General features: G+C 44.9%; 2 protein-coding genes and 1 long non-coding RNA gene across 4 annotated transcripts; 2 read left to right on the forward strand and 1 right to left on the reverse strand.

The window, feature by feature from the left end:
- The first annotated feature begins 6,957 nt into the window (after nucleotides 1-6,957).
- Spats1 (spermatogenesis associated serine rich 1) lies at nucleotides 6,958-37,074 on the forward strand. Of its 2 annotated transcripts, none has more exons than XM_085832541.1 (8): nucleotides 6,958-7,039; nucleotides 17,561-17,714; nucleotides 21,134-21,282; nucleotides 25,306-25,467; nucleotides 27,915-28,035; nucleotides 29,904-29,966; nucleotides 33,219-33,334; nucleotides 36,872-37,074. In XM_085832541.1, exons 1-8 carry the CDS (start codon nucleotides 7,024-7,026, stop codon nucleotides 37,072-37,074), a joined length of 984 nt encoding a protein of 327 aa, XP_085688667.1. In that variant the 5' UTR covers nucleotides 6,958-7,023. The 2 variants fall into 2 exon arrangements, with proteins under 2 accessions (XP_085688667.1, XP_085688666.1); XM_085832540.1 differs by lacking the exon at nucleotides 36,872-37,074 and adding an exon at nucleotides 33,560-34,787 and having other exon boundaries at nucleotides 6,983-7,039.
- Nucleotides 37,075-39,207: 2,133 nt separating this feature from the next.
- LOC115029757 (uncharacterized) lies at nucleotides 39,208-48,467 on the reverse strand. The gene is made up of 3 exons (XR_015045810.1): nucleotides 48,122-48,467; nucleotides 47,461-47,541; nucleotides 39,208-46,281 (listed from the first exon to the last, which is right to left on the reverse strand). It is a non-coding gene; the product is annotated as an uncharacterized LOC115029757 (long non-coding RNA).
- Nucleotides 48,468-48,586: 119 nt separating this feature from the next.
- On the forward strand, nucleotides 48,587-93,807 carry Cdc5l (cell division cycle 5 like). Its single transcript, XM_021149453.3, has 16 exons — nucleotides 48,587-48,926; nucleotides 57,268-57,371; nucleotides 58,521-58,682; nucleotides 59,235-59,362; nucleotides 60,599-60,698; nucleotides 65,381-65,599; nucleotides 68,088-68,232; nucleotides 69,273-69,461; nucleotides 71,759-71,907; nucleotides 73,033-73,195; nucleotides 74,114-74,278; nucleotides 76,717-76,797; nucleotides 77,085-77,327; nucleotides 80,630-80,827; nucleotides 92,470-92,682; nucleotides 93,376-93,807. The coding sequence occupies exons 1-16, from the start codon at nucleotides 48,882-48,884 to the stop codon at nucleotides 93,478-93,480; spliced, it is 2,409 nt and encodes an 802-aa protein (XP_021005112.2). The 5' UTR covers nucleotides 48,587-48,881; the 3' UTR covers nucleotides 93,481-93,807.
- Nucleotides 93,808-143,668: the final 49,861 nt, after the last annotated feature.

The following is a 143,668-nucleotide window of genomic DNA, read 5'->3' on the forward strand; positions in this document are numbered from 1 at the left end:
GGACAGCCAGGGCTACACAGAGAAACCCTGTCTCGAAAAACCAAAAAAAAAAAAAAAAAAAGATGGCTGGCTTTATAGCTGGGTTACGGAGCATGCATATAGGGGAACTACCGTGAGGGTGGCAATGGTGGAGACACGTTCCATTGGCTGTGAGTGATGGCAGGCTGTCCTCACTGAGCCAATGAAGGTCATCTGGGGGGTGCTCTGAGGAACCTGTTTTTGGAATGTGGACCAACATATTAGACCATATTACAACACAGTAGACCAATAGGAAGTCATAACAAGATAGCCATAACATCCATTTTGGAACAAAGGTAGGGTTGCAAAACTTGACTATAAACAACTTTTTGAAACAAAGGCATGACTGCCATTCTTGAAACAGGCAGTCCAGTACCATTAGCAGTTATAGTTACAGGTGGGGCTCGGCCCAGTTCTTGAAAAACAGGCTTAATCATAAAAGAAAGGAACGTAGCTTGTCTTTACTGTAAGCTGGCTTTTAAGCCTAAGATGGAGGCAGGCTTGTTCTTCACATGATGGGAAGCCCTGTGGAAAATTACCCAACCCCATTCTAGGAGCTGAGGTCAAGATGCCCTAGCTAACTTAGCTTAGCTTCTGTTAAACTGCCTGTGTGTGCAAACCTCCCTGCAGCTGCTGGCTTCTGTTAAACTGCCTGCTTGTGCAAACCTCCCTGCAGCTTCTGGCTTCTGTTAAACTGCCTGCTTGTGCAAACCTCCCTGCAGCTGCTGGCTTCTGTTAAACTGCCTGCTTGTGCAAACCTCCCTGCTGAGCAAGACACCAGGACGTGAATTTTGCCTTTAAAAAACATACACCCCAAAACCTTATACTCAAGACTCAATACTTGGGGCTACAGTTGGGTCCTCAATACCAGAGTACAGTCCTAGCTAGCTGAATTAAAGACTCTCATTTGGCTATAGACTGTGGTGTTCTCTGGTGGGCTTCCTGTAACAGCAGGAGGGTGGGGGAGTTAATTGCATTACTTCTGAGTCTGAGAACAGAGAGGACAGGAGGGGGCCTCGAAGCTTCAAGCCTCACCCCCCTCAGTGACCCAGTTCCTCCAGTAGGGGCTATATCTTCTGAATGTTCCACAACGTTCCCAAACAGCATTTCTACTTGGACGCCAACTGTTCTAACGCCTGTGCTTACTCAGGGCATGGCAATGGGTGTGGACATGGGGTGGAGGCAGATATGCTGACAGTTTGTATGGCTTCCTCCAGGGGCTAGCCTCCCACCTCTCAGAATGCCTGCTGAGCAGGGGTAGTGGACAACCTGGGGTTGTGAGCCCCGCCACAGGCTCGAGCGAGTGGTGTTGGCTCTGCTCATATTCTGCCTCATAATTCAGGGGCCAGGCACATGGAAGGTTTTTTTTTTTTTTTTTTTTTTTTTCTGTTTTCTTTTTTCCCCCTGGAGTCAGCATCTTGGTACCCGTGTCACCATGGTAACTTTCAAAGGGCTGGCTGGTTTGAAAGCCCCAATAACAGTTGTTTATGTTTTCTTTTATATTTATTTATTTTATATGAGTACACTGTAGCTGTCTTCAGATACACCAGAAGAGGGTATCAGATCCTGTTACTGATGGTTGTGAGCCACCATGTGGTTGCTGGGAATTGAACTCAGGACCTCTGGAAGAGCAGTCAGTGTTCTTAACCGCTGAGCCATCTCTCCAGCCCTATACTTTCTTTTTTCTTTTTTGGGAAATGGATAAAGTTTTGCAGTGTTTAATCCCAGGAAGAGTCTGCCCCCTGCTTTCCGATCTCTCTCTCTCTCTCTCTCTCTCTCTCTCTCTCTCTGATGTTTTTCGAGGCAGGGTTTCTCCATGTAGCCCTGGCTGTCCTGGAACTTACTCTGTAGACCAGGCTGGCCTTGAACTCAGAAATCTGCCTGCCTCTGTCTCCTGAGTGCTGGGACTAAAGGCGTGCGCCACCACCGCCACTGGACTGGATGTTCTCTTTAACACTGTGGGTCACTTCAGCACATCTGTCACCCCAGGACTTGGGAAGCAGAGGCAGGAGGAACTTCTGCCTAAGTCTGAGATTAGCTTGCATTACACAGTCCCAGAGTCAAAACAAACTAAAACCAAGAACAATCATAAAACACTGTGGATTATGTAATGCTTCTGCTGCAATCTGGAGGGTCAAGTACCAATTCCAGGCACAGAAAACGTCTCCTCCACTTCCTGTTAATATGTGATGTCGACTCTCGTCCTGCTTGAATCCAGCTTCGTGATCCCCCGTGATCTCTGCCCTTTCTAGCTTGCCCAGAGACAAACCTTCCTTTACATCTATTTTAAGGACATTTCCCCCAGTCACAGGTTTAGATGTTGTCTTTGTTGCCTATGGCTGGTTTCTCATATCCAGCAAGTCCCTTCTGGCCCCATCTCCTCTTACCAATGTTTCTACCCGGCTTTTATCAGATTAATCTCCCTAGAGCTCTGAGGTCTAGTCTTAGGGTTTCTATTGCTGAGACGAGACACCGTGAGCAGGCAACTCTTATAAAGGAAAACTTTTAATTGGGGCTGGCTTACAGTTCAGAGGTTTAGTCCATTATCATCAAGGAGGGAAACATGGCCGCATGCAGGCAGGCAGGGTGCTGGAGAAGGAGCTGAGAGTTCTACATCTTGATCTGCAGGCAGTAGAAGGAGACTACTGTCTACAGACAGCTAGGAGAAGGTAATGAGGTGACAAACGTAGCCCTCACTGCAGAGAGTGCTCATGTGAAGGCCTGGGACTGTGGGCTTGTAATGAGGACCGAGGCTCACTATGAAAACGGTCTGTCTTCTCAAGTCAGAAGATAAACACCCGCCTGGCTCTTGTATGTCGGTATGGGGAATTGAACTCAGGTTCTTATGCTTAGGGGACAGGCGCTTTACTTCCTGAGCCATCTCACCGTAGGCTCCCAAGTCTGTTTTTTACTTCACCTTTGAGTCTTCCCTGAGCACTATTCTTGGAACACAGAAGGTCTCTCTAATTATGGATCCTGACCTAAGCTGACAGTAGGCCCCACTGTAGATCTGGGGCTGGCTGGCAGCGTTAGCTGGATCTGGAGTAACTTATAAGTTCTTACCCCACTGCAGGTTCAGCAGACTGTGTCATTCAGCACTGATTTCTCAGAGACTCCCAGGAGGCCTCAGCCTTCAGGTTGCGATAGAGGACAGGGCGTCGTCTTCCCCATGCCTGGGTTCACACTGCCCTCTGGTGGACACCGATGGTATAGACAGGCCCAACGATGAATGGCAGTGGGTGTCCTTTTTCTGACATTGAGGAGGGAAGGCTTGCTTTCCTGGAGGGGTTTTGGTAGAGCTGCTAGGCCTCCAAGCCCCCAATTTACCTTGCAGCTCTTTGGCGTTAACAAGCACACGACCTTTTTACCAATGTATGACACTCCTCAGATAATGCCTGGCTCAACTTTCTTTTCCCAGCGAGCTTTGCTAAGACCCATGAGGGAAGAGGGAGAGTTTCTTATCCTCAGACACCTAATTCTTACTTCTGCCCCAGCTTCTCTCAAAAAGGGGGTGGGGTAGCAGGGGGTGTGGGAAAACAGAGAACACCATCAGTCTTGTGTTTCGTCTGTCTGTCTGTCCCTGTAGTCTCCCCCTCCAGCCCTGTTCTGTGACTGCCAGGGTCTCAGCTCTGCATGTGGTCCACAGCTCCTGCTTCTCTACCTCACATGGAACCAAACTCCAGGCCACTGAACTGAGGAAAGCTGGGTCCCGTAGAATAGAGGTCAGGGATGCAGGCTCAAGTCCAGTCTCTCTGTTTCTGATCAGATGGCAGGAGCTCCATAGGAATCACTGAACAACGAGGCCAAGATCTTCCAGTCCTGGCAAACTGAGCCGAGTGGCCAAGCCCAGAGGTCTAGAGTTCTAAAGCCTTTAGAAGCCAGAGACTCACGGCTCTTGAGTTGGAGGCTTAACTTTAACATCAGTGGCTCTGACTGCAGTGGTGGCAGCCCAGAGCAAGCAGCAGCAGATGGCTTGCTCCTTTTAGGGTTACAGTTCTTGTACAGGCCTCAGGTACTAGGACCCTTCTGCATGCAGCAACCAGTGCCATGGGCATTGTTTAGGATGTTGTTATCTTAGCTCTTCACGGTGGGTTCTGTTACAGTTCTCTGGAAACTTGGCCCCTATGGCTTGGCAGCTCTCAGGAACTCTTGGGTTTTCTTTCTTGGTCTGTTGCTATAATCTCCAGTGCTGTTTGCGCCGCCGTTGCAATCTTTCTGTTACTAGCTGAGTCTACTCTACTAAGGGAGTTAGGCAAGAAGGCCTGGGAAGCTGGTTCAGTCTGTAAAGAGTGTGGAAGCCTGGGTTTGATCTTCAGAACCCATCTTTAAAAGCTAGGAGAAATGTACCTTCAATCCCAGCACTAGGGCGGCAGAGATAAATGGCTTCCTGGGGTCTGCTGACTAGATAGGTAAACATTCAGTAAGAGACCCTCTATCAAAAAATAGGGCGGAGAGTGATTGAAGAAAATGTTTGCCTTTGAACACTGTCCCCACATGTATGCGCACACACACACATGCACACATACACATATGCACGCGCACACACAGAGTATGAAAAGATCATTTTCTATTGGCCCTACCAACCACTCCAATCCCAAGGCGGTGCACAGAAGCATGTCTTGTACCTACTCTATACAAAGGGAGCTTCGTGAATTCTGCTTATAGAGCCAGGGGTGCCTGCACCAATCACAGCAGACTCTCATGCAAATGAAGGACTATGTTTGCTCTAGTTGCAGGCTTTCTGCTGGGCTTCCAGGAAAGTGTTCCTCTTCCGATCAGGGGCAAGATCCTTTAGAGTTTCCTAGAGCTTTTGATGACAATGAGTGCCATGCAAGCGGCTGGAAGCAGTCATAGGTGGGGTTGCGCGTCCAAGAGCCAGAGAGCTGCGGCAGCAAGCAGCTGTGGTTGTTGGGTTGGTGTGTAACTTCCTCAGAGTGTTCCAGTGCCTGTCACCAGCATAAGGGCAGTCCCCTGGTTGTTTGGATGCCAGTCCTATCAGGGCAGTCAGGGTGCCTGGGAAAGATGTAACACCTGACAACTGGGGAGTCATGCCACTTAATCTCAGCACTCAGGACACAGAGGCAGGAACAGGCAAATCTGTGAGGTTGAGGCCAGTGTGGTCTACATAGAGAGTTTCAGGCTAGCTGCAGCTACACAAGAGAGACCCTGACTCAATAAAATAAAAGTCAAGCCACTCTGGCCCCAATGTCTTAGCTTTTTATAAAGGAAAAAAAATCACATTAAGAGGGATGCTTACAACAGGATTTATCATTATATAAAGGCACTTCAGCTGCAATTAACAGCACTTTAACAATGCTTTGCTCCTGCCCAGAGAGAGATGGGGTCTTCTAAGCTGTCAGTGCCTTTGACCTTGTTGCAGTCCCTGATAGGAATGCTACTATTTTACAATTGAAATTAATCCCGTGAAACTGACAATATTCAGCTGTTTGATCCCACCAGTGGCCATTCTGACATTACCACCTTCTCCTTTTCTTTCCTCCTGAGGCAGTTTCTGTGTATAGTTCTGGCTGTCCTAGAACTCGCTCTGTAGATCAGGCTGGCCTTAAACTCACAGAGACCCACCTGCCTTTGCCTCCGGAGTGCTGGGATTAAAAGTGTGTGCCACCACTGTCCAGCTCTGGCTTCTTTTTATAACCCCAGTGGCCATCTCCTATTGGATGACTCCTCAGTTAGGGCGTGGCCTGGAGAGGATCTCTTCCATCTAAGCAATATTTGACTAGCTCGGTTTCAAGATTTCTATACTCCTTCTGTTGTTTCTTTTGCAATCAATGCAATTACTAACAACAGAACCATTCTGTGGAGAGGGTTCAGTGGGTAACGTGCTTTCTGCACAAGCCGAGGACCTGAGTTCAAACCCCAGGACCTACTCAAAGCCATATGGCACATCTATAAGCTGGTGGGACAGAGATAGGTAGTTCCCGGGGACTCCTTGCTGTAACAGTGAACTCCGGGGTCAGCAAGAACCTTATTTCAGAAATGTAAGGCAGAGAGCAATGGAGGAAGACACCTGACATATCCAAATGCATGGGCAAGCGTGTCCCCGATACATGTGCACGCACATGCATACAGCACACAAGTAAATATGAGTAATTAAACTAATTTTTCTCTCTCTCTCTCTCTCTCTCTCTCTCTCTCTCCTTCTCCTCCTTTTTTTTCCTTCTTTTTTGTTTTTTCGAGACAGGGTTTCTCTGTGTAGCCCTGGCTGTCCTGGAACTCACTCTGTAAACCAGGCTGGCCTCAAACTCAGAAATCTGCCTGCCTCTGCCTCCCGAGTGCTGGGATTAAAGGCGTGAGCCACCACTGCCCAGCCCCAAAACCAGGTCTCAATATAAATTTAGAGACTAAGCTTGGGATGGGGGGGGGGGGGAGGGGGCGTGTCTATGTGAGATTTATTAGGGAAAGGGTTAGAAAGATAAATTTCAGTCTATACCATGGAGAGGAAGATAGCTTTGTGAGGGTGGAACTTGGGAGTGAATCCAATTTTTTGGATGACCTTGAACGAGCCTTTGTTCAAAGTCAGTTTTCTATTTTGAAAAACGCAGCTGGCTGTTGAGGCAAGACAGCATCCAGCAGGGCGCCTGGCCCAGAAAAGGGAGCGGTAAGTGATGGGTGAATCCTGTCTAATCAGGATGCCAATTCTACACCGACATCTGCAAGCTCTGTAGAGGGTGCACCGCTCACGGCCACCCGAGGTGACAGAAGTAGCAGTGACAGTTGTTGGAAAAGAGCCACAGACTAAAACAAAATCCTGAGGTTCTGCAGCTCTGAGGTCTGAGACCTCCATCCTCAACCCAGGCTGGAGCGCCGGGTGCAGGAAGATAGGAGCGTCAAGAGTAGCGCGCCAGCTCGCGGGAAGTGGCGCGTTGTCCTGGCAACCCTGGACCGAGCCTTGCAGGCGGTGGTAGGCGCCCTTGCTTTCGCTTTGCATCCTGGTATTCGGCAGTTCCGCTGCCAGTTGGTGCGTTGATCTGGGCCACATCCTCCATGGAGTCTTCCAAGGGTAGATGAAGGGCTTTCCCCAGGGAAGTAGGGTGGGACTCAGACGTGGAAAAGAGACCCAAGGACGGGGCGGGGCGAGTACTTTCCGGAGCCCTGAGTCAGGAGGAGGAGGAGTGGGCTTGACATCCAAACCCATGAACACCGCTAGGAAGTCCAGTGAGATTTAGGTTTTTCCCTTGCGCTGCCTCTTGAATTTCAATGACTTATGGGGTCTCTTGGTTTTGAATGATAGCCTTTCTAACAAGCACCTTCTGTGTCCGGTTGCTTTTCACCGTGTGCACTGGTGAGCCCATGAATACTGGATATGGCAATCCCGTCCACAACTTCCCTCTGTCTCAAGAGCGGCCTGTATTAGAGAGTGGCAGAAGGTTTCAGAGAAAAGCGACTTGGGCATGACTAAGGTGGAAAAGAAATACAATTAATTGAGTTCTGAGAAATCAAAAGGTTGGATGGGCGTATAAGCTTATGGAGAGAAAAGGTTATTGGACTCATAGCTTTATAGTTTTGTTTTTTTGTTTTTTGTTTTGGTTTTTGTTTTTGTTTGTTTGTTTGTTTGTTTGTTTGTTTTTTTAAGACTAAGCACTGCTACCTCGTATGTAGCCCAGAGTAGCCCGGAATTCTCCATCTTTTGCTTCACAGGCCCCAGTCATTCCAGGTGTGGCTCATGGTCAGGGTCCTGTTGCTTTGGCCCTCTGGTGGCATATCATAGTGGCAGTCATGTGTCAGATCAAAGTATCTCCCTCTTAGTCAAGAAATATTGACGAGTAAAAGGGAGGGTTGTGGTCCCACTCTTTCACTCAGAGGCACCCCAATGACCCAAGATTTCTTATTTTTTTAAATTGTCTTTATTTATGTATGTTTTGCCTGCCTGTTTGTATGTATGTGTACTGAGTTTGCGCCTGGTGCCTGCAGAAGTTAGAAGAGGGCGTTGGCTTCCCTGGAACTGGAGTTAAGGATGGCTGTGAACCACCACGTGGTGCTGGGGATAGAAGTCCCGCCCCCCTGCAAGAGCATCAAGGGTTCTAACTCTCTCCACCTTCATGCCCTCTGACTTTTAAAACAGTCCCATCATCCCAACAGTATGACAGACTGGGAGCTAAATCTTTAAAACATGGGTTTTTGGAGAGCATTGCAGATCCAAGCTAAGGCAGATAGGGGCTTCGCACAATGAGCTCATGTCTACATTCGAGATCTGATCAGTCAGAGACTTCTATCAGAAAGAGGAGCTAAGCTGGCGCTTGCACACCTGCAGTACTTGTGCAGGAGAGGCAGGCATGAGGATTGCAGTGTTCAAGGTCATTCTCATGGTATACAGCAACTTTGAGGCCAGTCTTGCCTGCGTGAGACCCAACAACAAGGCAAGGCAGAGATCTGACTGTGTTGTTGCTTGGAGCTTCTAACAGCAGGGAAGTATATTGTTCGCCTGCGTGAGACCCTGTCCCAACAATAAGGCAAGGCAGAGATCTGACTGTGTTGTTGCCTGGAGCTTCTAACAGCAGGGAAGTATATTGTAAACGAGTAAAGGGGGCCAGGGGTTTGAGCTGCCTGGTGCTTTGTTCAATAAGCACAGAGTCTGGGCTTTGTCCTAGAGTCTGTCCATATTCATGTTTTTTGCTTGCTCAGATATTAGTAGAAATGTGGCATTACTTATGAGATTGGGGCACTTCAGGTGGAACTGAGCACTCCAAGGCAGGTTTGTGCAGGCCTGTGCTCTTACTCCATAACTGGCTCTTAAGGAAGAGGAGAAAGAATGGAAGCATGTTTCTCTTGAGGGCACAGAGTCCAGACGATGGTACAGCTCCCCCAAGCCCTTCGGGGTGAATCCAGGCTCAGGCTGTCATGACTGCAGGTCAATAAGTAGCCAGTGTACTGCAAAAGGGGCTGCAGAAATCTCAGCCTTGTCCCCAGTCTCCTAGGTCCCAGGTCTTCTTATGTGATTCTCCTTAATAACAGATGTAGGAGGCGTTCCATCCTCGGCTATAAACTGGGCTGGAAGGAGCTGGAGGGCCTCAGCCCATTGACTGCCCATCCTGGCCAAGATAGCAAGGAGAAAGCGTGGGGATTCCAGCTGTCCTCAGCCGCCATTCCTTCCCCATCTCATGTGGTTCATTTTAACCTAAACCTGCCAAGTAGCTAAGGATGACCTTGTATTCTGGTCCTTCTGCCCCCACCTCCCAGGTGTGCGCCATCATGTCTGGACCCATGCATGGTGCATGCTCGGGCTTGAACCCCAGAGCCTCATGTATGTTAGGCAAGTGCTCCACCAACTGAGCTGCATTTCCAGTCCTGGGAACCTAGCTTTAAGCTTCAGAACATCCTGTTTCTCCAATCTGGTTTGGAGTAAGGAGGAAGCCACTCTAAGCTGGAGGGGTGGAGTGGGGAAATCCATGTTTTGTAATAGGGGATTCCTTTCAGGAGACATATTGAATGTTCAGTTTAACAGGGCGTCCAGGTCTTGGGGAACTGAGGGGCCTCACAAGCTAGCTCCTTGTCCAATGTGTGGGTATCTGCCTTTTTTCAGCAGGGAGAGCCCATTACTTTCCTTACTGCTGTTGGGTTGATTTATCTTTTAAAAATTCTTCTTTCCTTCTCCTTCTCCTTCTCCTTCTCCTTCTCCTTCTCCTTCTCCTTCTCCTTCTCCTTCTCCTTCTCCTTCTCCTTCTCCTCCTCCTCCTCCTCCTCCTCCTTCCTCTTCCTCTTCCTCTTCCTCTTCTTCTTCTTCTTCTTCTTCTTCTTCTTCTTCTTCTTCTTCTTCTTCTTCTTCTTTCACTTTACACCCCACTCATTAGCCCCCTCTCAATCATCCCTCCCACACTGCTTCTCCCATCCCCTCTCCCTTTCTCCTCTGAGCAGGTGGGGCCCCCCTGGTACCCCCTCACCCTGGAACAGCAAGTCTCTTTGAGGCTAGACACATTCTCTCCTACTGAGGCCAGACAAGGCAGCCCAGCTAGTGGAACATATCCCACAGACAGGCAAGAGCTTTTGGGATAGCCCCTACTCCACACGAAGACCAAGCTGCACATCTGCTACATATGTATGGGGAGGCCTAGGTTCAGCCCGTGTATGTTCTTTGGTTGTTGTTTCCGACTCTGAGAGCCCTGAGGGTCCAGGTAAGTTGACTCTGTTGGTCTTCCTGTGGAGTTCCTGTCCCCTTCTGGGGGCTGCGATCCTTCCTCCTGTTCTTTCATAAGAGTCCCCAAGCTCCATCCACTCTTTGGCTGTGGGAGTCAGCATCTGTCTGAGTCAGCTGCTGGGTGCAGCCTCTCAGAGGACAGCTATGCTAGACTTCTGACTGCAAGCATAGCAGTATCATTAATAGTGTCAGCGATTGGTGCTTGCCCATGGGATGGGTCTCAACTTGGGCTGGGGACTGACATGTTTTAATAGCCACTCACCCTTGATCTTTAGCTTGCTTGTCGAGCAGATAAAGCAGGAAGTGGGTAAATGAGAGTGATTTAAAACTAAAAAACACTCCATATTGAGTCAACATGGTTTGCTGCCTGCATTATTTTTCTCCCCACCAGAGAGAGGGTTTTGAGTTAGCCGAGGAGACAAGTATGAGAATGTACTGTTATGTAAGGCGTTGTTTCCACCCAAAGTAGTGCAAATCCTCTTGAGTATCACAGATGGCACCAAAGACACCTATTTCCTTCCAAATTCCATTTCCCTCGCGAATTCCTTTCTGATCTCTAGAACCTTCCATTGGTCTTAAAAAAGGTTTACTAAGAAATTAATATGGCGCCGGGCGTGGTGGCGCACACCTTTAATCTCAGCACTTGGGAGGCAGAGGCAGGCGGATTTCTGAGTTCGAGGCCAGCCTGGTCTACAGAGTGAGTTCCAGGACAGCCAGGACTATACAGAGAAACCCTGTCTCGAAAAACCAAAAAAAAAAAAGAAAGAAAGAAAGAAATTAATATGGCAAGGCAGTAGTGGTGCATGCCTTTAATGCCAGCACTTGGGTGGCAGAAGCAGGTGACTCTCTGACTTCAAGACCAGCATGGTCTAGAGAGCAAATTCCAGGAGAGCCAAGGCTACACAGTGAGACCCTGTCTTGAAAAACAAACAAAAAATTGAATGTTATGTGTATCCATACATGAGTGCAATCAGCCACGGAGGCCAGAAGAGGGCGCTGGATCCCTTGGAGCTGGAGTTACAGGTGGTTCTGAGCCTGCAGAAGAGGGTACTGGAAAATGAACTCAGGTCCTCTGCAAGAGCAGCAAGGGCTCTTTACAGCTGGGCTATTTCTCCAGCCCCCACTTGGCTTTTTACGTTATCGACATATTTTTTCATCCTACAGTGTTGTTGAGAGTCATAACTTACTTGGCATTTGTACAGTTTTCTGGAAAATTGTGTCCTTCTGGAGGCACATAGTCCTCCTCATCAGCCTTTGAGCTCAGCAGCAAAAGATGGCTGGAGCTGGGAGCTGGGAGCTGGGAGCTGGGAGCTGGGAGCTGGGAGCTTGGGAGGTGATTGGCTTCCCTAGAGCAAGGCCAACGCCAGTGTCAGAAGGCATTCTTCCTTTGCCTGGGCAGTGGGAGGCATCTTGAAGCCATGTTTAATGCCTCCAGCCCTCGTTTGAGGCAGGGGTATTCCTAGGGAGATCATGTACTCAGCTTGAGATGGGGACTGTGACATTTAGCTTAGAGATGGCTCTGGCCACCCTTGCATTGGATAAGCTTTCCCATCCCAGAAGCCTTGGGCCACTATTTTATTAGAGTCTTGCTACTGTAAAACTTACTAAGAAAGCTAGTAAATATGCTAAAATCTTAGATATAACTCAGTGTTCACGGGTCAGGGTGATGTAGTACTTTAAAAATCTCCCAGAATCCCAACACAGACAAAATACTTATGAAGGGGCAAGACCTTCTGATACTATCCATAGGGGTCAACTACTGTGTGTGTGTGTGTGTGTGTGTGAGATGTCCGCTGCACACATCTGGAGGTCAGAGAACAACTTTCAGAAGTTGATCCTTCTTCCAGGGTCTCTCTTGTTTCTTTGTACTCCAGATTAACCTGGCCTGTGAGCTCACAGACAATTCCCTTGTTTCCCCTGTCTCTATCTTCCATCTTACTGAATGGGTTCTACAATTACAAATGTACATGCCACTACATCTGGCTTTGAAATATATAACTGTAGAATTGTTGTGTGTTTGTGTATGCAGGCGCATGTTTCTCCATGTATATGTGGGTGGTGGATGACAAGTCTGTGGTCTCAGTTCTTTCCTTCCAAGCTTATACGAGCTCTGGGGACTGAGCTCAGGTCACTTAGGCTTAAGGGATAAGTGCTTATCCCCTCCTGAACCACCTTGCAGTTGCGTTTTTGAAGTTAGAGCTGGTATCACCAGCTCTCCAGGTATGGAGAGGAGTGCCATAGTCATGTCTTTGCTGTGTGAGCACTGAAGCATGCCAACTGCCTCCATGGCTTGGAGGAACATTCCGGAGACAGAGGAGAACATTATGTGTTTTTAGTGCACGGAGCTCTCTATTGGTAGAAAAAGCGGAGATCAGTGACTGGGCTGGAAAATGACTTAGTAGCCAGATTTTTGAACATAAATAAGGTGTAAGAATACCTTAACCGGGCTGGCGAGATGGCTCAGCGGTTAAGAGCATTGACTGTTCTTCCAAAGGTCTTGAGTTCGAATCCCAGCAACCACATGGTAGCTCACAACCACCCGTAATGAGATCTGATGCCCTCTTCTGGTTTGTCTGAAGACAGCTACAGTGTACTTAGATATAATAATAAATAAATCTTAAAAAAAAAAAAAGAATACCTTAGCCAATTGTTCGTCCCTCCCTCCCTTTCTCCCCCTCCCTTTTCCGTGTAGCCCTAGCTGTCCTGGAACTTGCTCTGTAGGGCAGGCTGGCCTCAAATTCACAAATATCCACTTGCCTCTGCTTCCAAGTATGGGATTAAAGGTGTGTGCCATCATCAAACTTTTAGTTTATTATTATTAAATTATTATTATTATTATTATTATTATTATTTTGAGACAGAGTTTCTCTGTGTAACCCTGGCCATCCTGGAATTCACTCTTGAGACCAGGCTGGCCTCAAACTCATAGAGATCCACCTGCCTCTGCTTCTGGAATGCTGGGATTAAAGGCCTGTGTCACCACCTCCCAGCCCCAATTATTGTCTGTATGTGCATGTGTCAGTATGATTAAAACCTACACCCAGGTCTAAAAGAATGCCTCAATGGGGATTAAAGTAAAAGTTCTGGGTCAAGCCGGGCGTGGTGGCGCACGCCTTTAATCCCAGCACTCGGGAGGCAGAGGCAGGCGGATTTCTGAGTTCGAGGCCAGCCTGGTCTACAAAGTGAGTTCCAGGACAGCCAGGGCTATACAGAGAAACCCTGTCTCGAAAAACCAAAAAAAAAAAAAAAAAAAAAAAAAGAAAAAAAGTTCTGCGTCATCTGGACTGGAGAGATGGCTCGGTGGTCAAGAGTGTTTGCTGCTCTTGAAGAGGACCTGAATTAGATTCCTACACTGGGTGACTCACAACCACTTCTGTCTAGTTCCGGGGGATCTGATGCCTTCTCTGGCCTTCTCAAGAACTGCACTCACATGGTGCACATGAAATAAAACAAAATAAAGAATCCCAGGTCAGGAAGCATCGTGTCGTCAACTGACAACCTTTGTTCTTTGTGGTGTATAAAACAATGTTGTTAAAATTGATAGTATCTTCTACTCGGTGAAATACAATATTTGCACTTAAGAATACAAGTTTCTAATTACTGTTTGGTCGAATCCCATAGGTTTGAGTGTTAATGTGATTTCCATCAATATTTCTTTTTGGTGAATTATTCAGCAGTGTGGTTTGAGCTCCTAAGTTTATGGTGAGATTTTGGCTTGGGACTGTCTTTTTTATTGATTTCTAATTGCATCGTGTTGGGTAGAGTCTGTATGCTTTTCTTTGGCTCTTTTGTGGCCGAGTAAAGATGGTTCATTCTCTGGATGCTGGAAACTGCCCTTCCCTCCTCACACCTCTGTCCTTTTCTCGTCCCTTTTGCTGGTTTTATCTCTGGTAACCACTTGGTTTCACTGTACCTATGGCTGCCCTGGGATCTGGCTCCCAAGGTTTTGGGAATCTGCCATGGTTACAGGTCTCCAGGTCTTGTGCCATACTCCAGAAAATCTGAAGGTGGAGTTGGGGATTTTGAAGACAGGATGCAGCTCAGCTGACCTTTGAAGTTTGTAACCACAAGCATACTCCTGTGAAGAGTGTGATGTGTGTGTCCCTCCCCTCCCCTCCCCTCCCTCTCCTCCTCTCCATTTCCCTTTCCTCTTCTTCTCTTTTTCTTCTCATCCCCTTTTTTTCCTTCCTCCCCGTTCCCTCCCCCATTCTTACTCCTCTCCTCCTCCTTCCTTAGTATCACTCTGCTGCCCAGGCTAATCTTGAAAACTCGGGGCTCTTTCTGCCTCAGCTTCCATCCAAGCAGAACTGTGGGCGTGTGATACCACATCTAGCAGACATGAAGAGTTAGGTGATGGGTAAACACTTGACCAGAGTGGAGAGATGGAATGAATGTAAGAGGTGTTAAAGACACTGTCTGCTCTGTAGTCCTGTTGACAGATAGTGGAGATTCATGGAGGAACAGTGTACAGTGAGGTCCTGTGCAGAGGAACCAGGGCAGAGCCTAAAGATAGACTCCACACTCTGAGAGGACTCTTGATGTGTGTAATTTTCTTACCACAATTACTTTGTGTCTAGTGAGCTTTTGTGCTCTGTGAAGTTATTCACAAAGAAATACAGTAAAGAAAAAAAAAAGTAATTGGAGGGGTGGAGAGGAGGCTCGGCCAGTTAGAGCACTTGCGGCTCCTGCAGAGACTGGAGTTTGGTTCCCAGCACTCACATAAGGTGGCTCAACCATCTGTAACTCTAGTTCCAGGGGATCTGTCGCCCTCTTCTGGCCTACATGAGCACTGCACACATGTAGTGCACACACAGGCATGCACACATACACATAATTTTAAAAAGCTTTTTAAAAAAGTAACTGAACAGACTAGAGAGATGGCTCCATGGTTAAGAGCACTGACTGCTCTTCCAGAGGTCCTGAGTTCAATTCCCAGCACCCACATGGTGGCTCACCACCATCTGTAATGGGATCCGATGCCCTCTTCTGGTGTGTCTGAATTCAGCTACGGTATACTCATATACATAAAATAAATACATCTTTTTTTTAAAAAAAGTAACTGAACAGGGCATACACTGTTATAAAATGATAAAGAACAGATCGACTTTTACAAAAATATAAATCATACTGAAAGACCCACAACGTGAGGACTCCCCACGTTCTGACTCAGGAGAGGCGACACCCCAAGTCACACACAAGAAACGATCTTGCTGCAAATTGCAAGAGGATTTTTAATCAAGAGCGCTCTCGGGCCCATGGTCATACACCACGCAGGGGTAGAGGACCATGGCGCCCCGAGTAGCTGAGTAAGGGGGTATTTAAAGGAAGAAACCACAACTCAAGGAGGTGGGGAGGGCGTTATTGGAAAATACCAAAAATACCAGTTAAGAGTCACAAGGAAGTATAAAGTCACAAGTGTCAGGTTATCTCTCAAGACAGTTTCTAAGAGCCCCTAACAATCTAAGAGCCCCTAAAGATAGCACATTTGCATTGCAGGTTCCAGCAATGGTCAGGGTGGGTCAGGGTGACTTTCTTTGAATGAACACTCTTTGAACCCAGGAAGCGGGTGGGTGGAGGAAGGAATGTCGCTATCAGTTTTATGACCAGCACCTGGAGGACTAAGCCACAAAAGCCACACTCCCAAGCCTGGGCCCAAAAGCCTCGAATTTTGTTTTTACTTTGCTATACTTTTTTAATACTTCTTCAATACAGCAAAATAAAAAAAAAAAAAAAAAACCAAACAACAGTTCATCTTTCCATGTGACAGTCTCAGACTTAAAGGACTCCTTTGTCATTAAGGGTGGCTGGGGGGCGGGGTCCTTTTTTTTTTCCCTTTTCTTCCTCCTTCTTTTGACACAATGGCTGACCTTGAACACTTTATGTAGCTGAGGATGACCTTGAACTTCTGATTTTCCTGTCCCTACCTCCCAGGTGCTGGTATCACTGGCAAGGGCCACCATGCCTTCTTTATGTAGTGCTGGGAATGGAACTCAGGGCTTCTTGCACACCAGGCGAGCGAGTTTCCAACTGACCTCCATCCCCAGCCCACAGACCTCCATCCCCAGCCCACAGACCTCCATCCCCAGCCCACAGACCTCCATCCCCAGCCCACAGACCTCCACCCCCAGCCCACAGACCTCCATCCCCAGCCCACAGACCTCCACCCCCAGCCCACAGACCTCCATCCCCAGCCTGCTGACCTCCATCCCCAGCCCGCTGACCTCCACCCCCAGCCCACAGACCTCCACCCCCAGCCCGCTGACCTCCATGCCCAGCCCACTGACCTAGATCCCCAGCCCGCTGACCTCCACCCCCGGCCCGCTGACCTCCACCCCCGGCCCACTGACCTCCACCCCCGGCCCGCTGACCTCCACCCCCGGCCCACTGACCTCCACGCCCAGCCCGCTGACCTCCATCCCCAGCCCGCTGACCTCCACCCCCCGCCCGCTGACCTCCATTCCCAGCCCACTGACCTCCACCCCCAGCCTGCTGACTTCCACCCCGGCCAGCTGACCTCTTTACATTTGTTCAAATACTGCTCAAGATTGGAGTCACGCCAGGCACTACTAGAGGTGCCACTGGAGGCAGAGTTATGTTTGCAAATGAGTAGCTTGGTTACGTTTGTGAATAATGGCTTGATAATGGGAGGTGGCCTGTGGACACTTCTGAAGGCACTTCTTCAGATCATGGCCACTGGCTGTGCTCATTTCATTCATTCTGACACGAGCAAACATGCTGGAGAGTTGTACCAAGGTGTCCACACAGTGTACGGTGACACCTAGGTGCTCTCCTCCACTCAGTTCAGAGCAGGTGAGCGGTGTGGAGGCTCAAGCAGCCTGGCCTAGTGGCTGGGAGTCCAGACTCTGGCCTCGCAAGGCTTGTTGTTAAACTTGGAGTTAGATGTTTCCTTTCTCTCTGAGCCCAGGCAAGTGTATATATAACCTGAATCTGTTTCCGCACTGCACTCAGTCTCTCTCTCTCTCTCTCTCTCTCTTTCTCTCTCTCACACACACACACACACACACAACTTATGAGAGCTGGATGGGATATTGGCTATTGTGTGTGAGAGGCTACTATGATCCCCAGGACACAGTAAATACTAAATGCTAGCAGTTGTATGAACGTACTTATTGAGTGTGTGAGTACAGGCATGCTTGCGCCATGGTGCCATGTAGAGATTAGAGGACAAACTCAGGGGTCAGCTCTTGCCACCTTGTGAGATATGGGGATCGAACTCAGACTGTCAGGCTTGGCTGCAAGCCCTTTACCCACTAAGCCATCTCACCAGATCCCTGTCTTCCCCGACTTTTGATTATGATATAGGAAATAAAACAGACTGTCAAGTGATAGCCCAGCAATATACTTAAGTGGTTGACATCTGTGTTGCAGATACCCAGCACGGTGATGCTCTAGAATCTAAAAGTTGCCTGGCTAACAGGACGTCCTCTCGTCAGAACAAAAGGATCAGCCTCTCGTCTTCTGATGGACCGGGTCCGAGAGTCACTGAGTCCCTAGGCCTTCCCAGGGTGTTGACTCCCTCTGAGTAAGTGTGTGTGTCATGGTTGGGGGGAGGAGACGACACTATTGGGTTGAACTGTGAGCCAGAAGCTGGTAGTGTGAGATCAGTGTGACCGGCGAGGCAAGAACATTAGAGCTAGGCTACACAGGTTCAAATCCCAAGTCTTTCACTAACAAACTGAGTGAATTCAGCAAATTGCATCACTTCTCTTAGACTCTGGTGTTTTGCTTTTAAATATTTATTTATTTATTTATTACCCCTCCCACCCCCTATGTGCTCATGCATATTGTTATGAATACATGGAGGTCAAAGGAGAACTTGAGAGAAACACACACACACAAAAGAAAAAGAAAGGAAAGTAAAGAGAGACTATTGTAAGAAATACAGTCACGGGTATGATTATCTTTCTGGGTACGGGCTCACAGACGGTACCTGGGCATCGAGGGAGAGAAGGGGAAGAAAGATCTGGCATTGTTTTGTCTGTTGACCCGGAAATTGACTTAATTAAAAACCTCCATGACTTTGCAACATTGGTTTATTTATTACTTGTTTCAGGAGTGTGCCTGGCAGAGCAGCATGCGAAGGTCAGAAGATAACTTTGGGGAGTCATTTTTCTCCTTCCTCAATCCCAGGAATTGAACTCAGGTCCTCAGGCTTGGCAGCAAGCGCCTTTACCTGATCTTGCCGTCCTGACACTGACATTGAATTTATAAATTACTTAGAAAACTGTGTTTATATTTTAGGTACTTTTCTCCATTTGTATTTCTGATAGCAGTAAAAACTTTTTCTAATTTTTTTGATATAATGAAAGTTTATTATAGAAAATTTAAAAAGTATAAAACCACTTTTACAGCAAACAAAAGTCACAATTTCATACTGCAGAGAATAAATGTTAATATTTTGATGTTAAGTTTTGTTTTTCTTTCTTTTTGCTATGAGGGGGGATCAAGCCCACAACATCATACCCAGGAGCCTCCACCTGGCGCTGATGTCTGTAATACATCCAGCCCGATAAAAGCCCTTTCTTATGCATAAACATACATTTTTATTTTATGGTTTTTTTTTTTTTTTTTTTTTTTTTTTTTTTTTTTTTTTTTTTTTTTTTGGTTTTTCGAGACAGGGTTTCTCTGTGTAGCCCTGGCTGTCCTGGCACTCACTCTGTAGACCAGGCTGACCTCGAACTCAGAAATCCTCCTGCCTCTGCCTCCCAAGTGCTGGGATTAAAGGCGTGCACCACCACGCCCAGCAAGACCTAATTTTAAATACTTCTTAAGTAGCTCAGGGTAGGACACTTGTCAGAATGCCAAGGGGCTGGGTCTTACTCAGTCCTGCATTATTAAAATGATGTAAGAAAAAAGATCAGGGGCTGGTGAGATGGCTCAGTGGGTAAGAGCACCGGACTGCTCTTCCGAAGGTCCAGAGTTCAAATCCCAGCAACCACATGGTGGCTCAGAACCATCCGTAACGAGATCTGGCGCCCTCTTCTGGAGTGTCTGAAGACAGCTACACTGTACTTACATATAATAAATAAATAAATCTTTAAAAAAAAAAAAAAAAAAAAAAGAAAAAAGATCAGAATTATAAAGAGGCATTCACATCCTCTTATGAAGACCAGGGGCCTTCCAGTTTCACCTCCCTCCCCTTCTTCAGGCTCAGGCAACACAGGAAGATGGGAGAAAGTAAGAGAAGTAAGCCAGCCTGGGAGGGAAACTGGCCCCTCACCTGCATGGACACTGGTTCAAGTCTCACACCAGCTGAGAGGCAAGAATTCCAGCACAATAAAGCTGGAGAGATGGCTCAGTGGCTAAAAAATAAAGCGCGAGCTGCCCTTCTAGAGGACCCGGGTTTTGTTCCCAGCACTCAAATGGAAGCCCACAGCTCACCAGGAGCCACCACAGCTCCAGTTCCAGGGGATTTTATGCCCTCTTCTGGCCTCCATGGGCACTGCATGGTACCCTTACAATGCAGGCAAACACACACACACACACACTCACACACACACACTCACACACTCAGATACACATATACACACACTCAGACACACTCACACACATGAAATAAATCTTTAGAACACATATAATATGACAAAGGCATGTTATCCCTTTGTAAGTGCACAGTAAAATGGCATTAAGTACATTCATGGTGGCCTTAAGACCACCGGGGCTGCCTGTTTTCAAACCAATTCATCATGCCAGATGCAAACTCCGTATCCGTTGAGCAGAGCAGTATTTTCCCTCTCCAGCTCTGGGAAACCTCTCATCTACTCTCTGCTCTCATAGTGATGGAGTCATATTGATTTGTCCTTTTATGGTTGGTTAATTTTTATTTCAAAGAATTCTTTCAGCCGGGCGTGGTGGCGCACGCCTTTAATCCCAGCACTCGGGAGGCAGAGGCAGGCGGATTTCTGAGTTCGAGGCCAGCCTGGTCTACAAAGTGAGTTCCAGGACAGCCAGAGCTATACAGAGAAACCCTGTCTCGAAAAAAAAAAAAAACCAAAAAAAAAAAAAAAAAAAAGAATTCTTTCAAGGCTCACCTGAATTATAGCATGTTGCAAACTGCGCCCCCTTTTTAGGCCAAGTTATACTCCTTTGTGTAAATATACGCTGAACGTCACTTGATCACCTCCTGTTGGTGGATCCGCAGAGCTATTACGTTTCTGTATTGTCCATTCATACACAAGTGTCTGCCTGAGCTGCTGTTTACTGTGCTTTGGGACACACACCTAAGGGTAGGAGAGAACTGCTGGATCGTGTAGCAATTCTGTTATTTACTTCCTGAGGAGCTAGTGCCTTGTTTGTTTTTCTTATTCAATTTGTTTAAATATGGATGTATTTAAGTACCACATGCATGTCTGGTGCCCGTGGATGCCAGAAGAGGGCATCAGATTCCTTAGAGCCGGAGTTATAGGTGGTTGTGAGCTACCATGTAGGTGCAGGGAATTGAACCAGGGTTCTCTGTAAGAATCGCAAGTGCTCCTAATTGATTAGCTATCTTTTCAGTTTGTTTTTAAAAAGATTTCTTTCTTTTTTAAATTATATGTATGAGTGCTCTATCTGCAGATACACCTGCATGCCAGAAGAGGGCATCAGATCCCATTACCCACCCACCCACCCAGCCATCCATCGTGTGACACAGTGTATGCCTGGAGGCTACAGGATAATAACAGGAGTTTGTTCTCTCCTTCTGCCACACATGTTACCAGGGATCAAACTCCGGTTCTCTGGCTGTGCAGTAAATACCTTTACCTGACTGTTTTAAAGTGTACATCTTTTGAATAGGAACCTCCAAGCTGTAAGTCAGTAAACCACACTCAGGGACTTTATAGAGAAGCTAGGCCAGTCCTGTTGATGAGGACACATGTACAAGTATAAGATCAGAGTCTGGCTGGCACAGACTTTGGTTTGAGCACAGTGATGACTCTAACCCTTCCACTTGCCTTCCAGCACGGCTGCGGAGCTGGGTCAGAAGACCTCCTCCTCTTCGTCTTCCTCCTCTTCCTCTGCACAGTCTAATCGTTCCTCAAAAGTTTCACTGCCTGAAATCCAAAAGGAAAAATATCCCGAGGAATTCAGCCTGCTCAATTCACAGACAGGTGAGTGGCCCCGGGCCTTCTTTCACAGGTCTCTACTCCTGAGACCTTTCAAGAAATCTGCCCTGATGTGGGACGAGTCACAGAAGACCTCCTCTGCCCAGTGCTAGGCATTTAGCGTGTTTCTTCTCCGGTTCTCATGACAGCTAGGTGGGAGGTGTGGTCATATGGTTTTCAAACCTGAAGTGCCTTCATGTGAGAGCCATAAAAGGTTCTAAAGAAATATAAAAGTGTATAGAATGCAAACCCTCTTATTCAGTATTCCCCAACAATATTCTGCTCTATAGCTGTGAAGAACTGAATTTTGAAATGTATATATGACCTGTGTGTGTATACACACACACACACACACACACACACACACACACACACACACACAAGCAGTCATATGCTGCATAATGCAACTTTGGCCACCAGTGACCTGCATATATAGCAGTGGTTCCACCAAAATATGATGATGCAACTGGAAACTTCTGTACTGGCTGGTTTTCTGTGTCAACTTGACACAGCTGGAGTTATCACAGAGAAAGGAGCTTCAGTTGAGGAAATGCCTCCATGAGATCCAACTGTAAGGCATTTTCTCAATTAGTGATCAAGGGGGAAAGGCCCCTTGTGGGTGGGACCATCCCTGGGCTGGTAGTCTTGGGTTCTATAAGAGAGCAGGCTGAGCAAGCCAGGGGAGGCAAGCCAGTAAAGAACATCCCTCCATGGCCTCTGTATCAGCTCCTGCTCCCTGACCTGTCTGAGTTCCAGTCCTGACTTCCTTGGTGATGAACAGCAGTATGGAAGTGTAAGCCCAATAAACCCTTTCCTCCCCAACTTGCTTCTTGGTCATGATGTTTGTGCAGGAATAGAAACCCTGACTAAAACAACTTCCTATTGCCTAGTGATGTCATAGCTTTCCTAATGTCGTAACGCATACATGACTTATGTCTATGGTGCTACTGTTGGCCAGTTATATAAAAGCATAGCACACACATCATATCTGATAATGATAAATAACTACACTATTGGTTCAGATATTTAGTACACTACACAATTCCATCATTATAAAGTATACTCTTTCTACTTAGCACAAGAAGTTAAGGGGCTGGGCAAGGCAGCTCAGTGGGCTAAGGTCCTCGTGGCTAAGTCTGACCACCCGGAGTCTTGATCCCCAGATCACCCATGGTGGAAAGAGAGAACTGACTCCTGGAAGCTGTGCTCAGGCCCCCACCATGACGTTGCAACACAAGAGCATGCACACACGTGTACACAGAACATAAAGCTAACCGTAGGACACTGTGCTTGGCTATCTTGCTCCCTCATACAGTGTGCATAGGACTAATTACTACTTACTTTTCACACCTGTGAAGAAACAACTTAAAAAGTAAGGGTTTGTTTTGACTCAAAAGACCACACAGCAGACGGGAAGACATGGAGACGACTCACACTGTGTGTCCACATTCAGGAAATGGAGAGGGAGAGAGAGACAAAGAGACAGAGAGAGATAGACAGACAGACAGACACACACACAGCCAGAAGGACAGAGAAACACACAGAGAGACAGAGACAGAGATAGGCAGAGAGAGATAGGGAGAAACAGAGACACACACAGAGGCAGATAGAGGGACAGACGGAGAGACAGACAGATAGATACGTTGGAGTCACAGAGACAGATTGACAGACATACATAGAGGAAACAGAAAGAAAGCTACAGATAGTTAAGTAGATAGGCAGGTAGATATATAGATAGATGGATGGATCGATTGATAGATAGGATGGCTGATGTTCAGCTTGCTTCTCTTTATTCAACCCAGGATTCTGTCTACATACCAGCCTTTCTACCTCAGTAAACCTAATCTAGAAGCCCTCACTGGTATGCTCAGAGATGTGTCCTAGGTGAATTGAGATCCCCTCAGTTGAGCCCAGTGCTACCGCATTGACCTCTCTGTGTAGGTCTGTGTCAGCATACAGTAGCATTCAGAGAAGAGTGAAGCAACCCAGTGACGCATTTCTCAAGTCATCCAGTGACACGCTAGAACAGCAGAGTTGCGGTATGCAGAGCATGTCCCCTCTAGTCACATGGGTCCCAGACCTTCCCCTGTAACAGTGCTTCAGGCCTGTGTGGCTGCTCGCATTCGCTGTTTTTCTCGTCCTAAAGGACTGATGGTTTTTATTTCATGTATGAGTGTTTGTTTGCATCAGGTTGCCCAGAACTGGAGTTACAGATGAAAATGAAGTTACGGAGAGACTCAGTCCTCCACACAAGCACTCACAGTCAGGAAGCAGAGTGCAGGGAGCACCCCAAGCCCCCGGGCCTCCCAACAGAACACACCCCAAGCCCCCAGGCCTCCCATCTGACCTCTGCTCTTCGCTGGCTACCCAGGGGCTTCTCCTGCAGCTCTAGAATGACTGGATTCTTTTGTTGTTTAGTCACTTTAATTAGTTTCATAAGGACAGTTTCAAATGAACTAGGCACCGAAAGGGCCAGCGTCTAGCCTGAGGCAGCACAGTGTTTTCCCTTCTTTGGTGGCTGTGTGTCCACAGATCACTGTGGTGCACCACACACATAGGGCCAGGACCATGCTGCCCCCAGATAGGCTGCCAGAACTGATCTATAGTGAGCATCCCCCCTCTCCCCACAGCCACTGGAGGGAAGGCTGATCACAGGGAGGATGTTAGGACCCTTCCCAGCCTCTGTAGCACGTGTGAGCATGTGACTTTGGTGAGTTCTGAAAGGGAAGGGAAAACACAAACAATTGAGCAGCTTCTTGAATAACTTTCCTCCTCTTCCTCCCATGCCTAGTTTCCCCGAGTTTGATGCTGCCTCTGATGCAGAACCAAGGGCTCTTATGCACGGAGAAAGTCTCCAGTTTAGCTGGGTGTGGTGGTGCATACCTGCAGTTTCGATAGTTAGGAGGCTGAAGATCAAGAGATGGAGGCTGGGGGCTGGGAAGATGGCTCAGTAGGTAAAGCTTACCTCACAAGCATGAGCATCTGAGTATAGACTCTAGCACCATGTAAGAAACGGTAGGCACGAGAGTATGTGCCCATAATCCCAGTGACGTCAGGGGTAAGAAGATCCCAGCAATCAAGTCAAATGAGTGAGCTCTTGGTCCAGTGTGAGATCCTGTCTCAAAAAGTAAGATGGACAGGGATGCAGAGGTGGTATGGCTGTTAAGAGCACTGACTGCTCTTCCAGAGGACACAGGTTCGATTCCCAGTACCCACATGGTGGCTAACAGCTTAACTCCAGTTCCAGGGGAGTCAGTGCCCTTCTCTGACTTCCATGGGCACCAGGCAGACACATGGTACACAGACATACAAGCAGGCAAAGCACCCAAACATACGGAAGCAAAAAATAATTGTTTTAAAATAGGTGAAAAAGCAATTGAAGAAGACATTGATGCTGAGTTTTGCTACATAAACCTACACCCACACATATGTACCTACCTGAACATACATGTATATATACACAGACATGCACACACCTCACAAAAGAGTGCAGTCTAGCCTGGACTACATAGCGAAACTGCATACGTGGTCAGGAGCACTGGCTGTTTTCCCTGAGGACCTGGGTTTCGTTCCTGGCACTGACATGGTGGTTCATAACCACCTGTAACTCCATGTCCAGGAAGACCCAAGGCCCTCTTCCGGCCTCTGTGGGTACTGCATGCTTGTGTGGCGGCCATGTGTACTTGCAGACAAAGGCTCATACACATTTTTTAAAAAGTTTATGTGGGTTGGAGAGATGACTCAGCGGTTAAGAGAGCTGACTGCTCTTCCAGAGGTCTTGAGTTTAATCCCCAGCACCCACATGGTGGCTCACAACCATCTGTAATGGGATCTGATGCTCTCTTCTGCTGTGTCTGAAGAGAGGGACACTGTACTCATATACATAAAATAAATCTAAAGAAAAAATGTGTATATGTGAGAGGGCTGTAAGCCGAGTAGAGCCTGAGGAGGGTGGGTTTAACAGCTTGTCATCTAATTGTCCTGAGGGCCTGGAGCAGTGCTAACGGAAGGGCTTCTGATGTCTTGCAGAAGATGGGCAACGTCCTGAGTGGACATTTTATCCAAGGTTCAGCAGCAACATCCACACCTACCACATTGGAAAGCAGTGCTTCTTCAATGGGGTCTTCCGGGGCAACAGGAGGTCTGTGGCAGAGAGGACAGTGGACAGCAGCCTCGGGAAGAAGAGATACGGTAGTGTGTTTCCTCCATCAAAGGTGAAAAAAAAAAAGAAAGAAAGAAAGCGAGTCCCAGCTGTGGAGCCTGCTTTCTCTGGCTGGGAACAGCTCTGCAGGGCCATCCTGTTTTCTCACAGTGCAGCCAGGAAGACAGGAAGGCAGCGAGCCTCGTTCCAGGTGACAGGTTTTGATAAAGGGCTCAGAATGCATGCTGGTCCACACTTTTGTTTTTCTCCATCTCCGACTCTCATGAAATGCTAATGTGGCATTTAAGTCGCCAGATGAGTCCCTTCAGATTGTTATTAATAGCAGCCTCACTGAAGTCCGAAGGAAATAATGCATGTTTCAGTTGGAGGCCACCTGTCACATACATCTAAAGTAAGCCTTAGCATGAAGTATAAAGTGTTATTTTTGAATTTACTACAATGAAAATATCTATACATACGCCGTATCTAAATCCATGCAGCACCTTAGTTCGTAACTTGGTGAGTTCTCCGTCTCACTCTGAACTGGCTTCTCAAAAGATCTTCAGAGGGTGCTTCTCATAGAAATACCCATGGAGGAGGAGGCAGCCAACGCCTCAGTGATGAATAAGGTCTTTGTAGAAGCTGTGCAAAAAGGAGCAACTTCTCTTGTAAAAACTCACGTGAAGGACAAAGATTTTCAAACCCAGGCTTTGATTTGTCTGGATAAATAACGCACACACACACATACACACACACACACACACACACCAACAACTTAAGACCCAGAGTGTACACGACTTGCTGTTTTTGTCACTCCAATGTTTTACTCCTTGTGTTATTTGGAGTTGAAGCCAGAATGCTATACACACACAGACTTGATGAATTTAACTAGCGAATCCAGTATCTTATGATAATCACGCCTCTGTTTTTAGTTTTAAAAATATCAATCATAGAGTAAAATGGCACTCAGTTGGTAGTGTGCTTGGCTAGCATGCATGATGCCCTGGCACTCTCCCTTCCTTTTTTTTTTTTTTTTTTTTTTAGGTTTTTCGAGACAGGGTTTCTCTGTGTAGTCTTGGCTGTCCTGGAACTCACTCTGTAGACCAGGCTGTCCTCGAACTCAGAAATCTGCCTGCCTCTGCCTCCCGAGTGCTGGGATTAAAGGTGTGCGCCACCACCACCCAGTTTCTCCCTTCCTTCTTGACTCAGAGTCTTTCACTGAACTCCTGTGGCTGTAGAGGCTGGCCAGCAAGCTCTAAGGATCTGCCCATCTCAGCCTGATGAGTTTTGGGGTTACAGAGGATACACTGCACCTGGCTTTTGCATGAGAACTGCAGATCTGACCTCAGGTCTTCATGCTTGTGCCTTACCATTCTTCCCACCCTGCATTCTTCCTCTTCATTTTTTAAAAAAATTTTTTATGTGTCTAAGTGTTTTACCTACAGGTATGCCTACATGTGTACTACATGTGTGCCTAGTGGAGGCCAGGAGCAGGTATCAGATCCCCTGGGGCTAGAATTATGCAGAGTTGTGAGTTTTCTTTGTGTAGCCCTGGCTGTCCTGGAACTCACTCTTTAGGCCAGGCTGGCCTTGAACAGAGATCTGCCTGCCTCTGCCTTCAGAATGCTGAGATTAAAGGCATATACCATCACCACTTGGTCACATTTTTATTTCTTTTAACTTAAATTTCTATTATTTGAAAATTTTATACATGTGCCCAGTGTACCTTGATTGTACCTGCATGTTGCTCCTCACCGCTGATCCTCTTGGAACCTTCACCCCTATCTCCTTCCCAACCATAATCTTTCTTTTTAAAAAAAAAATTAGTGAATTTTTAACCTTCTACTGGGGCTGTCCATATGTGTATTGGTGTGAGGTGGTGTGGGGACCCTACCAGTGGCCATACTCTTAAATAAAAGTGACTGTCCCTCTCCTCGAAGGTATCAACTGCCAACAGATCCCCAGGGCCTCAGAAGCTACCCCCAACCTATGCTGAAAAATGTAATTGGCAAATCTTGCACAGCCACTGTGAGCATAAGTGTGCAACAGCCATGCCTCATCCAGGGGATGGCTCTCCACAGCTGCTCTTCTGCAGCCCTCCATGTTTTTAAGAAATCATACCTGAATGCCGGGCGTGGTGGCGCACGCCTTTAGTCCCAGCACTCGGGAGGCAGAGGCAGGCGGATTTCTGAGTTCGAGGCCAGCCTGGTCTACAAAGTGAGTGCCAGGACAGCCAGGGCTACACAGAGAAACCCTGTCTCGAAAAACCAAAAAAAAAAAAAAAAAAAAAAAAAAAAAAAAAAAAAAAGAAATCATACCTGAGAACACAGCATGGGGGCAAAAAAGTCCCGTGAACTTTAACTTCCTAAGGCGGGATAACGAATTTATCTTGCGATAAACATGAAGGGACCGGATTGTTCACTGTCAGGCTGCTGCTCACAGCAGACAGGGCATTGGCTTCAGCCTGATGTGTGATGTTTTCTGACATTTCCCACAGATATTGATCCCAGAAATGGAATCCCCAAATTGACACCAGGGGATAATCCGTACATGTTCCCAGAACAGAGTAAAGAGTTCTTCAAAGCGGGAGCAACTTTGCCTCCGGTGAACTTCTCACTGTGAGTCACGCTCATTCCTCAGTTTTATTAACCGCTTCTGCTGAGTGTAAATTAACAGTACTTAGTTATTTTGTTACGTATCTTGGTGTGTCTGTGTGTGTTAGAAGCACCTATTTATGCAGGAGTGTATACTCACACACATGTATGTGGAGGCTACAGGAGGATACAGATTGTTTTTCTCTATTGCTTTCTGCACTTACGTTTTTAGACTGGATTTCTCTGAACCCAGAGCTTGACATTTTGACCAGGTCAGTTGGCCTGTGAGTATCTAGGATCTGCCTGCCTCTGCCCCTATCGCTGGGGTCACAAGCATACCCGGTTGTTGTGCCTGGCTTTTATGTGGGTGCTGGGAATTTGAAATCCAGATCCTGTTGGCTTCACAGCATCTCATACCACTGAACCTTTTCCATAGTCTCTGTATAGGAACTCTTTTTTTTTTTTTTTTTTTTTTTTTGATTTTTCAAGACAGGGTTTCTCTGTGTAGCCCTGGCTGTCCTGGAACTCACTTTGTAGACCAGGCTGGCCTCAAACTCAGAAATCCGCCTGCCTCTACCTCCCAAGTGCTGGGATTAAAGGCGTGCGCCACCACGCCCGGCTAGGAACTATTTTTAAAGGGGTGGGTAGCAGTGAGATAGGATGCAAAAATCCCTTAAAGAGTTCATATTTACTTACTTTGTGCCTATAAGATACAAGGAAGGCTGAGGATATAATTCATTGGTGGTGAACTTGCTTTGATGTACAAGGCTTTAGTATTAACTCCCAGTACCACAAAAAAGGCACCATACTTTAAACACACACACACACCACACACACACACACACACATATATATACACACATATACACATCACACACTCATATACACACACACACATGCATCACACACACACATCACATACATACATATATACACATACACACACATATACACATCACACACTCATATACACACATCACACACTCATATACACACACACACATGCATCACACACACACATCACATACATACATATATACACATACACACACATATACACATCACACACTCATATACACACATCACACACACATATATACACACACACACATATTCACACACACATACACACAAATATACAGACACACATAATGTCACTGGGAGGGAGACTCTTTGGGGAAGAACTGCAATAGTGAGGAGGGCAGTGGGGGATGCATATGAGTTAACTCCATTAATATACACGTATGGGAATGTCACAAAACCCATTACATTATCCTTTTAAAACCTGGTAAAGCCACAAATAGTAGTTACTCATTTTGCTTGATGTCTGTTACCACACACTCGTGGACTTCGGAGCTTTCGCACCAAGTCTGATTGCTAGTGATTAGTTTGTGGGTTGACTTTAAAGGTAGGGGCAAACTTAGAACAATATGATTAGAGAGAAGAGTCATTCAACTGAAAGAACAAACAGTGGTTGTATTATATTGAAAATATCTAGAAAACCCGTCTGGTGGGAGTCGATGATTTTTTTTTTTTTTTTAAGATTTATTTATTTATTATATGTAAGTACACTCACTGTAGCTGTCTTCAGACACTCCAGAAGAGGGCACCAGATCTCGTTGTAGATGGTTGTGAGCCACCATGTGGTTGCTGGGATTTGAACTCTGGACCTTTGGAAGAGCAGTCGGGTGCTCTTACCCACTGAGCCATCTCACCAGCCCCGGGAGTCGATGATTTTGATGAAACATTGTTCTCTGTAGTCTTGAAGCTCACGTTTGAGAACTGATACCAGAAAATAGGACACGTTCTGGACGTGATCATGTGTTGCTCTCCGTGCTTTTAGAAGCCATAGCAATTTTATGATTGTTTTTACTGTTTTGTTTTCCCCCCAGGGGACCTTACGAGAAAAAATTCGACACATTTATCCCGCTTGAGCCACTTCCGAAAATTCCCAAGTGAGTTTTTCACCAGGTTGTTTATGATCCCTCTGTGGAAATGAAACACTTTTCTCCCATGGGGGGGCCTGCAGTCAGTGAAACCATGGGGACCTTTTGTGTCCCGCAACAGGGTCAGTGCAGAATATATATGGTGGACAGTTGGAGAGACCCATGGAGGTCAAAGGGTCTGTGGCATCTGGCCACGGGAGGGGGACAAGTTCTACATATGACACTGGCCAACTGCCAGATGCCATGGTGTGCTTGGGTATGCATGAGAAAGGAGTTTACATGGAGCAAAATCAATGATACCCTGTTTCCAGAATATTAGAGTGTTCTTGAAAAGAAACACATTTAATGATTCCAACTGGGGGAACTTGGTTAGTGTTTCAAAACCAAACAGAAGGCCAATAGAACATCCCTGTACTTGAGGGAAATACTAGTCCTTTGTTTTTATACTAAAATTAAGAAAAAAGGGTGTGCATGTATAGAGGCACATGTGCCTCGCCTTAGGGAGTTGGTTCTCTTTTCACTATGTGGGTCTCAAGGCTTGAACTCACGCTGTCATACTTGGCAGCAAGCCCTATTATCCACAGAGCCATCTCACTGGCCCTAATTCCATGATTATAGGATTTTATTTTTTTTAAATTAAAAATTATGTGTAGAGGTGTTTTGTTTGTACCATGTGCGTGCCAGTGCCCAGATATCCAGATACTTTTAGATTCCCTGAAACTGAAGCTACAAATGGTTTCAAGCCATAGTGTAGGTGCTGGCAAGGCATTAAACCAGGGTCTTCTGGGAGAGCAGCCAATGCGCCTAACTACGACTGAGCTATATTCCCAGCCCCCTAATTCCAAACTTCTGCTTTGCCCATGAATTTATGTACTTATTTACCTCTTCTCTCTCTCTCACTTTTTGAACACAAATAGTCTCATGTAATATGGTGAGGTAGGCATGTATGCTCCCGAGTCTCACACACCAGGATTCAGAGCAGGGTGGGAATAAAAGCCTTTTATTTTAAACTTGGCACCTCTAATGCCTTCATTATGCCTCATTATTCCTTACAACACATAATTAAGCTTCTCGTGTCTGCACTTTCTTTTTAAATAAACATTATTCTAGAATATTCAAAATATTAGCCACTGCCTAATTTTACCATCCTACCCATTTTAGTTTTTGTAAACTGCCTCTTATAAATATATGAAAATAGTATGTATAAATCATAAAATACCAAGCAGGATGGTTTTTCTATTGTGTTATGCTATACTGTATTATATATGTATGTGTATGTATGTATATATACACATACATACATATATACACATACATACACATATATGAGTTTCTCTGTGTAGCCCTGGCTGTTTTGGAACTTGATTTGTAGACCAGGCTGGCCTTGAACTCAGTAATTTACTTACCTCTGCCTCCTGATTGCTAGGATTGAAAGTGTGTGTTACCACTGCCCAGCTTGATCTTTAGTTGTTAAAGGTGTGCTGCTTGAGTATATTTTGACTGTTGTTAGGACTTCTCTAAGGATAGTTTTATAGAGTACCTAACTACCCCCTTTGGAGTCTTTACCAAATGCTTGTAGTAATCAATGACGTTTTCCACTTCTTTGGTGGGATTTAGAAGGATTTTTCAGTTTTCTGCGAGAGCCGGGAACAATGCAATACCTTGCGGCTTATTTGGTGTACACTTCCATATCACACACAGTTCATCAAGTCAGGACCAGATGCAGACCGGTGCCATAGAGTGGTGTTGCTTACTGGCTTGCTTCTCACAGCTTGCTCAGCCTGCTTTCTTATAGAACCTAGGCCCACCAGTTCAAGGATGGTGCTACCCAGAATGGGCTAGGCTCTCTCACATCAGCTACCAACTAAGAAAATGTCTTACAGACCTGCCCACAACCTCCATCTTATGGAGGCATTTTCTTTTCTCTCTCTCTCTTTTTTCTTTGGTTTTTCGGGATAGGGTTTTTTCTGTGTAGCCCTGGCTGTTCTGAAACTCACTCTGTAGACCAGGCTGGCCTCAAACTCAGGCTGCCTCTGCCTCCCAAGTGCTGGGATTAAAGGCACCACTGCCCAGCATGGAGGCATTTTCTTGAGGTTCCCTGCTCAGATGGTGTTAGCTTGTGTCAAAATGACATAAAACTATCCAGCGCAGCTCATGATAGACTACATTATTGTCCTGTGGCACCCCACCCTATAATAAACGTCTTAACGTTCAGCAACACTCAAGGGAACTGGTATACAAATTTCAGAAGTTCATTTTCTGTGTAGCTCCCCGCCCCCAACTTTGCCCCGCTGTTTCTGTGCATCTAAGGTTTCCTAATGACATATCTCTGGCTCTTCAGACTTGTTGAGAACACTGTGCTCTGTCACTTGGACTGCCCACTTCCTCAATCATGAAGCCAAATTTGCAGGTGGCCTTTTATTTCCCATGTTATTGGATGGGTAGGCTTTATACAATTGCATTACTCTCATCCATATCTATAAATCTTAAGATTACAACTCTCTGGGGCTCAAGAGAAGGCTCAGTGGTTAAGAGCACTGGGAGTTCTTCCAGAGGACCTGGGTTCAAGTCTCAGCACCCACAGGGCTGCTCATGATCGTCAGCAATTCTAGTTCTGGTGGTTCTACCATCTTTAGGCCTCTGGGCACTACATGGGAAATGGTGCAGATGCATATAAAACACCCATACATATAGTTATAAAACTTAAAAAGATTACAACTCTTGTTCTATTCCATTTGCATTTAGCTAATATATCATAGGTCATTCTATTGCTTTGGAATCACTCTGTGTTTAGGTCTGTCTTTCTAAATCTACTTTTTTTTTTTTTTCCGAGACAGGGTTTCTCTGTGTAGCCCTGGCTGTCCTGGAACTCTCTTTGTAGATCAGGCTGGCCTTGAACTCAGAAATCCGCCTACCTCTGCCTCCCAAGAAATGGGATTATAGGAGTGCGCCACCACATTTTTGTCTCTGTTTACTCAGTGTGTTGGAATGTATGTGTGTCAAGGTCAGAGGAAAACCTTAGGTGCTATTTTTAGGTGCTGACCACACCCTGCCTTGTTGTGTGGGTGCTGGGCTTTGAACTCAGGTCCTTGAGGTTAACCATAATCATTTTACTCACTGAACAATCTCCCCAGCTCCTTAATGTGGAGGCCTCGTTTCACTTTATGGTCACGTGGTCATGCAGTGCCTTTCCCATAGATGGTGTTTGTAAATTTAACACGGCAAACGTTCAAAATCAGTGGGATTGTGTTCTTCCTGCAGTCTGCCTTTCTGGGAGAAGGAAAAAGCCAACAATTTGAAGAACGAGATAAAAGAAGTCGAGGAGCTTGACAACTGGCAGGTGCCGATGCCCTTCCTACATGGCTTCTTCTCCACTGGTAGGTTCACAAAATCTCAAAAACCACCTACAGAAACTGGAGGAGTTCAGAAGAGCAGTCCTTTGGGAGGCTTCATGTGGAGCTCAGAGGTGGCAGGGCGTCTCCTGGAGTGGGTGTGCCTTCTGCCTCCAGAAGGTCCTCTGGGCAGAGGTCCTCACCGTGCTCTGAGGGTTGAATGTGCCGCTTGAGAGCTGTTGGGCTTTAATGCTGTACCTCTATCCACAGGTGCTTCCAACTTTTCAAGACAACAATGAGCAGAGACATTGAGCCCCCAAGCATTCGCTGACTGCCCTCCCAGCCAGCCTCTGCCATTGCTGGGTGTTTTTATTCTTTGTTTTTGACACTGTATCTGTCCTAAACCATTTGTTTGACTCGAATGAGGAATCACTATGTTTGGCCTTGTTTAACACTCAACTGTGAAAACTTTCAAGATGTGTAGAAAAGTTGCACTGATCATAAAGCAGACACCTGGGCGCCCTCATCTAGCCTCTCCCATGGTAGCATGTATGCCCGTGCTTTTGTTCCTCTCCCTCTATTTGCTGACCCACTTGCCAGCCAGTGACACACATCAGACTCCTTTACACCTTCAGACCTACTACCTTAAACATGTGTCTCTTGAAGTGGGGGATATTTTCTAACCACCACGGGTAAACTTCCAACGCAAGCTTGGTATTTAGCACTGACACTAATATACAGCTCATGTTTGGTTTTACTCAGACACTGCAGGTTAATGGTAGCAGGCAGGCATTATGGCAGTGTTTCTGTTTCCTCAGACTGCTACTACGGAATATTAGAGACCAGGTAGCTTATAAACAAAAAGAATTTCCTTCTTATAGTTCTAGAGCCTGGAAATTCCAAGCCCAAGATGCTGGCAGATTTGGTATCTGGTGAGAGACACTGCCTTCCTGCTGTGCACTCATATAGGGGAAGGGGCAAAGTTGGATCTCTGAGGTTTTTTTCCTTTTGATACAGGGATTATGTTTGTGTGGTGTATGTGTGTGTGTGTGTGTGTGTTGCTGTGAAAAATACTCTAACAAAAGCAACTTAAAGAAGGAAAGGTTTAATTTGCTTCCCATTACCAGAGGGATGCAGTCGACCGCGGTGGAGAAGACATGGCAGCAGGCATGGAAGGCATTGTGGTAGTAGGAGGAGGTTGGCTGCTCACATTGTATCTACAGTCCAAATATGAACAGGGAGAAGTACCAGGCTATAGAGCCACAAGGCCTGCTCCCAGTAACCCACTTTCTACCCCAAAAGATCTAATTCACTCCCGAAAGACTCCTTGAAACCAGCATTACCTCTCATAGGGACAGTAAACACCAGATCACCTCTCATCAGGCTCTTCCTAATCAAAAGCCTATCAATTTTCATTTTCTCCCACTCTTCCTACAGGGTTTCTCCATGTAGTCCTATCCGTCCTAGAATTCACTCTGTAGACCAGGCTGGCCTTGAACTCAAGAGATCTGCCTGGCTCTGCCTTTCAAGTGCTGGGATTAGAGGCGTGTGCCATCAGCCAGTCAGTCCTATCAGTTTTCAATGTCACTACTGTATTGGGGACAGTATTATTTTCACTTCTCATTGCTGTATCAGATGAGAAGCAATTTCAGGGCTATTTTGGCTTTCCGTTTTAGGGTACACGGTCTATCACAGTCAGGGAAGGTACAACAGTAGCAATATGAAGCCTTTGGTCCCACTGGTGCTCAGCTGCATTTCTCATTTTTATTTCATTTGTGACCCATGGGAAGAGTCTGTGCATATTCAGGGTGGGTCTTTCCTCCTCCATTACATGTCTCTGAGGAAAACACCCTCAGATACACAGAGGGTCAAATCTAGTCAAGGTAACAGTAAAGGCCAATCACCAGAGGGACCAAGCCATATCCAAACTATAGCAATAGGAAACTTAACAACTCCCTATGAGATGTATAAGCATTCTGTAGCATCCCACAGTTTTACTTTAAGAGAGTTACTTTGGTTGGACTGTTTCCTTTTGATCTTGAGCAATGGCTCCCAAAACTTAGCTCAGTGGTGGCACTGACTGACAAGGCAAAGTACTATCCAGTTTTACTCTCAAGGTCACGCAGCAGGTCTGTGAGGCTTTTCTTGCTTGGTCTGACAATCAAGACAGTGTATCTGGCCGGGCGTGGTAGTGCACGCCTTTAATCCCAGCACTTAGGAGGCAGAGACAGGATGATTTCTGAGTTCAAGCCCAGCCTGATCTACAAAGTGAGTTCCAGGACAGCCAGGGCTACACAGAGAAACCCTGTCTCAAAAAAAAAAAAAAAAAAAAGTGTATCTGAACATATAAACACTTCCATTTTGACTGGGGAATGTGCCAGACAGGGGTGGTGTACTTTTTAGTGACCCTATGGGCCAAGTTCCCAGTGGATTTGGAATGGGACAGGGAACTCAGAGAGAGATGGCTGGTGTCCTTCCAATGCAGGATGATCCCACAGTAAGCATCCAGGAGGCCACCACTGCCTTGAGAACCTCAACACTGAGGTTCCTTGACTTGAACTCTGTAAGAATCTGTATGTGAAAGGCAATCATTTCTGCGCATGTACAAAGGAACCCAGCCTATGCATCTCTTAAACTATCAGCCAAATAGCCCAATGCCTTATTTTCTGAGTAAAAGTGCCTATCTCTAACAAACTGTGTTCAGGGGGCAACAGATAGTTCTATCCCAATAGTAAAGGCAGTAGTGTGGCATGGTTATTTGGCTACAAATATGAATGATAGTTAATTCTGCTATGGATAGTCAAAGCAAGCTACACTAAAATGAGTTGTTCTTCAATGGGATTTCAAATAAACTCAGAATTCTGCATTTGAGCCAGACTCAGAAACTTACAGTGACCATAAGGGAGAGAACATAAGGAGATGCAGGGACTAAGTGAGCCTTCAGGATGATGTAGCTGTGCGTGAAGGAAATACAAGTGGTTCCAGAGAGATGGTGGTGCTGGCTATAGGGCTCCTTGAAGCCCACATGGCATTATCATATAATTAGAAAACAAAACAAACCTCCCTCTAATGGAATCAGCTGAGGGATGTACAAATGAGCTGTTTGTCAGGCAGATTTCAACCCCTCTTTACCTATGTTCAGTAAACTTCCTATACATCCATACAGATCAACCTGTACTATTTCCTGGAAAAAGAAATTCACATGAAACTACAGGTTTTACAGATGCTGATGAAAAGGCCTATGATGTAGTTGGCATAAAAGTCTGGGGCATAAATATATGCATGTGACAAAAGAAAACCTCTCTGAGACATGAACATGAGACCTGTGCATTCAGGGTCTGGGGGATACTGGTCCCAAACAGAGCAATGAACTTCTATGACTCTTGATCCCTGGGGCCTGAGGAAAAGCAGGTCCTCTTTGGGAACAGTGTCCCACCTCAGGGCGCAGGAGACTCTCGAGAAAGGAGACCCACAAAGAGGAATTCCTGAGGAAAAAAGATTCAAAACCACAATTGGACCCACCACAAAGAAGAGCTGGTAGTTGAACTCCAGCCACATTAGGTGACTAAGACTGTTTTGCAGGGACTGGGGAGATGGCTCCACGGTTAAAGGTGCTCGCTGCTCTTCCAGAAGGAACAAGTTCAGTTCTCAGCACCCAAGGGAGGCTCACAACCCCCTGTAGTTCCAGCATCAGAGGGTCTCAAACCCTCTTCCTGCCTCACCGGACATCCTCTCATGTGTTGCGTACATATACACGAACGTTACATATAAATAAAAAGCCTTAAAGAATGTTTTTGTAATATGGTATTGATTACTGTGGTAGGGTGCATGCAATTCATTTTGTAGTAAAGATGCTAGGTCATCAGTTTTCTCAGTGCTGGCTAGTGTGTAAATGAGAGGGGTGTTGGGGGTGGAGCTAGAGGGCTTGTCTTTAATTGAGTACATTTATTTGGGGAACATTATAAGGAATGACTAACACTCTTCCCACCCATGTCCTGATGTTGCTGTTGACTTTCATCCCTAATCTTGGGATTAAGGTTTTTCTGTGGAGTCTCTTGGTGTTAAAAGATAGGTGTGGGCTGGCAACACCAGGTAAAAGCACTTAGTGAGTGAGCAAGCCCAGTGATGTGGGTTTGATCTCTATAGCCCTCTGTGGAAGGGGAGAACTGACTCCTGAAAGCTGTCTTCTGACCTCCATGTGTATACTGTGGTTTTCAGCGCTCCCTCTCCAGGAATAAATAAAATGAAAAGGTACAAAAACAAAACCAGTGAGCTAGAAGTTGATATTTAAGTATTTTCCTCAGGTAAGTAAATGTCAGCTCAGCCAGATCCAGTTCCAGAAGGTGATTATGGTGGTAAAATGGAGAATGGCACAGCTTAAAGTTCCCTTTGTAAGCTAGATAGACCACTGCTGTCCTTCTGGAGCCAGATTCCCCGAGACTGTGCTTCTTGGATGTCAATAGCTATTATGTGAAAAAGGGTGTCTGTGTCAGATCAACTTGGAATTTTTAAAAAAGATATTTTATATATTTTAGGGCTTTATTTGCATGGATGTCTGCACACCAGAAGAGGGCATCAGATCCCTTAATAGATAGATGGTTGTGAGCTGCCATGTGGGTGCTGGGAATTGAACTCAGAACCTCTGGAAGGACAGGCAGTGTTCATTACCACTGAGTCATCTCTCCAGACCCCAATTTAGAAATTCTTTAAAACAAACAAACAAGGACGGGTGGGGGAGATGGTTCAGTACTTAAGAGTATGTACCACTCCTGTAGAGGGTGGGCTTGGCTCCCATCTGGTGGCTCCCAACCATCTGTAATTCCAGTTCAAAGGCATCCAACATACATGTAGGCAAGACACTCATATGCATAAAAAGAAAAGAAAAGTGTATTAACTTCTAGAGCTACCATGGTGTAGGAAATAGAAATGGGTTCTGGGCTGGAGAGGCGGCATAGTCAGTATAATCACTGGTGGAGCTAGAGGATACAGGTTCGCTTCCCAGAACCTGCAGAGTAGCTCCTAACTGCATGTTACTTCAGTTCAAGGGGTCCATGTCACCTGGCCTCCTCAGGCACCACACAAATGTGCACAGACATACACGCAGGCAAAACACCCATACATAGTAAAGAAAAAAAAAGTAAACATCTTTGATAAGAGAAGTGGGTTCTCTTCTGACAGAAGCAGAGGTAGGAGGACAAGTTGCTCCCAGGGTCCGGTCCCTGGAGGTTCAGGGGAAAGAGTGCACCTCATGTCTTTCTTTACTCTAGCACAGCAGTTCTAAGCCTGTGAGTTGCAACTCCTTTGGGGTTATTGAACGACCCTTTCACAGGGGTGACTCACCTGTGACCATCGGAAAACACAGATATTTATAGTATGCTTTCATTAACAGTAGCAAAATTATAGTCATGAAGTAGCAATGAAATAATTGTATGATTGGGGGGGGGGTCACCATAACCTGAGGAACTGTATTAAAGGGTTGAAGGATGAGAACCACAGCTCTAGATTTGTCTGCGAACCATCACCCCCACCATGCCTCATTCTGTGCACACACTGTTCATACTGTGTATCCAGAGAAAGTCCAAGAATGTAGTAGTTGCTTAGTCCCACTAAGGTGCAAGTCTCAGCTGGTCTTCAGTATATGCTGCAATGCAGAAGTAGGCTTTAATGCCAGTGAAGGAATGGATGTGCTAGCAAGGCAAGAGCAAGTAGACAAAGAGCAAAAGCTTCCTTCTTCTATGTCCTTATATAGATGTCCAGCTGAAGTTATGGCCCAGATTAAAGGGATTGAGTCTTACTACCTCAAGATTTGGATTAAATGCCTGTGTCTTCCTACTTTAAAATTCAGATCAAAGATGTATGCCTTCTACCTTAGAGGTCTAGACTGGAAGTAGATTCACCCACTTCAAATGAAGCAGAAAAACAATCACAAATGTGGTCTCCATTCCTGGACTGTAGTTTATTCCAGATATAGTCAAGTTGACAACCAAGAATAGCCATCACAAGTCCACCTCTTTTCAACTTGATACACAATCATAGCTTCTTAATTCATAATTTTCAAATGAAAACAATTATCAGGTCATGATAATGCTTGAACATAATATAACCATTCCATGTAAAATCACAGATGCATTATATATTTAACCAGGTCATAATTACACCTAACATGACATAACTCGTACAACCCTGGTCCAACTACAAACAAATTATAAATTTAGACTAGGTGGCAATGTCCTTTAGGGGACATCCTTTTAGTATCTTAAACTTAAATAATGATAATTATTGTTATTCTCTCTCTCTCTTTTTTCTTTCCAGACAGTGTTTCTCTGTGTGTCATCCTGGCTGTCCTGGAACTCACTCTGTAGACCAGGCTGGCCTTGAACTCAGAAATCCGTCTGCCTAAACCTCCCAAGTGCTAGGATTATACCCAAGTGCTAGGATTATAGGCGTGCACCACCAATGTCTGGTTTATTGTTATTCTCTTAGTTGATGTTATAACATATGATAAAGAAATTGAAGGAAAACACAAATATTTGGGCAAATGCATTCTTAGGAAAACACAACAGAAACACTCATGCCAACTATTATCCTCAATTTTTTTTTTTTTTTTTTTTGTTTGTTTGTTTTTCAAGACAGGGTTTCTCTGCATAGCCCTGGCTGTCCTGGAACTCACTCTGTAGACTAGGCTGGCCTTGAACTCAGAAATCCACCTGCTGCTTCTTTCTTTCTTTCTTTCTTTTTTGCAACTGGTCACATCACCTTAGCTGGTATTTATAACTACCATCCTCTACTACCTATTAAGTATTTTGTCCATCCTCAGCAAGTACCTCAGCAGGTCTTGGCTCTTTCCTTGGAGAAGTGACCCATACCTTCATTCCTGAAGGGTCTGTGCCCTTTGTCATCTTGCCTGGATTAGGTTGTTGTACTTTCCCATTGACTTTAATTACATGTTATGATAGTACTTTGAGACATTCTAAGGAATCTCTAAGGAATTCCAGACATAATCTTTTGTACCTCTGTGGGAGAAGCAATCCAATTTCCCCATGGTAATCTGGATCAATAACTCCTCCTAATACTGCTATTCCTTTATTAACCTGTAGGTTTAAGGGCACTAGAAGCCCAAAGTTGCCAGGGGTTAAGTCTGAGCTTCTAGTTCAATGGATTTTTTTTTTTTTTTTGTTGCAGCTCCTGGCAGGAGACTTCTCCCTCTGGAACCAAAGAACTTAGGGTTGCAGGAACAGAAAGCATTTTTTCCCTAGGGTTCATTAGGGGTGATGGCGTGTGAAAATATTCCCTTTTCCAGCCCTTGATTCCTGGACCCATGGATCCTAGCTATGGGAGAAATTGTACCTTACACTGGATGCTGACTAAAAGTATATACTGTCTTCTGAAGAACCCTATCTCAGCCCTCTAGGCTGCTGCTACCTAACTGGCACTGTAACTGTGTCTTTAAAAGGCCATTCCATATTTCTATCTGGCCAGCTGCTTCAGGATGGTGGGGAACATGGTAAGACCAGTAGATTCCATGATCATGGGTCCACTGTCACACTTCTCTCTGTCTGTGAAGTGAGTACCTTGGTCAGAAGCAATACTTTGTGGAATACTATGATGATGGATAAGGCAATCTGTAAGTTCATAAATTGTGTTTTTGGCAGAAGCATTATGTGCAGGAAATGCAAATCTGTAACCAGACTATCTACTCCGGTAAAGATAAAGCACTGTCCTTTCCGTGGAGGAAATGGTCCAATGTGGTCAGCCTCCCACCAGGTTGCTGGATGATCACCCCAGGTAATGGTGTCATATCTGGGTTTCAATGTTGGTCTCTGATGTTGGCAGATTTGGCACTCAGAACAGCTGTAGCCAGGTCAGTCTTGATGAGTGAAAGTCTGTATCATTGAGCCCATGCATAACCCCTACCTATGCCACCATGGCCATTTTGTTCATGTGGACATTGGGCAATGACAGGAATGGCTAGAGAAAGAGGCTGACTGTCCCCAGAATAGGTCATCCTATCTACTTGATTAATGAACTCCTTAGCTGAAGTCACCTTTTGAAGAGCATTTACATGGGACACAAATATCTTCACATCCTCTGCACATCTACATACGTCTTCCTCAGATGTTTTTCTCACCAATTTTCCAATCATGATCTTTCCATGTCAGTGACTATTCAGCCAATCCTTTTTACAGCACGTGAATCAGTGAACAATCATTCATTTGGCCAAGTTCTGCCCACTGTGAAGAATTCCCTTTGTCAGCATCTTTTAGAGTTGTCCCAAAAAGGGTTTTTAATGCTCCAGCTGTCTACTTCTGGGTGGTGACTGTATAAAGTGCACAACCATCAGTAAACCAGGCCCTAGCTGTCTCCTCCTCAGTACGCTGATTGTAGGGAATACCCCATGAAGCTATAGGTGTATGCTTGGCAGTAAGACTGCAATGTAACAAGAGCAGAAATCATAGGCATTTGGGCAATTTCTTCATGTGACTCGCTTGTGCCATCAGGACCTGGTCAGGACCAATCATGCATATACCACTTCCATTTTAAAAAAGATTTATTTGTTTTATGTATACGAGTATACTGTAGCTGTCTTCAGACACATCAGAAATGGGCATCAGATCCCATTGCAGATGGTTGTGAGCCACCATGTAGTTGCTGGGAATAGAACTTAGGACCTCTGGAAGAGCAGCCAGTGCTCTTAACTGCTGAGCTTTCTCTCCAGCTCTATACCACTTCCATTTGATAATGGATTGCTGCTGTGCATGTCCTACTTTATGATTTGGTGGTCCAATAATACTTAGCTTATGATGGGCAGCTCTGGTCACATGGTAACTTGCTGGCTCATTGTCAAATGTTCAGTTTCCACTGAGGCCCAATAGCAGGCCAAGAGCTGTCTTTTAAAGGGAGAATAGTTGTCTGCAGATGACGGTAGAGCCTTGTTCCAAAATCTCAAAGGTCTTTTCTGTGATTCACCTACTGGTATGCCAAAGCTCCAAACAGCATTCCCATCTGTCACTGACACCTCAAGTACCATTGGGTCTGCTGGATCATGTCATCCAAGTGGTAAAACAGCCTGCACAGTAGCCTGGATCTGTTGAGCCTTCTCCTGTCCCAGGCCCCACACAAAACTAACAGCTTTCCAAGTCACTTAGTATATGGCCTGGAGTAACAAACCCATGTGAGAGTTGTAATGCTTCCAGAAGCCAAATAGGCCCACTAAACATTATGCTTCTTTCTTGGTGGGGGGTGGGGTCAACTGCAATTATTTATTCTTCACCTTACAAGGAATATCTCTGCATTCCCCACACCATTGAACTCCTAAGGATTTCACTGACGTAGACAGTTCTTGAATTTTTCCTATCTTCTGATTCATATCTGTTGTTACCAATGAGTTGCTACCTCCTGTTTACTTGGTCCAGTCAGCATATCGTCAATATAGTGCACCAGTGTCTTAGTTAGGGTTTTACTGCTGTGAACAGACACCATGACCAAGGTAAGTCTTATAAAAAACAACATTTAATTGGGGCTGGCTTACAGGTTCAGAGGTTCAGTCCATTATCATCAAGGTGGGAGCATGGCAGTATCCAGGCAGGCATGGTGCAGGAGGAGCCGAGAGTTCTGTCTTCATCCAAAGGCTGCTAGTGGAAGACTGACTTCCAGGCAATTAGGGTGAGGATCTTATACCCACACCCACAGTGACACACCCATTCCAACCAGGTCACACCTATTCCAACAAGGCCACACCTTCAGATGATGCCACTCCCTGGTCCAAGGATATACAAACCATCACAACCAGTGTGATATTTTGTGGAAGAGTCAGACAATCAAGTTCCCTTCTAACTAAGTTATGACACAGAGCAGGAGAGTCTATATATCCTTGAGGTAAAACTGTAAAGGTATACTGCTGGCCTTGCCATCTGAAAGGGAACTGCATCTGGTAGTCCTTACGAACAGGTTCTGAGAAAAAGGCATTTGCATGATCAGTAGCTGAAGACTATGTACCAGATGTGTTAATTTGCTCAAGTAAGGACACTACATCTGGTACAGAAGCTGCAATTGGAGTTAATACTTGATTGAGGTTTTGATGGTCAACTGTCACTTAACTGGACAGATAGCATAGTTAAATGGAGATGTAGTAGAAACTACCACCCTTGCATCTTTCAAGAACTTGATGGTGGCACTAATTTCTGCAGTTCCTCTAGGGATATGATACTGTTTTTGATTCACTATTTTCTTTGGCAGAGGCAACTCTAAAGACTTCCATTTAGCCTTTCAAGCCATAATAGCTCCACTCCACAGGTCAGGGAATCAATGTGAGAATTCTGCCTTCTAAATATATGTATCTCAATTATAAACTCTGGGACTGGGGGAATAACCACAGGATGAGTTTAGGGACCTACTTTGAGTACAGGACTTCAGCCAAAACTCCAATAATTACCTGGCCTCCAGAAGTCCCACCTCTAACTGGAGGGTTACAATGTTACTTGGGATCTCCAAGATTCAGTGTCAATTTGGAACCAGTATCCAATAGACCCTGGAAAGTCTGATTGTTTCCTTTCCCCCAGTGTACAACTACCCTTGTAAAAAGCCCTATCTCCCTCTGGGGAAAGACTGGAGAATGATTAACAGTAAAACTTTAAGGTGTTTTATTAAGGTCCTTCCTCAGGGAAACTTCGTTACTCCTTTATTCAAGGGGGTTCTGGGTCTGCAAACTGGCTCACATCTGAAAATTGATTCAGTGACTGAGATTGCCTTGTGCCATGATTCAATGTAGCCTTTCTTTCACTTGTTTGAGAATTTTTCCACTTATATAAATCAAATATTCAGTAGGCTTCTTATCCACTTCATGCCTGGAAACACCATGACTGATGAGCCAGTACCAAAGGTCCATACAAGTCATGCCATTATGAACATTGTGTTGTCTATGCTGCTCATACAATAGTTATGATCACCTTGCTTTTGTCGATTCAGTGCTGCCACTGGGCTCCTGCTACCCCGGGGCCCAATTAAGCCCATTGCATTTAATTCATCCAATTGAGTAGCAGCATCTCCAACCCTAAGGTTTGGCACAAGCAAAAGGGAGAGAACAAAACTCTTCAAATGTGCTGGTGCCCCTCTCACCATTTTGCGTCTTATTGGATTAGTGAAGGGCATGTCTTCTGGGCCTTCCCATTGTTGAGCACTAGGTTTTACACAATATATCCACTCTAGCATTGCAATTTCCCTGAGCCTTAGAATCCCTTCATCAACACTAAGCCAAGGGATATCAGGCATCTCCAATTCCTTCTCAGTAGGCCATCTTTTGACAAACACTTCAGCCAACCATTCAAACAAACTTTTGACACCTTTTTGAACTGTGCGAGCTTCCATATTAAACCTAGAATCTCCACTCAGAGGGCCCATGTCAATAAACTTAGCCGGATCCAGTTTTATGTTCCTTCCACCATTATCCCACACCCTTAAAATCCATTCCCACACATATTCCCCAGACTTCTGCTTGAATGAATTAGTAAACTCATTAAGCTCCTTAGTAGTATAGCACACTTCCTCATGGACCACACTTTCTATGTCCCCTCTAGGAGCCTGCTTTGCCTTAAGTCTGGGTGTAGGTCTAAAGGCAACTATTTTGAGGCTCTGAGGGACATCAGTATTGTCTTGCTTGGCATTTCCTTTAGAGATAGCCACTGCTGGTTTAATAGATAACAAAGGATTAATTTCCTCAGTGAAAGGTGAAAAAGGCAGTATTTCAAGGGGTGGGGCTGAGGGTACTACTTCCTCAGGTGAGATAAACACTTGAGAATCTGAGGATTCAAAGTTCTCAGATTCAATAGGGTCCTCCCACACATCCCCATCCCAAGTTACAGGATCCCATTCTTTACCAACTAATGCTCTTACTTTACCTGCTGACACTTTCCGAGGCTGGGACTTGAATTTCCCCTGTAACTCGGCTAACCGAATAATGAGAGCTTCAGTTTGGTTTTCCATAAACCGAGCTTTGTGGCTGCTGGAGAGAAGATTCTTTTCCAGGGCACACTTAGAAACCTTTAGATTGTTTATGAGCATCTGAAGATGGTCAATTTTATCATTAAGTTCTTTGTTGTCCTTCACCATATTCTGCAGTTGGTTAATTTTATCCCGGAGCTCATTCCTATCCTTTATCAGTTTATCCAGAGATGCTAAAAGCAACCAACCAGCAGCATCATTTTCCTTATTTTCCCCCAAACTGTCAAAAGTTTCATATATAGGGTCACCTAATCCATTGTTGCTCACAATTGGTGAGCCAGGATAATCAAATTCATTTATCTCTTTAAGTTTGTAATACAGTTCATACCATGGGCCTTCAGTACTCTCCAAGCTCCCAGGAGAGGGGGTGACTGGAGAGACTTCAGTAGCTGAAGGTGCCGGTGAATTGAAATGCCTATTCCAGATACTTAAAAGATTCATCCTTATACTTCTGCTTCTCTAGAACCACTTCTGGTACAAAAATCTGTATTAGTCAGGGTTCTCTAGAGTCACAGAACTTATGGAATGAATCTCTCTCTCCTTCCTCTGTAGTCCAGCTAATCCAACAATAGAAAGTCTAAAAATCTAGTGGTTGCTCGGTCCCACAAGGCTGCAATGTCTCAGGTGGTCTTCAGTATATGCTGCAATGCAGAAGTAGGCTTTAATGCCAGTGAGGGAATGGATGTGCTAGCAAGGCAAGGGCAAGTAGACAAAGAGTAAAAGCTTCCTTCTTCTATGTCCTTATACAGACATCCTGGTGAAGGTATGGCTCATATGTTCACAAAAGACGTATCTCAAGATTTGGGACGTCTTCCCACCTCAAGATTGAGATTAAAGATGTGTGTCTTCCTACCTCAAAGGTCTGGACTAGAAGTGGATTCATCCACTTTAAGCAGACAATCTCTTACAGGTGTGCTCTTCTCCATTTCTGGGTTGTAGCTGATTCCAGATATAGTCAAGTTGACAACGAAGAATAGTCATCACAGTCCTGAAAACTATAGAAGGGAGTTATCAAACATCATTTTCAAGTGTTTATTTTGAATAGGGTAACTGTGTGACAGCTATGACAGCTCCAAAAATCATTCCAATGAATCCTTTTGTATATGTGTATCCTGGAGCATAACTAACTTGTTTTAAAGCAGGTCCCCTATGCCACGGATCAGTCAGATATACAGGAATCCAGGCATGATCAGTGCAGTAAAAGGAACTGTAGTGAATGGCTCAGAATTAAAAGTACAAGCCACTTTCTTTAGATCGCTGGCTGGAGAGTTCACACTAGTATGGTCTCATCTTAACCCAATCACATCTGTGAAGACTCCACAATATTTCCAAATGAGTTCACATGTATAGATACCAAGAGTTAGGATGTGAATGAATCTACTTGGAGATGTATTTCAACTCACAACAGGGAAAAAAGAGACTTCCTCATCTTACAAGTTCTTATTGGCTTTCATAAAGTGGAGGATGGGAAATGTGGGGTCTTTTTTTGTTTGCTTGAAGTAATCATGAAACATGTATTTATAGAGTTTCCCATGCAACTGACTTTCTGAGGGACATTTAGGAAAATGTATGTTGGCTGAGTGAGGAAGATGTGGAACCTATCTCTTTGTTTCTGGATATGGGGTGCTAATCTCAGATACTGCATCCTAAGGACACACCACCTATGTTCAAAGGTGTTCAAGGACAGTTGCCAGGGCTGCTGTGCAGAGAGGGGCCTGCATGACACTTGGAGGACTAATTCACATAATAAAAGGGGCAATATTGGAGCATCTGACTTGAATCCACACCACAGACATGGATAGATCTCAATAGGTTGCTGAAGTATGTTCTGTTGTCAAAATACCAATCCTTTGTAACAATTTTCTAGCAGGTGGCATTAACATGTTTTAAAGAAGAGATACCTTTTTTAAAGTTAGCATAAAGATGACAGAATGTTGAGTGGAAGAAGTCACTGTCATGATCCTTTAGAATAGCCTATGTGAAAGAGGACTGGTTCAACTGTGGATTTATTAGGCCTCTCCATTACAAATAATGGAAAGCTAACTTCAATGACTAAATCCAAAAGGGGGATATGGAAGTAGTTACGACTTGGGAATGTTCTAGATTCAGGGACCATGTAGTTCAAAATACAATTGTTAGGTGTTACACAATTGGTAGCTAGCAGAAACACTGACCTCTTTCGGATCCTAGCGTTAAGATCCCCAGAGAGGAGTCTTCAGATTTGCTTTGATCTGGTCAACCAAATGGTCTGTGACCTGGGTGTGTGGGATAAAAACCATACAACTAAGTGATGTTGGCAGGAGGTAATGGTTACACATCTTTACAAGAGAGCATTGCAAAGAGTACCAGAGGCAGAAAATTGTTTGTTAACCTGTCATCCTGTCAGTTAACAGGAGTGAAATGAGATTGTAGGTCACTAAACCGAAGTGTTCTTCATAACACTACACTACCTCCCTCTCAACTGAAAGCAGTGATATTTTGATACAATTTCCTACTTCAAGGAAAAAAATCGCAACAAAAATCAAATCGGAAAATTCGTCATGTCTTCGAGAAGGGGCAAACGGAAGCATGAACAGCGACAACAAACCAGAGCCGCTATGCACGGAATAAAATCTTTCCCTAGGGACCTGGGGTGACACCAAGTAATTAATTGCTCTGGAATAGTGAAGAAATCTGCGTGAGAAAAAGAGAGAGGAGATGGCAGAGAGTCTGACAATTTCCACCGCACCGAGACTTTGTGGACTCGCAGCCGCCCTCTGATTTGATGAACAAGTTGTTTGTTCCACTCTTCAGAGGACGACCCCGGATTCCAGGGGCGAGACTCCCGCAACTCACCGAGTTTGTTCCACAGACACCCAACAGCGAGGGATGAGGGAAAGCGGCTGGCGTGACGCTTCCCGAGGGTCCCTAGGGCGTCGCCTCGAATTCCTCGTGGCCCTTCCGGGAAGGAGAGCGAACACTTTGGGGCGAGCAGTCGTTCAGTCCCTCAGGTTTAGAGTTAGGATCTTGAGTCCGTCCGGCATCCTCGGCGCTTGGCGCTGCGGGTTGGAGCTCCCAGAAAGAGAACGGACTCGCTTGCATCTCCCGAGGACTCAGCGAAGTCCTCGTCGGTCGCCGGGATGCCCAGCGCGGCGCTAAGTTAAACAAACAGCGCTCCCTGGGGATCAAGCGTGCTGCGGAACGCCACACCCCTCACATTTATTCCCCACCCCCAGCACTGCCCACCGCATGACGTCAGGACCAATCCTTTCACTGCGTTCCCGGTCAAGTTCCACCTCTGGCATCTCGCGAGAGTTTTGTTTTCCTTCACCCTAGTCTCGGACCTGCGCGCGACACGTCGGGCGCTTTGGCCTCTGCGGTTTGATGAGTCTCCGTCAGTCTTAAGGTTGCAGCCTAACCGCCCGCGTCTTTTGCCCTCGGCCGCTAAGATCTCGCGAGATTTCCCGGGGCTGCCCACGCCGCGCCTGCGCAGAGCTCTTCAAAGCAGAAGGTCGCTCTAGGGAGGAAGTGGCTTCTTGCGTCCCGTGACCGGAGCGCCGTTACTACTTTCTCGAAGCTCCCCTCGGCCCCCTTGCCGGGACACTCCGCCGCCAAAATGCCCCGGATTATGATCAAAGGAGGAGTGTGGAGGAACACGGAGGTGAGGCAGCTTTTCCCGCCGTCCGCAGCCCTCCGCCGGCTCTGGTAGCGTGTGCGCACGCGCGGGGAAGCTCCGGGAGCCGTGGCTGTCCCGCGGGGGTCTGCTGTGCGGGGCGACGACTGCGCGGACCCCGGGGACCCTCGCAGTGCATGGGTGCGGGCTCGGGTCACCTGGCTCACCCCGGGGGCGAGGTCGCGACTTGTCGCTCGGCGCTCCTCGCTTGGCATTTGCTAGGCCCTTGATCACTTATTTGATCAGTTAGGGACGCGCCCCCTCGGTGTCCTCTGCAGCCCGGTGGCCGCCGACCTGACCTCCCCGGGAGCCTGGTGTTTCTCCAGCTCCTTCAGATCTCAGCTCGTGCACAACGCTTTGCTCTGTTAGAAGCCGCCGTGGCTGCAACTTTGTTTTTACCCTGACTTCTTTACAGCCGGGCAGGCTGCCCGTTTACGTCTGCACATCTCTGCTTATCTTAGGACCTGGGTCCTTTCTCTTACCTTTCCAGTCACGCCACCCTTGCCGGGATAGAAGCCAGTTAGGACAAACTTACCTACGGTGGTGGTTGCGTCCAGAAATGTTGTAGATTATGTCACGGTGAGCGGAACAGCAGAAGGAAGGAAGTAAAATAGAAGTTAAGTTAACGTGCATTTAATCGAATGCGCCGAATGTATGAGCACCTTTCCGTCTGTCTTGTGCATTCTTGAGATAGCTCCTTATTGCTTTGGCATCCTTCTGACCATTCTCCAAACTTAGCTGAGAACACTTCTTAGAATCCTCCTTGCCCATTCGTTGGTCGTCCCGCTGAGAGTTAGTTGTTCAGTGGTTTTGTGGCACCTATTTTTCATTTGCTACAGCTTTGTTTTCAAACAGCACTTCTGTGTGGCTCCGGCTGAGTTACTTCTGAGAGCCTCAGATTACTCTTTTTTTTTTTTTTTTTTGGTTTTTTCGAGACAGGGTTTCTCTGTATAGCCCTGGCTGTCCTGGAACTCACTTTGTAGACCAGGCTGGCCTTGAACTCAGAAATCCGCCTGCCTCTGCCTCCGGAGTGCTGGGATTAAAGGCGTGCGCCACCACGCCCAGCTCAGATTACTCATTTTTATAAGACAAATAAATAATTGTATTTAAGCTCTTGAAATGAGTTGCCAGTTTGGAACATTGCGAACGCAGCTACATTAGTAGGCTTTCAGTAAAAAATGAGTTGCTGTTGTCCTCATCAGACAGCAGTATAGTAGGACCAGGCTTTGGCATTCTAGTATGAGGCAGAGTTCTTGGTGATGTTTGGGAATGAATCTTGTAGGATAGGTACCTGTTGTATGTATTTGGTTGAAGATGTGTTGAAGTTTTGAAAAACTTTACCAAAGTTACAAATGGAGGCACTGAAAAGGGACTTGCATGCACTAAGACAATTTAAACTAGAAGAGTTGGCTTCTGAGGAAGAAGCAGAATCACAAAATCAAGTAACATCAGGATTCCTCTATAGTGGTCAAAACCCTGTAGAGTGTGTGTGTGTGTCGATGTCTGTCTGTCTGTCTGTCTGAGATAGGGTCTTATGTAGCTTAGATTGGCTTTGAACTTGCTATGTAGATGAGAGTGACCCTTAATTTCTGATTCTCCTGCTTCTACCTCCCGTTCTGGCATAAGAGGTATGTACTGTCATGCAAAGTCTTATGGGAATCGAATCCAGGACTTAAAGTATGCTAGGTGGATACTCTACCAATTAGTAGTGGGAGAGAAGATGGAGTGGAGGGGCTTAGGTAGAAGACAGGCAATTCAAGTTCATTGTAGAAAAAGCCTAAAAGTAAAGTGCTCAAGTGCATTCATCTATGACTCTTAGGTTTGTGAGCTCGAGTGGCAGGATGTCTGGGGATTGGGTTATACCTTGGGTACTCTGGTGAAATAGTTTGGAGATTGGAGTAGGTAGACAGAGTGCTGACTGGTGAGGTAGAGGAGGTGTGGATCCTGGGCGGCTGTGAGTAGGATGCCTGCCAGAGAGGAAATGTGTTGAACCAGAGTCTCAAGTTGCTTCTTTGATTCTCTCTCCAGAAGTATATAAGACCTGGTTCAAGGTAGATATTCAGGAAATTTTTTGTTGTTCTTGTTTTGAGAAAATATATAAATGTATGTGAACTTTGTGAGGAGAATGGCAGGTACATACCGGTGAATAATTTTGTCTGTCAGAAAGTAGTGTTTTCAACATTGACTTTTCCCACCTCCAGTTTGTTGAGGGCCAGGTAAGATGTCCTTTTTTCTGTTTTTTTTTTTTTTTTTTTTTTTTTTTTAAGATATGTGGCTGGTGAGATGGCTCAGCGGTTAAGACCACTGACTGCTCTTCTGAAGGTCCTGAGTTAATATCTCAGCCAACCACATGATGGCTCAAAACCATCTGTAATGAGATCTGATGTCCTCTTATGGTGTGTCTGAAGACAGCTACAGTATACTTATGTTTAATAATAAATAAATCCTTGGGCAGTAGCGAGCAGGGGCCTGAGTGAGCAGAGGTCCTGAGTTCAATTCCCAGCAACCATATGATGGCTCACAACCATCTACAGCTACAGTGTACTCATATACATAAAATAAATAAATAAATAAACAAATAATTGTTTTTTATTACATATTTTCTTTATCTACATTTCAAATGCTATCCCAAAAGTTCCCTATACCCTCCCTCCCACCCTGCTCCCCTACCCACACACTCCCATTTCTTGGCCCTGGCATTCCCCTGTACTGGGGCATATAAAGTTTGCAAAACCAAACTGGGTCTCTCTTCCCAATGATGGCCAACTAGACTATTGCTGCAGCCCCTCTGGGCCCCTTTGTCTGCATGGAACGGGTCTCTAGTCTCGGGTGGGCAAAGCGTCAGATGGAATGACAGACAGATGCACACAGGAGAGGTTGTGTAGAATCTGAATGTAATTTGTCAAACTTTTATTTATGACCTAGCTTTTATTCAAAGTGATAGTGTAATACCAGAGGTAATTCTGAATAGGCAACATTCTTACTGAATTCCAAGCCCATGGTCAGCTCAAGGACTTTCTAGGACGTTGGAACACTGGTGGAAGGCTCAGCTATGTCAGAATTCAATCTTAAAAGGCACTTATAATAGGATAATACTAAAAGAGAGCACGTGGATCCATACACCAGACTAACTCGGGAATGGAATATGAATGTATGGGTTAGAGAGAACGCCAGACTCCAGGAGGTGAGTTTCTGTGAAACTGTCTGCCTTGTGAGTGGCTTCCAGGCCTCGGCCTGTCAAGCTGACTCAACCAGAGTGCGTGGCAGGCCATCTTCTGCTACATATGCAGCAAGAGACATGAGCTCAGGGGGTACTGGTTAGTTCATATTGTTGTTCCACCTATAGGGTTGCAGACCCCTTCAGCTCCTTGAGTACTTTCTCTAGCTCCTCCATTGGGGGCCCTGTGTTCCATCCTATAGATGACTGTGAACATCCACTTCTGTATTTGCCAGGCACTGGCATAGCCTCACTCAAGACAGCTATATCAGGGTCTTTTCAGCAAAATCTTGCTGGTATATTGCAATAGTGTCTGGGTTTGGTGGCTGATTATGGGATGAATCCCTGGGTTGGATAGTCTCTGGATAGTCCATCCTTTCGTCTTAGCTCCAAACTTTGTCTCTGTTACTCCTTCCATGGGTGTTTTGTTCCCTATTCTAAGGAGGGATGAAGTATCCACACTCTGGTCTTCGTTCTTTTTGATTTTCTTCTGTTTTGCACCTTGTATCTTGGGGTATTCTAAGTTTCTGGGCTAATATCCACTTACCAGTGAGTGCATATCATGTGAGTTCTTTTGTGATTGGGTTACCTCACTAAGGATCCATCCATTTGCCCAAGAATTTCATAAATTCATTGTTTTTAATAGCTGAGTAGTACTCCATTGTGTAAATGTACCACATTTTCTGTATCCATTCCTCTGTTGAGGGACATCTGGGTTCTTTCTAGCTTCTGGCTATTATAAATAAGGCTGCTATGAACATAGTGGAGCATGTGTCCTTCTTACCGGTTGGAATATCTTCTGGGTATATGCTCAGGAGAGGAAATGCTGATCTTCTGGTAGTACTATGTCCAATTTTCTAAGGAACCGCCAGACTGATTTCCAGAGTGGTTGTACAAGCTTGCAATCCCACCAGCAATGGAGGAGTGTTCCTCTTTCTCCACATACTCGCCAGCATCTGCTGTCACCTGAATTTTTGATCTTAGCCATTCTGACTGGAGTGAGGTGGAATCTCAAGGTTGTTTTGATTTGCATTTCCCTGATGATTAAGGATGTTGAACATTTTTTCAGGTGCTTCTCAGCCCTTCGGTATTCCTCACTTGAGAATTCTTTGTTTAGCTCTGTACCCTATTTCTTAATGGGGTTATTTGAATTTCTGGAGTCCAGCTTCTTGAGCTCTTTGTATATATTGGATATTAGTCCCCTATCAGATTTAGGATTGGTAAAAATCCTTTCCCAATCTGTTGGTGGCCTTTTTGTGTTTGACAGTGTCTTTTGCCTTATAGAAGTTTTGCAATTTCATGAGGTCCCATTTGTCAATTCTTGATCTTACAGCACAAGCCATTGCTGTTCTGTTTAGGAATTTTTTCCCCAGTGCCCATATCTTCAAGACTTTTCCCCACTTTCTCCTCTATAAATTTCAGTGTCTCTGGTTTTATGTGGAGTTCTTCGATCCACTTAGACTTGAGCTTTGTACAAAGAGATAAGAATCAATTCTCCTAGCCAAATGGATGGACCTGGAGGGCATCATCTTGAGTGAAATAACACAATCACAAAAGAACTCACACAATATGTATTCACTGATAAGTGGATATTAGCCCAAAACTTAGGATACCCAAGATATAAGATACAATTTGATAAACGCATGAAACTCAAGAATGAAGACCAAAGTGTGGACACTGTGCACCTTCTTAGAATTGGGAACAAAACACCCAGGGAAGGAGTTACAGAGACAAAGTTCGTAGCTGTGATGAAAGGATGGACCATTTAGAGACTGCCGTATCCAGGGATCCATCCCATAATCAGCTTCTAAACGCTGACACCATTGCATACACTAGCAAGATTTTGCTGAAAGGACCCAAATATAGCTGTCTCTTGTGAGACGATGCCGGGGCCTAGCAAACACAGGAGTGGATGTTCACAGTCAGCTATTGGATGTATCACAGGGCTCCCAATGGAGAAGCTAGAGAAAGTACCCAAGGAGCTAAAGGGATCTGCAACCCTATTGTTGGAACAACATGATGTACTAACCAGAACCCCGGAGCTCTTGTCTCTAGCTGCATATGTATCGAAAGATGGCCTAGTCGGCCATCAATGGAAAGAGAGGCCCATTGGACTTGCAAACTTTATATGCCCCAATATAGGGGAATGCCAGGGCCAAAAGAATGGGAATGGGTGGGTAGGGAAGTGGGAGGCGCTATGGGGGACTTTTGGGATAGCATTGGAAATGTAATTGAGGAAAATATGTAATAAAAATATTAAAAATCAAAAAAAAAAAAAAGAAAATTCCCAGTGTTTTTCAACACAGGCAACACTAGAATTCTGAAAAGTCAATTCTTTACTGTGACATAAGAATGTACTATATTAATTTCCAAGTCTTTTTTAAAAATATCAGTCAATGCCCATCTCCTAGTACAGTGAGCACACTGGAATATGTCCTCATTAAGATAAAGAAGAAGAAGCTTCTATACATGCATGTGTAGAATGTTTCTGCAAGTCTGAGAGGTGGACATATAATCTTCTGCATTGCGATTAAGATTTAGGACGACTATTATAGTCACATTTTTGTCTGGTTCTCTTGAAAGAAAAATATTTTCTGTTTTTTTTTTTTTTTTTTTGGTTTTTCGAGACAGGGTTTCTCTGTATAGCCCTGGCTGTCCTGGAGCTCACTTTGTAGACCAGGCTGGCCTCGAACTCAGAAATCCGCCTGCCTCTGCCTCCCAAGTGCTGGGATTAAAGGCGTGCGCCACCACGCCCGGCTAAAGAAAAATATTTTCTGATGCATCAAGGTCAAAGGGCTTCATAGGGGTGGGAAAATTGTTTAAGAGAATCATACTAAGCCTTGAATTGGAAAGGCCTCATCAAGTATTACATATTTTAAAGTGGTGATAATTTCCATAGTGTGCATTGTTTTAGGTCTTCTGTTGCCCTGTGGGAAATGTTTCAAATGGATATAATGACACAAAAATAGAATGCTTATGAAAAGAGCAATGAAAAAAGTTTAAACATTAGAAACATTCCTATCTGCTAGTAGTTAGGCTCCTGAACAATAGTTGCTTATACAAGGAATATTTGGCCCTCGTTTTAAGTGAGAAAAGAGCCATTTAAACCATGTGTTTTATGAAAATATGCAAGATCTCACAATATGTGTGTTTGTCATTCACACACAAAATAAAGTTATTCTGCTTTCCTTTCTATATTAAATGATGCTTATATTTGAAATATTGATAATTAATTGATAAAATATGGAAAATGTGTGCAGTAACCTAAGAAGAATATTTGTTAACAAATCAGCAAGTGATAAGTTTAGACCTATCCTAAGTTAGTCTCTCTGAGTTAATTAAATTTTAGTGAGATAGGGTCTCACTGTTTTTCCCATGTGAAATCTCTAGACTCAAATAATCTTCTTGCCTCAACCTCTTGAGTAGCTGAGACTACAGACATATTCTACTGCCCTTGGCTAAATTGTCTGGCCTCATTTCTACCTTTCTCTATGCTGAGGTCCGGGTGGGGTGGACCCACTATCTCAGGCCTATTAAGCACCTGTTCTACCTACTACTGGATTGCATGCAAACTCTTTTTAACTGATTCTAACATTAACTGAAATGACGTAAGAATTCCAGCTTTGGATCTGGAACTGTCCTTAAAGCTGTTGTTCCCTTAACTAGGCTGCTTTGTCTGGCCTCTGTGGGAGAGGATGCACCTAGTCCTGCAGTGACTTGATGTGCCAGGGTGGGTTAGTACCCAGGGGTCCTCTCCCTTCTCAGTGGAGAAGGGGAAGAGGGTGAGGGGAGAGTCCAGGAGGGGGGCTGCAATTGGTAGGTAACATGAATAAATAAATTAATTAATGAAAAAAAAAAAAAAAGAATGGATCAATTCAGCTGGATGTGGTGGCACACGCCTTTAATCCCAGCACTCAGGAGGCAGAGGCAGGCAGATTTCTGAGTTTGAGGCCAGCCTGGTCCACAGAGTGAGTTCCAGGACAGCCAAGACTACACAGAGAAACCCTGTGTGTAGTTTCAACAAAAACAAAAAGCAAGCAAACAAAAAAGGAATGGATCAATTCGAATTTTCCTACATGATAACCGCCATTGTGGCAACACCATTTGTTGAAAATGCTGTCTTTTTTCCACTGGGTGGTTTTAGCTCCCTTGTCAAAGATCGAGTGACCATAGGTGTGTGGATTCATTTCTGGGTCTTCAATTCTGTTCCATTGATCTACTTGTCTGTCTCTGTACCAGTACCATGCAGTTTTTATCACAATTGCTCTGTAGTACAGCTTGCGGTCAGGGATGGTGCTTCCACCAGAGATTCTTTTATTGTTGAGAAGAGTTTTTGCTATCCTAGGTTATTATTCCAGATGAATTTGCAAATTGCCCTTTCTACTCAGTGAAGAATTGAGTTGGAATTTTGATGGGGATTGCATTGAATCTGTAGATTGCTTTCGGCAGGACTATATTAATCCTGCAAATCCATGAGCATGGGAGATCTTTCTATCTTCTGAGATCTTCAATTTCTTTCTTCAGAGACTTTAAGTTCTTATCATACAGATCTTTCACTTCCTTAGTTAGAGTCACACTAAGGTATTTTATATTATTTGTGACTATTGTGACAGGTGTTGTTTTCCTAATTTCTTTCTCAGCCCGTTTATCCTTTGTGTAGAGAAAGGCCATTGATTTGTTTGAGTTAATTTTATATCCAGCTACTGCACTGAAGCTGTTTATCAGGAAATAAATCTTTTTTAAAAATATATTTTTACTTTTAAAATTATGTATCTGTACATGAGTACGGGTGCCTTCCGTGGCTAGAGGCTTTGGACCCCCCTAGGGCTGGAGTTATAGGTTAGCTGCCTGATGAGGGTACTGGGAATTGAACTCAGGTTGTCTGCAAAGAGCAGTACATGCTCTTTAACCACTGAGCTGCCTCCCAGTCATCTCCTTCTGCTTCTTCTATGCTAGTTATCATTAACTGTTAATAAAGTTTCCATCTCTCTCTCTCTCTTTTAAATGATCGTGTGTGTCTCTTACAGGAACTCTGCAGGTACTAACTTAAGTTTTGCTTTTCCTCATTTGGAGGTGTGTGACTGAATGTATTCTCTTTGGTAACTCTTCTAGGATGAAATTCTGAAAGCAGCGGTAATGAAATATGGGAAAAACCAGTGGTCTAGGATTGCCTCATTGCTGCATAGGAAATCGGCAAAGCAGTGCAAAGCCAGATGGTATGTACCAGCCAGTAAGTGGAAACCAACATGATCCTGATTCCCACTGTGATGAGTGAGATGGCTCATTTCATCTCCCCCACCCCCAAGAGCATGAACTGTGATTTGGAGGGAAGTATGGAGAGAGCTGCCTTTAAATGTACTTACCACTTGCTTCCTGTGTCTTGAGCAAACCATTTTTCCTCCTCTTTACCCTGCCTGTTTTCTCACAGCTTAGCACTAATTGATCAGTTGTGAATCCTTGTCCAAGCGAGTTAATATTTTTATTTGAGAGTACCTTGTGAGACATAATGCAGAATCTTAGGTAGATGGTGGAAAGGGTCAGATACAGCGCAGAAGGAAGGTGGCTTTTAGGCTGCAATAGTTTGATTCCCTTCCTCTTAGCGGCCTTAAGCCATTAAGCTTCAGCCTAGCTTGAGCACCAGTGGCAGTGAGGACAGATTCTCACTCAGCTAAATACCTGATAGACAAGGCAGATTGGGCAGACCTTAGAAGATGGCGGATGCCCTAGGAGTTCTACTTTAAATTTAAAGCACAGCAGATGGAAGCACACAGCTCTGGAACATTTAGTGGGTTTAAGCGGATGCTTAGAGAAGTAATTGAAGATGCTGCGGGACTCAAGCATAAGGAAGTGCAGTGAAATTGTAATATAAATAATATAAGGTGCTATTTTTTCCTAGATACTTTTAGAACTTCAGAAAAAATAAGAACAAGTGCTGGGTGTGGTGATGTACGCCTTTGATCCCAGCATGGAAGACAGAGGCAGGCAGATCTCCGAGTACCAGGCCAGCCTGGTCTAAGGTGGAGTTCCAGGACATCCAGGGCTACACAGAGAAACCCTGTCTCAACCAAAAAAAAAAAAAAAAAAAAAAACCGAAAGAAAACACCACAGTTACCAACAAAAACCAAACCAAATGACAACAAATACTAGTTAAAGAAATGACATGATTGCATTTTGCACTTCAGTCTATTAGGTTTTTAAGTACATAGTTAGAATACATTGTAATGTGAAGAGGGGAAGGAGAGTAAGTTTAACTTGACAATGAGTTCTCTTGTCAGAGATGGTGTTAGTGATTGAGGGATGAGAGCATGTGATCTTAGAGTCAGAACATGGCACTTGACTAATGTTTGCGATGTTGTCTTTAATAGGTACGAATGGCTGGATCCAAGTATTAAAAAAACTGAATGGTCCAGAGAAGAGGAAGAAAAACTCTTGCACCTGGCCAAGCTGATGCCAACGCAGTGGAGGACCATTGCTCCAATCATAGGAAGAACAGCAGCCCAGTGCCTGGAACACTATGAATTCCTCCTGTGAGTGAAAACTGTGCATTTGTTAATGTGCTGAACAAACTTAGAGCATTTCCAGCTTGTGACTAAAGCCATAGAAACTAAAGTCCCTGAATTCTGTATTCCAGAATGGTTGAGCAAAATTATGTCTTCCGCCTCTCCTTTAGAAATGTGCAAGTCACACTCATCTTAGTGGGGAGAGAGAGAGAGAGAGAGAGAGAGAGAGAGAGAGAGAGAGAGAGAGAGTGTGTTTGTGCACGAGGCCCCATCGCCTGGGCTGCTGAGAGTTTATTAGGACCTTCTTGTTCTGTTCCAGCAGTGTTTGTCTGGATGTTCTGCATTTGTGAGGAAGGGCTGCTTGTCATTGGGTTTCACCATGCGTGGAAATACCGAAATTAAAGAATTTTAATGCCGTTTTATTCATGGGAAGCAATTGTAAAGATGCTGTTTTCCATAGCGATCATCTGTTGTTTATTTGGGGAAGGAGAGAGTGCCAGAGCTAGAACTTCGGTAATTCTCATACTAAATGGTGTGATACGGGACTAACTCATCTGGGTTTTTTTTTTTCCCTTCAAGGGACAAAACTGCTCAAAGGGACAATGAAGAGGAAACAACAGATGACCCCCGAAAGCTTAAGCCTGGAGAGATAGATCCAAACCCAGAGACCAAGCCAGCCCGGCCTGACCCGATTGACATGGATGAGGGTGAGTGGATGATGGGGAGTGCTCTGCTCACAGTACAGGACTCAGGCCTTAGTTCTCCTGATCCTGACTGTTAGAGTCCCAGTTCTGTCAGTGGTTATTCGAGGTATCTCCCCAAGTGTGTCTGGTCCTGTTTTTATTAGATTGCTTTTTTGAGGATGCCCCTTATTTTCTGCTTCTTCATTTCATTTAATGAATTGAGCAGTGAAGTAGGCAGATGTTCTAGAGGCAAGTGGTGAGCCTCGCAGGATCCTGTCTCTCATTCCCTTTGTAGAAGGAGAGGCAACAAGCTAGCATGTTGGACCTTGCTGTTTCTTTGACTTTAGGGTGATTTACTTTCCAGGAAAGAGCTGTGCTACAAGAGCTGTGCTGGAGACTCCCAGTGAGTCTGTGACACATGGAGTCAAGAGTTGGGGATTGGGCTTTGGCTCCATCTCTGCTATTTATTAGCTATTTGACCTTAGCTAAGTCATATATGCTCTCTGACCTTGAGTTTTCCCTGCTGAGGGTGGAGAGTAATATCTACTTTACCTTTTTGTGGGTACTTGGTAGTTTTTTTCAGATTTAAAGTCTGAATGCAGCGGTTCCCAAGAGTGACTAGTCAGTGAAGAGACTGTCTACCTCCTTTCCACTTGGGAAACGTTTAAAGTTACAGGCACCAGGTCCTCCCCTGGAGATACTAAGTTGGTAATTCTTACTGAGGGAAGAGAGAGGACTGTGACCTGAGTGAAATCTAAGTCTTGTCCATCATTATGACACTTATGTTGTTATTCTATTCAGGAGAGCTGTAGAAATGTCTTAGAGAAGACACAGTTTTGAGGGAAAGAATGTCTTTGAAGGTTGTTCCTTCCCCGGGATTATTGTTGCTTTATTTCTCTGCTGCTGATGTGCCAGTTTGTTGGTGATACGGAATGTTCCTGTAGTAGAGCTTTCTGTGAGTGAATACTTGCTACTTGCTTGAGATACGTCATTTTTCTTAGCTCTTCTTAGCATCTCTGAAGTAGACATTCTTACTCTGATTTTAATGGGAAACATTCACAGAGGTAAATGTGGGACCAGGCTTACATAACTAGTAAGTTAGTGATGGGATGACTTGTAACCTGACTTTCTCTGACTCCAGGTTTTCTGTGCCCTGTACAGTAGTGAGTACATGGATGTTTTTGCCATTGTAAGCACGAGGATTTGCCTGACTGCTGATGTCGGAGAGGAGCTTACTTTTTCTTGTCTTTATTTTTGCAGATGAACTTGAGATGCTCTCTGAGGCTCGAGCCCGTCTGGCCAATACTCAAGGAAAGAAGGCTAAAAGGAAAGCAAGAGAAAAGCAGTTGGAAGAAGCCAGGCACGTTTTTTCATTCTGTGTGCAATAATTAGTTGTTCATCCTTAGGCTCAGGAAATTGTATAGCTATGTGCTCCAGTTGGTGACTAGTCTGAGCTGATCAATTCTCATTTTGCTATTACTCCTTAGTGTCTTTATTGCTCTGGAACAAAAACAACTTCTGTATTTTCTCCCTATTTCAGAATAGTTATAGGAAAAGTACACTTAAAAAGTTTACAAAGTATGGCAGAAATTATGGGCACATATTTGACCCAGCGTGTTCTGTTTGATCTCTTGTAGCATTTTGGCATCAGGTGGCTTTCACGTGACTGTCAGTTCTTCATCCTCCTTGATTAGTGTTGGGCAGGTACTGGCTGTGAGGCTGATCATAGAGGCAATTAATGAGCCTTGAGCCAAATTCTAGGCTGTCAGACAAGTCTTCATTTAAAAAGTGAGCTACCTTTATTAGGCATGGTTCTTTGCTCAGGCTTTCCCCCACCTTCTCCTTGCTTCCTTTTGGTTGAATTTATATCGTTCTGATGCCCAGAAGCCAATATAAAGTTGGTAAAGATACCATCTGAACTGTGTGGCAGCCTGTGGGATTCAGGTATTGGACAAACTCCCCATTCCACAGTCTACTTAGAGCCTTTTTTGACTCCTGCGCTGTCTAGAACTTGCTCTTGACCTAGTGGGTAGCTAGCACTGTGTTGGTATTCCCAGTGCTGGATCCTGGGATAAAGGATGCTTTTTGGCATAGCTGGCCGTTCATCAATGTAAGAATAGTCAGAATTGATGGGCGTGCGATACACAAGGGATAGAGAACTATCCCAACTAAGAGAAGGTGCTATGGTTTCTTCTCATCTAGCTACTTTTCTGTTCGGTAATGTAAAATTGGAAAAATATTTCTACCTCTTTTGTCTAGGGCTATTTGGGAACCCAGCTTCCTGACAGCCATTTAATCATATGATCCGACAAGGAATACAGTAGTCAATCTGTGAAAGGCTTTAGGTTTGGTTAGGATTGATTGATTAAAGTACATCTGTGCAGATTTTAATTTACCCTACCATTTCTTGTAGCATCTCTGTGTTTATGTAAGGCGTATGCTGCATACGTCTTGCAACAGGTAGGACTGACCTGTGTGAAGTACAAGACTACTCCAGATGTTAAATTACTTATCTTTTTCTTATAACTTAAAATCACTTTTATTGATTATAAATGAGTATGCTTTCCCCTCCACTTCTGTTAATATTGTTTTAGGACGTGGTTGATACACTAGCATATGCTTTAGTTAGATTCACTTAGCATGATGATGGGATGTTCTCTAATGTGTCAGTCTTTGTTCCTGTTCTTTAAAGAATGAAATTTACTTTTGGAATACATCTTTCAAGACTTCTCTTTCATTGTAGATGTTTATGTCTGTAAGCTTATTAACGTAGAGACTTATTGGGTCATTCCATGTATACTTAGATCTCATACACAGTCATCGTTAATCTTACTAGGGTTCCCTGGTAACTGACTGATTTCTTCACAAGTCTTATTTTTTTTTTTCTTGAAAACTGCATTTTTGTCTATGGTAACATTGTAATAGTTGTGGGTACTGTACCCCTGTCCCATTCAGTTTATTTTTAATTGTTTGTTTTGAGACCAACTTTATTACTTTAGTGAAGTCTGTTGTGTTGCTGTCCTCCTAAAGATGAGCAGCCTGTGGAGCTGCTGCTCTGGGAGGGGAGTCTTGGATACCGCAGTCACTGTGAGATGGTGTAGTTGGCAGGGTTCTTGTTGATACCTTTTCCTGATTGTACCCAGTTGTTTATTATAGTGATTTCAGCAGTGTTCTGAGGTTAGAAATTGCTGTGTAGACACACCTGATCCAGTTTGAGTACCTTTGAAGAGATAGTTCTGAAATCAGCTTTTAAGATTTATTCTGATTCCAGGAAACTCCATCTTTCAGTCTCTATCAAGCTAGTTGGCTCACAGATTGCCCGCAGTCTCCACTGAACCTGTCCTCTCTTCCCACTTGCCATTGACCACAGCTTTTACTGCTTTTGAAAGTGCCCTTTGGCTGGATGGAGTTCATGTTGTAGATGAGCGTCAAGGCTTTTAGGTCTTCTTCTCCAGGGCACGGACTGCATTTCTGATTTACACTCCGGTTAAAGAGCTCAGTGTTCTGGGGAGCAGGTATGGTGGGCAGTCTTCAAATCTCTCCCAGGATAGAGACTTCAGTCTAAAGGCAGAGCAGAGAGAGCTTTCAGGGTTGTATTCCCAGGGGTATGTGCCCGGGGAGACCCGGTGTTTGGGTGGGAGAAGGGAGCCTGTGTAGCTGGGTAAGAAGTGCTGATGCCTGGCTCTCCTGGACTGAAAGCCTGAGACTGCTAGCTGGCAGGGAGAGGGAGCTCGTGTTCTTGGCTGTACCTGTGGAGTTTCCTCCTCTAGGAGCAGGTGGGTAGAAGGGAGAGGGTCTCTGCAGCTGTTAACTGCTTTCCTACCAAGCTTAGCTAGATTTTCTCAAATGTTTGTGTATTTGCCATGCCCTTCCATTTTCATGTTTTCTGGGGAGTGTGTTTCTTGTTTCTTGGACTTTCATACTGGCTGTCACTCTGTGTATACTGGTGTTTGACTTGTTTTCGGTCTTCAATACTGTGAATAACTTTACTCATTAACTCACTAAAAGTACAGCATCATTAAGAAATATAAAGGAAAAATGGAATTAAATGGAATTTTACCCTCTGCTGATTGTTACTGTTAAACATTGCTGCCCTTGACTCTGGCTGATAGATATGCATGTAACATTTGCATGCTTTTTCTATTTGTGAGTGGCACTCAACTCTACCTTAGACCTTTTCCTATGTAAGAGTAGATTTATAGCTTTTCTCAGGATTATATAGAAGTTACATATTTCAGAAGTTACATAAAGTCTGCCTAATACCTTGTTTTATATCTTTTGTTTATTTATTTTATGTATGTTAGTACACTGTAGCTGTCTTCAGACACACCAGAAGAGGGCATCAGATCCCATTACAGATGGTTGTGAGCCACCATGTGGTTGCTGGGAATTGAACTCAGGATCTTTGGAAGAGCAGTCAGTGCTCCCAACTGCAGAGCTTTCTCTCCAGCCCTATTTTTTTTTGTAAATTCATTCAGTAAATTCTTAGTGGTAAGTTAGATTGTGGCCATTGATTAGCAAAACAGTCTTTGATTAAATTCTTGTTTGTTGGTTTATTTATTTATTTTGGTTGAAGCCAGAGAAATGAATTGGTGGCTTTAAGGATATGAAAAATGTGGGCTTTTAATGTGTGTTTCTAAATTTGTTTTGAGAAAGTCATCCAGTTGATTTTTCTATTCCCTTTGCTGGAGATGGTCAGCTTTTATACCTCTTTTTGAGATGGACTCACTAGGAAGTTTTGGCTGGCCTAGAGCTTGGCATATAAACTAGGCTGACCTCAAACTCTGAGATCCAGCTGCCTCCTGCTGTGTCCCAGGTGCTAGAATTAAAGGTCCACACCTGCCCAGCCTTACTTTTCACACTTTTGCCATTAAGATAAAGTTCAGAAAGATAGTAACTAGAGATGTGGAAATAGTACATGCTAATTTGTAAAACTTAGTTGCTAGTTAAGTAAAACTTTCACTATTTCTGTTTACTCTTTTTTTTCCACATTAGAGTTTTAAAAAAATTCTACTTAGAAGGCTGGAGATACGGCTTAGTAGTTAGATGCTCTTGAAGAGACCACAGTTGTATTCTAGCTCACAACTAGATTTCAGTTCCAAGAGTTCTAATGCCCTTTGCTGGTCTCCTCAGGTACTGTATGCATATCACTCACTCAACATAGATATACATACACATAAATAAAAATAATACATCTTTAAAAGCTTACATAAACTTTAAAAATAGTATTTTATTATTTCTTTGAGACTTTATGTATTATTTCATACATATTTTGCTCATACTCACCTCCTACTCCTCCCAGGTCCACTTTGTACATAAAATGTATTTAACCTTTTCTGATTAGTAGCAAGTATATTTTTATTTTGTTTTATGATTTGTTTTTGCTGCAATTTGTGTTGCAAAATATTTAAATCTCAACATTATTCATCTTTTTTGCTACTTTATTTAGTAACTATATTTTGTTTGTCTTTTTGTTGTCAAGATGGGGTTTCTTTGTGTAGTCCTGGCTGTCCTGGAACTCACTTTGTAGACCAGGCTGGCCTCAAACTGTGCTGTGATTAAAGTCTACTCATTACTGCCCAGCTAGTGACCAGTTATTATTTTTTAAATTTTTTTATTGATGCTTTGTAAGTTTTATGTCATGCACGCAATCCTACTCATCTCCCAGTCCCTTTATATCCACCTTCCACCCTTGCAACCTCCCCCTTAAAACAAAAACAAAAAAGCCCCCCCAAACCAAAACCACCACCGCCACCCAACAAGAGAAACCCATCTTGTTGTGGGAGCTCTACCGTCTCACTGTGCGTCCCACAGGTCTGTTCTTATTCAGAGAGGGGAAGCACACATTTCCTTACAGTTTCTCTACTTTCCCTTTTGCCTTACTGTGTTTTAAATCAGAATTGGAATTTGGCAATGGTCTGAGGTAAGGGCTTGAGGAAATACTTTTCCAGATAACCAGATAGTTTTCTTAGTGATGGTGGATTAACCTGTCTCTGCCTGGCAGTGTTCATTTTCAAGGTGACTTTGTATTTTTTTCTCCAGGCGCCTTGCTGCCCTTCAGAAAAGACGAGAGCTTCGAGCAGCTGGCATAGAGATTCAGAAGAAAAGGAAAAAGAAGAGAGGCGTTGATTATAATGCTGAAATCCCATTTGAAAAAAAGCCTGCTCTTGGTTTTTATGATACTTCTGAGGAGAATTACCAGGCCCTTGATGCAGATTTCAGGAAATTGCGACAGCAGGATCTTGATGGGGAGCTAAGATCGTGAGTCCCTTTGAGTTTGGAAAGCCTTTGCTGTCTGCCAGGTTCTTTGCGTTTAGGGTGATGGAGCGAGCCTCCTTAGGCTTTTATGTGTTTAATGGGTTTATCTTTGTGTGAAGATCAATGAACCTGGCTGTATTGTTGTTAGTATACAGGTACATCTTACCTACTTACTGTGTAAGTGTGTAAGTATTTTGTATATATTTGTGTCGCATGTATATTACGTCACCCATGTGGATGTCAGACGAAGGCTGTTTATTTCCTACCACGTGGGTCATGGGGTTGTCAGGTTTGGGAGTCACTGACCTGATGTGTGCTTCTTAATTAGTGCTTGTGTTTCAGTAGGCTGTTTACTCCTGATGACATCTTTCTTTTTTTGAGCCTGTACCAGCGTTTTGCCTGTGTGTACCTCACGTGTGCCTGGTGCTCATGGAGGGAAGAAAGAGGACATTGAATTCCCTGGAACTAGAGTTACAGATGGTTGGGAGCTACTATATGGGTACTGGAAATCAAACTAGGGTCCTCTGGAAGAGTAGCCACACAGTGCCTAATCACTTAGCCATCTCTCCAGCCCAGTTACTATTACTAATGACATATTTTTTGTTTGTTTGGAGACAGTATCTCATTATGTAGCTCTAGCTGTCCTGGAATTCACTCTGTCGACCAGGCTGTTCTCAAACTTACAGAGATCTACCTGCCTCTGCTTTCCTAGTGTTGGATTAAACACTACTATGCCTAACATCTATTTATTTATTTATTTATTTATTTATTTATTTATTTATTGTTTTTTGTTTTTTCGAGACAGGGTTTCTGTGTGTAGCCCTGGCTGTCCTGGAACTCACTCTGTAGACCAGGCTAGAACTCAGAAATCCTCTGAGGCCTCTGCCTCCCAAGTGCTGGGATCAAAGGCGTGTGCCACCACTGCCCAGCTTATTTATTTTTTTAGCCAATGGCATCTTTATATTTTTGTTCATTTGTAACAAGTTGGATCTTATGCTAATGTCTTGAAATTTTATCAAAATCTAGTCTGGGTTATTTTATTCTCATTAGCTTGTATGTGTTCTCTCTGGGTGTGTGTGTGTGTGTGTCTCTGTGTCTGTGTCTGTGAGTGTGTGTGCGCGAGTGAGTGTGTATTTGGGAGGAGAGATCAACTCTGCGTGCTGTTCCTTAGGATCTGTTCACCGTGTGTCCTCCCTTGCTCCCACCCCATACTAGACAAGCGCTCTGTCATGAGCTGAATTCCCAGCCTCACTTTGTTGAGATGAAGTTTATCATTGGCATGGAGCGCACCCATTTTAGTGTATGAGCTCCAGGAATTTGTCTGATTCCATTTCTCTGGCTCTTTTCCCCCTTGAGTGTGTGTGGTGGTCACAGATACCCTTATGAAGTTGGTTCTCTCATGCCACCAGTTTCAGAGTTCTGGCAGTCAGTCAGTTCATGTCATTGAGTTTATGTGACAAATGCCTTTGTGTGCTGAGCCATCTCATTGGTCTAACCTGCTCTAGTTTTAAAGTGAAAAAATTTGCCTTTTTTTTCTTACAAAGAAAAGAAAGAAGTGTTTGCTGTGTTCTATAATCTTTATACTTGCTGCAGATAGGTAGAAGCATTTATGTTTCTATCTCTCTCTGCTCATTTGAGAGACATCTAGAAGATTCTGTGAGTCTATTGGTAGGACTTTTTACTTAGTTATTAAGCACTGTACAACAGAATTTTCGTTTAGGGCCTTCATTAAGGTAGGCTCTTCAAATAGATTAAAGAAGAAAGCTAGGCATTTGGAAGGGGTAGACCTGTCTGTGGTAGGGAAGAAAACAGATCTTTAACATACTGCCTGGGGCTGGTTTAAGTGCCTAACAACCTTTGGGTGTCATTATGAACATACCCTTTTTCTTTATGGGCAGCAAGATGGCCCAGCAGGTAAAGGAACCCACTGTCAAACCTTGTGATCTGAGTTTGATATCTGAAACCCTGGTGGTGGAGAGAGCAGGCTCCTGCCAGTTATCTCTGGATGTCACATGTACACCATTGCACATGTTGCACTCCCAACTCCTAAAAGAAGATAAATGTGAAAATTTTCTTGTATGAATTTAAGAATCATAACAATAATGGGGAGGTTTAAACATTTAATGTAAGTTTGCCTCCATTTATCTTTTTCTGCATACACGTCATTTTCTTATGCTCACATGTTTCTATGTGAATATTAATATAGTAAACTTCTTGGATGTTTTGACATACATGTTTTACTATTTTTATAGTTTTAGGCTTTAAATTTTAGTACTTAAATTAGTGTCTCCCTTTTAAAAATAATTCTGTAACTATTTCAAGTTTATTTTTCTCAAATGTACTAGATTAGTCATGTAGGAATAGCTTAACATACTACTTTTGTATTTTAAAAAATTCCTTAGAAATGAAGTTGTTTAAAGTCTTAATAGTTATATAGCTTGATATTATTGCCTGTGTGTAATCTTTTTTTTTCTGTCCTGATCTATTACAGTGAAAAAGAAGGAAGAGATAGAAAAAAAGACAAACAGCATTTAAAAAGGAAAAAGGAGTCTGATTTACCATCAGCTATCCTCCAAACCAGTGGTGTCTCTGAGTTCACTAAAAAGAGAAGCAAACTTGTGTTGCCTGCACCTCAGGTACTCGGAGCATCTGTCATCCTGTGAATTTACATGCTTATATCATATCCAGCAAATATTGTGGGCTGCTGTCTCAGGCATGTGCTTATTAATGCTCAAGAAACCACAGTCTAAAGAGGGCACTAACACAGTTTTGATACGTGCTTCTCCTTCAAATGGTGGCAGTTCTTAGTAATTAATTGAATTTTTCCTTAATATTTCTAAAGCTATTTCTTTTGGTAAAATTATAGAAGTAACACTTTCAGATTTTCCTAGAGATCTTGTGGTTTAGTGGAGTGATATTTAGTTGATTTTCAATAGTATTTTCTTCTCATTAATAGCTTTGTACAAGTACTTGTGTTCTTGGTGCAACAGTCTATTAATATATTGATTTAAAGCATTTTTAACTATGCCTAGCACGTATACACCATTGGAGCAGTACAAAGATTAGCATAGTTCCTGTGTAAGGGTAGCATGCACATGTATGATCCATTCTATATTTAAAAAGAAAAGGGGCTGGAGAGATGGCTCAGAGGTTAAGAGCACTGACTGTTCTTCCAGAGGTCCTGAGTTCAAATCTCAGCAACCACATGGTGGCTCACAACCATCTGTGATGAGATCTGATGCCCTTTTCTGTTGTGTGTCTGAAGATAGCTACAGTGTACTTAAATAAATCTTGAAAGAAAGAAAGGAGAAAAAAAAAAAAGAAACAAACATGAAGCTGAGTGGGTAGGGAGGGTGGAATAGATTGGAAGGAACCCGGGGTGTTAAATATGATCAGTAAACATTGTATGGAATTCTGTAAGAATTAATAAAAATACCAAAACACTTGTAAGTACAGAAATACAGCCGTTACAGCCAGTTGTAATTTATAATGTGAATTTTTTCCCCCATAGAAAAAGGAAAACTTAAAATTTTATATTGGAAATTTTAAAGCCTGGCAAGTTAAGTGGTACAGAGAGGTCTTTCTGCCCTTGACCCAGCTTCAGCAAGTCATTCTCTGAAATGGGGGATTGCACTGTTACTGTTAAATGGTTTACAGGGCTGGTCTTGTCCTTTAGATTTCAGATGCTGAACTCCAGGAAGTTGTCAAGGTAGGCCAGGCCAGTGAAGTTGCACGGCAGACGGCGGAGGAGTCAGGAATAACAAACTCTGCTTCTAGCACTCTCCTGTCTGAGTACAATGTCACAAACAACAGCATCGCTCTGAGAACACCACGGACACCAGCCTCTCAAGACAGGATTCTACAGGTACGCTCGCACTGCTGATCATCTTTGTGTCACCATGGAGGACACCACGTGGTTTGGTTGTATGTAGGTAGGGCCAACAATTTGAACTTGATGGCCATGATCCCAGAGCATTTCTTACAGCACAGAAGCTGAATTAGCAGGCTAAGTGGTCTGAACGAGCAGGCTCAGTGGTGACCGGCTGTTCATTCACAGCTTTTTGGAGTGGACCTGCCCCTCTGCTTTCATTTTGTACTTGTCAGGCAGGTGCAGGTCTTACAGTTTCATGCTTATAAGTTTTGTATGTGTGGATGGTTTCTCTCATGTATTTATGTGCACCATTTGTGTGCAGTATCTGCATGGTCAAAAGAGGGTGTTGGAGCCATTGGAACTTGATTTATAGACAGTTGTGAGCTGCCTTTCGGTGCTGGGAGTTGTGCCTGGATCTTCTTCAAGAGCAGCCAGTGCTTTTATCTTCTGAGCCATCTATCCAGCCCCCCTTCCAGTTGTTGGTGCTTAGTACCTACTGTGCCTGAAAGGTTGTGGAGCTGCTGGTGGTGGTCCCAGGGCTGCCTCAGAACACTGGGCATGGAGCAGAGCAGTGCAAGGACACTGCATGTGCCAGCACCTCCCACAAATAGCAGCTGCCTCCTCCTGGTGGCATCCTTAGCTTCATTTTGCTTTTGAAGAACTATAGGGGAGGGAGAGTATGGGAGCATTTCAGGAGGAGACAGCTCTCAGAAGAACCAGTATTCTACTGGGTCATTTGGTTATATGTTTTGGGGTGTTTTTAAGGTTAGTATATTTTCTACTTTTGTGTGTTTATTATCACAGTACATAAGGTGAGTCATGTTACCTGTGCTCCTCTGGATTTGGTCCTTCCTTCTCCTCTTATGCAGACGTTGGAAGCCCGTCTCTTTCCAAGAGACACTTTGTATTCGGAAGAGCAAAGCATGCTCTTTTGATAGTATGAAATTATAGATTCCTCATGAGAAAAGATACTCAAAGTCATGGAGCAAGACTTGCTCTAGCTGTCTGCATTTTGCCTCTTAGTAGTTTAGCCCACTTACTATTCTCATGATTGCTGTGGGTTAGGAATTTAAACAGGGAACATAAAAAGTGACTTTCCCCTGCCTTAAGATGTCTAGTACCTCAACTGGGCGCACTCAGCATTTGAGGGTAATTGACAGGTAGTGGCCAGAACACATGGGGGGTCATCCTCCATGGGTGGTAGTGATGCTGGGTATAGGTTGGCGGCTTAGCATGGTGCATGACATGAATCTACGTCTGCATCTGCATGTGTTTATGCAGTCTTCAGCATGGCAGTTGAATTTCTCTCCTGGTGATGTAAGAGGTGTGAGTGTGGAGAGAAGCCATATCATGGTCCTAAGCTAACCTTGGAGTCAAGCCATGCTACTCTACTCTTGCTGTATTCTCTGTCAAGAGGAAGCACAAGCCCAGCTTCATTTAAGGGGAGTGGGAGGAGAGGAACATTGAAGACACACAGATGAGTATGAGAGAGATGCCTGACTTTGAAAGGTAAAGTCTGCCTTCGACATTGAGTTGGGAACTAAGATTAAGGCAAAGATAGTTACAGGAGGGTGAGAATTAAAAAGAGCCCGATCATATAAGTCTTAGACAAAAGGTTGGGAAGGCTGAGACATGATCAAGCCTTCAAAGAGTCTCGGTGAGACTTCTTAAAGAAACCTGATCCTATGAGTCTCGTGGCATGCATTGGCAGCTTAGGCATGTCTTAACTTCCCAACAGAGAAGCAGAGACTCAGAGTTGCTTATGCACATTAGATAAAGGATTAGTGATGAAGTCAGACTAAAACCTGGGTGCTGTTGTGACATTTGGCCTCAGCTCATATCAGAAACTTCGATTTCATAGTACCTTATGGTACAGAGATCTGGCATGGATAATGGGAGTAGCTCTTGGGTATGGCAGTTTTATAAGGAACCCACAGCACTGTTTTCCCCTTAACACAGTCTCAGGTGGCTTCAAACTCACTGTGTAACTGAAGGTAGCCTTGAACTGCTGATTGCCCTGCCTCTCCATCCTAGGTGCCAGGCATGGCATCCACACCCAGTGACAGCAGCACATATAACACATGAGCTTATTCAGAACTCCTGATGTGATGTGTTAGGCGGACAAAGGACTGAAAGTGCCGAGATCTGTTCCGGGGCAGTATGCAACTCTCTTGTTTTTTTTTTCTGAAAGATTGTGTACAAATCCTGTCTGTATAAAGATTTCTGTAATAGGGCCGGAGGGAGGATTTCACTAGCCTTTCTGACTGCTCTGCACTCTCTTGTATCTCCAGGAAGCTCAGAACCTCATGGCCTTGACCAATGTGGACACTCCATTGAAAGGTGGGCTTAATACCCCACTGCATGAGAGTGACTTCTCTGGTGTGACCCCACAGCGGCAAGTTGTGCAGACTCCAAATACAGTTCTGTCTACCCCTTTCAGGTATTGTAAAAATCAGCATGTTCTATATTTTAGAAAAACTTGACTTAAGAACCTGGGCAGCATGATTTTTTGAGTAATGTTGACAGAGATTAGAATAACTATTAACTTGGGTTTGCCTTTTTGTTGTCTTCTAATTGGGTTGCCTGGTGTCTTTGGAGGTTAGATGAGGGTATTGACTCCCAAAGAACTGGAGTTAAGGTTGTGAGCCGCCATGTGGGTGTTAGAAATTGAACCTGGGTCTTCTGCGAGAGCACTCTGCACTCTTAACTTGAGCCATCTTTCTAGCTCTGGTATTTATTTTTAGTTGTTAGCTCTGCCCTCTCTGGGTTACTTAGGCTAGAATCCCCACAGTCCATTATACTTGTGGATGACAGCAGAATCAAGAATCATTGGAAGCTAGTCTTTGTATAGTAGTTATTGCTTCCTGTGAGGCTAAAGAGAGCCTAATTTCTATTTTCCTGTGTATATCTTGTCTCTTAAATAGATTGTAAGCTCCTTGGGGGCAGGGACCATGTCTTAAATGATAACACCGCACCTGTTGGGAACAGATGTCTGGCAGTACCATCAGTCTGGAACACAGCCAAGATACAGGAAGTAAGCAACCAAAACCAGAAAGGCTTTGACTAATTAAAGTATAAGTTGCTGCTGGACTTTATTGTTGAGAGCCTAAACTCAGAACCTGTTCATCATTAGATGTGAATCTGAAAATGTGGTGTTTGCTTTCCAAACAAAATATAAAAGCATAAACCATGTAAAGTGTCCCTTTGATGGGAATGAGTGACATGAAAGTAAAGACTTAAGAAGGGAGACATAAATGATGAGCACACTGAGCTCAGCGTGTCACCTGGGCCCCCGAGTGAGTGTGGTGGCCAGCCTCTCTGCTAGCTGCTTGCTCTTAGTCACCCTACTGCGTCAGAGGTTCAAAAAATGTTTGGTGAACCTAGCATGGGAAGGCAAAACATCAGATGTTAGGGCTGGAAGCCAGTACAGTACATATAGATACTATGCTCACCAAACCGAACTTCAGTCTTAATCAACATAACACAGTGAAAGCAAGAGAAAGGTTTTGGTGTCTTTATTCCTTACTTTATGCATTTACCATGACTTAGATTTCTATTTGTATAGGACTCCTTCTAATGGAGCTGAAGGACTGACTCCCCGAAGTGGAACAACTCCTAAACCAGTCACTAATGCCACCCCAGGTAGAACACCACTTAGAGACAAGTTAAACATTAATCCAGAGGATGGAATGGCAGACTACAGTGACCCCTCTTACGTGAAGCAGATGGTAAGTATCAGGTCTTTTTTATGTTTATATATTCAGTGCATTGAACCCAGGGACCTTCAACCTGCTAAGCAGGTGCTCTATACTGAGAGATACCTCCAGCTCTAAATTTTTAAATTAAATTCAAGTTTTTCTTGTGTTTTGCCTGCATGTGTGTCTGTGTGAGGGTGTTGGATCCCCTGGAGCTGAAGTTAGAGACAATCGTGAGCTGCCTTGTGGGTGTTGGGAATTGAATCTAGTTCCTCTGGAAGAGCTGCTAGTGCTCTTAATAACAGAGCCATCTCTCCTCGCTTGAGCGCGCGCTCTCTCTCTCTCTCTCTCCTTCTCTATCTCTCTACCAAAATCAAGTACAGATCCTAATGAGCTCTTTTCTCTGTCCTTGAAGACATAGTTTTGAGATTTTTAACACCACAATACACTGGTTTATTACAAGTCAAGGTTTTGTTTGATATTAATGAAGGAAGGTAAGAGAATAAAAAAGTTGAGGATCACTTTAGAAGAGTCACTACTAAGTTAATTGTTTGATTTTTACATATATCTAAACATTTAAATTATACTTTACTTCTTATTTAGTGTATATTCCTGTGGCATATGTGGGTGCGCATTTACTGTGGTGTGTGTGTTTGGGTCAGAGCACACCTTAAAGGACTTGGTTCTCTCTTTCTGCCTTGTGAATCAGACTTAGGTGGTCAGTTTTGGAGGCGAGCACTTGTACTGGCCCCAAGCCAGTTGTTTCAGAAACTTTTTGTTTGTTTTGTTTTAGACCAAAGCTGGTTTTAAGTTTGTGGTAATCCTGCATCAGCCAGCTAAGTTTTGTTATTACAGGCATGTGTCACTATGCCCTGCTGTTTGAGAAGTTTTAGAGACTTTATTAGTTAGTACTGGCAGTGTGAATTGACAAGGACCAATTCTTCTCTACAGGAAAGAGAATCTCGTGAACATCTCCGTTTAGGATTGTTAGGCCTCCCTGCACCTAAGAATGATTTTGAAATTGTTCTGCCTGAAAATGCCGAGAAGGAACTGGAAGAACGTGAAATAGATGATACCTACATTGAAGATGCTGCTGATGTGGATGCTCGAAAGCAGGTGAGAATCATTAAAAAGCATCATCAGTATGGTCATGCGTCTGTTGAGCAGTGGTTCTCAACCCACGGGTTGCAACCCCTTTGGGGGTTACATATCAGACATCCTGTAGAGCAAATACCTACCTGCATTGCAGTTTCTAACAGTAGCAAAGCTACAGGTATGAAATAGCTGTGAAATAAGGCTATGGTTGGGGTCACCACAGCATGAAGAACTGTATTAAAGGGTCGCAGCATTAGGAAGGCTGAGAGCCTTTAGAGGGAGGCATGGCTGTCAGTGTTTCTAGGTTGCTTATTTGACTTTTTCTAGTATTTTAACAAAATTCCTCAAATTATATTATTAACAATAATGTACTCACATAAATGAATGATCTTGTGCTCAGAATATCTTAATTGGTATTTTTTAGATGTTTGTATGCATATATGTGTGTTTGTTTAAACACTGAAATTTACCATGCTTTTCTAAACACAAGAATATGTTTTATTTAGAAGTGAAGAAAGGATTGCTTTAATCTAGTGAAGAAAGGATGTTAAAAGCAAAAATTGGATTAGTTTTTGAATAATCTTAGATCTGTACAGACTGACAAAAACTAGATTTGGAAGATGGGAAATATTAGCAACCTCTTATACTGATGCAGTAATTGTCCAGTGATATATAGGTTTTTAGCTCCATTTGGAAGGAGAAAATTGGGTCACATTAGTTTTTCTCAGATACTGCATAGCCCCCTTTCTGCCATATTGTCTCAGGATGGTTGTGAGAACAAAATCACACTACAGATCATTGCTATATTTGTTTTCTCTGTAACGTGCTGCAGTTTTTCTTGCAACTGGACAGATGTGAGGGTACAGAGTTTGAGGTCTAAACTGTTAACTGATAAAGTTTTAATAAGTTACTGACATGATGAATGAATTGACACTGTTGTTAGTGTTTCTGTGCAGTAAAGGTTAGGCTTCCATCCTAGTCAGTATGGAACTTGTGAAATGCATGAGCTCCCACAGCCGCTTCTGTGCAGCTGAGAGACACTGAGACATTGCCATCAGTTGATAACATGGTTAGCCACACTTAATTGGCATTCCTTGAGGGTTACATTCATTACAAAACAAAGTGCTTTTAACACAGTGTTTTATCTGGGCTGCTATGTCAGAAATAGGATAGTCAAGGTAGGTGGCGCCCGAGTGCTCTGGCATTTCACAGAACTGTAGCCAAGGGTTCCTCTGAAGAATACTGAAAATTCAGACTCTGGCCGGTGGCTAATACTTCCAGGATATTAAGTTAGTTCGCCTTTTGTATTATTCTAAGCCATTTACATGGACAGTCACATTAATTGTAGGGTGTACTTTGAGCAAAACATATTATTAATCTTGTAAGTTTAATGACAGCCATTGCCAGGCTGCTTGGAGAAATGAAATTTCCTTAAGGTCCACATGGCACTTGACATTTTCCTTCAAGTAGAATTGCTCCGTTGTTGCCTGGTTTGCACCCAAGTGTTGATTATCAGGGCTGTTTACTCAGCCTGCAAACTTCCTGTAAATGTCATCTTTAGAGGTAGCCTGATCCTACTTTCTGGTGCTGTACTTTCAGAAGCCTAGAATATAAATTACTTCTCTCTTATTAGACTCTTTGGTGTTCACATGGCGTTATACAGAGTAGGCTGGTGGTTGGGGTGAAACTTTCGAAAAAGAGAGGTAGTGGCCCTCTACAGAATCACAGGTAGCATCCATCAAGGTTTGCATTGCCGCTTCTATGAGTTTTTGCTTTTTATTTCATCTCTCTTTTTTTTTTTTTTTTTTGGTTTTTTTCGAGACAGGGTTTCTCTGTATATCATCTCTTAAAAGGAAGAGAACAACTTTTTTTGATTTCTTGTGTTGATTTCTTTCTTTCTTTGAACTTTGATGATGTCATCACTGATGCCTCAGTGCCTGTGGGCTGTAGCGGAGGAGGCTGCTGTGGAGATGAACTTACCCTGGAGATAAATCATCTTGCAGGGGAAGAAGTGAATGTGGGGGGCAGAGGTGGATACTTTGTGTTTTCTGTTGTTTTGATCTTGCAGATACTTCCGGTTACACTCACTTGACTTTCAGAAGTGGGTGGAGTTTTTATGTGTTGCCACAGAGGGTCAAGGAATATTGGCTGACTTTAGCTTTGAGTGAAAGCAAAGAGTTCTGTTGTGGGAGTCTCTTCTATGTTTATGATTGCCATTTAGACAAGAAGGGTGGTTATTTGGTGAGCAGAGCCATTTAAGTGTGGAGATCTCGCTAGTACACTTCCGTTGTCCTTAACTAACATCTTTTGTTAATGAGAATGAATAGATTGATTCCTGGAGCCTCGGCATTACCTCTACACCTACACAAAGTTCTGTAGAGTCTAAGGTTTTGAATATGGCTGATGAGAAATGTCAGTTGCTATATAGCTACAGTAATGGACATAAATTCCTTTTTTAGGCCATCCGAGATGCTGAGCGTGTAAAGGAAATGAAACGAATGCACAAAGCCGTTCAGAAGGATCTGCCCAGGCCGTCTGAAGTAAGTGCTGCAATTTCTGATTTATGAACTTTGCTTCTTTACCTGCTACTAGTGTATTTTTAAAAATACTCACTCATAAAGACTATAACTTTCCTCTGCTTTTTTGAATATAGTAAAGTAGTTCTCAAATCAAGTCTTGAAAATACTGCACTAGTACCATTATGGATTTAGAAGAAGGGGGAGAAATTGCTTTTGAAAATATGGAAGTGCTATTTAGTTTATGCTGTAAGAGTAGGCACAGGATATTGCGGATATGTCTGATCATTTTGCTTGTTTTAAAATTTTAGGTAAATGAAACAATTTTAAGACCTTTAAATGTAGAACCACCTCTAACAGATTTACAGAAGAGCGAAGAACTGATCAAAAAAGAAATGATTACGATGCTTCACTATGATCTTCTACACCATCCCTACGAACCATCTGGAAATAAAAAAGGAAAAAATGTTGGGTTTGCTACCAACAATTCAGAGCACATTACCTACCTTGAGCATAGCCCTTACGAGAAGTTCTCCAAAGAAGATCTGAAAAAGGTAGGAGGACATTTCAGCTCTTGTTAGATGCTGTGTGTCAGAGTCAGAACTTAATGTGGCTACATTGCTACTCCGAACCAAAGGAAGCAAGACTGGGAGATAAATGTTATGTGAAATGTTATGCAAAGAATATGTTCTTTTAATTTGTATGTAGTATGTAGTGTGGGTGCTTGAGCCCATGTGCATGGTGCAGAGGCCAGAGGATGATGTCAGGTGGTGTCCTTTGTTGCTTTCTACCTTATTTTTGAGACAGTATCTCTCTTACCAAGTTTGGGGCTTGCTATCTGCCATTTTTGCTAGAATGGCTGGTACAAGCTGCAGGGTCCTCTTGGACTACCCTGCCGTCTCCTGTTGAGGTTACAGGTGTATACCACTGTACCCAGTTTTTTATGTGGGTGCTGGAGTTCTAAACTTAGGACCTTGTGCTTACAGAGCTTTACCCACTGAGCTGCTTTCTTAGCCTGCCTCCAGGATACGCTTTAATACTCACTATATGTTATTAGTTACAGAGGCTTTGGTAGCAAGATAGTTTTAATTTGTGGGTGTGGTTGGCATGGTTGAGAATTTCGTTGATTGCTATTTTCCTGTGCTAAAGTCTGCATTTGAATGCCTTTAGTAGTGAAGTGTTATTTAGACTAATATAAAAGGTATGAGTTTACTTAGTATAAATAGTAAGTTAGCAGTTTCTAGTTGTAAGCTCTAATGGTTTGATTATCTCTTCTAGGACTCCTATTGAAATTCATTACCATTGTAGCAGTATTGAGATGTGGGCTCTCAAGAAGTCCTTAGTTCTTGAGGGCTCTGTCCTCATGAGTGGCCTAGTTGTTTTGTGAGTGAAGCTCTCTGTCACTTTGTGATTCAGTCAGGAGGTCCTCACTGGATGTGAGGTTTGAATTGATTGATGGGATTATTTGAAACAAATGTTACGTGGTTTATCTGTTCATATTTATCTTTGTTCTAAAAGCTGTTTAAAGCAGCTATTTGTATAGCAGAATCTTTTGTTTATTTTTTTAAGATTTACTTTTTTTTTTTTTTTTTTTTTTTTTTGGTTTTTCAAGACAGGGTTTCTCTATGTAGCCCTGGCTGTCTCACTCTGTAGACCAGGCTGGCCTTGAACTCAGAAATCCGCCTGTCTCTGCCTCCCGAGTGCTGGCATTAAAGGCGTGTGCCACCACCGCCCGGCTAAGATTTACTTTTTATGTGTATGAGTGTTTTGTGTGAATGTGTGTCTGTCTGCCACTTGTGTGTAGTGCCCGTGGAGGCTATAAGGGGGCATGGAATCCTCTGGAACTAGAGTTGAAGATGGTTATGAGCCACTCTGGGTGTGGGGAACTAAACCTAGGTCCTCTGCAAGAGCAGAGCGTGCTCCCTAACATTGAGCCATCTTTCCAGCCCCTGACAGAAAGGTCTTTGTTAAACATTTTTTTTTCCATACATTTCCTCAATTACAATTCCAATGCTATCCAAAAAGTCCCCAATACACTCCCCCCCCCCAGTCCCCCACCCACCCACCCCCACCCCTTGGCCCTGGCGTTCCCCTGTTCTGGGGCATATAAAGTTTGCGTGTCCAATGGGCCTCTCTTTCCAGTGATACAAATGCAGCTAGAGTCAAGAGTCCTGGGGTACTGGTTAGTTCATATTGTTGTTACACCTATAGGGTTGCAGTTCCCTTTAGCTCCTTGGGTACTTTCTCTAGCTCCTCCATTGGTTGTTAAACATTTTTTACTCAGTTTTTTAAAACTGCATTTTTCTTTTAAACATTGAGTGTGTGTTTGAGTGGGGTGTGCTGTTGTTCATGTGTAGAGGTCAGAGGACAACTTGGTATGAGTCATTTCCACTTTGTTGGATAAAGGTTTTTGAACTTAGGTTGTCATGTTTAGTGGTCAGTGCCTTTACCTGCTGAGCTGTCTTGTAACCCAGAGCCCATTTTACAGTTGAGAATTGGGCTCAGAGGAGGTAAGTATTGCAGGCAGCCGCTTAAACAGGGAAGCAGGGATTGAACCTAGCCTGCTCAGTCCCTTCTCTCTCATTCTGCCATCTAGAAGTGTTTCTTTAGTAGAGAACTCTGGTTTAAGCGCCACTGTCTTCTTGTGTCCTGAATCTCACTCTCGTGATACCATGAGAATGCTTGTCAGGTGCCTGGGGTCCCTTTCACCTTGTGACATCAAGAGAAGAAGGTGGGATGGAGCACCCACCCCTAAGCCAGCGGTGGTGCCTTTGGCTTAGAGTCTGCCTCAGCTGATTACTACTGGTATGGTTCTGGACAAGTTGTTTAATTTCTCTGAGTTCAGTAGTTTCACTAACTTTAAAATGAAGTCAATATTGGCTAGTTTGTAAAGTGGTTATATATATTATTTTTCTTTTTTAAGAGAAAGTCTTACAGCCGGGCGGTGGTGGTGCACGCCTGTAATCCCAGCACTTGGGAGGCAGAGGCAGGTAGATTTCTGAATTCGAGGCCAGCCTGGTCTACAGAGTGAGTTCCAGGACAGCCAGGGCTACACAGAGAAACCCTGTCTCAAAACAGAGAGAGAGAGAGAGAGAGAGAGAGAGAGAGAGAGAGAGAGAGAGAGAGTGTCTTACTGTGTCATCCTGGTTCTGGAATTTGCTCTGTAGGCTAGGCTGGCTTTGTCTCTCAAAGATCTACCTGCTTTATACCTGCCATGGTTAAAGTTTTTGGAGGTAATGAGAGTTGTCCGGTTTCTGACCTATACTGACTGGTATGTACTTGAGAGATGTTGCTGTATAATGAATAATTGCGGTGTTGGTGCTCTTGGGAAACCACGGATGCTTGATTTTTTAAAATCAGTTTATCTTGGAGCCCTTACATCTTTCTTTCTCTGTGTATCATTGTATGTGTTTGTTGTATGTGTATGTGCCCATGTGCATGCCAGAGGACATAGGTTATCTTTATTGCTCTCAGCTCTGTGTCCTGGAGACATAGGATATAGTCTGTATTGTTTTTTTCACCGAACCAAAAGCTTGCTGTTGCTGAGTTGGCTGGCTGAACTATAGGCACATGGTCATGTCTGTTGTTTTCTCCCTGCCCCCCCCTTTTAAATGGGTTCTGGGGATTCAAACTCAGGTCTGCAACTTTGCAAAGTAGCTACTCTCACCCATGGAGTCATCTCCCTGGCCCCTACTGAGAGGCTTTTTAATCTATTTAGCTCAGGTACTGTCCATCCCCTTCTAGAGAACAACCAACCAAACTGTACCATTGGCTTAAGGAAGGAGGAAATAAGCCAGTCTTGAGCTTTATGGTGGTAGAAAGTGTATGCTTCAACTTAAATTATTACTGTAAACAGGCCCAGGATGCTCTGGTACAAGAGATGGAAGTGGTCAAACAAGGAATGAGCCATGGCGAACTCTCCAGTGAAGCTTACAACCAGGTGTGGGAGGAATGCTACAGTCAAGTCCTCTATCTTCCTGCTCAGAGCCGCTACACTCGTGCTAATCTTGCTAGCAAAAAGGACAGAATTGAATCACTTGAAAAGAGACTTGAGGTTGGTATCTATTTGCTTATATGTTTAAAAATTGATTATTATTGTGTGTATGTAAGTGCTCAAGGAAAGCGTTGTGGAGGCAGTTCTTTCATTTCCTTCTAAGTGGGGTTTGCTTTGAATTCCTGCTGCTAGGCTTGTGCTGCAGTCACTTTTACCTGCTATCTTCATTGCCCTTGGTATCCTTCTAAAATTCTAATTCAGTTGAAATTGTGAACCAGTTAATACCTCTGATGACTTAAGTACTAGGGCTGGACAGCTGACTGCTTTGTAGTTCTTGAACACTTTGCTGAGTACTCATCCCTCAGTCAGACAGAACCTTTTATTTACATGAGGGAAGGAGAAGGAGTTACTAAAGTCACGCTGGTCGCTCAAATCAAGATGGGTCAGTGAGATCACAGCAGTGGGAGTTTTGATCTATCATAGCTCACAGAGCACCGACATCTACAGAAACTCAATATATTTTTGTGTATCCTGCAGTTTGAGTTAGAGTGGAGCTGCTATGCAGACAGTGGCTTCTCTGATTTCCTATGTCTGTGATGCATTGAAGCCTATTAACAGCAGTTGTTGGCATGTGGTTTCTTAATAGAATGTTCATATTCTGAATTCCAGAATCTCTGTAGTAGACATTTTGCAGTGGCATGTGAACTGTGCCTCACAGACTGCCAGGCTGCCTTGTGGGTTCTGGTTGTTGTTGTTGTTTTGACAGGGTCTTACTGTGTCACTATGCCTATCACTGGAACTTACTGTTGGTCTCAAGCTCAGACATCTGCCTACCTCTGCCTCCCAAGTGTGAATAAAGATGTGAGCCACCACACACAGCATGCTTCCTAGATTCTTACTCATGGTCTTTAGGGATGTGCCTGAGGTCAAGATGGAATAGAGAAGAGAAAGGGATTCTTCAGGACACTGGATGCAGAAAATGACCTAAGCTTCCTCTTTCATGTGATTGTTAGTTTTTCTTTATAGAAAGTAAATTTGAGAGTATTTTTGTTTAGGGTTAAATTTAGATATTAGAATTACTTGTGGTAGTTGGGGCTGTGTGGAGCTAGAGAAATGAACAGGAAAAAACAGTGTCTTCTAATATGAATACCTTAATCTTTTTGACCACTTATGGTCATACCTTTGTGCTTGTAGAGTTAGGAAATTAGTCTTTGTAATTTAATTCTTGCAGTGCCAGGGCCATGAGTGCTGTAGTTTTGTGACTTCCAGCAGGTGGCACTGTTGCTCTGTTTTAATTCATAATGAAAGCTCTCAGAAACAGAACACGAGTGGTTAAATTGTAGGTTATACTTTGTGTCGTGCAGGCTTTTCTTACAAATGACTGTTATAGATCTAAGGCCAACTTTGTAATTGATTGGTAGGTTGTTTGGAATGCTTCCTTGTAACATTTATATATAAATACTTCAATCTCTCACTTTGTTTGAAAATCTCAGTTTGAGGTGGGTAAACTCTCTCTGCTGCAGATCAAGGACATCTTAATGTTGTTTAAAATGAAGAGGATAATCCCCCTGAATCTCACTTACTCTGCTGAGGCTCTAACTTTCATGACAGTGAACAAATGTCACAGCGTGAGTGCTGCTGTGAAGTCCAGTGACTCTTCTCTGTTGGATCAGCCCTGAGAATTCTGAAGGGAATAGCACAGAGCGAGCCTCTGCTGTTCTGTTCTGTTGGAGAGGTACTTGGGTTGTTGTGAGCAGTCATTAAAAACATGTGGTTCTCTTTGTTCACTTCATACCAGGACTGAAGTCTTCTGTTGAACTGTTTTTGTTGAGGGATTGCTGATGTTGGAAGAATATTCATAAAACAGTCTAAAGTACTTTTTCTCTTTTTGACTCTTGGGTAACTTGGCTTATTGTTAACCCAGCTAGTTAATTTTAAGGAATACTTAATCAAGTCTTTCAATTAGTAAATTCTTATTCCAAAAGAACGTTTATTAAATAGTCTTCAGGAAGAAGAGAAGCAATTCAGAGATCCAAATAAACAAAGCTTCCATTTAGTGTGTATCCATCCATAATTCACAGCTAGATTTCTCAGAGCTCCTGAAGACAACAGTTTACTGGTTTGAAATATATAAATACTTTATTTCAACTGTGTGGTGATTCTTTCATCATCTCAGTTGATTGCTAAATTATAAACATCATTCAGAGTTCACTGTGAGGAGGAACTGTAGTAGATGGTGTAGCTAACTGCTAATCCTCTACTTGAGGCTCAGGAAGGTGGGCTTTCTGGGCAAGCACAGTGCACCATGGCTGCCAGTGTTTGACTTTTGCTGCCACAAACTTTGGAATAGTGAATCCAAATTGTGGCTCCATCTCAAGCCCATCAGGCAAGAAAACATGCAGAGTTGTCATGGCTGGTGTTTCCTAAGCATACTTAAAAATATCCTCTGGAGTTTATACTGTGGGTCATTTTTTTTTGAGCCACCACTCACGTTTAATATTTGTAACTTGGCACTTTAAAAAAAATGTTCTTAAGATTCTAAAACTGGGACTCAGTAGTTACAAACACCAGCTGTTCAAGTCCCAGCACCTACATGGCAGCTCACAACTGTCTGTATATAACTCCATTTTTAGGGGCTTAACATCCTCACACAGACTTACATGCAGGCAAAACACCAGTGCTCATAAAAATAACAGTAAATAAATAAATCATTAGAAAAGAGATACCTAAGACTAATAGAACCATCTCATTTGATGTAGCACATGGATGGATGTACTTCAGAGCCTGTTAAGCATTGTAGTCACAGATTAGAAGTAAGTGGGAACCAGTTCTGCATTGTAGCTGAATTCGGGGATTCTATTTTGCATTGGAGGCAGAATTAACTGGAACCTTGTCAGACGTTTGTTTGTAAAGGGGCAAGCAGAAATAAGAGCTCAGGAAAGTTGTGCAAGTACAGCTTACAGAGGCATTTTAACATGCAGCAGGAAGTCCCAGCCTTGGAGTAACTTCTGGGGCTGTTATGTGCTCCTGTGGGAGGTTAGAGCTTTTATTGTTTCTAGTATTTCCCCCAGAGTAACAGAGAGGCTCAATTTCTGTTCCGTGCCATGACTCTTAGAAAAATGAGGGATGGCTGTAATTCATTGTGGAAAAACTTGAACCAAATTGTTAAAGATAAAGTGCTTTCCCCTTATTTACTCGCACATTTAGGGAACACTGCTAGATAACTGCTGTGTTCCAGACACTGCTCTAGCCTGGACACAACAGGGAACAAGACTGACATGTGCTTCACTCTTGTGGACTTGGGTTATCTGGAAGCATTAGCGGAGGGCCTCATTTCCGGATGATGCTAGCATTGAGTCATTTCTGTGTTTGGGAAGTGCAAAGAGAATTTGAAGTGTTCTAAGTTGTTTCCACTTTGAGTGGAAATAGGAAATCATCTGAAGACATAATTAGTTTGAGTGAACCAGTTTCCATTAGGAGCACAAGTGAAATGAAAAGCCAGAATTTAGGCCCTGCCATTAAGTTTAATAATATTTGAAATTGTAACTACACTGCTGTGTTGAGGAAGCTTGGCTAGAAAGTGGGTTTTGTCATGTTAGCTATAAAAATGGAAAGGCTTTCCTCAGAGGTAGAAACCAGGCTCAGTGGGGACACTGTTCTTCATATGTTACTTGCACAGTCAATATAGTCAAATATTATGTAATGTTGACTTCTTGCAAATAAGTGGCTTAAAGAACAGAGGTAGCAATTTAAAGGCCTTCTTGGTATATTTCTTAAAGCTCTGCCAAGGACCCTGACTTTGTGAGAGTTGCATTATAGCAGAATTGGCTGTACTGCGGACCCCATTTTTCAGTGCTTTTCATTATAAAGGCAGATATTTTAACACAGGAAAAGATGCACTTGTTACTGCAGCGTGAAAACTTAGGCTAGCCGGGCGTGGTGGCGCACGCCTTTAATCCCAGCACTCGGGAGGCAGAGGCAGGCGGATTTCTGAGTTCGAGGCCAGCCTGGTCTACAAAGTGAGCTCCAGGACAGCCAGAGCTATAAAGAGAAACCCTGTCTCAAACCCCCCCCCCCCCCAAAAAAAAAAAAAAAAAAAAAAAAGAAAACTTAGGCTAAGGATTAAGTTGGTCGGCATTACTGGCTAGAGAAGTCTGTGCTGGAAATAGGTCTATAGCTGCTCATCTGTTTCCCTGAGGCTGGGATGGCTGGAATAGGTGGCACGGGGGACAGAGGAGGACTCTTTAGTCCTTGATAATTCTCTTTCCCCAGTTTTGCTGTCTGTCATCTGTCATGCCTCTTCAGGGCCCTGGCAGATTTCTTAGTTGTCTCCAGCAAGGACTCAGATAAGAGCTGACACTGGGGTCAGAGATTGAGCAGCACAGCTGAGTTGCTCAGGCCTCCTCTGCATGAGTTGAATTTGTGTTTTATCTCCTAATCTGAGGATGCAACTTGCTCTGTGGTGCTCTGTCAGGTGCCTGGCTGCCTTGCTTGTTATCTAATGCCTACTAAGTCTCATAGATGCCGACCGTGATCACTTGAACCTGCATCTCATCAGTAGAGGGAAGGGTCATTAGAAAAACTTGATGCTAATAAGGAGTGCGGCGATGGAAGGAGAGGTACTCGTGACTTGTCTGAGCATGTTGTGATTGAACTCCATCCTTGCTTTGACAGGATCATGTAGCTGAGTGATGGACTGGGCAGTGAGCTGCCGTCTGCTGTGTGTTTATTTTGGGTGTCCCTAAACCTCTTTTTATATAAGGTTATATTCCGGCCCTTAAGCAAGTTTCAGTGAGGGATGCTCTGAATGTTTCTGAGCCTCACTGGAATGGGCTTAAACTGTAGACAGTATAGGAGACCCAAGGAGAATGTGTTTATTTTGGAATTACTTAAGCTTAGTAACCTTAACAAACGCAGTGAGCTTGAAAGTAACAATTAGACTTTTATAAGTCCCATACAGCTCCCTTTGTAATGACCCGAGGAAACACTTACGGGTCCACTGATTCATCTCCTGGGGACCATCAGTTTTCCATTGGTCTCTGGCCAGTCTGTTTTAGACAGTTTCTCTTCTATGCACTTAAAAATAACATTTCTAGACGTTTTTCTAAAAATAATACCTGTGCTTTGTAGCAAATGTAAGCGAAATAGAGAAACTGCAGAGGAGACGCTTACTGTTCAGAAGCCGCCTCTGCAGACACAGTAACCCAGGACACATGAGGGCACACGTAGACTTTATCATTTTTTCACTTAATTTTATGGTGTGTGTGTGTGTGTGTGTGTGTGTGTGCTACCTGATTTTATATATAAGCGTGTCATGTATGTGTTAGTAGACATGGAGAGTATTAGATCTTCTGGAACTGGAGTTACAGATGATCATGAGCCTCAATGTGGATTCTAGGAATGGAACCCAGGTCCTCTAGGAAGCAGAGAAAGTGCTCTTAATCACTGAGCCATCCTTCCAGCCCTCTTTTCGGTTTTTCTTTGGTTTTTTTTTTTTTTTTTTTTTCTGAGACAGGGTTTCTCTGTATAGCCCTGGCTGTCCTGGAGCTCACTTTGTAGACCAGGCTGGCCTCGAACTCAGAAATCCGCCTGCCTCTGCCTCCCGAGTGCTAGGATTAAAGGTGTGCGCCACCACGCCCGGCTTTTTTCTTTGTTTTTTTAAAAACTGCTTATTTAATTTGTTGGTGAGTGCTAGTGTGAATGTGTCTGATCATCTGTGTGCCATGTGCCCGAGAAGCCCATAGGGTCAGAGGAGGGGGTTGGAGCCCCTGGAACTGGAGGGACAGATGGCTGTGAGCTGCCGTGTGGGAGCTCCAAACGCAGGTCCTCTGCAAAAGTAGTAAACATCTCTCCGTCCACACGCTGAACCTTTCAGTGCTCACTGCATAAAGAAAGGAAACTTTAAAACTGAACTGAAATGATTTTGTACCATGTTTTCCATCTAATAGCATAATAGTGTAAATAGTAGTTTTAAGAAAAAAAGAACATTTACTTCCACTTAAACTCTACAGGAAAGTGTAGCTTGTAAAATCTCTTTAAGTACCAGTTTTGTTTATGTGTGCTACTCCTTACAAGGTTGTGAAATGCCACCTTTTAATTTTGTGAACCATCTCTGGTGTGTATTTTCTATAGTTTTATAGTTTCTTTAGAATGAACAATTAGAAACCTTAAAAAAAAAAGATTTATTTATTTTATGTATATGAGTACACTGTCACTGTCTTCAGACACACCAGAAGAGGGCATCAGATCCCATCCCAGATGGTTGTGAGCCTCCATGTGGTGGCTGGGAATTGAACTCAGGACCTCTGGAACAGCAGCCAGCACTCTTAACCTCTCCCTAGCCTCACAATTAAAAACCTTTTTTTTTTTTTAATATTTATTTATTCATTATATGTAAGTACACTGTAGCTGTCTTCAGACACTCCAGAAGAGAGCATCAGATTTTGTTACAGATGGTTGTGAGCCACCATGTGGTTGCTGGGATTGGAACTCAGGACCTTTGGAAGAGCAGTCAGCACTCTTAACCGCTGAGCCATCTCACCAGCCCACAATTAAAAATCTTAATAGCTTCATTCAAGCTTTGAAATTCTGGTTATGTGGAGACATACAAGTTAATGTTTTGATTTTAAGGGAGTTGTCTGGTGGCATCAAGCCACTCACTTCCCCTGTTCCTTTCATTTCAGGGAGGACATTGTTTATTCCCATTGTGCTCCAGTCCAGGCTGCTTACGTGGTGAGGATGCCAAGGAAGCAGGCTGACTAAAGGCTAGCCTGTTGTTCAGAGTTCACCTTGTCTTGGTGGCGTGGTTCTGGGAATTGAGTAAACCTAGAGCCCTATGCATGCTAGGCAGGCGCTCTGCCTCATAGATACATCTGCAACTTGCTTTTTATTTTTTGAGACATGGTCTTACTGGGTTACCCAGGCTGACTTTAGATTCAAACCCCCTTCCTGAACAGAGACAGGCCTGCACTTGGAGACCCTGATGGATGTTTATCTTGCTAGGGAGCCTGAGTGGTGGTTTGTGTAGAGGTTGATGCTCCTGTTGGTGGGCACATTCTCACAGGTAGAAGCCTCAACTGCCTACACATGTCATCCTAATTGACTATACAAGATCCTTTTAGTTCTGCACATCTCAAGGACAAAGATCATTACTTCCTTGGGCTTTTCTTGCCTTTTTTTTTTTAAGGTTTATTTATTATTATGAATAAGTACACTGTAGCTGTTTTCAGATGCACCAGAAGAGGGCATCAGATCTCATTATGGGTGGTTGTGAACCACCATGTAGTTGCTGGGATTTGAACTCAGGTCCTTTGGAAGAGCAGTCAGTGCTCTTACCCATTGAGCCATCTCACCAGCCCCCTTTCTTGTCTTAAGTAGTTTGTACACATGCAGTTTCTGACATATACAACAGACAGGCTGGATAGCCGCCGAAAAGCTTTCCATCAAATTCAGTGTACCAAAGTTCACCTGACTCTGGTGGAGGTGGACATGAGGTTAAAAAGTGAGGAAAAGGAGGACGCTTCTCTGCTCAGCCTGTGCACGGCTGAGCGCCCCTTGCCCACATGTTTGGAACTCAAAAGGTTTTGTGTTGCAGAGTGTGGAGTCTTTACATATGCATAGTGAGAAGCCTTGGGATGGAAATTCTTTGTTTCTTATGCAAATAGCCTGAAAAATTAAATAGTTTTAATTTTTAAACTTTTACAGTACGGCATTTTAAATAATTTTGAGGCCTGTTAAATGAGGGTAAATGTAAAGTTTCCCCTTGGTGTACATGCCAGTGCTCACAACATGTTAGACTTTAGAACATTTTATATTTCATATTTTCAGATAGAAGATGTTCATCCTTTAAAAATAACTGAATAGCATTAAAAATAATTTTGTTTTTTTAAATGAGTGTGTCAGTTTGTGTGTGCGTGTATACACAAAGCCAGAAGAGAATCAACAGATAGACATGAGACTCCAAGTGGGTGCTCTGACCCAAGCTCAGGTGATCTGAAACAGCAGTGTGGTCTCTGTAGCTGGTGAGCCATCTCTCCGGCCCCTGGAGTAGTAGTTTGTGAATGTTGTAGATGGTGTAAGTGCTTTTTGTTGTTGGTTGGTTGGTTGGTTTTTTGTAAAGTGTCTTACTTAGTTGTCCTGGCTGGCCTGGAACACTCACTATGGCCTTAAACTCACTAAAGTCAGTCTGCTTCTCAGTGCCAACACTGAGTAAGTGATCTTTAACATGTGGTTTGCGAGGTGCTGTAGTGTCGTCCCCCCCGCCCCCCTTGTTTGTAGAAAGCACTTGGTAATCAGATGGAGGAGGCTGTGTCATTTCCTTAAGTCAGGATTGCACTTTTTGTTGTTGTTTTATTTGTGTTTTTTTTTTCTTCAAAATAAGTTTCAGCGGGACAGCTGCTGATGCTTAATTTAAAAAAAAAATTAAGTTAGCATCCTGAGTAGTGGGCTTCATCCTGGCAGTTACACACGTGTGTCAGTGCACTCCCCTGCTTCCCTTCCTCGTCCCCAGCTTACTTCTTTTCTAGAGGACTAGGATATGAATTTGATAACAGCCTGATTTCTATCAGTTTTAGCTTCTGAATCACCAGCTTTTAGCTCCTGACACCTCAGGTCTTAGAGTTACAGGCTTTGTTTCCCAGTTTGCTCAGCAGTCAGTAGGCTGTGTTTTAAAACTTACTGATATTTCCCTCCCATTTTAACAATTAGATAGCAGATGTCAAAAAGCTAAAAATACTAAAAGCTACTTTTTAATTTTTTATGTCTGATAACTGACTATACACACACATACACCCACACAGACACAATATATTTACTTACTGAAATTTTTTTATTGTGTTTCAATTTATTTTATCTAAAGCTGTAGTTGAGCCAGAAGATTTTTATGAAGCTTGAGGTGATTGAAATGTAATTGTTGGCAATAAGTAGAAACTAACAACTTTGAAGTTTTAAAACCTCTGGTGGTTTGGGAATAATAAACAGCTGAACTATATGAGTGAGGTAATTACCAGAGACAGGGGACTCAGTGCTAAATGTACTACGATGACTAATTAAATGGTTTCTGCACATAGGTATTAAGCTGTTAACCAGGCTGGAAATTGAATATCTGTGGAGTGTGGTCAATGTAAAGCTAATTGAGATATCTTAACCAATGAAAATGTTAATTTGTATAACTAATTTTTAAGACACAGCATATTAACTTGAAATTCTATGCTTTTAAGGGTTTTTGGATGTGTATTGAAACCCACATGTGAGTGAAGTCTAGTACTGGTTGAGTTACACACAGCACAGACCTTGATGTAGCTCTGTCAAATTTGCTACTTGACTCTGGTGGGGGGTGGGGGGGGAGACTGATGTAGTGGGTGTGGGTGAGAAGACAGTTGATAACCAGGTCTCTGCTGATCCCAAATGGACCCATTCCTCATCTTGGCTGCTCATTAGAACTTACTGGGGACTTGGGAGACAGTGTTCTGAAACCATTGAATCAGAAACTGGGGTTGGTCATTTTGAAAAGCTTCACAAATAATTATAAGTTTAGACATGGTCTAAATCACTAGTTAAAAAAGACATGCTCCAAAAATGTTTGACATGGAAGAGAGTAAATGTAAAATACTATCTTCTCTCCTTGACTGCATTGTGAGACAAAATTAAAATATTTTGTAAAATAAAACAAATATTTTTATTTATTTTTAGTTATATGTGTGTGTGGTGTGTGGGCATGTGTACTTCAGGGCCAGAGGCCTTGGGTCCCTGGAGCTGGGACTTAGAGGAGGTTGTGCGCTGCCTGGCTTGGGTGCTGAGTCCTTTGCTGAGCTATTGCTTGAGCCCCATAGGAGAGCCACTTAGTTTTCTCCATAGATCCAGAACGCTCTGCTTTTGATCCCAGGGACAAGGAAGAGAGAACTCTTGTCTTATATCCAGAAGAACTGTGGAGTGTTTCTCTCTCAGAAGTGCTTTCCTCTGTCCAGACTCTGAGATGTAGATCACATAGCTCAGACAGCTGCTTTCAGGGAGAAAGATAGCTGTTTCTCCTGTATTCACAGCGCTGTGCAGATGTTACTACACCTTTAGGACATTTTCTTCAGAAGAAACCCTATGCCTGTGGCATGCACTTCCTCTTCTCGACCTGTGTGGCTGTTGGCTGCACTAGTCCCTTTTCATGTAGACTTGCCCGTTGTCGGTGCTTCACAGAAGTGAAGTCATGTCTTGTGATGGCACTTGTGATTGGCAGCTTTTATTAAACATTGTGTTTTGCAAAGTTCACAGGTAGAATGTGCTAGTACTTCCCTGCTTTTTATGGCTGTTGCTGCTCTCTTGTGTAGGTAATTGATTATTCTGTTTACACACACACACACACACACACACACACACACACACACACATATATATACACCATGGGTGGATGATGGGGTTGTAATAGTGTTGCTGTGAGCAGAGTGTATGTTTCTGCCACTGCTTGTCTTCACTTAGGTAGAGGCTGTGATGCTGGGAAGAACCGAGTACTCAGGGATCCTTCACCTCATTTGAACTTCATGGTTAAAAAAAATCTTCTCATCAAGTCAAAGAGTATTAATATTCTTATGTTCTGATAACGTTGCGTTGTGGAACAGAGGTCCAGTGTATGTCATTTGATATGGTGGTTTACAGAAGGCACACTGCCCATCTAAAAGAAAGCACAGCTGTTCTCTGCTCTTTCCCCCAAGAGTTCCTTTGTTGAAGTTGGAATTTAAAGATTTTCAAGTCTCAGTCCTTTACTGAGAGGAGTGAAATGGTTGGCCTCTTCATATCTATAACACAATCATTGTAATCAGTTCATAACTGTTCATTGCTTATTCTATGCCAGATTCTGGGTGCTTGGGAGTGTTTGTATACATGATCTCCTTCCAGTTTCATATCTGACTGTCGGTAATGACTACCATTTTATTACTGCTGGAGAAATGGAGGCACAGAGTTGGGATAACAGCTGGGTAGTCCCATGGTTCTTACCAACTGTTTGTGCTGCCTGCCTGACCAGCAGTCGTTGGTTCTCTTGGCAGATGTATTATGCTGGGGACTCACTGATTTACTACCCATGAGAGAAAAACAAGGAGCAATAGCATTATACTTGGGTTTAAGTCAATTGCAGAAGCACAAAACCTTAACCTGTATAAATGTTGAAAGAATGATGGGTTTAAAGGAGCTTTATCTAGCTTTAGCTCCATCCCATATTCCAAGACATACACATGTAGTATTCTTCCCCACCCCTGGTAGCTTACTTGACTTTGACTTCCAGTAAAGTAAACTGGAGGTGGTTGGGTACAATACCATTTTTCAAGTGGCCTGCTGTACTTGAGTGGAATATTGTTCTGTATAAGAGGGGGAAGACATGTGTGATACTGAAGTGAATTCTATTATGTAAAAGAAGATGACTAGGTGGCAGTGTAGAATGACTGATGAATGATCACAGAAACCATTTGCACAAGGTAGAGAGCAGTTTTCCCATGCTCAGAAACTCAAGCCTGCTCTAATTTTGGGCGAAGTTATGGAATATTTGGGTATAAGGTAATTCCTTGTTGAGGCCAATTTTGTGTTACATATGGTATCAGTGAAGGTGAGAGGAACCTGGTGTATTTTGCTTTAGGTACTTATAGTTTAGCCCTTACTATAATAATCTGTTTTTCTCATGTATATTCATGTGATTCTTCACTCCTTCCCCAATTCCCCAGATAAACAGGGGTCACATGACAACAGAAGCCAAGAGAGCTGCAAAGATGGAAAAGAAGATGAAGATTTTGCTTGGTGGTTACCAGTCTCGTGCTATGGGGCTCATGAAACAGTTGAATGACTTATGGGACCAGATTGAGCAGGCTCACTTGGAGTTACGCACTTTTGAAGAACTCAAGAAACATGAAGACTCTGCTATTCCCCGTAGGCTAGAGGTAACAACAGCATGTGTTGCCTGATGGCTCAGAGGACTATGAAAAGTCACTCAGTCCTTTCTTTCTCCTCCTCCTGGCAGTTATCTCTGAAGTCAGTATTGAAGTAGGTTTCTGACTTTCTGATCTAGACCTGGCTATGCTTAGATGGCTATCAAGCCAACGATTGCTGCTCTGAAGACTCTTCTCGGTTTCTTTTGTATTAAAGGATGGACTGTGTAAGAGAATATAAGTCAATTTTGTGGCTAGTTTCCTTGAAACTTAGTGGCTTGCCATTTATGTGGCTCTGGGAACCAGCATCTTTTAGTTTTGTGATTGAAGATGCTGCACATCACAGAACACCAGCTCCTTTGCTAAATTGGGTTTAGATTTATCTTCTTAGTGTGCACTCTAGCCCCTGTCCAGCAGCTTCAGGGCAGTCAGGGCTTTTTGCAATGTGTTGCGGGTATTGATAAGATTGCAGAGGTTTGTTTATTGAGAGCAGCAGAGGTTTTACAGGATGCTGATCACAGGACCAGAGCAAAGAATGGCTGTGGTATTAGTATTATAGCAAAGACATTGGTTGGTGGTTTCTCTGTAAAATGTATTGGCGTTCCTGAGAACTGTGAGAGCCTGAGAACTTACACAGCTGTTTGTAAGCTAGACTGCCGTAAGTGGACTTAAGTTTGAAGTAACTGGATATTTTTCTCTCTTCAGTGTCTAAAAGAAGATGTGCAGCGGCAACAGGAACGAGAGAAAGAGCTTCAGCAGAGATACGCGGATTTGCTGATGGAGAAAGAGACTTTACAGGCAAAGTTCTGAAGCACAGTGGATGCTCTGCCACAGGAGAGCGAGTTGTTGGTTTCCTACTCAGCAAGGCTGAACTGAGCTGCTGCTTCATTGACAAGTTACCCAGCACCGTGGTTTCTCAGTTGTTTGTTTTGAATGATACTGATCTTTGTGTTCCGTGTTACAAACTTGGACTCCAGGATAATGAGGGTTTAAATTATCCAGATGCTCATTCTTTGCCAGTGTCATATTTACAAAATTTCGTAGTTTAGGCCTTTAATTTAAAAAGCCTGACTTTAAATACTGCCTGTGAGTAAACCCTTGAATAAAAAGAACATGTGAAAAATTGAGTGTAGCCTTTTGTTTGAAGTAATTAGATACTTAGGGTGCCCACAAGCCTGCCACCGTGCTTACTGTGTGCTACACTTAATGAACACTCTGGAATAATGTGATGCCTGACTCAGTTTAAGTCCTTAGGAGGCAGTCCTTGGCACTCATTTCTCTACACTGGCAAGATGGATAGACTTGCTAACACCTTAACATTATCCCCCCAGTATCTCCTTAGAGAAGTTTCTTCTGGCTACTGGCATGAAAACTTGTGGATTATAACTCAAAAGATTTGCTTTTTTTTTTGACTTTTAATATTTTACATGAATTTTTAAAAACAGACATTTTAAAGATTCATTTAACAAGGACATCAAACTCTGTGTAAACCTTTGTATTTAGCTTAATATACTTCCAAATGTTTGGAAATGTGAGGATGACCTATAGTAAGGTGACTTAGTAGCAGAGTGTGGTGGTCCAGGCTTGTGACCACAGCACTTGGGAAGCTGAGGCTTCAGCGACAGTAACAACAAAACTAACACAACAGTGTCGGCCAACAGTGGGTTGGACCTAGCAGAAATGTTTGCCTGACTATAGCCTACTAGGGACTAAAGGAAGGAGGAAGCATTCATTCATTCATTCATTCACCAGGTATTTGTCAAATGAGCATCCTGTGCCATAATCTTAGAGCTAGAACAATGGATAAAATAGGCTCTATTTCTGTTTTCTTGAGCATAGCTCTCTTGAGGATGACAGATACCTTTTTGCTTTTTTGTGACAAGGTGTAGCCCTGAATTCCAGGCTGGTTTAGAACTCACAGTCCTGACTCTGGCTTGGAATGTGAAGTGATCCTCCTGCCTCACCTCCTGAATGCTGGGATTACAGGTATGAGTTGCTATATGACGTACGGTGAAAATCCAAATACGTAGCAAGTGTCGGAGAGGCGTGGTAGTTACAGCAGAGCTCTTGCTATTGACATTCGTTAGGGCATACTAGACATGCACAGGGAAAGAAGTGTCATGAATTTTAGATTCTATTAAAGAGGGCAACCTCAGTGTGGCTAAAGAGGTCACTCTGAAGAGGTGTAGCACCAGGTAGTACTTGGTTGCTATTTTAGAAAGCCAGGGCCTTGTCAGATCCAGGAAAGGCCATCCCACCAGGATGGATTGCCAGCCCCATGCTGCTACTGTATGTTTGGAGGAGCAAGCAGAGGACAGTGTGGCTTCGGTGTCAGGAGTGGCGTTAACACAAGGCCTGACCATATGGACCCACATGGGAGGGAATTGGGCTTTTATTTTAAATTGTGGAAGTCATGAGAATACTCTTTTTTTTTTTTTTTTGGTTTTTCGAGACAGGGTTTCTCTGTGTAGCCCTGGCTGTCCTGGAACTCACTCTGTAGACCAGGCTGGCCTTGAACTCAGAAATCCACCTGCCTCTGCCTCCCGAGTGCTGGGATTAAAGGCGTGTGCCACCACCGCCCGGCTTGAGAATACTCTTAAGAAGAGGAGTGACAGGTCAGCCATGGGATTAGGTTCATTGCTGTGTGGCCATACTGTGGAATGTCTTGCCTGGGTGGAGGACAGGAAGCCAGTTCCTCTAGGAGCCTTGATGCAGTAATGGAAACTTGAGGGTTCTTTGGAAAGTCAGTTGGATGGTGTTTTGCTGGGGCAGACACATGAAGGAACGTTTCGTTAAAATGGGCACAGGTGTGAAAGGCTAAGGCAGACTCAGGAAGGGACGTTTCGCTGTAGCAGACACATGAGAGGATGCTTTGCTAAAGCAAGGACATGTGATGAAGGACTCTTTGCTAAGGACACTGTGTATTGGTTCGGCTTATATTGCGTGGTTGAGCTGCATGTATCAGGACTCCATAGAGAGCAACACTCCAAAAACCTTGTGGTGTGCTGCAGTTGGTTGCCGCTTCCAAGGACTTGGGCTGATTGCACTCACGTGCAAGGCACATGAAGGATGTGATGTTTGGAGGGTATAAATAGGACTCCATGGAGTAATAGAGTCAGAGCTTGGCTTGCTGGTACAGCTAGCTGTGCAATGATTGTGGGCCTCACATCTTCCCTGATGAGAAATGCACAGCCAAGAACTCCTGGTATTCCTGTTGGTCCCTCCTGCTGACTTGAGCTGAGGCTGGGGCCTGGCTGTCTCTGCTAGGTTGTGTCACTTACTGTTGCTAACCCAACTCTACTGAACTGGACTGCTGGTGTATCTGTGAAGTGTTTGTGAGTGGAACGAGCTGCCGCTGCCTGCTAACCTGTGAACTGAACTGCCGATTTCCAGACAACACAGGAGTTGGCTCCAAAGAACCTTTCTAAACAGGTCCCATTTCCCTTGTATCCTTTCTTTTCCACTACCTCTGGTGGGTGATGGGTTACAAGGAAGGTTAAAGTGTTTAAGAACCATCATTAAAAATAGGAGTGGAAAAAAAGTTACAAGCTGCCTGGGTCAGAACATGGATGCAGACCCACTGGGGCCTTAATGGTTAGTGCAGGAATGGACCATAAGCCTCTATTTTTCTGTTATCTAGTCATTTAGCGTTCCCATTTCTGGTAAGTTCTTATGGGCTTTTAAGGAAATATTTGCTATCTTTGTATAGTGATGTTTTTTTAAATTTCGTTGCAGGTTGGTTCAGATGTCTAGAACTCTTAAATGATAACAACAGACAGTCTTGTTCTATTACTGGTTTTAGTGGGGATGTCTTCTGTATTTTTAAGTTGGCTTTTTGACGTACTAGAAAGGTAGTGTCCCTCGTTTCTGAGTTTTATAGGAGGTTGAGTTAGGAGTCTGTTGGGGTCTCTCTTAAGGCTGTGCTGTTTGAAACCATTTCTCTTGGAACCAGTTACATTCATTTAAAACATTCATAGTTCATTTGTGTTTTATGTAGACTTTAAAGTATATGGGCTAAATAGTTGTTTAATAAAGACCCACTGTCATTACAATGTAGGTAGATGCACTCACAGCCTAAAAGAATCACCAAGACTGGGAGCTTCAACACCAGCATGCAGAACCACTTTGGCTGGTCAGTAGGTCTGCCCTCATCCTTCCTCAGTATCCTGGCAAGATGGAGGCTTCTGACATCCAATGCAGAAGCCCAGGAAGCATACAGCTCTGAGAGGAGAAGGCAACCTGAGACATGGGCGCTCAGGAAACCACACAGCTCTGAGAGGAAGCCTCCTCAGCAGCGGTGTTGCGGCTCCCTGAGGGGCTCAGGACCCTCCGCCCCACCACTTCTCCCCTCCTCTCCCCTCCCCTCCCCTCCCCTCTTCTCGTCATTGCTTCTTTCTTGACTTCTGAGTCACACCATACATAAAATCTTTTTTTTTAAAGATTTATTTATGTATTATATGTAAGTATACTGTAGCTGTCTTTAGACACTCCAGAAGAGAGCATCAGATTTAATTACAGATGGTTGTGAGCCACCATGTGGTTGCTGGAATTTGAACTCAGGACCTTTGGAAGAGCAGTTGGCTCTCTTAACCACTGAGCCATCTCTCCAGCCCACATAAAATCTTTTGAAAGAGATTATTTGTTGGTAAGTTCCAGGTGTGGAGGGGCAAGTCCAGGGATGGCTGCCCTCTGCTCCCAGGAGCTGACAGCAGCAGATTGGACAGAGGGGCAGTGCTTGTTGAGGATTTCTGAGGGGGCGGGGCTTCTCAGGACAGAGATTTCCTGAGTGAGGATTGGTCGGGTTTTGTGGGAAGTTCAGGGGTTGGTGGGTTTTCCACTCCCCTGCAGCAGAGCTGTGCACTCTCACAGAGGCTGCTGTGTCCTCCTACAGATGAGTTCATCTCACTCTGCTCTACTGTTTATTGTTTCTATTATTTTTAAAAATGGCTTGGTGAAGATTGCATGCTGCTCTTGCAGAGAACCCAAGCTCTGTTCCCAGTATGCATTTGGGTGGCTCACGACGGCCTGCTGTAACTTGTGCCCCAGGGGATCAGCTCCTCTGGTTTCTACTGGCACCAACCAACACGCATGTGCAAATACCCACACATGCATAATTAAAAACAATCAAGATAAATCTTTTAAATAAGTGGTAGCTAAGTAGTCTTATTTTCTCAAGTTTAACTTCTGCTACAGTAAATAACACTAGGTATGACTCCAGAAACAGAAGTGGGTAAGTTTTCATCTTTTAAACTTGCCAGCTGGAGAGAACTGTCTGCCCAAGCAATCCCTGGCTGTCGGTCCTCTTGATCAGCGGCATTTTGTGTTCCCACTCTCCTCATTCCATCCACTCAGGGCTGTCTGCTGTGCCAGGGAAGGATGGCACTGGCTGAACCTTCTGCATCCAATGAGTCCCCACTGTACCCCCAACCTCCTGTGTGTGCCAAGTGTGTAGATAGATATGTGTGTGCACATGCAGGTGGAGGCGGGAGACTGAAGGTGGGTGTCTTTTTCAATCGCCTCACCTTACTTTCTGAGACAGTCTAACTATGGGGGTTGCTAGGAACGGGGCAGCATTGAGTTTGACGTCTTGGGGTGTCTACAACATGGGAAATCCAGAAGACCGCAAAGTGGGGGTGTCTCTGCTTCGTGTACTTGGAAGTTGTGACTTGAACAGGAATGGTCTTCATAGGCTCATAGGTTTCAATTCTTGATCACCAGGGGATAGTACTATTTGAAAGGATTAGGAGGGGTGGCCTTGTTGGAGGAAGTGTGTCACTGTGGGTAGGCTTTGAGGGTTTCAGAAGCCCAAGACAGGTCCAGTGGTTTTCTCTCTTTCTGTCCTCTGTAGATCTGGATGTAGAGCTCTCAGCTTCTCTAGCCCCATGCCTGCCTGCATGCCGCCATGTTTCTGCCATGATGATAATGGACTAAATGTCTGAAACTGTAAGCGAGCTCCAATTAAATGCTTTCTTTTATAAGAGTTAGTTGGTGATGGTGTCTCTTCACAGCAATAGAACACTGACTAAGACTTTCCGGGTTCTGACCACTTCCTGGAGGTCTGCCGATCACTAGTTGGAGTGGGAGAGTTTGTTAAGCAACGTGAATACCTTGAAGGAGACGGGTTTCCAGACGTTCATTTCAGGAGGGTCAAGCTCTCTACATGCCGAGATAAATCTGAGACTCAGTCTGGAGGCTGTCACTTGCCCTGTGTGATGATTCTCACTGGCTTCTGCCTGTGGACTTAGAGCTTCCTAAGGCTTCCAGGCCCTGCTCCAACCCAGCTGAGACTAGTGATTCCAGATCCCACCCAGTGTCCACCCATATGCTTGCAGGTGTCCTTAGAGGCCAGGAGAGCATGTCAGATCCTCTGGAATGGTGGGTGATGGTGAGAAGCCAGATGTGGGTGCTGGGAACCAAACTCTGGCCCTCTGCAAGAGCAGCTGATGTTCTTAACCACAGAGCTGTCCCCCCAGCCTTGGGGCCTCCATTTTAACACGAGTCCCCATGAGTGTGCAAATTTGAGGTACATATTAAAATTGGGGAAATGCTCCTGGGCCTCACCTAGGAATTGTGGCATCTGTAAAAAGGCAGTTTGGGTTGGTTTTGGTTGCCCCACGCTCTTGAGAAGTCGTCTTTAATATTCTGTTCCCTGTGGTGGCCTTCCTGTTCCTGCTCTGCCCTCTCTCCCAGCACACCTATTAACAATTTGTCCATTCTTTAGAACCAGGGGAAAAAAAGCCATTTGCAAATCTGCCCTACAGCTCATGGGCAGATGTGGTAACTTACTCAAACCAACTTGATACTTATTTAATTTCCCTGCATCGTCCACTCCAAAGCATTTTTATAAAGCCATTTCTGAAACCTTTGGATAGGCCATTTGTTGGCCTGTAAGACCTTCTCCCCAGAGAGGCCGTTAGTTATACCTGGAACAAGAAAGCTCTGTTATTAGAAATAATATTTAGCCTTGAAAAAAACTCTAGATAAGTTGGGGGGAAGAGGACTAAGAGCAGGAGACAAGCTGTGTCCGCAGTCCCCGAGATTGTGCTTTGACAAAGGAGCAAAGAGAGCCAGCGGGAAAGACAGGCCCAAGAAGCTGCTGGCTCTTTGGAAAACGTGCTCTTCCATGTGGTAGCCACTAGCTACATGCAGCTTAAAGGACATCTGAATTTACATAAAATCAAACATTGAGTTTCCCCAGTTACCCTAGCTGCCTCTCCACCATCACAGGAAGTTGTCTTGGGTTGTGCTATTCCGGGAAGGCATTTGGTAGCCACTTTCCTATTGTGACAGTACAGTCTAAAGCTAGAACAATTTCAAGTGAGGAGTGATTTCTTTCAGCTCATAGTCTCTGAGGTTTTATAGTCTGTCGTCGTTGGCTCTGTTGCTTATCGGCCCATGGTGAGGTGGAGTATAATGGAGGAGGCCACAGAAGCGATGTGGTAGAAGGAGGAAGAGAAAGGAGACCAGGAAAAGACAAAATTCCCAAGGGCATGTCCCCAGTTGCCAGCTTCCTCTAGCTAGGCCCATTTCCCAAGGTCTCTATTACCTTCCTCCAATAGTACTCTTAATCTGGGGGCCAAGCTTTCAATATTGTATTCATACTGGGTTGGGATACAGGCTACTGGATTGTGATGGTTTAGTGGATCAGAGTTGCCTTGCCTATGCTCAGAGGGCTCCTCACAGTCTGGGAAAGCTTCCCCAGCACAAGCAGGAATCCATGCCTCTTAGTCCTGTGATGCTCCGAGGAGAGTTAATACGGAGCAGCCCCTGCCTGCAGCCTCTATTGACTGACAGGGAGCTTGTGTGTGCATGTGTGCATGCATGTACACTCACATGTGAGTGTGTGTGTCTGCTTCTGTGCATGCTTCTCTGTGTATGCATGCATGTTTTCTGTGCATGTGTCTGTGTGTGCATGCTTGTTTGTGTGTCAGGGTTAGGGTTAGGTGTGTGTGTGTTGTATGTGTGTGAGTGCATGCATGTGTGTGCACGTGTGCTGAGCTCCCAGGCAGCAGAGCTCGTCTCATTATCTCCTTGAGCTACTGGATACTCAGCACCACACTTAGCTTTCTCCAGCTTGGTGTACAGGTGTGCATAGAAGCTGTATGTGTGTGGAACTCAGAGGACAGCCTAAGTTGTCAGTCCTTAGGAACTGTCTGCCCACCTTGTTTCTTGAGACAGGGTCTCTCACTGGCCTGAGGCTCACAAAGTAGGCTAGCCCTGTTTCCATCTCCCAGTGCTGGATGACAAGCATACACCTCACATGCGAATCCTGGGCCTCTAACTCAGGTCTTCATGCTTGCAGAGCAAGCATTTTACCAACTGAGCTATCTATCTCTCCTGTCCTGACACTTGGTCTCTTTATGGTCAGACACTGCCACTGACTAGCAGGGTACGACTGGTGAACAAGTTATATGTGAGGTTTAGCAGATGAAAACCTTTAGGAATTCTCATTCACTAAAAATAATAAAACAGCAACTAAAATTAAACAACTGCAAGCCGTTCCCACCTGTCTCTGTGCTCATCTGATGATAGATGTGTTTCCATGTCTTAGAGAAGTCTGCTCAGGTGAACAGTATTAGATCATGAGGTGGTACAAGGCCCTTTGTTTTAATTGCTTTGGAGTCGGATGCAGGCTGTTTTCCATAAACTAAGCCATAGTTTGGTAGCTGTGCAAATGGTATTTGACTATTTTTTTGAAATTATTATATTTAGTATGTGTGTGTGTCCTTGCATGCTGTGGTGCACATATGAAAGTCAGGGAACAACTTGCAGGAGTCAATTTTCACCTTCTACTTTGTGGGTCTTGGGGATCAAACTCATGTCATGGCTTGTCAGCAAACATCTTTATCTTCTGAGCCACCGTGCCTCCTCACTTTAAAATGATACCTTAAATACAAGGGTGTTTGCATACTTGTCTTAGTGTTACTAGCAAGTCGGGAAGGAAAGGGATTATTTCACTTACATGTCCATATTGGTGTTCATTATCAAAGGAAGTCAGAACAGGAACTCAAACAAGCCCAGACCTGGAGGCAGGAACTGATGCAGAGGCCATGAAGAGTGTACTTTCTGGCTTGTTCATCATGGCTTTCTCAGTCTGTTTTCTTATAGGATCCAGGACCACCTGCTCAGGGGATGGCACCGCCCACAGTGGACTGGGTCCTTCTCTATTGATCAGATTAAGAAAATTATCAATCAATTAAGAAAATGTCCTACAGGATTGCCTAACCCAATGGAAGCATGTTCTTAATTGAGGTTCCCTCTTCTCAGATGGCTTTAGTTTGTATCAAGTTGACATAAAACTATGGCTATACAGCCCCTCATGTTACACGAAGAAGTTTGTACACAGAGAACATATAGTTTCCTGCCTGAAAGTCAATACTCATGTTCCTAGTAGCTTTCCTCTGTGTCAACAGGAACAGGATCTTAATCTGTTTATGCATGCGTCAGTGCTGCGGCTGCAACTGTCTATGTTCAAGTAGCAGTGTCCTGGTGCTGGCTCTGTTTTTTGCATTGGTCTTTGTAAGTGGGTTTCAATGTCAATTAGCCTCAGTGGATCTCCCGCCCCGTAGCTACTATGCCAAAGCAGGGACATACTTCTCAGGGATGGGCCGTGAGAAATGCCCATCAGAGCTACAGTTGAGGAAGAGATTAGAAGAACTGTAGTTCCAATCAGCTCTGTGTCTGACACCACAAGCTCTCAGTATTGTATCTCTTTTGCTATCACAGTCTGGGGACATGCAGTTTCCTGTTAGAGTGTCCTCTTTTGATGGCTAATCTTGGTTGATGTGGCCCCCATCTGGAATCAACTAAAACCCAAGGTGCTGGGGACTCCTGGGAGGGATTTTCTTCATCAGTTTATCAGAGTAGTTGAAACAGCAAGACCTATTCTGAATCTGCCACCTTCTAGTGGCAGCCACTTGGAAAGATAGGGAAGAAAGACACCTTTGCTGTCTACCTGCTTGCTCTTACGCTTGCTGGCAAGTTCATCTGTCCTGCTTCTGTGGTTGGTATTAAATCCAGCCTTTTCAGGATTCTAATGGAGACTGAAGACGAGCATCTCTCCAGGAACCATCTAGGACGACAGAAGCAGAGTAGAACTGCCATTCTGAGATCTGTTACAGTGAGCTCCAGCCTCACCGACTGAACAACTATCACATTCCTGACTTTCCCCCTTCCCATAGGGAGTCAGCCAGTTTTGGACCAGCGGGGACCACATCCTGCAAGGCAGTCTAATAAATTCCCTTTTAACATACATACTCACCCATCAGTTCTGGTCCTTTTGAAGATGACTAATACATCTTGTCACACCATTTTAAGCCAGCCCTGGAAATGGAACCTGCACAACCCCACCTCCACCCCCACCCCCCCAATTCTCATGGCAGGTGGGGAGGAGGGAAGAAGAGATTGTTCACTTGTCCAGAAGCCCATGGTAGGAACTTGTTGACCTTCCTTGTTCCCCAGTGCTTTTGAAACTGTTAGGGGGTAAGCACACTGATCTTGATTCCTCTACCGTTTCTTGAAACATAGCCAAGATACAAATAACCACATCACTGAATTGCAAAGGGTTCTGGGTTGTTTCTGTACAGTGCAGACAGACATAACCAGGGCAGCAGACTCTACCTAACCTGCCAACACAGGGTAGGTATATCTGAAATGCTTGGGGGACATTCTTTGAGAAACTCCATAGTCTATAGATGAACCAACAAGGGCAATCCACATGGTGCTGTTAGTGAAGGTAGGGAGGAGCCTAGATGTCCACAGTGCACCCTCAGCAGCATCTACAGATATGGAGCACTGTGGTCCTCCACCCAGGGCCTGCTTCAGCTGCTGTGCTCTGTGCTGTCTTGCCAGGTCCTCTCCACTGTTTTCCTGGTACTCATGTCCCTGGCCCACTCACAGCTACAGTGCTGTGTGAGTCAGGCACAATGATACACTTAGATGGGAGACTGAGGCAGGAGGATTACCATGAGTTTGAAGCCATTTGGAATTATAGTGGGAGAGCATCACAGCAGAGTGACAACCAGAAAGAGGAAGAAATAGCTGGGCCCAGGGGTGGTGGAGCATGCCTGGAATCCAAGCACTCAGGAGGTAGAGGCAGGAGGATCAAGAGTTCCCTGTTAGCCTGGCTACATAGTGAGACAGACATATTTTTGTAACTTTTGTGCACTTTTTTTCAAATACTTATTTTCAACTGCCTTCTAAAGTCTCCTCTTTTTGTCTGTTTATCTTCCTATATACACCCTACCCAATAACACATTCCAGTTGTTTTAAAGACTTAACATGAAAAATAAGTCCTGAAACCATTAGAAAAAAAAAAAAAACCAGCAGGCTATTTTTAAGGTCTCACGCAGAGAGGTGTACTTAAAATGGATCACCACGCCACACCCCTTGACCACAAAGGACGTGAGCCATCCGACTGACTTCGTTTTCAGGATGGTACAAGGGTAGCATCTGAAAAAGGACAGGCAAAAATGGCCTGGTAGAAAAAAAGATGAACAGGAAGTTCGCAGAGGAGCCTATCTCAGTGGCTAACATACATGAGGAAAGATGTCAGCCTTGTCACTCACTCACTGGGGAAAGAAACATTAAAACAAGTTGAGTGTGGTAATTCCAGCACTTGGGAGGCTGAAGCAGGAGGATCACTATGGTTTAGAGAGCTAACAGTGATTCCAAGACTGCCTAAGCTAAAGAATGAACTGTGTCTCAAAAACCAACCAACCAACCAACTACCCAACCAACCAACCAAGCATTCATCATCCACCCATCGATCTATCCATCCATCAGCTAACCAACCAGCCAATCAGTCAGCAAGCCAGCCAGCCAACCAACCAACCAGCCAGCCAGCCAACCAACCAGCCAGCCAACCAACCAACGAGCCAACCAGTGAACTAATGAACCAACCAACTAGCCAGCTAACCAACTAGTCAATCAGCCAACAGTATTTGTCTTTCTGTATCTGGGATACTTCACTTAAGAATAATTTCTGGGCCGGGCGTGGTGGCGCACGCCTTTAATCCCAGCACTCAGGAGGCAGAGGCCGGCGGGTTTCTGAGTTCGAGGCCAGCCTGGTCTACAAAGTGAGTTCCAGGACAGCCAGGGCTACAGAGAAATCCAGTCTTGAAAAACAAACAAACAAACAAACAAACAAAAACAAAAAGAATAATTTCTGGGGGGCTGGAGAGACAGCTTATGTCTTAAGAATGCTGGCTGCTCTTCCAGAGGTCCAAAGTTCAATTCCCATCTACATGATGTTTCACAATCATCTATAATGGGATGTGATGCCCTCCTTCTGGTGTGCAGACATATATGCAGACAGAGTACTCACACACATAAATAGATTTTAAGAATCTATTTTACAGATAAAAACCGTCAGTTCCTCCCATTTTCCTGCAGATGTCGTGACTTTGCTCTTCTTTCTGGCTGAGTAAAGTCCCATCGTGTGTTTCTTTATCTGTTCATTGGCTGGTGGGTGTCTAGGCTGCTTCTGCCTTCTGTGTATTCAGGAGCAGTATAGCAGTATGGTAAGCCCCACAGTCTAGTGTGTAATTAACAATTAAAATATAATCTCCTTGGTCCTCCAAGTTACAGTAGACGCAGTTCATCAGACAATCTCCCTGCCTTGTCTGTCGTGTCTGACTCTAGCAAGGCTGCCCTGTAAATGCTTTGGTTTGAATTTTAAAAAATTCCTCAGAGAAAATATGGGTTAGCCAAATCATTTTTTTGAAAGACTCAACTGCTGTATGACATTTCCTTCATTCATTAATTTTTGAGATGAGGACTTGATACATAGCTTGCTTCATAATCCAGGCTGACTTCAAGCCTCCTGCCTCAGCTTCTCAAGGTCTGGGTTCACTGTGCTTGGCTGTGCAGCATTTCAGGGGGAAAAAAAAACCATAGACACCAAAAAATCATCTAAGGTGTTATCTGTCATTAGCAGCCTAAACAAGTTTATTTAATTCTTACTTATGTTATATGTGTGTGTGTGTGTCTGCGTGCATTTATGCCATGAAGCCCTGGAGTGTTGGATCCCCTGGAACTATAGTTACAGTGGTTGTGAGCTGACCCCGGTGCTGGGAACTGAACACCACCCCCCGCAACCCCCCCCCCGCAACCCCCTCCCCCTCCCCCCCGTCCCTCTAGTTCCTGCTTTTCTGCTCCTCTCCATTCTAATCTGCTTTCGTCAATGCCTTGGGCATTCCTTACTCAGCTTTCTCCTAACTTCCTTTCATCCCTGACAATCTCTACTCTGGCTTCACTCAGACAGCACGGCCTTCTTTCCTTTCTCTTCTCCATCTTCCAGCTGTGGACTAAGAAGCTCAAGAGGGAACCTGAATCTCCCAAGTAAAGCATCGACTCTGGTGGGACTCCCCAGAATTTCCACTAACAAGTTTCCGGCAGGAAGCAGGGATCCTGTCTCCACAACTACTGTGTGTCAGGACTTTGCACAGATCACCTTTCCCAACCACCCAGCAGAATTCTGTTTCTCTGTACAGACCAGGAGGTGGTGGGTTGGGCTTTGGGTTCAGGCCCTGGGTCAAGTTCCCAGAGCTGGAGGGTCTGTTTGACAAGTAGGGCCTTCTCCAGGCAAGCACCCCTTCTGGCCTGGGGGGTTGGCCCTGGCCCTGGAGCCCACCCGGCAGCCAGTCCACTGGCGTTGGCTGCTGTGGGTGGTGGAGGAAGGGCTCGCTGGTCCCACTGCCTTTCTGTGGCTTGAACAGGAAAGAGACAAAGGTTCCATTTTAGGGCTGAGGAAAAGCATTTGAGGTATTTCCATGGGAAGTGGCAGCCAACAAAAGCTGTGCTGGGTGGTGTTCTAGTTAATTGCAGGAAGGCAGGCAGGCCTCTAGGATATTACCTTTCTCGACTGGAAAGTGTTTCTTTGAAAAACGTTTTGGTTTAGCCCAGGCCTCCTAAGTTTTAGCAGATCTGCTAGTTCATAACTATGAAGAGAGTCACCAAGTCGGTCCTCAGGGGCTGGGAGGGAGGGAGGTGGAGGCAGCATAGGGCTTGAACAAACCACCCAGACGACAGCTCTCTGCTAAATGATGGCTGCAAAACACTGGATTAGATTTCTCAACCCATGGAAAGTCCTAAAGGGGGCTGTTCCCTGGGGGCCTGCTTCCCCCAAACGGAAACAGATCCTGCGCCACTGAAGGAAACCTCTCCTGCTCCTGCGATCGGGAGAGGGCAGGAAATGAAGCCAGCGCTCTTCTTAAACTGTTTCCCCCACCACCTTTTTAATAATGAAAAAAAATTAAAAAAAGAAGAAGACGCATTTACAAAGTTATGAATTCCAGGGTGTTGGGTTCGACATGTTGCTTTCCCGGGTGACTGACAGAACGTCTGCTATTCGAAGCTCTGGTCCACCAGAGTGAATGAGACCAGCTCCCCAGGGAAAACCTCACCTAACTTACACCTCAGGTTTCCTTGCCTAGGAAGGGATCAGTTTGCTGTGATCACAAGCCCTGACCATGTCTTCTATGCCTACGTGAAGTGTGTGTGTGTTTGCAAGTGTGTTTACATGAATGTGGTGAAGACCAGAGGTCACATCAGGTATCTTCTATGGCTCTCCCCTTTAATGTTTCAAGGCAAGGTTTTTCACTGAACCCGGTGCTGATTCAGCTAGACCGGGGAGTGGGGCGATGGGAACAAGCCCCAGAGATCTGCCTCCCCACCTCCCCAGTGCCGGGCTCATGTGTCCACCACGTGCTCAGCTTTTTAACATAGGTTCTGGAGACTGAACTCAGGTCCTTATGTTTGCCTGACAAGTACTTTGAGCATCTCCCTTGTGCCTTTAGGTTTTTTACGCTGGGGATGGAACCTAAACCTTGTACTTGCTAGGCAAGTGCTCTGTCATTTAGCTATCCCACTGGTTCTGAGGCAGGGCTTCTTGAAGGAGGTGAGAACAAGCATTCAGACCACTGAGCACTGCATGGGGCTCTTCCCACAGGACTGCTCCCTAAACAGAACACTCTTGTTGTCGAGGGTGGATTTCCATTTGACTGTTAGACACGTGGACACAGAAGTTTATGAATAAAAACCCAGTGCATTCCCTTCTCCTGGCGTCCCATGATCCCCTACCTCCAATGTGAACACTGTCACAGTTGAGCTCCGTGGGGTCTGCCCCAAGAGTCCTCGAATCCCCACTGCCTGGGCTGCCCCAGTTCCTGCTCCTGTTTCTGGGCCCTGAGGCTGGCTCCTTCACTGCTTGGTCTGTGTTGGTGGGTAATGTCTCTGGGACATTCATTCCTCTTTCTGGCTCCTGCTGAACCAGCTGCTAACCATACCCTCTGCTGGGGTCTCTTCCTGTTAGTGACCTCCTACACAGCCCTCTTCCCTTTCTCTTTCAGGGCTAGAGATGGTCGGGGGCTCTGGGTGCTTTGTCTCCCCTGGTTGGCTTCCTTCCCTTCAGTCTTATGAAGAAACAATTTATTAAACTCTCCTCAAGCCATCCTAGAAGATTTTTCAGTTCTTGGACTAGGAAGGACATATTTTGTAAAACGAAAAATGGTGTTAGATACCTATGTAGAATCTATCTATCTATCTATCTATCTATCTATCTATCTATCATTTTTCAATCATTTCTATCTACCTATCTATTATCTATCTATCATCTATTTATCTATCATTTTATCTATCCATTTCTGTCTATCTATCCCTTTCTATCTATCTATCCATTCATTTCTATCTATCCCTATCTATCTATCTATCTATCTATCTTATCTATCTATCATCTCGCGCTCGTGTGTGTGTGTGTGCGTGTGTGCATGTGACAAGGTCAGAGGACAACTTTCAGGAGTCAGTTCTCTCTCTACTCTCATTTTCAGTGACTGAACTCGGGTCAGCAGGCTGAGTGGCCAGCACCCTCTGCCACTGAGCCATTTCTCTTGCCTCATCTGCTGTTTTTAGGATCAGTTTGGTGTTTGCTTGTGGAGAATATCTGGATTACTTGTCATCAGTGAGCCTAATGACATCTATTTAAATTTGTGTTCAGTGTCTGTTCTAACAGTATTTTTGAACCTTCTGGAAGGCCAAGAGCTGTGGACCCGCCCATGTGGGCCTCATGCTTGCTGTGAGCCCGTGTGCCCTCCACTCTCTTAATCTCACTTCCAGCCTGCCCTGCACAGCTGCACACCTGTGTAGCCGCTGGCCTTGGGAACTAACAGCCACAGGCGGCAAGGAAGCCTCACTATAGAGTGGGCTCTGCTGTGAGCCTATAGTATGAACAACTAGCTTTCAGGGAGGCAACCGGTGTACTCCAGGCGCATCCCATTATGCCTATGAGCTGCAAAAATACTGACTTATCGAGGGAGAAAAACCCTATCTGACTGAAGCAGAGAAAAAGTTTTAAGAGAGCCTTTGCATGATATTTTGTGGGATCCGTTCTTGGGGCTCTGTGTGTTCCCTCAAAAAACAAAACACGGAGAAGGCTCTCACTGGTCTGGAGCAGTGGCCACATGTCTGAGGGTAGAGAGACATGGTTGTCCAATGGTCCCCTCTCCTCCTTCAGCTCCCTCAGGGCTTCCACACTTATAGCCAGCAGGGGTCGCTGCTGCCCAAGACACGGTGCCCAGGCTGCGGGGGACCATGGTGCCCAGAAGGCAGGCCACTCCAAATATATTGGGAGATTTTTCCTTTCCAGCAGTTAGAAACCTGCCCACTCTACACTTCTGTCTAAGAGAATGAGCAAGCCCCATTTCTTCTTCTCCCCAAGACCCTATGGAGGTCCGCGGGGCTGTGTCCTCACAAAACGTGTGCAGCTGGAAGGTCTCCCAGCACCATGTCTGCCAGGTCAAGCGTTCTGGGCATCAACAACTTTCAGTCCCTGTCCTGTAAGTTAGACTGGTGGTAGCCTTGCCAGCCACGCTGGTCAGGAGAAAATGGGGGCGGGGGAGGGGCGGAGGTGTCAGAGAGCTAGCTGCTAAGCAAGTTGTCTAACACAGATGGGGAAGGAAAGAGGATCCATTTTGGATCCAGGACACTGTGTGTACTTGGACTGACACTCAGGTACCGAAGTCCAAAATGAAGACTCATCAGGCCCTACCCTCCGTAAAATCAGCCCTGGGCACTTGGTGAGATGCCTAGACTGAGTGTTGTGTCCTGTGGCTTGTTGACACACACATCCCTCCAGTTTGTTGTTCCCTGATTTAAGAACGCTGACATGTCACTTCAATCAGGACAAATGATACATTTATTAAGATGGCTAGTCAGAGTGCCAGCTCTTCTCCTGTGTCCATGTGCTCTGGGCATGGCCACTGTTGCTTTTATAGGTGAGAATTAATTCTTTACAGAAAAAAATGCCCTCTCTGGATGGGCATGGCTCTTGTGGCCCAAGTCTGCACAGGAGCCATGCTTGCCCTGATCCCCTTAGTTTGACACACGTATGCAGTGGCACAATGGCACAGGGCGCTCCTGCTGACAGTTGCCTGTTTCTATAAAGGACCTTTGGAGAGGACTGGAGATATCTCCTTGGCTGGTCCCTCTGCACAGAGCTGTCAGCACCACCTGGGAGCACCCAGACATCTTACTCAGGAGAACAAGGACAGGGAAAGTCCTGGGTGTGTGCGGGGGGGGGGGGGGGGCTGGGAGGGAGGGAATATATACACCATGCACAAGTGTATCTAGCTCTTGAGGCTGATGGAGAGTAGGAAGGTGGTGCAGACTACAGGGGACAGGGAAGTGCAGCCAAGAGAGAGGCCAGGCTTTGAGCTTCAGGCCCAGGCCAGAATGAGCCAGGACACCCAGAGGTTGGGGAGGAGAGGGAGAAGAGCGAAGTCACTAAGGAGGCCAGGTGAGGAGGTAACTCCTTCCTCTCACAGGTGTTCCTGGAGGTTTATTCCCATGCCATACCAACGATCTTTCTGGAAACTTCCATCAGCTGCTCTGAGCTGTCTTCTGCCTGTTGTTCCAGCTCCTGTTTAGAGTCGTGGGAACTAAAGAGAAAGTCACAGCTCCTCTGTGCATGCGCCGAGAGAGGACTCCTTGGAACAGAGGACCATGCACAGAAAGGCTTGGAAGGAGCAAGCCCCCTCAGGGGATGAGGGTGGCCCGGGAGGATGTGCACCTTACACGGGGTCGGGGTCTTTATAGCTCTGCTATGTGTTCACATTGGCTCTGACCGGGGCCTGGGCCAAGCTCCCCATCCCTTCTCAGCCCTCCCCCAACTTGCAGGAGGGCACAGCAGCCCCCAGCCGGGGACTTTGGGTGCAGATCACTGGTTTTCTTCCACCCGGTGGCTGTTGTCTTCTCAAAGACCAAATTCTGCCTTTTACTCATGCACCAGGGTGGGGAGCTTTCCTCTCAAGTTCCTGCTTCTTTCAGAAGGTGCTGAGAAGGCTAAGAAGGGCCAATCAGGCAGGGAGGGCAGTGTGAGGACTGTCCTGGGAAGTCACCCTGCATTGGGCTGTCCCAACAAGAGCTTGAACTGAACCGAACCATGACCCCAAATTGGAAAGCACTGATCCAATTCACCAAACTGAACCCAAATATTATTACTTTTTGACTCCACTCTGAATCTCATGACTGTTCTCTCTTTAATACCTTCCAAGCCAGTTTGAGCTAGACACAAATTTATGTGTTTTCTAAAACCGGACCGGAACTTGAAATAATATCCCATGCGAGGTGACATGAAATGTTATCGACTTGGGCTGTCCTGGTTGTAGCAGCCATAAAGCCCCTTTTATGGCCCGTGGCCTTCTTGTTCTCTTAGCACTTAAACTTCCCTTCCTAGCGTTACAAACAGAAGTAGAATTTGCATACAGTAGAGTATCCTTCAGTGCACAGCTTGGATGCATGCCAAAGGATAGTGTGTGGAGGAGCTTGGCTCCTTCTCATCAAGATGGTAGCACATTGCCGTCAGTCGGGGAAATTTTCTTTACCCTTTCCCTGACCAGCTTGCTCCCACCACACAGTCCTGTTCTGACTTCCATCTCCTTTTGCTTCTCACCTGAAGCATTCTGATCATCCCTACCCCCTGTCTTAGAAAAGCAGAGGACATGGAGATACCCATTTTATTGCTAGGACAACAGAGGTTCACTTATTTCTTTGGAGGCCACGGAGCTGGGGCGTGGCAGAGAAGGAGCTCACCGGGGTTCTGGCTGCTATTCCATGCCAACCTTCTAAGTTAGAGATTTATCCTGGGACGGATGCTTGCAGCATCTTCCTAGGGAGTGCAGCTCATGTTTGTCTCTAGGACGCCATGGGACACACTCACCCCCTCGGCGCCCGCCCCTCCCCCCAAGCTTTTTTTTTTTTTTTTTTTTTAAACCTGCTCACGTTTAGAGACTTGTCAGCAGAGAGTGGATGTTCCTGCATATTGCTATCTGGGTTGCACCGCTCAGCACATAGGGACTTTTAGGGCTCCTGCACATCCGGGGGTGATCGTGTCCTGCCCTGGGCTGGGTCGCCCGACTTCAGTCTGCCTGTGTGTGGTGTCTGTTGGGGGCTCTAGCTGCTTGTTCTGTACAGACAAACTACATGTGACCCCCTGAGAACAGCGCCTGTCTCCCTGAGCCACTGGGCAGGGAACATTGAGCAGGCTCCCAGGCCTGACTTCCTGGGGAGACATTTTCCAGGTCTATAACAATGTTGAGTTTGATTTGATTTCCCCCTTTGCAGGCGATTGTGTGGTTTGGGGTGTTTTGCTACTAGTTATAATCCTATAAAGCACAGCTGCTGAGATTTTTCCAAGAGGGCTGCTTTCAACCGCCCTCGTTGAAAAGGCTCTAATTTATTTCAGTCGCTTGCGGGAACCCGGCCTGAGCACAAGACAAAGGCGTCCCTGTGTTGATATAATTGCCCTTCAAGAGTCTCCTTGGGGAAGTTCTACCATCCAGAGCCACCTTGCTGTCTTCCATGCCTCTTAGAGGGACATGGTGTCCCTGAGCCTCCTGGGGCTTAGGAGCCAGGACAGGCTTCCCGGCTGGCTTATGTCCTGTGCTCATAGGCTTTGCCCCTCGGCCAGTCACATTAGTGTGAATTAATCTGGTTGTTCCTCCTGGTTTTATAGGAGCCAAGACCTGCCCACTGAGGGTGACACTCTGGGTGAAAAGATTGATGAAGAGGGAATCTCAGAGAAACAGAACTTCAGCAGGGGCAGACCTGTTGGCTCCATGCAGGGATTGCAGATTTAACTCTAGATGGTCAGCCTTGGGCATGCCTCTCTCTGCCAACCCCAGCACTGGGACACTGACAGGCTGCTATGCCTGCCTATTGTGCTGGGATGGGGATTGCAGTCGGGAAGCAGGTGCTTCAGGTTGCTGAGATTCCCCTCCCCCCCCCTTCCCTGCACTGAATTCAGTCAGCAGCCCAACACTGGAGAGGCCAGTGAGTTTTTGCTGCTTATCAGATCGTAGATACATCTTCAGCAGAGTTTTTCTTGAATGTAACTGCTGCCCAGTGGGAATCCAAGGAGTGCTATAAAGGCAGCTATGCTCAAGACCCTGCTTTCTCTGACACATGGAAGGTGATTTCCATAGAGCCACAGGGAATACCAATTCTTTCCAAGTAAGAGGAAGTCACACGGTGGGGAATATTTGCCTAGACGGTTCCTCTCAGCTCCATGGGGCTCCCCTCTTTTATAGCCTTCTCTTACAGCCACCTAGTGAGGCCCACAGAGTCTGGTGAGCCCCAAGTTGTGCAGTGTGGCTAGACAGTGTGAGTGTGTGTATGTGTGTGTGCTCCTACCCACCACGAAAGACAGGGGTCTTCCCAAGGTGACATCAAACCCTTTCTTGCTCTAACTAGGATGCTGTTTCAGCCTTTACCTGACTCTGTGGCATTTTAGCAGAGGTGGATGTGCCCAAGGGAATGGTGACATTCAAAGATGTCCCCTCTCCGGTTATTTCCCATAAGCAACTGCTCCCTTTCTTTTGGGATTTGAGTTGGAGAAGCTCCTAGGACCATGAGTTGTCCTGGAGATGTCCTGGTTAAGGGGCGGTGGACACATAAAGAGCAAGGCACCCCCTTTGGATGTGTTCTTCTCCTGGCTGTTCTCAGAAACACCTCAGCTACAAGGCCTGCTAATTCATTCAAGGTTAATAAGACTTAAGACCATTTGAGGGAGGAATAGTCTCTGCTCTCTGTTCATCCCTCCATGCCTCCTTTTGCCATCATTAGTAGTTAGGGAAGAGGCTTCTAACATTGCCATGTGTTTACAAACATGCATGAGCGCTTTCATTTTTACATGGCTTGGCACTGTGAATTACAGTTTTGCTGCTCTCAATCTTTTGTGTAATTCCTGGCTCCCATAGCCTTCTCCAAATTCACAGTATTTGTGTATAATTTTTCCCTGTCACAAACAACTCTTCAGAAAACAGCCTCTCTATGAACTCTGAGAGATGTTTTCTTATCTGTTCGCTCTCTCTCTCTGTCTCTCTCTCTCTGTCTCTCTGTCTCTCTCTCTCTGTCTCTCTCTCTCACGCGTGTGTGGTGTCTATGGGCATGGATGGATGCTTTTGCATGTGTATGAAGGTGCATGTGTGTGTGCATACATGTAGAAATCACAATTGCTCTTCTGCCTTATCTTTTGAGGTCAGGTCTCTCAGTCAGGCCCACCCACATCTTGCGGATATGGCTGGTCTTGCTAGCCAGCTTATACTGGCAGTCCTCTGTCTCTGCCTTTAGAGACATGAGTCCGTACGCCCACCCAGCCTTTACATAGGTTCTGGAGATCTGAACTCCATGAGAAATACTTTAATCACTGGGCCTTCTCCCCAGCCCTCTGCCCCATTTTGACATGAGGAGGTCAGGTTCAGTATATACACAGAGCTCTGCTTGGCAAGAGAGCTGACTGGCTGGGACGTGCGGCTCCTAAGGAAGGGCCGGGTCCTGGGCTGATGAATTTCTACATACCTCAGCGTAGGGGTCTTGTCTCTGGGGATCAGGCCCAACTGCAGAGTCTGAGGTGGATCTGAGAGTCTGCCCTTCTGAGGGAGCCCAGGCTGCTGGTTGGCATCATGCTTTGAGTAGTGAGGCTTTAGTTTGGTTAAAAGCAAGCATCCCAAGGCCTTTTAAGGGCAGAGAGGGGGAAAGTAAGAGGACAGTGTCTTTGTTTGTCTCTGACCTGGTGGGCATTTTGATCATAGATGTAGCAAGCACTTTGGTTAGATAAGCTCCTAGCCCTTCCTTGTCCTGGATGGAGAAAGATTCCCCACAAGATTGGTTAGTTGAGAAGTCTGGGACCCTGAGAGAGGCTGACTTGTCCATGGTCCTCATGAGCCAGGGCTGGGCCAGGCAATAGCATCCTGGATCCCATACTGGTTGCCACAGATAGACATTTCTGGGTCCTGGATCCCATCTTTGCCTAGAGACCTTCTCCTTTGACTCACAATTAAGGCAGTAAATGGAGAAGATGGTGGGCTTTGCAGAGTGACGATGCCAGGCATGGTCCTTCTGCGGGAAGAGCCTCCTCTGGGTTTTAACATTTTTGGTTGTGTCCCTTTGCCAGGGCCCACCATAGTGTGTGGGAGAGTGTGAAGAGGGGATGGTCACTGGGCTCCGTAGTCAACTCCTCCACCCTTGTCTGCTAGCATATCCCTGCAGTGTCGCAGCCCGCCCCCGCTCATTCATCCACCCCAAAACCATCTCCTGTCAGGTCAGGGGATGTGGTCCCTGTGCCACATGAGGAGTAGTGAGCTTTAAAATCATTTTTCTCCCTCCCCCGGAAATAGGTTTTTACTGATCATGTTAATAAGAAGAGGTTTAGTCAAAAAGACCGAAGCCCATATCTCCAGCAGACTCTTCAGACTCATTCTTCTCTGCTTCTGCCTTCTTCTCCTCAGCTGGGAGAGCAGCGGTGGAGGGGAGAGGATGGGCTGCTGGCTTGGCTCCAGCTCCTGGGGGGCTCCCGATGTTGACAGGGGTCAGAGCCTTTGCAAACAGGCTAGGCCAGAAAGGTTCAACATTGACACTAGCTGCTTTAATGAGGTCATTGCTCTTACCCTTCGAGATATCACACCTCATCGTCGTTCAGGATGAGGGCAGAGTAGATGCTGGGGAGCTCAGAGATGGAGGGGGACCACCAGCATGGTGTTAGTCTCCAGATGTGGCGAGGGCCTTGCCGCACTCCAGCCTTACTTTCTTGGGAGGACCGAGCACTTGGAGGCAGCTGAGAGAGGTACAGCTTTACATCCTTAGAGTCACGGCCACCCGAGGTCGTAGGCACATGGCCCTGGGGACAGCTGTGAGGGCAGCCTGACACGAAATTGTGATTGAATTTAAAAACACTGTGAGAGTTAAAAAATAAAGATTTATTTGTATTATTTTAAATTTCTGCCTGTATGTGTGCCTGTGTGAAGGTATACACATGTGAGTGCAGGTGGCAGAGGAGGTCGGAGGTGTCAGATCCCCTAAAGCTAGAGTCACAGGTGGCAGCTTGATAAGGGTGCTGGGAACAGAACTTGGGTCCTCTGGAAGAACAGGGTGTGTTCTTTTTTTTTCCAAAGATTTATTTATTATTATATGTAATACACTGTAGCTGTCTTCAGACACTCCAGAAGAGGGTGTCAGATCTCAATATGGATGGTTGTGAGCCATCATGTGTTTGCTGGGATTTGAACTCAGGACTTTTGGGAGAGTAGTCAGTACTCTTAACCACTGAGCCATCTCTCCAACCTGCAGCATGTGTTCTCTTAATCGCTGTGACATATCCCCTGCCCCTCCTTTTTTGTAATTGCATGGTTTTCAGACATGAATTTTGTAGATGACAGCATCGTGTACTGAAGCCAGAAGGTGGGGTGTGCCTGCTGGAACCTCCCTGAGAGCCCTTGCACCATGTACAGCCTTGACTACGGCTTTGAGGCTGGAAAATAAAAGCTGTGTTTGAGGTCTTCCAAGACAGAGCCGTGACCTGGTTCCACAGGTGGGTCGCACGCACGCGCACGCACGCACACATGTGCAAGTACACGTGCACACATGTCAGGAGCACGAGTCAGGAGACAGGAGGCAGAGAGAGGAGAAAACACATCGAGGAACGCTGAGAAGTGGGAAGGGGAAGGGAGGCCTCCATGGGACAGAGGGACAGCAAGACAGGAGAAGGAAGGCAGGTGGTGGGGGTGGGAAGGGTAACGGGAGGAGCAGAGGAGGTTTCTGGATATGCCTCAGCTAAGGGTGGGCGTGGGGACCTTGGCTCTTCTCCCTCAGGAGGTGTCCTTGTCCCCAGCTTTCAATGGTGTGCCTCATGTTCACATTTGAAGATAAGCCCTGTTCCTCTATCACTAGGCTCCAGCTACCAAGAAGCCAAGAGTGGAAGGCAGAAGTCCTTCCAACTCATCAGAGTGTAGGGGGCGGGGTGAGTGAGGGTGCTGGAGCTACTGACTGATTGGACCTTAGTCTTGCCACATGTTGCATTTCCTAATGAGAAAATGATTCAAAATTTTCTCTACGGATGGTTGTGATTAAACTATTTGCCTTTACTTCCTCTGTTACATCGAAAAAGCACATGGGTGTGCTTGCATGAGCACACACACACACACCCTCTCTCTTTCTTTCTCTCTCTCTCACACACATACACACTCATACACAGTCACACACACACTCTTACATGCTTACACACACACTCATACACAGTAACACATACACACATACCCTTACATGCTCACATACACTTATACATAGTCATACACACACACACACACACACACACACACACACACACACACACTTTATTAACCCCCTCCTCTCCCTATATTTACTGCAGGCATTGCAACAGCCTCTATTTGGGACAGCTCTGAGTTCTGGAGTGTTTAGCTCCAGTGTGTCTGCCTGCTTTTCTCCCTGTAGCTCAGCAGTGGCTGTCTGGAGAGGGGAGAGGGAATCCTGGAGGAGGCGGGCATAGTAAGTCTGTCAATCAGACCTTTCTCCTGAGGTGGCCTCATAGCCCACCTTTGGTAGGGAGCTGGGTTTAAATGACAGATTTAGTCTATCAGATGTCTGCCTCTTAAAGTGAAATGTGTTTCTTCACAGGCAAGAATCTGGAATTTTTTCCAGATCCTTCTATACTCTCTGCTGAGAAATTCCAATTTTATTTGGATGTCCTTTGCATGAGGTGGTCCAAGCCATTAAGATGCAGTCCCCTCCCTTTTTTTTTTTTAATTTTTTAACCAGGACAGGACTTCAAAGCATATTCCAAAACAGCATATTACTGGTTTTTAGGAACTAGGAAGTTCTTATGCAGAATTCAAACATGCAAAGGGCTCTAAGAGTGCATGGTCTTGATTATGAGGACATTAAAATACTGCCTCCCTCCCAAGTTAGCTTCTCTCTAAATCAGGTCTAGTGCAAATGGTCCCTTCCCCGGGTCTCCCTCTTGGCCACTATCTCAGTCATCATTCACCCTCGGAATTCTGCCTCCATCCCTTTCTCTCTAGTCCCTGCAAGTCCAGTTGTCAATCTTTGCTTTGTTGTGTTAAGAAACAGCTCAAGACAATCAAATGGCTGGGCCACTGCGTGCTATTTCTGGATGCCTGCCTGAGGAAGCTCTCATCTCTCATCTGGGACATACTGTTCCCAAAAGCAGAGGGGAAGAGAGTGATTGTGGACACATACCGGGCTCTCAGTCTCTGCTCAGATGTGACACACGTGACGACCCATCACTGCATCCAGATACCCAAAGCGGCTCACAGGATGAAGGCAGGGTGGGAGGAGTAAGGTTTTTACCAACAGCTCTACCACAAGCACCCCACCGGGTGCATGCTGTCCATGTGTCTTGAGTATCCAGGTTTAAAGTCTACCTTCCTCCTGAGGTGTCCTCATGACCCACCTTTGGCAGAGACCTAGGTTTAAATGACTGAGATTTTTATTCAGATTAAATTTGGGGTCACTGGGTTCTCCATTTAGAGCAGTTCTAGGTCTGCTCTTATCCTGGACCGAAATCCTTTTCTGTTACCATTAGGAGATCTTGATTACCATTCCTATGTCTTCTCCCTCCCCCCTCCCTCCCTCCCTTCCCTCTCTCCCTCCTTCCTGTCTGTCTGTCTGTCTGTCCGTCCATCTGTCTGTCTGTCTTTGTGTGACAGGATTCCTCTGGTTCATCTGCTTCTGCCTCCCCAGGGCCAGGATGAAAGGCTTGCACCCCCACAGCCCAGCCCTGCCCCCTTTCTTTGTTGACCCAGTCTCATGGATCCGAGACTGACCTCAGACTTGCCAATGAAGACGCCCTTGATCGACTCATTCCCCTGTTGACACCTCAGGGTTGGGGTTACATTGCGCCCCAGTTTATATGGTGTTAGGGATTGAACTCTGGGCTCCTGAGTTCTAGGCCAAGCATTCTACCAACTGACACACCCCCCCCCCCGCACATTTTGCCTTTATGTCCACCCCAACACATTGATTTATCAGCAGCATGCACCCTAGTTGTCCATACTCTTCTTCCGTGAGTTAGCGTTCCCAGCTGTCTTTCCAGCCCCTTGGCTTCTCTGACACCATCCCACTCTTCTGGTCCTCTTACCCCGTAAGAGACTCTCTGCATCACAGTCTGCCTTGGGTTAGGGAAATCGCTTCTGCTGAGTGTATTTCTTCTTTGTTGTTGTCATGTCTGTGCATGCACACCTGTGTGCAGTCAGTTTGTATGAGTAGCAGGCATTCACACGCCACAGAACACGTGTGAAGCCAGAGCACATCTCCCCGGAGTGGGTTCTCTCCTTCTGCCTTGGGTTCTGGCCATTGGGCTTAATGGATGACTTCAGGCAGAGACGGCAGAAGTCCCTCTAGCTGGTGGGAGATCATGAGCATTGAAAAATCTCATTTGTCTCAAGTCACAGAGTTTTGGAGTGGATTTATGATATGAAATAGATAAACAAGGTCCTCCCTGTCCCCCAAACTGGTTTATTGATCACTATTGAATTCATTGCCAACCCTTAAATCAACCCTTAAAACCCTCTCCCTCCTCTACCTCTGCTTCACATGCCAAAGAGGAGGGTGCATGGGGGACTTGAGCACTCAGTTACACCTAGCGAGATGAATATTGGAGACAGGCTTCACGGCCATGTGAGTACGCTTCACGTGACTGATGGTGCCCATATACACGGTTAGAATTCCAAGTTCTACAGCGTATATTTCTCACCTCTTAACAACCTCCAACAGTTTCTCTTTGCTCTTAGAGGAAAATCTAACTCTTCACCGTGGCTCTCTAGAACGTCCACAGTGTCCTGTGATCTCCAGTCCTCCTTGCTAGCTTGCCCATTGTTCATTCTCATCTTAGGCTCTTTACATTTCTACATGGGTATTAAAATTACTTACATATTTATTACTCTCTCTCTCTCTCTCTCTCTCTCTCTCTGTGTGCATGGCGTATATGTGGTAGCATGTGTGTGTCATGTGGTAGCAAGTGTGTGTCATGCTGTGCATATCTAAGGCACAGGGCATCTTTGAGGAGTCAGCTCTCTCCAGGCTTGCTCAGCAAGTGCCATCTCATCCGTCCTGTGACAGTATTATTATTATTATTGTTATTATTATTTTGACACCATTAAAGAGATTGACTAAAATCTCCGGAGTGTGCCCTTCCTTTAGTCCCTCCCTCAAACTGTGTTCTTTCTGAGAAGCAGCTCTGGCTCTGACAGTTCTTTTAAACTTCCAGAGTCCCCTTCCAGGGTGACATCAGTTCTGGAGACACGGGGGGGGGGCGGAGGGGCCCCACTCAGCCCTACTTCTGCTTGTTCACTTTCTCTGACTCATGGGCTTGTGTGCTCTCTAAGCCTTTCTTTGTTCCCACAATTCCAGATGTTTGTCTCCAGAGAACGTCCTCACTGTATCTTAGCAACATCTGGATTATTAAGGGCCTCTCTCTCCTCCCCCCCCCATTTCTCCAACATAATAATTTTATTATTTGGAAATTTCATGCAATGCCCCACAATCACACTTAGAATCTCCTAATCTTCCCAAGTCAACCCTCCCACCCCTCTATTCCCCGCGCCCCAAGAAAAAGAAAGAAAAGAGAAGAAACACCCATGTCTAAATTGTGTTGTACATCTATACTCACTGCAGCACGGTCAAACTTCAAATGACCAGCCCTTTAAAGCAGTGTGTGCTGTGGTGTCCGTGTCGCGGTGTCTGTGTTGGCTTGTGAGTCTTCCTGCCCCGCCAGAAGCCGTCAGCTGTGACGAGGAACACTTGAGCATGGGCATTTGCATCTTATCGGACTCCCTTCAACAGTCGCATGTCTGCAACGTGTCTCTTTCTCTTCTCTTTGTCTGTGGAAGTCTTGAGTGTCTTCCATTCACACTTATGAGTCCGCAGTCATCAGTAGCACTGCAAGAGAGGCTTCCCTGCTTCCCTACAGCAGCCCAAGGCAGCGTGGTTCCCGGACATCGACCCAGTTTCCAGTGTCAGCACGGATCTTGGACACCAACATGGTCTCTGGTGGCGGCATAGAACATGGAAGTCTTCTGAGGAGTCTTAACCCAGAAAATGGAGCATTTGTCACCTTGAATATCTTGCTGTTGCTCAGAATCAGGGTGATCGGGCCGTTCGGCTGCATGCCTGGGGTGGGACCTGCATGAGTCCCAGGCTTCTCTTCCCCTCTTGCCCTCTGCTCTGGCTGTCCTGTTGGTACCCCAGGCATGACCATCATGTCTGCACTGTGGGCAGTGTCCATATTAGCTCATTTAAAAATTTTTTCCCTTTTTATTTTATTTTATTTTATTTATTTATTTAGGTACTTTCTTCATTCACATCTCCAGTGCTATCCCAAAAGTCCCCCACATCCGGTCCCCCATCATTTAAAATTTTTAAAATTAAACAAATAAAAATAAAAAATGATTATTTACTTGTTTATTTTGAGATTATAGCTTTTGATGGCCTGGAACTCATTATTTAGAGCAGACCGGCCTCAAACTCAAAGATCTGCCTGCCTTTGCCTCTCAAGTGTGTCATGAAGGGCTCTTTTTTTTTTTTTAAATGCAATGACATTTACTAAGATATCCAAGTCTTTCTCCTTTTTGTTTGACCTAGTCTTTCTGAAATTCTAGCACATAATAACACTTAAAATGCGCACAAGGCACAGACCAGGATGTGTTGGCTAGAATAGATGAGATGGCAGGGAAGCAGAAACTATGGCTTTCTGTCACAAAGGATGTCAGCATGCAAATGTGTTTGTCACATGCAGCCTCCACAGGTGCCGGAGTCTACTTACCGTGTGCTCATTAGGTATTTGTTACTAACTTTGTTTAACCAGTGAAGAAACTGAGGCTCAGATAAAAAAGGAGACACACACACACACACACACACACGCGTGTGTGTGTGTGTGTGAGAGAGAGGGGGGGGTTGGGAATTGAGCCTTGCATATGACAGGCAAGTACCTACTTATTACTACTGAGCTATATCTTCAGCCATTTAAAAAAAATCTATCTATCTATCTATCTATCTATCTATCTATCTATCTATCTACCTATTATCTGCCTATATAACTATGTCTTCTATCAATCATCTATCTATCTATTTATCTATCTATCTATCATGTATCTGTCTATATGTCTATCTATCTATCTATCTATCTATCTATCTATCTATCTATTATCTGCCTATATAACTATGTCTTCTATCAATCATCTATCTATCTATCTATCTATCTATCTATCTATCTATCTATCTATCATGTATCTGTCTATAATCTATCTATCCAACTATTTATCTATCATGTATCTGTCTATCTGTCTATCTATCTATCTATCTATCTATCTATCTATCTATCTATCATCTATCTAGTTAAGTAATTTGAGAGTTTCATGCGGCCTAGGCTAGTCTTGAACTCTCTACATAACCAAAGGTGATCTTGAACTTCCGATCCTCTTGCTTCCACCTCATCATGCCTAGTTTTATGTGGTGCTGGGACTCTAACCCAGGTCTTGTGCTTGCTAGGCTAGCTCTCTACCAACTAAATGACGCTTCCCATTCATTCTTTGAATTTCATAAGTTTTGAGACTAAGTCTCACTAAGTGTCTCAAGCAGGCTTGTGATCTTGCTGCCTTAACCTCCTGAGTAGCTGGAATTATAATAGTTCTGTGCATCCAGGCCCCCGGTGAAAAGGTAATGCTAAAAAGATAAATGTCTGTTGAAATCTTACAGACCTATCGAGAGCTCTACCCATCATCTCATGGGGAAAGTCATATCCTCAATGCTGAGAGGCAGGGTTGGCTGACATAATCAGGTGCCGCCATGATGCTCAACAACTTACAGCTTACCACAGAACAAAGAAGGATCATTCCACTTGACGAATGGCACTATGCTGGATCATCACAAAGAAAACACCATTCATCACCATCGGAGCCCCCCCCCAGAACTAGAATTACTTCCTAGGCCGACCCTCCTCATTCTCTTTCTCAAAGAGCTCCAACATCGGTGCTTGCATGGATTGGTGATGCTGTTAGCCTGAAGTTGGGCTGGGAGGACATGGACTGTGGGGCCTTTTCTTCTGCTCTATCTTGTCACATGAGCCCAAAGGTGGACAGGGCACCTAAGGGGCCAGTGACAGGAGAGGAACTGACTGATGTCCTGAGTCCATTGCACAGTTGCACTGGCTTGGCTGGGCAGAGGCCTGCCTGTGGATGTGAGGAGCAGGTTGTGTGTACCTCAGTGGGCTTGCTGGTGGTGTGAGATGTCACTCTTTGTCTGCCTGAGTCAGGGATTGACCATTACAGCAGCGTGTGCGTGTGTGAGCTGTCCCACACAGAGCCTCCTCTGACCTCTGAAAGGTTGCTTCGCTGCGTATCTTCCTAATAAATTCCTGCTCTTTCCCAGAAAGCTGCTGTGAACACTGTTGCAAGGAGAGCTTGTTAAGTGACCCTACGTTTAAGGCCTGAGTCAAAGCCTTGTGTGTTTTCGTAACTAGAAGGCTATGTGTTTCTTAGCTACTGGTCAGACTGGATGAGCCTGCCAAAGAGCCTTCAGGGAATTTCCTCACCGTGTAACAAATTTATGAGTCATATGAAAAGCTGGGAAGCGCTTCAACCAGCTGCCTCTCATTGACTCAGAAGCCGTTTTACAACACCTTGGTGCTGGGGCCTTGGATGGAGCCAGTTGAAAGGTTTATTATATCTACAAATGGCCTGCCACAGCCAGGGAGAAAACCAGGAGCCTCCCTTCTCCTGTTCCTTCTGCAGACACTGTAAGAGTTCTCTAGAGCTGTTCAGCCAACACCAGCGCAGCATCTGCAGAGTTGTTCTGTTCCTTTAAGGGGTTGCCCTTGGGCAGATGGAGGAAGATGGTTTTTGGCGTGATTTTCCATGTCTATTTAATTAAGCAGTAGTGGTGATGCTGAGTGTGTGTGTGTGTGTGTGTGTGTGTGTGTGTGTAGATGGCTCCGAGGTTAAGAATACAGGCTGCTCTTCCAGAGGACCTGGGTTTGACTCCCAACATCCACATGATGGTTCACAAGCATCTGTAACTCCATTTCAAGGGGGTATCTAGTGCTTTCTTCTGGCCCCCTTGGTCACCAGGTACATATACATGCATACATGCAGGCAAAACACATACATGCATAAAAGAAACAGTTCATCTTCATTGCCGATTTGATTGGATTTAGGATGACCACAGAAGCACACTTTTGGGTATGTCTATGTTATGTGTTTCCAGAAGGGTTATTCGAGGAGGGAAGACTCACCCTGCATGAGGGTAGTGGGGAGGGGGGCTAGACTGAGAGGAAAGGAGAAAGCAAGTAGGGACACAAGCCTTCTTCTCTCTCTGCTTCTTGACTGCAGATGCAATGTCACCAGCTGCCTCATGCTCCCCCTCCCTGCCCTCGTGCATTCCCACCGTGATTGATTCTCAAACTGTGAACCCACATAAACCTTGCCTTAAGCTGCTTTTGTTTTTGTTACAATGGAAACATAGCAAGGGGCTTCCAACTTAACATACCTGAGTCTGTGCTCAGATCGTCCTGTCCCTAGTTCTTCCTTGCCTGCTCATCTTAGGATCTATATGTGCTAGATTATAAAGCTGTGGGAACCCACCCACAGGCTGAGTTTGAGCAGTAGATGTGGACTCTGAGGTCCTGAGAGTCTTCCTGGGCACAAGGAGGCCATGTGGTTGGGGAGGGGCTTTCCTTTCTGATGGCCTGGATGCTCTGAAAGGATGGGGTGCAAGGGTGGGGTGCAGAATCCGGCATTCGCTAGCAGTGTGAGCCTTGGCTTGGCTGCTGACCTCCCTTCAGTTCCCACGCTCTCCTAAAGCTGCCTTCTCGCTCAGCCTCTCCTGGAGGACACGTGGGGAGCTTTGCATCTTGTTACTGTAACTTTTCTCAGGCCCAAGTCCTCCAGCTTGGCCCCCTCTGCTAACCCTCATGCCCTTTCACCACCGAGCTTATACTGTCCCCAGGTCCTGAGAAAGGGTACTAGCTTCGAGTTCATCTTGGAAGGTAACTCGGACTGTCACAGGGTCTAAGGGAAATGATGATTCTTAGTCCTCTCTGTGCCTGAGAGTTCCCGAGGGCTGGCAAAGGGTGCTAGACATGAACACTTTGCAGTGGGAGTCTGAGAGAGTCATCAAGTCGGGTGGCATAGGACCTGGAAATGTGCATTTAGGCTATGCTTCTGTGCCAGTCCATGCCACCCTCCAAGAACCACTGCCCTAGAGAACTGCAGCGTGGCCTGGACCCGGTGTACAGTTTATTCTCTCTGCTGTCTTGACTGGAGTTTGGCTGCGTGTGAGGTTCTTGCTGGACTCCTGAGCTCAGAGATGTCATCTGATTTATGACACTTGGCAGACCCTCAGAGTCACAGGCGGACTGGAGTGTCTAACACACAGCACAGAGGCGTCCATGTGCAGGCAGATTTTACTGCACACCCGGGACAGCACACACGTGGAAGACCCATTCCCCTCTTCGCTATAAAGCTTGGAAGTGGAGTGAGACAGCTGTGACCTTCTATTGCGCCGATGCTCCTCAGGGAATGGACTCTCTGAAAATGCTGGTGCTGGCAGCAGTGGGCAGGAGCGTGGGTGCTCTGCAGGCTTCTTTCTGTCTGTGTGTACAGACTCTCCCTGACTCCTTACACTCTCCTCTCTCCCCATCGGCCCCTCTGGGTGGTCCACATATAGAAATGCCCTTAGGCTGTACCTGGTTGGTCTTTGTGTCCCCCTTTTCCAGCCTGGGATATCAACTCATGGGATGGTGGCACCACCACATTCAGGGTGAGCCTTCCCTTCTAGTTACACATATCTGGACATGCCCTAGCAGATGTGCCCAGAGATAGGTTTCTTAGATGATTCTAAGTCCAGTCAAGTTATTAATGAAGATTAACCCTTGCATCCTGGGTGAGCACATATCATTCTATCCCTAGTGAGAACCTGGGGGACCCTGAATCCAAGTATCTAGCTGGGGGGCATGGACTCTGTTATTCATTAGGGAGCATGGGCTCATTCTTACTAAGGTGCCCTTTCTTGTGCCCTGAGACTGGCACTGCCCTCTTCATGTTAGCCCTGAAGTGCCAGATTCGTGTCACCCAGCACACGTGGTTACCCTAAGCCGGGGTCTCACCTGTAGAACTGAACGTGAGCAGAAAAACTAGGAAGCAGAATTCAGAAGCCACCAGCTGTGTGCCTCCTGGAAATCTTCTCAGACCTCTCAGATGGTTACCCTGTCGGAGTGGCTGCCCTGGGGGTCCAGGACACACTTGGCCAGGGCTGGCATGGTCTCTTCCCTTAAACAGACACCAGGAAACTTGAGGCATCGAGGAGACCAACCCCAAGGGGCCATCTAGCTCTCTGGGGGTGGGATGGGGGAAGGCAGGGAGGGACAGATCTGTCCCCTTCACAGTTTGGCCATTTGACTGTGGCTCTCCTGTTTTCCCAACCTCATCTGTTCCTCCCGCTGGCTCTAGGATTTCTAGGCTTCCCCACAGGCTCTTCCCTGCCTTTTGCCGTTTGCACCTCATGGCCTCTCTGCTTGGATGCCCTGTCTGCTTGGGTTCTTTCCCACCCAGTTTTCAAGTGTCTGTTTGGTACCAATGGAAATTGGTAGGAATGACGGCTGTCTCCTTGGCCGGGCAGGTGTGCAGGATGCACACTGTTTGCAAAGGAGTGGGAGATGTGGGAGCCAGAGGCTAATAGACAGCCTCACCTAGGGTGCTAGGTGTCAAGTTCCTGGTGAGCAGACTGCCTGGCCAACCTGGGTCATGCCTTCTCCCATGGTCAGTCACCCACAGCCAGTTGTGGGAACATGGGATAGAGACAGGACCGTGGACCTGCCTTGAAAAGTGTGACTGGGCTGGCGAGATGGCTCAGTGGGTAAGAGCACCCGACTGCTCTTCCGAAGGTCCAGAGTTCAAATCCCAGCAACCACATGGTGGCTCACAACCATCCGTAACGAGATCTGGCGCCCCCTTCTGGAGTGTCTGAAGACAGCTACAGTGTACTTACATATAATAAATAAATCATAAAAAAAAAAAAGAAAAGTGTGACTGTGTGCACCACTGAACAAGGTGCTTCAACTATCTAAGAGGTTTCTACAGTACTCTGGGAGCATCCACCGAGCCTCAGGTCTTAATTGTGCATACTGTACAGAGAGAGCCATTACATATCTGCTGACTCTGAAAACTAGCATCCTTGACATCACAGGAACTCACTTGTTTTCAGGGATTCTAAGCCCAGAGCTTTGGCCCTTCCAGCCAAGATCCTTTCCTCTCTGGATTTAGCTTCTCATCAACACGGAGAGGAGGCTAATCCTGCTGATCTTTAAGGTCCCTTCAAGTCAACTAAATCTGCCAGCTGGGGCAGCTTAACAGCTCCCTCCCCCATCTCAGGGTTGAAGACTCCTGGCTGGGTCTCAAGCTGAGAATACACACAAATACATGCATGTGCATAGGCTCTCTGGGAGGATGTCACACACACACACACACACACACACACACACACACACACACATGCATATGGCATCTTCCTTTTTTTTTGGTAGTGTTGGGGACCCAAGCCAGGAATTTGTGCATGTTCTTTGCCACTGCACTGCTACAGTCTTGGTCTCCTCTGGCACCCTGTAAACTGCGGTGGTGGCATCTGTTGAAATAAGATGGGCTGGTCCAGACTTGTGCCTCTGCACTGAGGTGGTTCTGTGATGCGTAGAAATCATCTGCCTGGATTTTTAAATATCTTCCCAAAGGAAATTCAATGGCCGGTATGTCTGTTTTCAAGACATACTAATTGTTGCTGCATGTTAGGTAAGAACTGGTATTAGACACACTTGCAGGGTTTGACTGGAAGGAGCCATAGTAGCTAACTGGGGATGAGGTGGGGTCCTTGGATGGGGGACAGAGACGGTCTGCATGAATGAGGATGTGACCTGAGTAAATACAAAGTCTCTGAAATGGTCAGGAGGCTCATGCTCCTAGATGAATACAAGAAGGGAGGCTTGTAGGAACCATCCCCTCACTGATAGTCAGAAAACTCAGATCTGCCTTGTAATTGGCCTTAGGCTGTAGGTGGCAATGGGAAGTGGGTTAGGAATGTGCCCACAGAGGGACCCATCTAGAGCTGGAAAATACAAGTCACCAAGTTCTCAAACTTGTTCTCATCTTCAAGGTAAATGTCACTGTATTTTCAAACATGGTCCAATTTAATTCCTATCTTCAGAGTTGATTGTGACTCAAGAGAGAGAGAGGCTTGAATCTTCCCGGCCTTTACACAGGATCCCGAGTCAGATTCATGCAGTTAGAGGGCAGTAGCCAGCCAAGCCCGGGAATAATATAGTTTTATCCTGACATTTCCTTTCCCCAAAAGACACTCAAGCCACACCATTGGCAGGTGGCCAATGCGTAGGTCACTGCCTTCTCTGTGGCTAATAGGTCTTTACCCTGTTGTCTGTTGCAGAGAGAGGCGTGTCACCCTTACATAACCCAGCTCTATTTAGCACCCTGTCCTTTTTTTTCCATGGAAAGGGTCTTCACCAGAACCATGAACAAAACTTCTCTTGGTCTCATTGGTTTTTTTTTTTTTTTTTCTTTCAGAGCTGAGGACTGAACCCAGGGCCTTGTGCTTGCTAGGCAAGCGCTCTACCACTGAGCTAAATCCCCAGCCCCAAGGTCTCACTGGTTTTATTTGGTCAAGTGCCATTCTAAAACTCCATTGTTAAAGAGCATTGATGGCTACTTCAGCTCTGCCAAAGCTTGCTACATCCTTTGGGGCAGGGCCCAGGCAGGCAGCCCCACCTTGACCATTTGGTACCCATTCGGTATGCACACTATATGATGGATCTGTGTATGAAAAATGGACAAGTGAGAAGAGGCGCTGCTGCTTGCTAGTGATGTTGACTGTAACTCTTCCCATTTCATCCATTCTTGGGCTTGGGAGTAGCCTTCTTCCAAAACAGCCTGTGTGTGTGCATCTGTGTATATGTGTGTCTCTGTGTGTATGTGCTTATGTATGTGTGTATGTATAGGTATAAGTGTGTGCCTGAATATATATGCATACATGTATGCATGTACACATATATGTATACACACATGTCTACATGTATGTATGTGTGTACATATATGTGCATGTACATGTGTGCACATGTATAAATGTATATGTGTACATATGTATATACAGCTGTAGCAGGCACAGAAACAGTTGTGGTAGGCAGAGAGTCATGATCTAAGGCCTGTAACATTCCTTCCTTAATTAGACTTTCGGAAATGCACTGTTTTTGCTTTAAAAGAGGCGTAATGAAGATGGATTACAGTTCAGGGTCTGATTGGAAAGAGGCAGGAACTAAGATTAACTGTCGAGGGCCTGAGGTTATTTTCAAGGTCGACTTTACTCAGCTTCCTGAAATCCAGGTGGGATAGCTTCAGACTCTGGCTGAGGTTTCAGGCGGGAGGGGTGAGGACTTTGGATCCCCATGGGGAGAGATGCTTGCTGTCTTCTAATGCTTTCTGGGCAGGCTGGCCCTGTTGCTTACCCTGCCTGGATGTCTGGATGCCACCTAAAGCTAAGCTGAAGACCCCCACTTCCACAGACACTGGATCCATGCAGATGTCTTTTCAGACCACATTTAGCAGATGTGTGGGTGTGGGTTTTGAGGGTGGTTTTTTTTTTTTTAATCTGCAAGCTGTTTAAAGTGTCCTACAGTTCTGCAGTGCCTTTTTGTTTTTAATTAGAGATTAATATTTCTGAGGATTTTTCTAAGTAGAACGGGACCTTGAGCCCAGCCTGACCATTTCAGCCCTGTGCTTGTAGGAGGGTTTTAACAACAAATCACAAGTTGGTAGAAGTCAGAGTTGGCTCAGCTAGGAATTAATAATAATGATGATAATTTTAACTTGGGACGAGATCTTACTATACAGTCTATGCTGGCTTAATCTAGTGATCCTCCTGCCTCAGTTTCCCAGGTGCTGGGATTAATGTGATGCACAGTCACATACAGCCGAGCCTTTTCTTCCTTCCATAATATCGTTCTCTTCTCTGTTCCCAAGGATCACTGTCATCTCCCTGGTAAACCCATCCGTTTGGGATAAAAGTTAAACTACTCAGGTGGGCTCTTAGCTCTCTGTTGCTTCCCAGGCTTCAGACACATCAGCTTTGTGTGGGTCTCAGAGACAAATGTGACATTCTTCCACTTGGGTCCCTGGCATGGTGTTCCCCACGCCTGTCACGCACTCCCAAGTCTCCTTGCCTTCCTCATGCCTCTGACCTTCTAGGTCTTGGTCTAAGTGTCATTTCCTAGTGATGACCTTTCTTGACCCTCCCAAATGTTCCCCTTCTTAAAATAGCTTCAACAGTGCGATAGTTTCTCTCCATTGTCAACCTGCCTGGATTTAGAATCACCTAGGAGACCTACCTCTGGCTACATCTGGGAGGGTGTTTCTAGAGAGGTTTCAGTGAGTAGGGTTGATTTATGTGAGTTTGTGCATACCACCCCATTCCACGTAGGTTGCACTAATACATGGACTGGGATCCTGGCTGGATGAAAAGAGCCAACAGAGGGAGCCGAGGCCCAGCAGGCACACCTCTCTGCTTCTTGACTGTGAATGCCAGCTGATCAGCACCTCATGTCCCCATTGCCTACATGCCCTTCTGTCACGATTACTGTATCCTCTGCAATGTGAGCCAAACACACCTTTCTCATCTTAAGTTGCTTCTTGTCAGGTCTCAGCAACTACTAAAGTCACTGTCAACAGCAGCTTACCTGGGACCTCCAGAGCCTTCACACAAACGGCTGCTGTCGTACCTAGCTGTGTGAGGACTTCCTCTTTTTTGGCCTGTTTCCCTGATAGAAAGAGGTCAGGGTCTTCCCAGGGTGCTGTGAAGCTCCACTGGGTTCTGAGACAGAGATGACTAAACAATGGGTGAATCCCATTTGGGCAGTCTCCTGGGAATATCCACTTGGGGTTACTCCTTCTATAGGAATGAGCCCTTCCCCTGACCAGATTGGATGAACTTTTGGGTCTTTCAAAGGCTCCCAACTCTGGTGACATTTCAATAAATAGTTACTGGCTGATTAATTAAAGGGACTTTGTTTCAGAGGGGAAGAGTCTTTGGGCCTCATCTCTCTATCATGAAGGAAGGTCAGAGGTCACAGCCATTAGAGGCACTGCTCAGTTAGGATGCATTTGTTAGCAAAAACAGAAGTTCTGATTGTGGATAGTTTGAATGATAAAGAGTGTCAAGGAGGTGCCCCTCTGCCAACCCCAAGCACTGAAGACACAGGGTCCTGAGTTTAGACACACAGAGCTCACTTAAGAGGCTAGGTATGGCTTAAGCTTGTAACCCTAGCACTGGAGAGAAAGGAAAAACTCATAGGTGTATCCCTGAAGCTCATTGGTCAGTCAGTCTAGCCACATTACACGCTTCAGGTTCAGTGAGAGATCCTGTCTCAAAAAATAAAGATGGAGATTGATTGGGTAAAGACAGGACATTGACCTGGAGTCCCCATAAGCATATACACACACATGCCTTCATGCCTGCATGCATGCTTGTACATACCACGCACATATACCACATATATACACTTTAACACACATAAATTAAATAAAAAGATACTTAATGATCTCATGTAATAATAGTGAGTGCTTTTTTTTGTTTTTGTTTTTGTTTTTGTTTGTTTTTGAGACAGTCTCCTTATGTAACCCAGACTCGTCCCAGTTGTGTGATCCTCCTGCCTCAGACTTTCAAGTACTGGGTTTACAGGCCTGCACCACTACACCTGGCAGTAGTGGTTGTGTGATGCCTACTACAGCAACCCTGGCTCTTGCCTTCTGAATGCCTGTGCGCTTGGTCCTGCCATCATCTCTGTGGGGGAGGCAGCACAATCTCCGTACTGCACACTGGCGAGGAAGCGCCTTGCTCTGAGTTCAAGTGGCCAGCTCTTGATTGGCTCCCAGATGCTTTGATTCCCAAATCTTCATTCTCCTGCCACTTTGTCAGGGAAGTTCCTGAAGCAGGGTTCTGGGTTTGACTAGACCTCGGTGACACCAGGTGCACAGCCATCATGCCTGATCCCAGAGCTTCTCCTTGAGGCTCCCATTTTTCTCCATGACAGTAGCGTTTTCTAGAGCTGGAAGCTCAGGACAGAAGGTACAAGCACACCCTTATAAGAGATGAAAATCTTTTCTAGAAGCGTGGCTGGAGTTCCCTCTGTGACTAATGGACAATAGCAGGGCACCGTGTATCTTCCAGCCTCTACTTACATATTATATGTGTAATTAAAGGTCTAGTAAGGACTCATATATTGTGGGTGAAATGTTGATGACAGCTGTGACAAACATGAGAAAGACAAAGACTCAATGAGAGTTGACAGTTGCCACTCACCATGTGCACACACCTCACATCTGGTGATGGGAAACATTAGGGTGGGGAGGATGGGACTATAACCCTCATCACCCACGTGCTTGTGTGTGTGTGTGTGTGTGTGAGTGTGTAAGAGAGTGTGTGAGTGTATTGTGTGAGTATGTGTGTGAGTGACTATGTGTGTGTGTTTGAACATGTATGAATATGTTTGTGTGAGTATGTGAATATGTGACTATGTGTCTAAATGTGTGTATGTGTGCATGAGTATATGTATGTGAATGTGTATGTGTGTTTATGTGTGAGTGAATGTGTGTGCGTATGTGTGTGTGAGTGAATGTCTGTGTTAGTGTGTGTGTTTGAGAGTGTGTGTGAATGTATTTGTGTGTATATGTGTGTGTGTGTGTGAGTATGTGTGCATGAGTATATTTGTGTGAGTGTATGTATGTTTGTGTGTGAGCGAATGTGTGTGTGAGTGTGTGTGTGTGTGAATGTCTGTGTTAGTGTGTGTGTGTGTTTGAGTGTGTGTGAATGTATTTGTGTGTGTATGTGAGTGTGTGTTTGTATGTGAGTGAATGTGTGTTTGAATGTGTGTGAGTGTGTGTGTGTACGAGTGTGTGTTTAAGTGTGTGTGTATATCTAACTGTTCTCCCATCTCAGGCCAGTCTTAATGCCCCATGGTCGACACTTCAAGGGAGAGCTTGCAGTGGGAGTTCAAGAGCATCTCCATCTCGTCTTAGGCACCTGTGAGCTTGCTGCATATCCCGAAGCTTCATTCCCCAACTCCAGACACTCGGGATCCAGAGGCTTGAGTGGGGCTCAGGGATCTATTCTAAATATTGCCTCTAACCCGACGGTTCTCAGGCTTTCCCAGGATGGCTCTCTGATCTCTCTGATCTCTTCTGGCTCCAAGGAGACTGCAGAGGATGCTGCAGCTGAGGATCTTGGGAGAGGAGAGCAGAGTGGGGTCTGTCCTACTGAGCTCAGGGATGAGCCAGGTAAAGAGTCGAGAAAGGCTGGCATCAGGAAAGCTTGTAAGAACGTAGCAATTATACATGGGGACCACCACTGCTTTTTCCTGTCTTCTGGCTGTGGGGCATCTCTGAGATATTCCTCATTGTCTCGCTCTTTACATCAAAGACACAGCCAGTCCTGGCGAGAGTTTAGAAAGAATAGCCTGTTCCATTCTAAAGCAGACACAACCATAGGCTCATTTCATCTGTACATTTGTTGTGAGGAAACAGACCAGAGAGCAACAGTAGTGTGCCCAAGGCCTTGAGACAAACTTCTCATCCATAAAAAGGCCAAGTTTTTGAGAGCATTTCAGGCTTCTGGCTATGTGGACTTAAAAAAAAAAACACTAAATCAATATGCTTAATGTGATTTTTGTTCATCTCTTTGAAAGATGCAACGTGGTAGTTAAGTCCACTGTCAATATTTTTATGAACTCTGTGGAAAATATGATGTTAAAGGTTTTTGGTAACCACTTCATTAAGCCTGGCTTTTTCTAGGCCACCACAAAAGGTAAATAAACCCTAATGAGTAGTGCACTCTGATTGAGATTCTGTCCGTGATCCAAAGAGCTAGGACTTCAGAACACACTCATTCCCCTCACCCAAAGCCCCAGGGGAGTCTGGGAAAGGTGATCTGAGCCTCACGCTGTGCATCAAGACCTTCAGACAAAGACTCATTAACCCACAACGCAGTTACTGGCTAAAGCCAGAGTTTCCATGCACCAGAAGAAGGGCACAGCCCCAGTAAGACGGCACCGTTAACACTGCCAGTTGGCCCCTCATCAAAGCGCCATGCCCCGGTAACTAGAACTCACTGACCAAAGAGACTGTGGGGCCTAACAATGACCCCAGGTCTTACTCTTTCATTTCTTCTGTGAATTTTATGCTAGGTGTTGAAACTTCAATCGTGATTACAGAGAAGTTCCAGCCCTCAAGGAGTCATGGTCTTTGGTGGGGGGTAGGGGTGGGGTGGGGAGAATTACAATACAAGAAAGCAGACCTGTAATTGGTGGCACTGTGTGTGGTGGGAACTTGTTTGCTGTGACTATCCTATGTGGATAAAAGTTGGAAGCAAGTAACCCATTGTTATTGTTATTGCTTTTCAGACAGTCTCAGGTAGCCCAGGCTGACCTTGAACTATCTACGTAGCTAAAGATGACCTTGAACTTCTGATTCTTCTTCCCCCACCTCCCAAGAACTAGGATTGTAGGAAGGAGTGCCATACTTAGCTCACGAGGTGCTAAGGATTGAATGCAGGGGTTTGTGTACGCTAGGCAAGCACTCTAGGAGCTACACCTCCAGCCCTAGATCCCATCTTAAACATCGGATGGATTGTGCATGTGTTTACATAATGGGCTAGAACTGCGGTTCTCACCTTTCCTGATGCTGTGGCCCTTTATGTTGTGGTGACCCTCAACTATTAAATTATTTTGTTGCTAACACAGGATATATGATATGCAAGCCTCACAAAGGGATCGTGATACACAGATGGAGAACCTCTGAGACAGGCCAACTAGCAAGAGAAACATCTAGGTCAGTTATTGCTCAAAGGTCCCTAATTTGCTTTGGGCCTGGTGTTGTATCCCAGCAATAGAAAATGAAGTAGGACATGGTATAAACTAGGGAGTGGAGACAAAATGCTCACGAAGAAAGAAAGGGATATGTGAGGTAGCCACCGGACAGGAGGTCTTACCCAATAAGGTGAAATCTGGATGCTTTGAGACAGGCTATCTTTGGTATAGAATGGGCCCTTATAGGTTTTGTTCCTGGCAACTGTGAGTTAGGTTATGTGTCTGCTGGAAATAACCAAGGGCCCTACATAAAATCAAAAGAACTTCTTAATTACTCAACAGTAATTTGAAGCAATTACCAGACAGATGGTGCAGAGAAGGGCAGCCATCTACATCAGTGAACATAAGGTCTGCTTTGGCCCTGAGAGGACCTGACTTCTGAACAATTCTGAACTTTTGTTTTGTCTACCAAAATCACAAAGACCCATGTAGACTGTAGGGTCTAATTGGAGGCCCTCTCTATGAGCTGGGCTTCCTAAGGCTAATTTATCAAAGCTGGAGTGAACCGAATTAAATCAGTTCTTTCTTGAGCTCAGACTTACACAATTTGGGTGGTCCATAGACATTCAGGCTCTGGTCTTGGATTAGTGTGGCTTCTAAATTAATGTTTCCAGACACGTTTCTTGTATAAATAATTTTCCTTGAGTATAATGCCTGACACACAGTGAAAGATAACCAAATTTGCATAAAGTAAAATACCATTAGAAACCCACAGATGTAACTGACTCATGGATTCCCAACATCGGTATCATCAGACACTAACTTGGAAAGAGCTGTGTTTATTATGTCTAAAGAACTGAAAATCAGCTTAAAAGTATCTGCAGAGAACACAGGAAATATCTGCGAATGCTTTGAAAATGAACCAGAACTCCTTTTTGCTAGAAAGAAAGAAGAAACTAACGTTTGCCCTTGAGTAAGGTAGAGCAGTTACTTGAGTTGGGTTTAATCCAGAGTGTGGTCATGGGCATGTGTGACTGAGGAGGGGCATCCAGAGGCAGGGACAAGTTGGAGGGACAGAAAGGGTGTGTTGAGTGGGTTGTGGCCCATCTACATGGTGAACTCTGAAGTTGTACAGAATTACAGGCCTTTGGGTGGGAATGCAGGTTTATACAGTCTCAGTGGGGGAGAGGAAGTTCAGAGGTGACTGAAATGAAGTGTTAAGATGGTAAGTGAATCATAGTGGAATAAGGAGTGTGTGTGTGTGTGTGTGTGTATGTGTGTGCACGTGTGCAAACACTTGTGGAGCCAGCAGTTGGTATGAGTGCTTTCTTTTACTGCTGCTCCACTAAGTTTTTGAGACAGGGTCTCTCAGTGAACCAACCTGGAGTTCTCTGATTTGCCTAGACTGTCTGACCAGCAAGCTCTTCCTATCTCTACTTCCTCAGTGTTCGTATTACAGGTATGTGCTGCATCAAGCTTTTTTAAAAATGTGTGTTCTGGGGACCCAAACCCAGGCCCTGCTGCACATGTGACAAGCATGTACCGACGGAGCTGTCTTTCTCGTGTCTAGAGTAGGAATCCAAATAAGAGGGGTGAAATGAGCCAGGAAAGGTTCTGAGGAGTCAGAGGAACGGGCCCAATTCTGTGACAAAAATGTTGGAGAATCTGGGATTTTAGGCGCTTCCAAGCCAACTGCTAAGTTGTAAAGATGCTGACAGAAGATGTGGAATTCCTGGGTCAGAGTCAAAGGACAGTTTGGTACCATCAGGGGTATCACTTAGTGAAGCTTTGTTTTCTGATGCAAAGTGGGCAGAAATGACACCTGCACATGAAGTAGGCGGGTTGTGCTTAGGAGAGGAACCTTGAACTTAGGGTCTCTGAATCTTTTGTGATGGAAGAAAGTCAGCCTGCTGATTTTTTCTGGAAGGAGACATTATCTTTATTACACCGATCAGTATAGAATTCTGCCTTTATCTTCTATGTATGGTTGGTATACAAACACCTTGAAGGGAAGGTCTGGAAAGAACACAATCTGTATCTTTGCCGGCAAGATGTGTGGCAACTTCTTCTGCCCACACTTCCAGGCCTAGGTCCACTGGATGTGGCATGGGGATGAAGGCTTCTTACTTGCTAGGGTCCAGAGGAAGTGATAACCACAGAAGTCAGTAGTGAGGTGGTGAAAGAATCATTCCACAAGGACATTAAGAGCATCGGGAATCTAGTCAGATGTAGAGGGGCACATCTGTAACACTAGCTTTTGAGAGGCTGAGGTACGAGTTCAAGACCAACTTGGGCTATATAGTGAGAACAGTAAAAATGAATTTAGGAGTTACTGTGTGTGTGTGTGTAATATAGGATTATCCAGAATAAGGGTTTCTACGTGTTGTATGATATAACATGTGATGATATAGCATACGATACATGTAGTATGATATAACAATTTAACTCAATATTGTGCTTTATATTTCAGTAAGGTAGAATAGGGGAGGACTGGGTGGTAGGCCAGGAGTGCAGACCCTGGGGGGCGCTCCACCTTTCTGACAACTGGGGCTCCCTTTCTGGTCATCATATCCTCATTTGTAAAATGAAAAGGATGGAGAAACTGGTACAAGGCAGACAATCAAATGGAATGCAAGACCAAGGCAGATGTTCACACACATGCAGACATAGATAAGGACCTTCCTAAATAGGACTCCAGTTTCTCAGGCGGTAAGGGCAGTAACGGACAAACGGGACTTCATCAAACAAGAAAGCCTCTGTACAGTACAGGAAGTAGTGAATAAAGTTGAGAGGCTGCTTGAGGAATGGAAAAGCGTGCTGTACATCAGACAGAGGATTGGTATCTAGAATACCCAAAGAACTCAAGAAATTAAACATCAAGAAAGCAAATAATCCAATTAAAATTGGGTCATGGCCCTGAGCAGTGATTTCATAAGAGAAGAAATACAAATAGCCATCAAACACTTAAAAAGCTATCCAATGACAGGGGAAGGAGCAGTGGCCATCAGACTGGATTCTTTTTTTTTAACTATTTGTGAATAGACATCAGTGGGCATGAGTGAACAAGAGTCTCTCCAGTAGGAGGTGGTGTCCTCTGGGGATAAGGCCAGGCTGATGTAGCTGGCTCCAGTGGGGATTCTGTTCCACGTTCTCTTGGGAATCTTCACAATGACCTCCATAGTGGCTGCACCCAGTTTTCACTCCCACAGCAGTGACTATGGGTTCCTCTTTTCTCATCTGTCATGATTTGACTTCTTGGTTGCAGTCATTCTGGCTGGGATAAGATGAAATCTCGAATAGTTTTAATTTGCATCTCCCTTATGGCTAATCATATTAAACACTATTTTATTTTAAGTGTATGGGTGCCCTGCTTGCCTGTGTGCCTGTGCACCATGTGCATGCTTGCTATTCACAGAGGCAAGAAGAAGGCATTGGAACCCCTGGGACTCCAGTTACGTACAGATGGTTGTGATCTGCCATGCAGGTACTAGAAATTGACCCTGGGTTCTCTGAAAGAGTAACCCAGAAGGTGCTATGAAGATTGCTAGGGGAGGAAAGGTAGCAACAACTGTACCCAGCTGTGAACTTTATGAACTACAAAACCACACTGCTAGGCAAGGTGCAGGCCCTTTGCAGTGGTGGCCCCAGTGTTAGAACTGTAACCACCTACCTTCTGATTGGCACCTTCCCTATGTTTGTGTTACCAGCCTGCTCTCTCACTGATTCTTCTGGGACCTGCCTCCTATAGAAACCACTTGTAACCAAGTCCTTTCAGGTTCTGCTCCTAAGTGAGTCTAGCCCCAAGATGATATTGAAGTGGAAATTTCTGGTTTCTTTGGAGACTCAGTTGGGACATGTGGTGTTTTCCCACAAACTGTCTTATGAGAGAGAGAGGATGTTCTTACTAAAGCAGACAAGTGGGAGGATGTTTTGCTGAGAACAGACACATAGTGGGGGCAGCCTGGAAACAGGACATGTTGTGTTTTGCTAGAGCAGACTCTTGAGAGAACATGTGATGTTTGGAAAGGGTATAAGTTGAACCCGACAGACAGTGGATGATGCTGTGTGGTATTGGTTCGCCTTGCCACTCTTTGCTTGTCATTTTTTGTGATTTTGTAGAGAGAAACGCACCAAAGAACTTCTGGTGTTCTTGCTTCTTCTGTGGACTCAGGCCAATTGGCAGAGCCTCCAAGTTTCTTCTGGATCAAACTGCCATTGCTAATTCTTGCATGGTGTTTGCCAGTAGGTCGAGCTGCCACTGCTGATTTGTGTGAACTGAACTGCTGATATTCTGACAACAGTGACTGGATTCGCCCCAAAGAAGTGTTTCCAAACAGGTCCACACCCTCCTTTGCCTTGTTAATCTTTCCTTTCCAGTACCTCTGGCAGGTGGTGGGCAGAGGGAGGTTAAAGCATTTAAGTATACTTATTAGAGTAGGTTTTGAAAAATACATGCTTACAGGATATCTTAATCCTTCTGCCATAAAATCAAGGCCCAAATCTGTTGCTTGCCACATCTCAAATCAAACCAGCTCTGGGCCTGGTTGGGTCTTTGCTTTGGCCTTTTCTCTGGCCACCAAGCTGGTAATGAGTAATTTCTCCTGCTTGCCCCAGAGTCACACCCATCTGTCTACCCTCTTCATAGATACAATTGTATTTCTTTTTTCTTTTTTTTGGTTTTTCAAGACATGGTTTCTCTGTATAGCCCTTGCTGTCCTGGAGCTCACTTTGTAGACCAGACTGGCCTTGAACTCAGAAATCTGCTTGCCTCTGCCTCCTGAGTGCTCGAATTAAAGGTGTGCGCCACCATGCCCGGCTACAATTGTATTTCTTAGTGAGAGGTCTGTCTCCCTGGAAGACATCCTTCCACATCCTTGTCTAGGTCAGCACATCTTATAGCTCCTAGCATTGGGCCAGCAGCTGCTTGGGTCAGAGTTGAGGTCTCTTTTGTCCCTCAATAATACACTGTACCCACTTTCATTACAGCCTTCACCACACAGACAGTCTGGGTGACATCTTCTGCACCTGTTCCAGTTGATGGAAACCATATATGCTCATCTTGACAGATGGCTTCCAGGGGATGGTCCACAACCCTAACTCTCTGTGCCCCTTGAAAGGCTCACTTGATGAAGTTCACAAAATGCCTACTGACGACTTAGCATTCCTTTGATCAAGAGGAGTCAGACCTAGTTCATCTGAGGGGAGGCAGGCTCCAGAGGATGAGGACAGAATGGAGGTAGGCTGGGGGAGAATCAGTGGAAGAACGTGCAAACTGGAAAGCAGCAGGAGGCCCTGCCAGCCATCAGATCCTTAGCCAGAGAGAAAACCCTGGCAAGCCATGGTGGCATGAGACTGCTTTCAGAGTCTGATCAAATAAAACAGCATTTGAGTAAGTCCATATTTTACCTCTAATGTCTCCCCATGTTCCTTCCCATCCTGAGGTCCTTACAGATGGTACAATGGCAGTCAAGTGGTAGGGAGGTACACTCTCTTATCTCCCTGCCAGCTTGATCTCAGTCCCTTTCTGCCCTGGCTAGGCTCATCTTTTTTGTGCTTAGAATGCCTGGGCTTATGCCTCTTTCTATCCTGGGACCCATCAAGGCCACAGACCAGGCTAGAAAGGCAACTTCTGTTTTCCAGTCCCCACTACACCCCAGGTAGAGCTGGGGTGGGGCTCAGTGTGGCCACCTGTTACTGTGTTGCTGCACCGTCTAGTTCTTGCTTTAAAGGGGACTCAGTTTCCCCTCTGAAGCCTGTGAGGAGATGTCTGTTTTGTGGAAAGTAAGGAGCTAAGACGTGAAAGATGTTTAGTATCTCCTGACTCTGTTTCTCGCCCTGTGGCTGGGAGATGGGCCTTTAGAAAGATGGAAAGAGAAGAGGACATACATGCTTATAGCATGTCAAAGTCTACATAGATCAAAGTGAGGACGGGCATCCAGCTGTCCTGCGGCTGCAGACTGAAATGCAGAGCGAGGCTCAGAAGACCTGATGCGGGAACCACAACATTAGCATAACAATTTGCTGACAAAGAGAAAGGCTGCTGGGCCCCCTCCCATCTCCGATGTGTGATGTGTCGGAGCTTCTGTTAGAAAACCTGTGCATTTTTACAATGTTGATCCTGCCAATCCATGAGCATGGGAGATCTTTCCATCTTCTGAGATCTTCTATAATTTCTTTCTTCAGAGACTTGAAGTTTTTATTATACAGATCTTTCACTTCCTTAGTTAGAGTCACGCCAAGATATTTTATATTATTTGTGACTATTGAGAAGGGTGTTGTTTCCCTAATTTCTTTCTCAGCCTGTTTATTCTTTGTGTAGAGAAAGGCCATTGATTTGTTTGAGTTAATTTTATATCCAGCTACTTCACCGAAGCTGTTTATCAGGCTTAGGAGTTCTCTGGTGGAATTTTTAGGGTCACTTATATATACTATCATATCATCTGCAAAAAGTGATATTTTGACTTCATCTTTTCCAATTTGTATCCCTTTGATCTCCTTTTGTTGTCGAATTGCTCTGGCTAGGACTTCAAGTACAATGTTGAATAGGTATGGAGAAAGTGGACAGCCTTGTCTAGTCCCTGATTTTAGAGGGATTGCTTCAAGCTTCTCACCATTTACTTTGATGTTGGCTACTGGTTTGCTGTAGATTGCTTTTATCATGTTTAGGTATGGGCCTTGAATTCCTGATCTTTCCAAGACTTTTATCATGAATGGGTGTTGGATCTTGTCAAATGCTTTTTCCGCATCTAACGAGATGACCATGTGGTTTTTGTCTTTGAGTTTGTTTATATACTGGATTACGTTGATGGATTTCCGTATATTGAACCATCCCTGCATCCCTGGGATGAAACCTACTTGGTCAGGATGGATGATTGTTTTGATGTGTTCTTGGATTCGGTTAGCAAGAACTTTATTGAGGATTTTTGCATCAATATTCATAAGGGATATTGGTCTGAAATTTTCTATCTTTGTTGGGTCTTTTTGTGGTTTAGGTATCAGAGTAATTGTGGCTTCATAGAATGAGTTGGGTAGAGTACCTTCTGTTTCTATTTTGTGGATTGGCAGGATCAACATTGTAAAAATGGCTATCTTGCCAAAAGCAATCTACAGATTCAATGCAATCCCCATCAAAATTCCAAATCAATTCTTCAACGAATTAGAAAGTGCAATCTGCAAATTCATCTGGAATAACAAAAAACCTAGGATAGCAAAAACTCTTCTCAAGGATAAAAGAACCTCTGGTGGAATCACCATGCCGGACCTAAATCTCTACTACAGAGCAATTGTGATAAAAACTGCATGGTACTGGTATAGTGACAGACAAATAGACCAATGGAATAGAATTGAAGACCCAGAAATGAACCCACACACCTATGGTCACTTGATCTTCGACAAGGGAGCTAAAAACATCCAGTGGAAGAAAGACAGCATTTTCAACAAATGGTGCTGGCACAACTGGTTGTTAACATGTAGAAGAATGCGAATCGATCCATTCCTATCTCCTTGTACTAAGGTCAAGTCTAAGTGGATCAAGGAACTTCACATAAAACCAGAGACACTGAAACTTATAGAGGAGAAAGTGGGGAAAAGCCTTGAAGATATGGGCACAGGGGAAAAATTCCTGAATAGAACAGTAATGGCTTGTGCTGTAAGATCGAGAATTGACAAGTGGGACCTCATGAAACTACAAAGCTTCTGCAAGGCTAAAGACACCATCAATAAGACAAAAAAACCACCAACAGATTGGGAAAGGATCTTCACCTATCCTAAATCAGATAAGGGACTAATATCCAATATATATAAAGAACTCAAGAAGGTGGACTCCAGAAAGTCAAATAACCCCATTAAAAAATGGGGCTCAGAACTGAACAAAGAATTCTCACCTGAGGAATACCGAATGGCAGAGAAGCACCTGAAAAAATGTTCAACATCCTTAATCATCAGGGAAATGCAACTCAAAACAACCCTGAGATTCCACCTCACACCAGTCAGAATGGCTAAGATCAAAAATTCAGGTGACAGCAGATGCTGGCGAGGATGTGGAGAAAGAGGAACACTCCTCCATTGTTGGTGGGATTGCAAGCTTGTACAACCACTCTGGAAATCAGTCTGGCGGTTCCTCAGAAAATTGGACATAGTACTACCGGAGGATCCAGCAATACCTCTCCTGGGCATATATCCAGAAGATGTCCCAACCGGTAAAAAGGACACATGCTCCACTATGTTCATAGCAGCCCTATTTATAATAGCCAGAAGCTGGAAAGAACCCAGATGTCCCTCAACAGAGGAATGGATACAGAAATTATGGTACATTTACACAATGGAGTACTACTCAGCTATTAAAAAGAATGAATTTATGAAATTCCTAGCCAAATGGATGGACCTGGAGGGCATCATCTTGAGTGAAGTAACACAATCACAAAAGAACTCACACAATATGTATTCATTGATAAGTGGATATTAGCCCAAAACTTAGGATACCCAAGATATAAGATACAATTTGATAAACGCATGAAACTCAAGAAGAATGAAGACTAAAGTGTGGACACTGTGCACCTTCTTAGAATTGGGAACAAAACACCCAGGGAAGGAGTTACAGAGACAAAGTTCGTAGCTGTGATGAAAGGATGGACCATTTAGAGACTGCTGTATCCAGGGATCCGTCCCATAATCAGCTTCTAAACGCTGACACCATTGCATACACTAGCAAGATTTTGCTGAAAGGACCCAAATATAGCTGTCTCTTGTGAGACGATGCCGGGGCCTAGCAAACACAGGAGTGGATGT

The sequence above is a fragment of the Mus caroli genome, unplaced genomic scaffold (genome assembly GCF_978045245.1).
Source record: "Mus caroli unplaced genomic scaffold, Mus_caroli_1 scaffold_18, whole genome shotgun sequence".
Taxonomy (NCBI): Eukaryota; Metazoa; Chordata; class Mammalia; order Rodentia; family Muridae; genus Mus; species Mus caroli.

What these genes read in the sequence shown, in the direction of transcription:
- Spats1 (XM_085832541.1), top strand. An exon ending in CCTCCGGTGAACTTCTCACT is followed by an intron (nt 28,036 to 29,903) that starts GTGAGTCACGCT and finishes TTTTCCCCCCAG; the next exon opens with GGGACCTTACGAGAAAAAAT. An exon ending in ACATGGCTTCTTCTCCACTG is followed by an intron (nt 33,335 to 36,871) that starts GTAGGTTCACAA and finishes ACTGTTTTGCAG; the next exon opens with GGACTGGGGAGATGGCTCCA.
- Cdc5l (XM_021149453.3), top strand. Translation starts at nt 48,882, where the DNA reads ATGCCCCGGATTATGATCAAAGGAGGAGTGTGGAGGAACACGGAG. An exon ending in CCCGATTGACATGGATGAGG is followed by an intron (nt 59,363 to 60,598) that starts GTGAGTGGATGA and finishes TTATTTTTGCAG; the next exon opens with ATGAACTTGAGATGCTCTCT. An exon ending in AAGCAGTTGGAAGAAGCCAG is followed by an intron (nt 60,699 to 65,380) that starts GCACGTTTTTTC and finishes TTTTTTCTCCAG; the next exon opens with GCGCCTTGCTGCCCTTCAGA.